This window comes from Equus caballus, chromosome 9, assembly GCF_041296265.1.
Source record: "Equus caballus isolate H_3958 breed thoroughbred chromosome 9, TB-T2T, whole genome shotgun sequence".
Lineage (NCBI taxonomy): Eukaryota > Metazoa > Chordata > Mammalia > Perissodactyla > Equidae > Equus > Equus caballus.
The window spans coordinates 77,941,029-78,068,477 of record NC_091692.1 but is presented as its reverse complement, the minus strand read 5'-3'; the positions used below and the strand labels follow the sequence as shown (position 1 = coordinate 78,068,477).

Genomic DNA, 127,449 nt, shown 5'->3' with positions numbered 1-127,449 from the left:
ATTTAAAGTGCTGAAAGGAAAAAACTTACAACCAAGAATACTTGATTCATCAAGGTTATTGTTCAGAATTGAAGGAGAGATAAAGAGTTTTCTAGACAAGTAAAAATTAAATGAGTTCATCACCACTAAACTGGCCTTACAAGAAATGTTAAAGGGTCTTCTTTAAGTGGAAAAGAAAAGGCCATGACTAGAAATAAGAAAATATATGAAAGAAAAAAATCTCACTGGTAGAGGCAAATATTTAATAGAGGCAATGGATCAGCCACTTAAAAAGCTAATATGAAGCTTAAAAGACAAAAGTAGTAAAATCAATTATAACTACAGTCAATAGTAAAGGGATACACAAAATATGTTTAATGTGATGTCAAAAACATGAAATGTGGGAAGAGGGAGTAAAAATGTAACGCTTTTAGAATGTGTTTGAACTTAAGTGACTATCACCTTAAAATAGACTGCTATATACATACGTCAATATATATGAACCTCATGGTAACCAAAAACCAAAAACCTATAATAGATACACAAAAAGTAAAGAGAAAGGAAACCAAACATAGCACTAAAGAAAACCATCAAACCACAAAGGAAGAGACCAAGAGGAGAAGAAAGAAACAGAGAAGAACTACAAATACTACCAGAAAACAACTGAGAAATGGCAATAAGTACATATCAATCAATAATTACTTTAAATGTAAATAGACTAAATGCTCCAATCAAAATTCATAGGGTGGCTGAATGGACAAAAAATAAGACTCATCTATATGTTGCCTGCAAGAGACTCACTTCAGATCCAAAGACGCATACAGACTGAAAGTGAAGGGATGGAAAAAGATATTCCATGAAAATGGAAATGAAAAGAGAACTGGAGTAGCAATACTCACATCAGACAAAATAGACTTTAAAACAAAGACTGTTGGGGCTGGCCCCATGGCCAAGTGGTTAAGTTTGTGCACTCTGTTTCAGTGGACCAGGTTTTCGCCAGTTCAAATCCAGGGTGTGGACATGGCACTGCTCATCAAGCCATGCTGAGGTGGCATCCCACATGCCACAACTAGAAAGACCCACAACTAAAAATATACAACTTCAAACGGGGGGGCTTTGGGAGAAAAAGGAAAAATAAAATCTTTAAAACAAAGGATAAAGAAGGACATTACATAATGATAAAGGGGTCAATCCAAGAAGAGGATGTAACACTCATAAATATTTATGCACTCAACATAAGAGCACCTAAATATATAAAGCAAATATTAATAGATATAGAGTCAAATTGACAGTAATACAATAATAGTAGGGAACTTTAATGCTCCACTTATGTCAATGGATAGATCGTCCAGACAGAAAATCAATAAGGAAACATTGGCCTTAAGTGACATATTAGATCAGATGGACTTAGTAGATATATACAGAACATTCTATCCCCAAACTGCAGAATACACATTCTTTCCAAGTGTACATGGAACATTTTCCACGTTTGATCACATATTAGGCCAGAAAACAAGTCTCAATAAATTTAAGAAGATTGAAATCATGTCAAGCATCTTTTCTGACTATAAAAATATGAAACTAGAACTCAATTACAAGATGAATACTGGAAAAAACACAAACACGTGTAGACTAAACAACATTCTACTAAACAACTAATGGGTCAATGAAGAAATAAAAGAAGAAATCAAAAAATACTTTGAGGGGCTGGCCCCATGGCCGAGTGGTTAAGTTTGCACACTCTGCTTTGGCAGCCCAGGGTTTCACTGGTTTGGATCCTGGGCACAGACCTAGCACTACTCATCAGGCCATGCTGAGGCAGCATCCCACATAGCACAACCAGAAGGACCTACAACTAGAATATACAACTATGTACTAGGCGGCTTTGGGGAGAAAAAGAAGAAAAAAAAAAAGATTGGCAACAAATGTTAGCTCAGGTGCCAATCCTTAATGAAAATGTAAACACAACTTTCCTAAATCTATGGTACACAGCAAAAGCAGTTCTAAGAGGGAAGTTCATAGCGATATAGGCCTCTCTCAGGAAACAAGAAAAATTTCAAATAAACAATCTAACTGGGGCTGACCCAGTGGCCAAGTGATTAAGTTCCTGTGCTCCACTTTGGCAGCCCAGGGTTTTGCTGGTTCAGATCTTGGGCACAGACATGGCACTGCTCATCAAGCCATGTTGAGGTGGCATCCCACATAGCACAACCAAAATGCCCTACAACTAGAATATACAACTATGTACTGGGGTGCTTTGGGGAGAAGGAGGAAAAGAAGAAGAAGAAGAAGAAGAAAAAGATTGGTAACAGATGTTAGCTCAGGTGCCAATCTTTAAAAACAAACAAACAAACAAGCAAAGAAAATCTAACGTTACAACTAAAGGAACTAGAAAAAGAAGAACAAACAAAGCCCATAGTTAGTAGAAGGAAGGAAATAATAAAGATCAGAGTGGAAAGAAGTGAAATAAAGACCAAAAATAGATAAAGGGAATTAACAGGTAAAAACTTCCAGTTATAAAGTGGATCACTTATGGGGACGTAATGTACAGCATAGGGAATATAGTCGATATTTTAATAACTTTGTATGGTGGCAGATGATAACTAGATTTATAATGGTGATCATTTTGTGACATATAGATATTGAATCACTATGATATACACTTGAACATAATAAGTTATTGTGTGTCAATTATACTTCAATAAACATTTAAAAATAAGTTAAATTAAATAAATTAAAAAGAGGCAGCAAAGTCCATGGCCATCACTATTGCCGAGTGTTAGAAATAATCTCCACTCCACCCCCAGGAGATGCTATATAAATCAACAGTTCTCAAACTTTGTGGTCTTAGGATACATTTACACTCTAAAACATTATTGAGGACAACAAAATGCTTTTGTTTATGTGGGATAGAGAGAAAATCTTCAAATTAGAGAGAGAAAAATGACATATCACATTTAGAGGAACAGCTATTAAAAATAAAGTGGACTTACCAGAAATTACGGAGGCCAGAGACAGAGGAATAAGTTGTTACGGTGCTGAAAGAAAAAGCCGAAAAACAGAATTCTATATTCCATGAAAGTGACCTTCAAGAGTATAAGTGAAATGGAAATATTTTAAAATAAAATAACATCAGTAGAATTTGTTGCTAGGAAATCTGCATTACAAGAAATGCAAAAGGAAATACTTCAATGCTCAAGAGCAATGATGAGAGTATAATTAATGGCATGTATCTGGGAAAATATGGAAGATGATTTTTTCTCTTAGTTTTTAAAAAATACATATGATTGTTTAAAGCAAAATTCTAACATTTTGCTTTTTATAAGTACATCATCTTTTGAGTTCATAATCACCAATCTGCTAAAGCTAGCATGTACTGGCTCATGAAAATTAACTGTTACATTTTCAAGAAATTTGTGAACTAGTTGAAGACACGTTGGTAGCCAGAAATTGGCCATAGCAGGAATATTTACACAACATAAATTTACAAAACGTAAAACACTGTAAACGGGGCTTTATTATTATTTCTTTTAGAGCCAGTTATCAAACATTAACGAGCATACCATTGTTTATAATTTGTGTAGATATAATACATTTGACAACTGTAACATAAAACATGGAAATATGGTCTTAATGAATCTATATGATTGCAAGGTCTCTATGTTATTCATGAACTGATATAGTGTTAACTCTAAGTATACAATAAAAAGTTAAGGTTGTATATTTTAACCCCTGCAATAACTTCTAAAAACATAATGCAAAGAGAAAGAGCTTGTCGGGGATTGGAATTGGCCACCCCAAGGATGTCTCTTTGGCATGAGGATTATTTTGGGCTGGTTACTTTTTTTTTTTTCCTTTTTTTCCAGAAGATCAGCCCAGAGCTAATATCTGCTGCCAATACTCCTCTTTTTGCTGAGGAAGGCTGGCCCCAATCTAACATCCATACCCATCTTTCTCCACTTTTTACGTGGGATGCCTGCCACAGCATGGCTTGACAAGCAGTGCCATGTCCGGACCTGGGATCCGAAACGGCAAACCCCAGGCTGCCAAAGTGGAATGTGTGCACTTTACCACTGTGCCACTGGGCTGGCCCCCAATTTTTTTTTTGAGGAAGATTAGCCCTGAGCTAACATCTGCTGCCAATGCTCTTTTTGCTGAGGAAGACTGGCCCTGAGCTAACATCCGTGCCCATCTTCCTCTGCTTTATATGCGGGACGCCTACCATACCATGGCTTGCCAAGAAGTGCCATTCTGCACCCAGGACCCGAACTGGCGAACCCCAGGCTGCCAAAGTGGAACATGTGAACTTAACCGCTGTGTCACTGGGGGGCCCTAAGGGCTGGTTACTTTTAAAAACTGCAGAAATGAGAGAAACTCTGAAAAGTAGAAGTTACCCTTTGTAAGAGATATTTACATTTGTAACGGAAATCTCCATCTGTAAAGATGTCTCCCTCTCTATACCAGGAAGAGAGGGATGACCTTATCTCTAGAAACTCTTATCAATACGGAAGGCAGGGACTTAAATCTGCACAATAACCTTACTCTTGTTTACTGTACTTTTCTGGTAGTCTCCCATAACTGACTGCCCCCATTCCTAACATCCTCCTTTGTAACTGAAGATGGTATTTAAGATGAGAGCCTCCGCCATTTTGGCAAGTTGCTCAGACTTCCTGAGTCTCTCCCATGTATACATATTATAAAACTTTGTTTAATTTTCTCTTGTCTCCTGTGAATTTTATTTGTAGTCTGATCAGAAGGACTTCGAGTGGGTAGAGGAAATGTCTTCTTCCCGTACAAGCTAAAAGATCAATAGATAAATTATAATAAAATTCTTTTAAAAAATTCAAATAATCCTCAGGAGGGCAGAAAAGGAGGGCAAGAAGAGCAAAAAAGGGAGGGGGAAAAACCCAAATAAAAAAGGGCACCACCCCCAGGAAAGACCACATGCTGGACCACAAAACTTGTCTCAGAAAGTTTACAATGCAGGGCTGGCCCGGTGGCGCAGCAGTTAAGTGTGCACATTCTGCTTCGGCGGGCCGGGGTTCACTGGTTTGGATCCTGGGTGCGGACATGGCACTGCTTGGCAAGCCATGCTGTGGTAGGTGTCCCACATATAAAGTGGAAGAAGATGGGGACGGATGTTAGCTCAGGGCCAGTCTTCCTCAGCAAAAAAAGGAGAATTAGCAGATGTTAGTTCAGGGCTGGTCTTCCTTACACACACAAAAAGTTTACAATCATTGAAATCATAGGGTACATTCTCCATGTATAAGCCACACCATAATGACATTAAATTAAAAATCAATAAATATCTAGGAAATCACAAATATCTGGAAATACAATCATCTCCTAAACAATTCATGGGTCAAAGAAGTAATCACAAAGAGAATTAGAAAATATTTCAAACTCTATGATAATGAAAGATAACTTTTCGAAACTTACCAGCTAAAGTAGAGCTTAGAGGAAAATTTATACTTTGAAGTGTTTGTATTAGAAAAGAAGAACAGGGGCCAGCCTGGTGGTGTAGTGGTGAAGTTCGCATGCTCTGCTTCAGGAGCCTGGGGTTCGCTGGTTCAGATCCTGGGTGTGGATCTACACACTGCTCATCAAGCCATTCTGTGGCGGCATCCCACATACAAAATAGAGCAAGATCGCCACAGATGTCAGCTCAGGGCCGATCTTCCTGACCAAAAAAAAAGAAGAAAAGAAAAGAAGAATAGGCCTAAATCAATGATAAGAAGCTGGAAAAAGAAGAGCAAACCCAAAGTAAGTAGAGGTTCATATTTAAAAAATATTCCTTCTCTTTTTTTTCCCAAGGCACATGGGAAACTCTTGAGGATGATGAGAACTTTCTGCATTTGATTGTGGTGGTTTCACTAGTGTGTACATTTGTCAAATCATTAAATTGTATGCTTTAAATGGATGCAGTTTATTTATTTTTTTCATTTTAAAGTTTTTTTTTTTAATTGACATAACATTGGTATATCACAGTATATAAATTTCAGGTGTACACCATTATAGTTCGATTTCTGTGAAGACTAGATGGTGTTCACCACCCAAAGACTAATTACCATCTGTCACATGTGCCCTTTCACCCCTTTTGCCCTCCCTCTTCCCCCCTTCCCCTCTGGTAACCGCCACTCCAATCTCTGTTTCTAAGTGTTTGTTTGTTGTTGTTGTTTTCATCTTCCACTTATGAGCGAGATCATATGGTGTTTGGCTTTCTCCTTTCCTGTCTGACTTATTTCACTTAGCATCATACCATCAAGGCCCATCTAACCGTTGTTGCAAATGGCATAGTTTAGTTTACTTAATCTATATTTCAGGGCGGTTGGTTCAAAAACAAAGGAGCCCTGAGGCAGAAGCAGGTCCTGAGAATGGAGGGAGTAGAGAAGCACAGAGAAGGGGGGCTGGTGCTGGTGGGTGGTAATGGAGATTGTATGAGGTCTTAGGGGCCTTAAGAATGACAAGATTTTCTTTTTCCTGCTTTCCCCCCCCAAATCCCCGCAATACATAGTTATATATTTTAGTTGTGGGTCTTTCTAGTTGTGGCATGTGGGATCCCGCCTCAACATGGCCTGATGAGTGGTGCCAGGTCCACGCCCAGGATCCAAACCAGGGAAACTCTGGGCCGCTGAAGTGGCATGCAAGAACTTAACCACTCAGTCAGGGGGCTGGCCCCATGTCTTTTTTTATTTTATTTTAAGGAAGATTAGCCCTGAGCTAATATCTGCTGCCCATCCTCCTCTTTTTGCTGAGGAAGACTGGCCCTGAACTAACATCTGTGCCATCTTCCTCTACTTTATATGTGGGATGCCTGCCACAGCATGGCTTGATAAGCCGTGTATAGGTCCGCAACCAGGATCCAAACTGGCTAACCCCGGGCTGCTGAAGCGGAACGTGTGACCCTAACCGGTGTGCCACTGGGACAGCCCCAAAAGATTTTCATGTACTGAGGTGTATGGGGTAAATTTGGGTTCAAAACTGATTCAGCTTGAACTAAAGAAGCCTGATTTATGGCCTATCTAACATGCATTGGACATCTGCTTTAACCATTACAATAAAGAATGCATACTTCCCCTCCTACAGCCTGTTGGTAAAGCCTGTATGAGTCCCTTTCCTGAGATTAGAGTCATGTTGACCTGCTGGTTTGCAGCTAAATACCTCTTTGAAACTTTGAAAATGTATCCTGGGTGTGTCTAACGTATGTTCTTTGTTCTAAAAAGATAGAAGTCTCTACTGAAAAACCATGCTTCTCTGGAACGCTTTCCAAGGCCTTCCAGGGTTATAATCCTCACTCTGGCTCAAGTAAAGCTCACGTTATTTCTCTCATCTATTAAATGCATATTGGTCATTTTGCTTCGACAATAAAGACTTTGGTTTTTATTCTGAAAGCAACCAGAATCCCTCGGCGGACTTCGAACGCCATGAAGTCACTTACATTACTGCGAGAATTGCATGAGATCGTGTATATAGGGTACTCAGTCCAGTGCTTGACTCAGTAAATATTTAATAGGTATTCCTTCTGTTTTCTTTTCTAAGGCAGTGGAGAACAACAGGACAGTGCAGGCCGCCCTGTGAATCATGAAACAATACCACCATCTAGTGGGGAAAATCCTGATTGTTTTATAAGCAAAGCCTTAAAAGTTTATTTAACAAAGGACTTGAAGTTAAAATTTAAACTACTGTATTTCCCATAGAATGAAATAAATCTTGCTGTAAATCAGAACGTTCTTTTTTTTAAAAGAATTTATTTATTTATCTATTTTTTTTTTTTAAAGATTTTATTTCTTTCCTTTTTCTCCCCAGAGCCCCCCGGTACATAGTTGAATAGTCTTCATTGTGGGTCCTTCTAATTGTGGCATGTGGGACGCTGCCTCAGCATGGTTTGATGAGCAGTGCCATGTCCGCGCCCAGGATTCGAACCAACGAAACACTGGGCTGCCTGCAGTGGAGCGTGCGAACTTAACCACTCGGCCACGGGGCCAGCCCCAGAACTTTCTTATGCGAAGGAATTTAAAGCAAAGACAAGGTAATACAGTTTCCAAGACACTACTTTGTTCCATTTCTCCTACTGCAGCGTACAGTTCTTTCCCTGAAGAGGTATTTCTTTCAAGGCTTTCATCTCACATGTGGATGAGGCTTCTTTTTTAGCCCAGTTTTTAGTTGTAAGTCACACTCTCCCTGGGCGACTTCCGTTCATACACACCCTCATAATTATCACCTGTGCACTTCAAGTTATTTGTCTGTACATTGGGTTTTGTAATACTGAGGAAAAATATTTTTAAAAAAATTTTTTTTTAAGATTTTGTTTTTTCCTTTTTACTCCCCAAAGCCCCCCAGTACATAGTTGTATATTCTTCGTTGTGGGTCCTTCTAGTTGTGGCATGTGGGATGCCGCCTCAGCGTGGTTTGATGAGCAGTGCCATGTCCACGCCCAGGATTCGAACCAATGAAACACTGGGCTGCCTGCAGTGGAGCGTGCGAACTTAACCACTTGGCTACCTACCGGGCCAGCCCCTGAGGAAAAATATTTTTAATGTATTTACTTACACATATTTAATGCATGAATATGCTCACAGTGTTAAAATTGATACAGTAGTGGCCAGCCTGGTGTCAGAGTGGTTAAGTTCACATATTCCCCTTTGGTGGCCTGGGGGTTCACTGGTTTGGATCCTGGGTGCAGACCTATGCACCACTTGTCAAGCCATGCTGTGGCAGGCATCCCACATATAAAGTAGAGGAAGATGGGCACGGATGTTAGCTCAGGGCGAGACTTCCTCAGCAAAAAGAAGAGGATTAGTGGCAGATATTAGCTCAGGGCTAATCATCCTCAAAAAAAAAAAAATTTATACAGTAAAGATAAATCAGAAATCCCCTTTGATGTCCCCTTCCACTCCCCTCCTTAGAGGTAAACCTTACAAGTCATTCATTTATTCATTCATTCAACCGTTCAGAAATATATAAGAAGATCCTTTATGTGTTGGGCACTCTGCTTAATAATGACCCAAATAAAAACTTAGTGAAGTTTATACTTTTACACTCAGAGACAAAAAAAAAAGACATTAAGTAATCACACAAATAAATGTACAACTGCAACTTACCTAAAATCTAGGAATGAGGGGCTGGCCCCGTGGCTGAGTGATTAAGTTCATGCGCTCTGCTTGGGAGGCTCAGGGTTTCGCCGGTTCAAATCCTGGGTGCAGACATGGCACTGCTCATCAGGCCACGCTGAGGTGGCGTCCCACATGCCACAGTTAGAAGTACCCACAACTAAAAGTATGCAACTATGTACCGGGGGGCTTTGGGAGAAAAAGGAAAAATAAAATCTTTAAAAAAAACAAATACATAAAATAAAATCTAGGAATGAGAGGTACCTGTTGCCATAAGAGCATACCTTATCCCTGATCAGGGAGGTCAGAGAAAGATTTCTGAGAAGTGACTATGGACCTAGAGTCAAATGGTCCATACAGTCACCATGAGCCACATGTGGCTATTTAAATCTAAATTAACTAAAATTAAGTAAAATTTACAATTCATTTCCTCATTCTCACTATCCATGTTTCAAGCACACAAAAGCCACACGTGGCTGGCAGCTCCCAAATTGGACTGTGTAAATAGAGAACATTTCAACATGTCAGGAAGTTCTATCAGACATTGCTCAGTGAGAGAATGAATATGTGTTCACCAGGCAGAGAAGGAAGGGAAGAACAAGCCAGCAAAAAGAGCCCCGAATGGCAGGAGGCATCACGGTGAGAGTAAAGACCTCACAGAGGGCCAGCGTGCCCTATGTTACAAGGTGCATCGAAGAGAACTGGAGAAAGCAGTAGAAGATGAAGCAGGAGAGGATATATGTCTTCCAAATTGCTAGAGGAAAAAAATCAAACAAAAGAAATCAATTCATGGGGCTGGCCCCGTGGCTGAGTGGTTAAGTTCACGCGCTCTGCTGCAGGTGGCCCAGTGTTTCGTTGGTTTGAATCCTGGGCGCGGACATGGCACCACTCGTCAAGCCACGCTGAGGTGGCATCCCACATGCCACAACTAGAAGGACCCACAACGAAGAATATACAACTATGTACCTGGGGGCTTTGGGGAGAAAAAGGAAAAAAATAAAATCTTAAAAAAAAAAGAAATCAATTCAATGAAAGATAGTGTAATAAAATAAGAAGCAATGAAAACAACAAAAGTGCTGAGTAAATAGAGGGCAAAAAGAGATGGCAGAGATGAGATCAACTATATCAGATCTAAATTTGCACACTGTGTACAGGAGGCTGTGTCAATCTGCTGGAGGAAAGATGCTACATTCAGCACAGCAGCTGCAGGGGCCAGAGAGGTGAATTAAATGGGTTTCTGAGAGGAACCACTACCCTGAAGTCTCTGAGGGTGGCATTAGTTTCTGCCCTTACCCCAGGTGTGTGATACTGATTTTAATTTCCATGTGGAGACAGTTTTAGGGCTTCTACTTTGCCTTTTCTACCACAATAATTCTTACTTATGTGCCGGGGTCCAGCCCCAGCCGAACAGGGTCTCCTGAGGGATGGACGGCTTCTGCGAAGGAGGAGGCAGTGAGACAAGGAGTTTGGTGTCCAAGTCTCACTTTATTTTGTGTATGTAAGATTTATATAGGGCTCAGGGTATGTAAGGATGATTTCATGAAACAGTCCCAGTACATATTTTTGGCTCGCGGAAGCGGGTTTTTGTAAGGTAAACAATAGTCCTAAGAGCAATTGATTGTAAGGTAGACAATAGTCCTAAGAGCAATTGATTGTGTGTAGACCTGGGGGAAGTCAAGCTTCTGCCTAAGAGTAATTGATTGTGTGCAGGCCTGAGGGGAGCCAAGTTTCTGCAATTCTTTACTTCAAGGAGGCCACCCCCTGCGGCCTCCTGACTCAGTGGGCTGTGGCAACCACCGTCCTCCCACAGAGATCTGTGGGGGCTACAGATTTCTTTGTTCCCTCTCCACTCCCATCGCTTTACCCGACCAAAGGACGGGTCAGAATGTTCGTTCCCTAGAAGATGTTTTTCCCCAGAACTTTCCCTAGAATATTGCATTGTTTCATTCTCATTCCCAGGGCCGGGCTGACTTCTCCTGAAATAACCCCAGGTGCAGAACAGAGTAAGCAGAAGCAGGAAAATCAGAAGTACCAGGGAGATTTGTTGCAGGGGCAGCCTGGTAGATTCCCTTGAGGGTCGCCGTGCGTCCCCTCATCTCTCTCCCGGACCGTGTCACAAGGCAGAGGCTTAACTTGTAGGCTGACGGCTCCCGGCACTTATGAGTGAAGGAACTAATGTGAGGAGTTGCCAGCTTCTAAATATATCATTCCAAGTGAGAATGACATTTAAGAACCAGGAAAATAATCTTTGACCTCTGGTTGACTGTTATCTATGGATTCTCTCTCCTCTCTCTGAAGGTATTAATTATATTTATCATAGTCTTGGGATTTTTGCTCTATCACTTTTCCTTTCATGTTAACTTTTCTACTTGATGATTTTTATTTATTTGTTGATTTATTTGCTGAGGAAGATTCACGCTGAGCTAACATCTGTGCCAATCTTCCTCTGTTTTGTATGTGGGTCACCACCACAGCATGGCCCCTGATGAGTGGTATATGACTGAACCCAGGCTGCTGAAGTGGAGCATGCCAAACTTGACCACTAGGCCATGGGGCTGGCCCCTCTACTTGACGATTTTTGATATCTTTCTTTTATGTCATTGGTTATGCACAAATAATGATTCTTGGTGGTCTTTCTTCAGCTTTGTATTTGAGAATCCCTGTTCACCAGATGTTCTGTTTTCCGTGATCTACCCACAGAGATTGTGGTGAAGGAGTAAGACCATACTTGAGTAGAGAGTTCAGCTGGTAGCTTGTCTTCTGGGATTTGTTGCTCCCCACTGCTCCTCAAATTTGTTAGCCACTGGGGCATTTCTCTGCCTTTCCATGACCATTTCTCACATTGCTTTAGCCCATCGACAAAGCTAGTGCTAGCTTATTATGGGTGGACACCAGGGAAATACCAACTTCGCTAATTGATCACCCGGATAAACACGACAGAGCCACTTCCCACTTCTTGTATCTAGGCTTGGTGCTCTCCCAAAGCTTTATAGTTTACCCAGATTCATCAATTGTGAACATTTTGCCCCCTTTTTCTATTAATCTATTTATTCTATTTTCTATTTCATATTTATCTAATATGTCTTCTTTCTTTGAACCTTTTGAGAAAAGATGTGGAAATTATGCCCTAAATATTTCCAAGTGTATTTCCTAAGAATAAGGACATTCTCTTATGTAAATACCACAGTACAATTATCGGAATCAGGAAATTTAACACTGATAAAAAATACTCATCCAATCCATAGTCCATATTCAGATTTCATTAATTGTCTTAATAATATATTTTATAGTAGTAATTATTCCTAGTCCAGGATCCAATTTAGGATCATACACTGCATTTAATGATCATGTCTCTTTACTTTCCTTTGATCAGAAGGAGTTCCTTAGTTTTCTTTTTTTTTGGGGGGGGGGCAGGTTAGCCCTGAGCTAACATCTGCTGCCAATCCTCCTCTTTTTTGCTGAGGAAGACTGGCCCTGAGCTAACATCTGTGCCCGTCTTCCTCTACTTTATATGTGGGATGCCTAACCACAGCATGGCTTGCCAAGTGGTGCCATGTCTGCATCCGGGATCCGAACCAGCAAACCCCGGGCCGCCAAAGCAGAAAATGTGCTTAACCACAGTACCACCAGGCCGGCCCCATTCCTTAGTTTTCTTGTCCTTCATGGTCTTGTTATTTTTTAAGAGTTTATACCAGTTATTTTATAAAATGTCTTTCAATTTGGGCTCCCTGATATTTTCCTTACATTCAGATTCATGTTATACACTTTTGACAGCATTGATTCAGTACGTAACATCAGGAGGCACATGATACTTGTCCCAATATAGGTGATGTTACTCTTGATCACTTGATGTGATATGGTCTGTTGGTTTGCAAATTGGTCCCCATACACCGAGGGCAAGGAGAGACAGAAGAAAGGGGCATACCACTCTAGGTTGGTAGGTGGCAGGTTTAATAGGAAAGGGAACTTACATACAACGCTTGCTTTAGGTGGCTGCAAGACAAGTAGACTTTCATACTCGCCTGCCAGAATCTTGAAAGTTAATATAGAGGCCTTAACTGGGTTCAGTCATGTATTCAGTCCAGATGGTCTCAATAACACTTTACTGTCTCAAGGCTACATCCTTGGAACAGCTCCCACTGTGGGAACGGTGGGCAGAATGTACATTCCAAGGACATGGGAGGGGGTGAGGGGCCTCTGATTGCCTGGGTCCAGCTAGAGGGTCAACCTGTGGTCATGTCCTCTCGATGACCTTCTCCAACATGCTGCAAGTTTATCATTGTGAAGTTACTATTTTTTCCCTTTGTAATTAATAAGTAATTTTTAGGTAGACACTTTGACTCTATGTAAATATCCCATTCCTCATCAAAGTGTCACCCATTAGTCTTAGCAAATAATCTTTTAAAAATCTAAATCTGATTGTATCACTCCCCTGCTTCAAATAATCCAATGATTTCCTAGTATACTTTCACAACTTTTAGGGAACTAAGACCCTCTCAGTTGCCTAGGTCATAATTCTCGTATTCTTTCTCAACTCTTCTTTCTCACTCTCCACGTTGTCAACAAGGTCCATCTGTTCTACTTTCTGAATATTTCTTATTTCTCGCTGCTCCTCTTTGTCCTGGTGCCCTAGAATCAGTTCAAGGCCTTGCCAATTAGTTCTGGCCTTGTCTATTTAAATATCGTTCTATCTGCTCCGACTGGTTTAAGCCTCATTTTTTTTCTGAACTATACTTCGAACTGCAACCTGAAAGATCTTTCTAAAACCGAATATTTGACATTGAAACGTTCATGTTTATTTAACAAAGCCCAGAAATGTTTCAGAAATACAGAACAGAAAACCTGGGGGTGTGAGGAGGGGATATCAAGGAAATCATGTAAGAAAATTTCTCAGAAATGAAGGATATGAGTTTCCAGATTGAGAGAGCCTGGCACAGGTCTGGAGAGAACCGTGAAGCCATTGCTCCAGCTCACCGTTGCTATGTAGAAATATGACTTTCATGTTGCTAGATATCCTGATTTCTTTAAAACGAAGATAAATCAAAAGGTTAGTGGAAACTCTCCTAATTTTTAAATGATGGATGAAATTGAAAAAAGAAATAGATCCACACAAACATGAGAAGTACAGGGGCACCCGTAGGTTCGACTGTAGCGTGTGCGAAGAACACTTGGGAGTGTGGAGTCTGATAAAAGGACCGACACAGCGTGAAAACCCGGCAGGATGATTTTAGAGCTGTAGGCCAGGCTGGAATCAGACTTTTGCCACCTCCTGGCTGTGCGACCATGGGATGGAGCTTGCGTCCTCATTTGCAAAAGGAGATGAACAGGGGCCCACCTTACAGTGCTGTAGTGAAGGGTTCACGTATGCAAAGTGCTTATCACTGAGCCCACCACTGGCAGAAGACGAGACTCTTGACTGCGAGGAAATGGGGGCATTGTCTGGAAACGTGGAGGGGGTAGGTAGGCGGAGCGAGCAGCGGAAGGGGTGGGTGAGGGTTCCGAGTGGCGCCCCACTAGGCCGCAGCTCTGCTCCGGGGAAGAGACGGCCCCGGGGAAGCCAGATTTCTTTCCAGGAGCCGCAGCTCAGCCTAGGGTGACCAGACCACTGCGGGGCTCGAACCCCGCGAAGCTTTTGAACTTTCCCCCGGACGCGCCCGCGGCGCGCTCCGCCCCGGAAACCCGCCTCCTGCCAGCTTGGCGCGCTTTTGAAACAGCCTCTATTCTATTTCGTGTACGTTTCACAGGGTCCCGGCAGCTCCGGGAGCTTGGGTCGCGCGCACTAAACCTACGGCCTTCAACTCCTTGCAGCGATGAAGAGGACCCGAGAGGAGGTGGACGCGACGCTGCAGATCGCCAAGCTGAACGCGGCCGAGCTGCTGCCTGCGGTGCACTGCCTGGGCTTCGGCCCCCGGGCCAGCGGCGCCGGCGGCGGTGACTTCTGCCTGCTGGAGCTGGAGCCCGCGCTGTGCCAGCAGCTGGAGGCAGGACACAGGTGCGCCGGGGCCCAGGTCGGCTGCGCCTCCAGCCTGGTGCCAGCTATCTTCTGATTTGCCCCGCGGAGAAACGCAGTATCAGGAAACTGGGCCAGAGAGGTGCAGTGATTTGACGGGGAGGGGGGTCACAGCTGGCTGGTGGCCTGATCCCAGCACGCTGCCTTTTCCTGAGAATTCCACATCACTGCTAGGCCTTCCGGTTAGCTGGACTGAGGTGATAAATAGCACTGGTCCAGCTGATCTTGGAGGCCTGTGTTAGCGGAAACAAGTCAAGATATATAACCTCAGTGAAGTTTTGAAGATGCCAGGGACTGCACAGGTCACTTTGCCATTCTACCTTACAATCCAATGGTAATATCTAATGTTTACAGAGTTCTTCTTGCCTTCTACATCTATTTATTTTACTCAGAAAATAGGTAGTACTGTAAGGGAATAAGTTTAAAGCCGTTTTACAGACATGGTCATTGTGGGAGACCCTCAAAAATCAGACTTGCTTGGGGTCTCTCAGTGGGGATCTGAAGCTGTTTCTAACTCTAGGTCAGCCTCACATTTGCTGCAAGACCACGAGTTAGAAAACATAGTCAAAGGAGAAGTCTAGAGAATCATTCTCTCTCTGAACCTCGTGCAGTCCCAACGCCTGGCAATTAGGAGTTAGGCGCTTTGGTTTGATTGTCTTCTGTCCTGTTGTTCCTCCAACATCTGTGTTTTATTAGGTAGTTTGTTCTCTTGTAGCTTCCTTTAATTGAACCCTTTAGGCTGTCTTTCAGTCCTCATATTTTACTCATCAACAGTATTACAGTTAACTGGCCAGTTTTCAGATGCTCGCCACAGAGTATCTTTAAGGGAGCTGACACACAGCGGTTTTCATCCTAGCTGAGCTGGCAGAGGTTTGAGAAAGGACTTCAGGTGTGGAGACCTTCTTTTTGTCTAGCGATAGTTAATTTAGCCGGCAAAAACCAGAAGGACCTGGAAACGTGTTTTTTTTTCTTTTTTTTTAAGATTTTATTTTTTTCCTTTTTCTCCCAAAGCCCCCAGGTACATAGTTGTGTTTTTTTTTTTTAGTTGTGGGTCCGTCTAGTTGTGGCATGTGGGATGCCACCTCAGCATGGCCTGATGAGTGGTCCCATGTCCTCGCCCAGGATTTGAATTGGCGAAACCCCGGGCCTCCGAAGCAGAGCGCACGAACTTAACCACTCGGCCACGGGGCGGCCGTGTGTTTTAAACTGTGGAAAAGTGTGTTTTAAGATTTTTTTGCAGGGGGAGGGGTAGTTGTTCTAAACCAAGTATTTCAAAGCAGGGATAGTGCAATTTAGAAATAATTGTTAAAAAGTAGGTACTTGGGACTATTAATTGTTGTTAGCACCAGGAAAGTAAAAAACCTCTTTTATTCTTTTCAGTTAAATGAAGTCTTAGTTTTTAAAAAATGTTTGCACAGCCTTCTATTTCAGGTTTTTTATTATTTATTTAAAAGAAGTGAATTGTGTACAGGAGAATTAAAGGCTTTATAGGCCAGGAAAACCACTAGGACCAACTCCTTTGTTGTCATCTCCATCATCTTTGTCTTTAGTCTTCTTCCTCCTCATCCTCCTCACTTTCATCCTTCTTGATTTTTTTCACCTGTGATAAACTGCCTTTGTCAGAGTCTTCGCTTAGTCTAGGTTGTAAACATGTCTTTTTTCATTCAGCATTGCAGCCTTTTTACAAGGTCCCACTTTCTTTGCAACATAGCTGATGGTTAGGCCAGGATGTGCTCCTTTGATATTGGGGGTACTCAGAATGAACCAAGAAAAACCACTCTTGGGTGGGTACCAGGGCCAGTAGCTTGGTCATCTTCTGGGAGCTTGTTAGAAATGCAGGATTCTAGGTCCCATCCCAGACCTGCTGAATCTTGATCTGCTTTTTCTTTTCCTTCTTCTCCCCAAAGCTCCCCAGTACATAGTTGTATATTCTAGTTGCAGGTCCTTCTGGTTGTGCTATGTGGGACACCGCCTCAGCATGTCCTGATGAGTGGCACTATGATCCCATCCATGCTATGATCGATCTGTGCCCAGGATCCAAACCAGCGAAACCCTGGGCCACTGAAGCGGAGCTTGTGAACTTAACCACTTGGCCTCAGGGCTGGCCCCTCGTTCTGCTTTTTAACAAGATTCCTTAAGGTGCTATGCCTAAATTTGATAAGTACTATTTTAGTATGGTTTAGAAAATTGTGACATCTTGACAGAAGCTTCTGGCTGCTTTGTCTTTTGCTGTTCCCGGCAGTTTGCATGAAGATGCCATGTGGTGACCTTTGGCCTGTTGGCCTCTTTGGATCTTTCTTGCTCATGTTGAGTTATTTTTCCTTAGTGAGGCCACCTGGTGCCCCTCTGGCTCTCAACTGGTCCAGTCCTTGCTCTGTGGAGCCCATCATTGTGCCAGGGCTGTGACAGCAGGGGCCAGACACAGTCTCAAGACTTAATTTTAAACTGTGCAAGCCTAGAGGATTTTGGAACGGTTTATAATGAAGATATACATCGTTGGTGTCTCAGTAAACCATGTATTTTCTTCCCTCATTTTCCTGCAGTCTTGTGATTCGTGGTGATAAAGATGAGCAGGCTGTGCTGTGCAGTCAAGACAAAACATATGACCTGAAAATAGCAGACACTTCCAATATGTTGCTTTTTATCCCTGGTTGTAAAACTCCAGACCAGCTGAAGATGGAAGAAACACACTCTGACATTATTCACACTGAGGTACGGTTTTCTGTCTCCTGATTTATATGAGAATGACAACATGTGCTAATCTTGCCTTTAATTAAAAACTTTAGGTATGAAATGTGTTATCACAGGGAATCTGAGAAGTTCTCGAATGAAATTTGAAATTTCTCAGCATTATTTATTTTTTTTGGTTTGGAGGCTTGTGAAGTTGTCTTTATTTTCCCTATTTTAAGTCCCAGACAACTTGATCATTTTCTGCAACATAGAAATTTGTGATTAGGTGATTCGTTCTAAAAATTTTGTTTATTTTTAGTAAGTTTTGCTGTGGATATGTTTTGCAAGGAGACTCCCTCAAACTGTGGCTAGTGCATTATGTGATGTTTATTGAGGCAGAGAAATGAGGAAATTTGAGTTTTTGAGGGAAATATATTTCTCAGCTTTGCAGTTGGTTTCATTCATTACTATCTATAGCTATGTATAGCAAATTCTTAATTATATTGGAGACTACTGATGACAAATACCAAACAAAACTCTCCATCCTGGCTAGATTGTTACATGTACAACAATCAAAGCACAGCCATTAATTCTGTAGAATGACTTTAGGCCAACTACTTCCTTAATGATAGAACTTAAATAGAAATAAGGGAAAATACTGGGAAATTTCCGTGATTCATATGATGTTGCTAGAACAGAAGAACTTCCAGTAGATATTGTATTTTGGCTTTTGTAGGGTTATGTCTTTCATTGTAATTAATTAGAAATATTGGCAGTTGATCTTTTAGTAAAAGATATTATTTTTTCGTCACCTAGCTGTTTTTATGAGAGTAAAACAACATCTGTGAGTACCTGTGAGCTCTCGTGATGGGAATTCTGTGTACTGAGACTGAATAAAACTTAATAAAGATCTACTAAACAAAGTTTTAATCTGTGATTGCACGTCACATGCCTAAAAGGGCTAGGTAAGGAATGCACATGAGCAAAGCAGGCTGGCATTGAAAAATGGTGGTGGATGCCCAGTCTCAGGAGTAATAGGGAATGGTGGGGTCTATGGCAAATTGGAGAGCACAGGCTCCAAGTAGGTGGGTGGCCACTACTTGGCCTTGTGGGAGAGCAGGCCTCGCATTGCTAGATCTTCTGATTTCTTTTTTCCAAGTAAAGCCTGAAATTTAGATTTTGGTGGCACAATCTTCTAATTTTTCAATGTTGGCACATAGTTTAAACTCTGTACTAAACCCCACTTTCTTCCAACACAAAAGCTTACCCCAATATCTGTGTGTTGGATATAGCCAGCAGGCTGCCAATTTGTGAATTATGGAAGTCACTCTTTCTAGTTTGGTCCTTAAGCTCCTCATTTGAAGATCTTAGATTCAGAAGCATCTCCATCAGGCTCTGGGCCTTGTCTTGTCAATCAGGACTTATGCTAGTTTGAGTTTAGAAGCATCCCCTGCCATTTTAGAGTTGGAAGGCACCTCAGGGATAATCCAGTTCAGCGTTTTTTTCCTTCTTTCATGTGAAACACTTATTGGACAGCTCTAAGAGCTAGACACTGGACAAGTCCTGAAGATACAGAGAGGGATAACAGATATTTAGCCATCATTTAGCCACTATCAACCGGATGTCTTTGAGGGGTAGGCCTCTCCCTGTTTCACATGTCCAATAAGGAATTAGCTGCAGTTCTAAATAGTTGAAAGTTCTTGCACTGAATAGAAGTCTCTCTTCCTTAACTTCTGCTTAGTTTTGACATCATGAGTAACACAGCACAAGGCTACCCCCTCTTTAATATCCCTTCATTATTTGAAGACTGTGATAATGTCTCTTATTTATTTTCTGTTATTTTGGCCTAAAAATACTCATTTTCTCTTGTTTCCACCTGACTTGCAGAAGTGTCACTATCCTGGTCATTCTTTTTTGGGAATACTCTAGTTTCCAGAATGTACTTGAGATATGGAGCTTAGTTATCAGTTCTCACTATATTGACAGTGTCTTCTCGGGGTTTCAAAAGATGTTTCCTGAAGATGCTCATCCATCTGCTTGACATGGCTGGATGGGTGCCTTCTCAACAGAAAGCAGAAGACCTTGGCTCCCTTTTCTTGCTTCTTGTTGAGGGCAGATGGGTTGGTTGAAATTTTGTATGAAATTTTCTTTGAGAATGGCCCCTAAGAGGTTATGATATATTTGTAACTTCTAGATCTTTGGTTTTTCTAATAATTATTGGGAATTAAGAAGATGTAGACCCAAATTAAAGAAGCTAAAGAAACTTTTGATGGAAAATACCTATGAAGGACCTGACACTCAAAAAGAAAAGGACTCAACTCACTCAAAAGTAAGACTATTATTTTCATTGTTTTATTTGGAATTTTAAGAATAGAACTATAATTAGAGGCACTTAATGGTGACATTTTTCCTTTTAAAACTTTATATTGTGAAAATTTCAAACATATACCCAAACAGAAAGATCCCTATATAGTCATCACTCAGTTGAACATTTATTAATATTCTGTTATTCTCATTTTTCTCTATCCCCTTGCTTCCTCCTACCTTTTTTTTTTCTTTTTCTGGAGTATTTTAAAGCAAATCCTAGCTATCCTGGTGATGATTGTACAGCTGAAAGCGTCTCATGTTCCTGACTATGAAATAATAGTTTTTTAGAGGTTAAATTACTGTTTTTTTTTTAATGATTGGCACCTGAGCTAACATCTGTTACCAATCTTCTTCTTCTTTTTTCTTTTCCTTCTTCTTCTCCCCCAAACCCCCCAGGACATAGTTGTATATTCTAGTTGTGAATGCCTCTGGTTGTGCTATGTGGGACACCACCTCAGCATGGCCTGATGAGCGGTGCCATGTCCGTGCCAGGATCGAAACCAACGAAACCCTGGGCCACTTAAGTGGAGTACGTGAACTTAACCACTTGGCCACGGGGCCGGCCCGTTGAATTGCTTTTTATTTAGTTAAAAATTATAATTAAGGGCTCTTGAGAAAAGGTGTTATGGAAATGAAAAGTATTCTTACTCTAATATCAGAATTGACTAATTCCTGAAGTATGGAAAAATATTTATAAACGAAGTAAAAAACTTTTTGAAGTTTTTAATGTAACTCAAAATGATAGCACTCAACTGGTATTCTGAAGACCATATTTGTATTAGAGGTTCTCTTTTTCTTCATTGACTGACTGATTTCCTTGTTTTTTTTTGTAACAGCTTTTTGGAGATATAATTCACATACCAAACAATTCACTCATTTTAAAATGTATAATCCAACGCTTTTTAGTACATTCACAGAGTTGTGTAATCATTACCATGATGAAGTTTAGAACATTTTCATCACCCCCAAAAGAAACTCTGTACCCTTTAACTGTTAGCTTTCCCACCTCACCCCTAGGCAACCAGTAATCCACTTTCTGTGTCTATTGATTTGTCTCTTCTGGACATTTCATGTGAATAGAATTATGTATATGTGGCCTTTTCTGACTGGCTTCTTTCACTTAGCATGATGTTTTCAAGGTTCATTCATGTGGTAGCATATATCAGTTTATTCCTTTTTATTGCTGAATAATACCCCATTTTATGGACATACCACATTTTATTCATCCATTCATCAGTTGATGGACGTGTGGGTAATTTCTGCTTTTTGCTTATTATGACTGACAGTGCTGTGAACATTCATGTACAAGTTTCTAGTACACCTATGTTTTCATTTCTCTTGTGTATGGAATTGATGGGTCATGGGGTGACTCTACATAACCTTCTGAGGGACTGCCAGACTGTTTTCCAAGGTGATGACGCCGTTTTACATTCCCATTGTATAAGGGTTCTAATTTCTATACATCCTTGACAACACTTGTTTATTATCTTTTTTATATCCATCCTAGTTGGTTTGAAGTGGTCGCACTGTGGTTTTGATGTGCATTTCCCTAATGACTAATGATGTTGAGCATCTTTTCTTGTGCTTGTTGACTATTTATCTATCTTTGGAGAATGTCTATTCAAGAACTTTGCCCAATTTTTAATTGGGTTATTTGTCTTTTTATTACTGAGTTGTAAGGGAGTTCATTATACAGTCTGAATACAAGTCCCTTCTCAGATATATAATATGCAAAAATTTTTCTCCCATTCTATGGATTGTCTTTTCACTTGCTTGATTTTTTTTTTTTTTGAGGAAGATTAACCCTGAGCTAATATCCACCTCCAATCCTCCTTTCTTTTTTTTGAGGAAGACTGGCCCTGAGCTAACATCTGTGCCCATCTTCCTCTACTTTATATGTGGGACACCTGCCACCATGTGGCTTGATAAGCCATGTGTAGGTCCGCACCTGGGATCCAAACCAGTGAACTCCAGGCCGCCGAAGTGCAGCGTGTGAACTTAACTGCTGTGCCACCAGGCTGGCCCATCACTTTCTTGATTTTTAAAAATTTTAAAAAAATTGTTATTTTTCCTTCTTCTCCCCAAAGCCCCCCAGTAGTAGTTGTATATTTTTAGTTGTGGGTCCTTCTAGTTGTGGCATGTGGGATACTGCCTCAGCATGGCTTGATGAGCGGTGCTAGGTCTGCCCCCAGGGTCCGAACCAGCGAAACCCTGGGCTGCCGAAGCGGAGCACATGAACTTAACCACTCGGCCCGGGGCTGGCCCCCTTGATTTTCTTTTAATTGTGTAAATGTACATAACATAAAGTTTACCATTTTAACCATTTTTATGTGTATAGTTCTATGGCATTAAGTACATTCACATTGTTCTGCAACCATCACCACCATCCATCTACAGAAGTTTATCATCTTTCCAAGCTGAAACTCTGTACCCATTAGATACTAATTCTTCAATCTCCTTTGCCTTCCAGCCTCTGGCAACCACTATTCTACTTTCTGTCTCTGTGAATTTGACTACTTTAAATATCCCATGTAAGAGGAATCATACAATATTTGTCCTTTTTTGTTGATGATGTTTTGAAGTACAAAAGTTTTTCATTTTGAAAAAGTCCAATTTATCATTTTTTCTTTTGTGTTTTTGGTATCATTTCTAAGAAACCATTGCCAAATCTGACATCACAAAGATTTACCCATATGTTTTATTTTCTTCTAAGATATTCACTGATTTTGTGTAGTAATCATTACACATTAACAAAAGAAACTGAGCTAGTATATAAATATTGCCTTAATCTGTTCTATGTATTTATTCCCCAAAATTCAATAAGTCCAGAGGCTGGCCCCATGGCCAAGTGGTTAAAGTTCTGCACGCTCTGCTTCCAAGGCCTGGGTTCACAGGTTCGGATCCCAGGTCTGGACCTACTCCGCTCATCAGCCGTGCTGTGAAGGCATCCCATATACAAAGTAAAGGGAGATTGGCACAGATGTTAGCTCAGGGCTAATCTTTCTGAAGCAAAAAAAAAAAAGGAGGAGGATTGGCAACGGATGTTAGTTCAGGGTGAATCTTCCTCACAGACACCCAAAAAAATTCAGTAAGTCTAAAAAATATTCTTCAAAGCCCTTAAAATGTTTTCTTTTTCTTGTTTCAGTATACAACCGAAGATTTGCTTAATCAAATTCAGGCAAGTGAGGAAGAAATAATGGCCCGATTACAAGTTCTAAATGCCTGTGAGATTGGAGGTAGCATTATTTACTATTATTATTAATAATGATGGAATTGGGTGTAATATGAGAGAGGGAAGTTTTTGGACATCTTCACCCTTTGCATATTGTATATTTAATCTTCTTTTGGGCTCAAAGATGATAATGTTTGTACTTTGGGGTGTGGGATAGAGATTACATGTGATCATCTTTGCTGAGGAGGTCAGTCTGCACCCAGTGACTTTAACCACTCCTTACAGGTCTTTTTCTTTGGATTAAGTGGTAATAGAAGAACCATGTTAGATCTAGAAAGGTCTTAGATATCAAGTAGCCTAATCTCAATGTTGTTTTTAATAGATGAGGAAGGGAAACTGACTTGTCCAGGGCTATGTGTTGAGTTAGTGGTAGGATAAGGCATAGAACCGAGGTACTTGAACTCCTGATTCAGAATTAATTTAATAACCTCATTGTATTTCCAAATTGCTTGGAAGATGGGACTGTGTTTCTTCTTGTGATAACTCAACATATTCTTGAACATGTGTTAAGTAGTTTATATAATAAATCTGTGTAAAAGATATAGTAGTGTGTGTTGGTCTCAGGGGTTGACGGAGAAGCCCAGTAGTATCTTCTTCAGCGTTTTGACTAACTTCTGGAACTGGAGCTTTTTTTTCAGCATCTAGGCCTGCAGTACTACTTGAGTAGATGTTTTCGTGCATTTTTCAGCCCTCTTAAGCTTGCCCAGAGAAGCAGCTTAATTCTTCAACCGTGTGATAGGAAGAAGGAAATTGGCATGGGTTGGTAGATGTACTGTTCAACTGCTCACAATCTTCCAAGCAAGATTAGCTTTTGTGAGACCTTAACTCTCAAATGTGGCAAATTCTGCAGAGTAAAGCAACTGTACATGACTTTAGAACTAACTAGAAGCACTTAGTTCTTTCTTGTTCCTTGAGACACATTTGGTCCTAAGCATAGGAAATAAAGTTTTTTTTTAAAGATTTTATTTTTCCTATTTCTCTCCAAAGCCCCCTGGTACACAGTTGTGTATTTTTAGTTGTGGGTCCTTGTAGTTGTAGCATGTGGGATGCCGCCTCAGCATGGCTTGATGAGTGGTGCCATGTCCACGCCCAGGATCCGAAACAGTGAAACCCTGGGCTGCCAAAGGGGAGAGCGTGAACTTAACCACTTGGCCATGGGGCCGGCTTGGAAATAAAGTTTTTAATTATGGATGCCTGTTGCTAATAAGTATGGTATATGGGTACTATGAATGTTAAGGTTAAAAAAGAAACCAATGGATTTTATTCATTTATTCTACATTATTCACTTATTGTGTGGGGATGGATAAAATTTTGATGTGTAGGCGGGTGGTGCATAGATTATTCCTAGCTTTCTTTCTTAGCTTTAAATCACATGTTCCATTATTTACTGTTGCCTTTATTATTTCAGAATAAGGATAGCAACATTCTGCCTTGGAAATGGTGGATGTGTACTTGATTTGTTTCTCCAGGGGTGGTGGTAGTGCCTTCCATTATAAGATGGCATTTCAGAATCTTTCATGGGAACAGGGAAAGGTATTTTGATGCCCGGCCTATATTTTGCCACTGGTCCACATAGTACTTCTGAGTCTACTGTCTCTTGAATGATCTAGACTTGTTTATGAGCATGGGAACGCCTTTGCAAGATAGCTTGAGCTGAGAGCTATAATCATGGCAGTTCCTCACAGTGGAGACTACCAGCTACAGATTTCCATGTTTCCACTTAGACTGATAAGATTATTCTGAAATAATTGAATATTCAAATACTAGAAAACAGTCAGAGTGTTAGTCATATGTAAAGTACTGTCTAAAACCCACTTGATCTCCCACAAGACGCAATTTGTAATGATTGGGAGAAAAGCAGAAAAAGCAGCATTGTTTATAAAGAAAACGAAGACTTTTAGTGTCTCTTTTTTGCAGTGGGCAAGAGTATGCTGCTGCTTTATCAGTGTTAGCCAATTAGTTTGCTTAAAATCTTCTTTGGTAAATATAACTTTTGGAATTTGTAGGTTATTGGAGGATTCTTGAATTTGATTATGAGATGAAACTTCTGAATCATATAACTCAGCTTGTGGATTCTGAATCTTGGTCTTTTAGTAGAGTTCCTTTGAATACGTGCCTTCAGGAACTTGGACCATTGGAACCAGAGTAAGTATCTTAATCACTGTCCCTCCAGATTTCCTGAAGGGGAAGAATATTATTTTCCAGGGTGGAACTAAACCCAGGGCATAGACTATTTATATTTTGATATCCTATAGAAATTCAGAAAATACACATCTGATCAGGACTTGGGAATTTTAGTCACTGGGGTGAATAAATGAGCATCATCTTTTTTTTTTCCGCTATAAAAAAATATAAAGAAATAATTATGTTTAAGCTATTTTATAATAATAAATGCATGCTTACATAATTCATGTAAAAATGTTTAGCATGGGGCCTGGCTCAGATTAGCTTCCCAGTATATTTTAGTTGGTTCCTAATGTAAAGTTTTACTTGGCAACCAAAATCACGTAGTATTTCTTTTTTTTTTTAAATAGCTAATATTTATTTATTTATTTAATTTACTTTTATTTATTTATTTTTTTGAGGAAGGTTAGCCCTGAGCTAACTGCTGCCAATCCTCCTCTTTTTGCTGAGGAAGACTGGCCCTGAGCTAACATCTGTGCCCATCTTCCTCTACTTTCTATGTGGGATGCCTACCACAGCATGGCTTGCCAAGTGGTGCTATGTCCACACCCAGGATCTGAACTGGTGAACCCCAGGCCACTGAAGTGGAATGTGCAAACTTAACCGCTGCGCCACCAGGCCCGCCCCACTTAGTATCTCAAATTTCAAATTTATATCTTAGTTTTTAGTTAGAAAAGATGTTTAAAATATGTATAAAAATGGTAACTTTTCAAATGAGGGTTTTATATTTTTCAGGGAAATGATTGAACACTGTCTTGAATGTTATGGAAAGAAATATATAGAGGAAGGTAAGGTTTTGAAAGTATTCTAATGGGTATTTTAACTCTTGTATGTTAAAAATTGGTATGCCTTTCAGAAGTATGTTCATGTTAAAAATAACTCCATGGGTTGTCGGAGGTAAGTTGTATATAATTCCTTCTGAGAAATTGCATTGAGGAAAAGGAAACATTAGCATTGTATTTAATTGTAAGAAGACAATATGAAACTATCTGATGATACCTTTTCCGTAGGTGAAGTTTATTTTGAATTGAGTGCTGATAAAATATGCAGAGCAACAGCACAAATGCTGCTTCAGAATGCAGTGAAATTCAATCTCACCGAGTTTCAAGAAGTGTGGCAACAGAGTGTTCCTGAGGGAATGATAACCAGTCTTGATCAGCTTAAGGTAATAGCAGTAGTGACTACTACCATAACTCAACAGATTATCATTAATTACTAGGTGAAGTAAAATTTGTATTAGACTTGAATTTGGAATCAATTTATTTTCCTAGACACCCATTAGGAGTGCACTGTACATTCACTCCATCACAATGTCTTTTTAAAAAGACCCCAACACTTTATTGAAGTATAATTTACATATCATAAAATTTACCCTTTTAAAAAGAAGCTTTACTAAATTTACTGAATCATGCAGCCATCACCACAATCCAGTTTTAGAACATTTCCATCACCTCAGTAGAGCCCTCAGGCTCATTGACAGTTAATCCTGGTTCCTACTCAGGATATCTCATTTCATTCCATTTCTGTCCATTTCCTCCACCACCACCCTCGTCTGAACTGTCGTGATCTCCTGGCTCTGAACAGCAATGGCATCTCTAAGCAGACCTTCTGAACTTTTAATTTTGCCTGCCTCCAATCCATTCTCTGTGGTGTTCCTGGAATGATCTTTTAAAAATGCCAGTCAGATTAGAAGAATGTCTCGCTTAAATCACTTTAATGGTTGCCCATTGCATTTAAGATATAAAATCCAGAATTCGTATCTTGGCCTCCAAAGATCTTCATGATCTTCCCTGTGGCTTCATTTCTTGCTGTTTCCTCTCCTGCTCACTGCATACCAGCCTTCTTTCAGATTTTCAAGATCATCAAGTGCTCTCCTACCTTAGAACCTTCACAAAAGCCTTTTTGTTCTAGAATGATCTTTAATTTCACCTGGATACCTCCTCATCTTTGAGTCACTTCATCAAGGAGGCCTTCACTCTAAAAAAAGCCCTCCTGTTTTTCTCTTCCATAGTACCCTGTATTTTTCCTTCCTGGCACTTATCACTTAGCTTTGGAAAAACGTTTAATTGTGTGGTTCCCCACTCTCTGCTTTGATAGAGTTTTGTTTACTGTTGTTTGCCAATATATAGCATGCTGCCTGGCATTTAGTATATGCTAAATAAGTATTAAATGAAAGGATTTGCTGAATATTTGCTGAATATTTACGGAGTTCCTTTTATGTCTGGGCACTATGCTAGATGCTGAGGAGAAAACATCACACAAGGTGCCATCAATGTCCTCAGCCTGGGGGCTGGCAATGGGGGCTACACATTACTGTATAAATTTGTTCTGACAATATAGAGTGATCTGTGCCATGGGAAGGGCATGCAGAGATATTATGGGAACAAAGGAAAGGGACTTATCCATCTGACGGGTGAATCAGGGGTGATTTTCTGAAGGAATGGATGTTTTAGCTGCCAAGTTTGAAAAGATGAAGTATTTACTCTCTAGATGGAAGGGCAGAGACAAGAATCCAGGAAAGCATGTTCCAGGTTGTGGAGGTATAAAAGTTGGGGCATTGTTAGTAGGGGTGCATGACTGGAGTGAAAGGTGATGATGAGTTAGTGAGGGACACTATGGACTGTGCGAAGGAATTTCAGCTCTTTCTAGAAAGCTCTTTGGAGCCATTTAGTGACATCAGCTCGAAGAGCTACCTGATGAGTTTTGCCTTTGGAAAGAACACTATGACAGTAATGAGGAGGGATAGATGGAAGGTTGATTGGACTATGAAAAAGAAGAACTGTCCAGGCTCTCAGCACTTGAATACGCCTAACTAAAAGAGTACTGACCAAAGAAATCCGTATTGGGAAATTGATAGAGAAATCTTTTTTTTTCCTAAGCGATTGCTCATTTATTATTATTATTTTTTTTTGGTGAGGAAGATGAGCCCTGAGCTAACATCTGTTACCAATCTTCCTCTTTTTTTTTTTTCTCCCAAAAGCCCCAGTACATAGTTGTGTATCCTAGTTGTAGGTGATTCTAGTTCTTCTATGTGGGACACGGCCACTGCAAGACTTAATGAGTGGTGTGTAGGTCTGTGCCCAGGATCTGAACCAGTGAACGCTGGGCTGCTGAAGTGAGCACGTGAACTTAACCACTATGCCACCGGGTTGGCCCCTGATAGAGAAATCTTGAGGCCTTAGAGTCTATAGAATTTAGTGACCACGTAGGTGTGGGGTTTGAGTAAGGGAATCTAGAATGATGCCTAGGTTTCCTGGTTTCCTAGGATAGTGGGACTGGAACAGGTTTGGGTGACAAACACAATGTGAGTTCATATATAGGTTTGGACGTAGAGGTCTGGAGCTTGGAAGCAGGTTTGAGTTGTGGATACAACTATTACAATCATCAGCAAGTAAGAGGTAGTTGAAGTCACAAGTTTAGATGGGGTTATCTGGACAGTGAGGGTGAAACAAGTAGAAGGATTAGGTTAGAGGCCCAGGGAACTGCAACATCAGTTAGGAAAATGATGAGATAGTGATTTGAGAGAGAGAGATTCAAAGAGGAAGGCGTAATCAACATTAACAAAGAAAATAGGGCTAGCAAGATGAATCTAAGAAAAGGGCCCACTGGATTTGGCAATGACAGCTCATCGGTGACCTTTATAACTAGAGCGGTCTTGATAAACTGATGGTGGTAAAAGCCACATTATAGAAGGGAAAAGAAGTCACTGCTTAAAGGAGGTCTTTTTATGAAAAAAGCTTTTGTAAGTCTCTGGGTGGTTTGTGTAAGTTTCATGTAGCTGACATTTTAAATGCCTTGGGCTTAGCTAAACCTAAAAGTAAAAGAATGAGTCAGGGGCCGGCTCCATGGCTGAGTAATGGTTAAGTTCGTGTCCTCTGCTTCGGTGGCACAGGGTTCGCTGGTTTGGATCCTGGGTGCTGACCTACATACTGCTCATCAAGCCATGCTGTGGCAGCAACTAGGGTATACAACTATGTACTAGGGCTTTGGAGAGAAAAAAAAGAGGAAGAAAAGAACTAGTCATATTTAAACATTAGACCATGACTTTAACTGCCCTTTCTCTTCTCATCTCTTATAGGGTTTAGCCTTGGTGGACAGACACTCAAGACCAGAAATCATATTTTTGCTAAAAGTAGATGATTTACCTGAGGACAATCAGGAGCGTTTTAATAGTCTATTCTCTCTAAGAGAGAAGTGGACAGAAGAAGATATTGCTCCATATATTCAGTGAGTAATTTATTCCAAAGGGATTTTGAGGGTTATTCTTTTTATGAAGTGTCTTTTTTAATTTACTTGTTATATATTATATATATTATTTATTTATTTACTTTTTATTTATTAATTCTTACAAAACCATTTTTTTGGAGTATTCCCTGAGGATACTGCTTCCTTTGAAACTTTTTCAAGTGGTGGTTGTCTTCTCTATCATTCTCCATGGCTACTGATCCTGGAGGTGGGGTGTGCATTATCTTTCTTCCTTACTATTGCTTCTAAAACCACTTCTCTGCTCCCCTCCCTGCAACCTGCAGCTCTGAGAAGGACAGTCTGACTATATACCCCACTATGACTCCGAGGCAAGCACCCCTCTCTGATTGCCACTTTCTGTCTTTCCTGCTGCCTTATTTTAACATTTTGGTAAATGCCAAGTGGCAGAAGAACAAATTAGCTCTGAAGTTACTATTTACGGGACCTCAAATCCACAGACACTGCCGCCTCTTCACTGGGTCTCGCCTCTCAAGTCCTCTCTTCTCTTAGCCAGACTGGATTCCCTGGTCAGTCTCTATAACTTCTGCTGTGTGTGCTTTCCTCCCTTGGCCCTCTCTCCCTCTTGTCATACCCTCTGGCAAAAATCTACAAAGATTAAATTCAACTTTATGCTTACTCTATGCCAACACCTGGGCAGCTGAAATTTTCTGGAGAAAAATACACATTGGGGCTTGCCAGTCTCACTTAAGAATGTAAGTCATCTTAAGTTTAAGAACTTAAGAACTTAACTTAGCAGGGTCCCTTGCAAGGCATTGTTTCCTCATCAATCTCTTCTACCCTTGGATCTCACTTTACGTCTTCTTTTTCCCTTTTATACCATCAATACCTCCTGTTTCCTCTTCACCCTCAGCTTGTGACCTTGTTTTTTGAGAAAATAGAAGCAGACAAGAAAAGACAAGAATAACTTCTTTCCCAGTGCCTTATCTGCCAGCCTCCTTGTGTCTGCACACACTTCCTTTGCAGTCCCTCCTGTATAATGCATAAACTGTCCCTGCTTCTAAGGCCAATCCTCCTTCTGTGCTACGTCCATCCCCTCTAATCTTATTAAAGAGTTGTCTTCTCCAGTTATCCCTTTCCCCCTATTATCAACATCTACCTGTCTACTGGATTATTCCCATGAACACATGCTATTCTGTAGTATTGCTCATCTTAAAAAACAACAACTTACTGGACCCCATGTCTTCTGCTCTCCTTCACAAGAAAATTCCTTCTAAAAGTTTATGTACTCACTTTCTGCTTCTTTGTCTCCCATTCTTTCCTAACCCAATGACATTTCCTTAATCTAAGGATATCCATCTTCCTACAATCAGTGGTCAGTAGTCTGTCCTTGCTTACTTGGCCTCTTAGCACTGTTTGACGCAGTGGACCACTTCCTACTTGAAACACACCGGTTTCCTCCCCTCTCCCTGAGGCAGCTCCTTTTCTGTCTTTCTTGCTGATGTCTCCTTCTTCTTCCCAGTCTTTAAATGTCTGAGTGCTCTAAGACTCTATTCTTCTTTTTTTTTTTAAAGATTGGCACCTGAGCTAACATCTGTTGCCAATCTTTTTTTTTTCTTTCTTTCTTCTTCTCCCCAAAGCACCCCAGTACATAGTTGTATATTCTAGTTGTAGGTCCTTCTGGCTGTGCTATGTGGGACAGCGTCTCAGCATGGCTTCACGAGTGGTGCCATGTCTGTACCCAGGATCCAAACTGGCGAAACCCTGGGCCACCAAAGCAGAGAGCATGAACTTAACCACTTGGCCATGGGGCTGGCCCCTAGGACCCTATTCTTGACCATCTTCTCTTCTGTTTATATTTTTTTCCTTGGTCCCCTCATTAGGCCTGGATTTAAATTTAGTGACTGCCTAATTTTATCTTCATATTGACCTTTTCCCTGAGCTTCAGATTCTTAAATATCTAGCTGCGTAATTAACATTTCCACTTGGATATCTAATAGGAATTTCAAACCTGACATGCTCATAACGGAACTGTTGATTCTTCCTGTCCGAATCCCATTTTCCTCATCTCAGTTAATAGCACTACCATTAATCCAGTTACTCAAGCAAAAAGTCGAGGAATCATCCTTGTCTTTTCCTTCTCTTACCCCCTGGTTCAAACTATGAGCAAATCCTGATGGATGCTCTTGTACCTGCCTCTGAATTAGTCTCTCTACTTCTATTTTTGCCCCCTTCCCCTCACCCCCATTTTTAAGCTTTTTATTTTGGAAAATTTTAAACATTCAAAAGTGACAACATAATATAATGAACCCTCCATGTACTCACCACCCAGCTTCCATAATCATCAACTCATTGCCTCCGTTATTTAAAACTTAGATCACATTATGCTTTTCCAAGATTGAAACCCCCCTCGTGGCTTCCCATTATACTTAGAATTAAATCACAACTCCTTTCCATGTTCTTCAAGCACCTACATGATCTTGCCCTTGCCTCTTCACCAGCTTATGTCCTTCTATTCTTCCCTCCTCTCATTATGTTCCACTCACAGTCTTCTCCTCTGGCTTATAGAAGAGGAAGCTAACATTCAGGGGTAGGTAACCTAGACAAGCTCACACAGGTAGTCTAGTATGCAGGTTCTAGTGGAGTCTAGACCCCTCTGTATCACATTGCTTGTATTTCTAATTTGGAGGCTGTGTGATATAATGGGAAAAACATGGAATTTGAAGTCACACAGATATGGCTGCAAAATTTGGCTCTATCCTTTACTACGTGAGCCTCAGTTTTTTCATATCTAATATAGGATTAAGTAATACATCACTCCTACTATTATTGTGAAGGTTAAATGAGTTAGTACATATAATGTGCCTACTTCAATTAAGGCTTAGTAACCGCTCCCTATTTTCTCTCTCTCCCATATACATACACCCTTAAGCTTGGAAGGATGGATTTAGGGGAAAGAGATAAAAATTAGTACTGTGACTGTTATGTGCCCTAAAATATTCATGCTATTTAATTTTGTATTGTTCCCACAGAGACTTGTGTGGCGAGAAGCAAACCATAGGTGCATTACTCACTAAATATTCTCGATCTTCGATGCAAAACGGTGTTAAAGTTTATAACTCAAGAAGACCCATTTCTTAAAAGAACAACAGTCTGTTCCTTGGGACTAAAGTTGCTAGTTATAAGAGAAAGATTCTTTTATGTATTTGTATTTCAGACTTATAAACATCTACTGCTTTGAGGCATTTTTCTCCTCCTCCTAAGCATTTAGAAACTACTGCTCTTTTTTTCCTTTAATAGGATATTTCTCTATCTTTCAAGTTATGTTTGTATTATGCATACAGTGTAAACAAGGACAAAAGAAAATGTTTTTACCTGTATTTTGTATCTCTCTGTGTCTATACAATTTTATTTATAGAAAAAGAGTTCTGCCTTTTTTATATTTAAAATTACATTTCTTTATTTAGGGTTTGATCTTCTAATCATTAATAAATTTAAAAGTTTTTCTGAGAACTAAATAGTAATAGTTTCCCAAAAGAGAATTATTTATTCACTTAATTTGTCATTTCTTAAATGAGTTTCCCTCCACTTTCAACCTTCCATCAAAAAAGAAAGTCACTACATGCTATCAGTTATTTAAATTAGTTGTTTGCATTGATGAAATTGGCTTGATAATTGCTTCTGTTGCTGGGCTGGTACAGACATGCACTTTGGGATGAAATGGATTTGATCCTCAAGCCTACGTGCAGAATACTAACAGAGCAGTTTATGACCCTATAATGGAGAATACTGACACAGGTAATACTCACTAGAAAACTACAAGTAATTTCTAGTTGGTTTTGGGATGCTTGATAAAGTTCTTTCATAATTTTATTTTACTAATTGTTTTTGTTTAGGCCAATATTAATTTTAACTTAGCTAATGAATTTGTCACCAGGACAGTTTGAAAGGGTAGGCCAAAGTTAAATCCAGACCAAGGTTAAAAATGACCTTAATAGAGCCAGCCTTGATGGCCTCACGGTTAAAGTTCACCCAGCTCTGCTTTGGCAGCCCAGGTTTTGTTCCGGCAGGGAACCACACCACTCATCTGTCAGTAGCCAGGCTGGGGCTGCAGCTCACATGGAAGAACCCAAAGAACTTACAACTATACACAACTAGTATTGGGGCTTTAGGAGAGTTAAAAGGAAGAAAAAAGGAAGATTGGCAATAGATGTTAGCTTAGGGCAACTGTTCCCCTGCCAAACAGAAAAAAGATTTGATGGATAATCCACAATTAATTAACAAAGATTTAACTGTTACTTACAATTGTTTTATTCTCATGCACATGAAATGCACATACCATGGCTTCAAAATTTGTCCTGTCTCTCAATAAATTTCTCTGCATCTATGTGGATTATTACTATTTTTTAAATAAATACTGAGGCAGCAGTGCCTAGTTTGAGTTGGACTACCTGGGGTCTAATCACATATTTTACTGCTTAAATTACTGGGGTCCAGTGAGTTTACGGTGTCTGTTCACAGCAGACCAGAGGCACACCCCTCCCCCTGCTTCCAGGAGACTGCCCAGTTAGGATTCCCCAGTCCTGGACTTCCCAACCCTTGTCCCGATACTCCTCAACGTGCTTGTGCCAGACCTTTACTCTTCCAAAATGTAAATGTTTCCTCCTTTCCTTCCTGCTCTTCTCAACTCACCCAGTAAATATTCGCGTCGGCTTCTCTAAATTTGCACAGCCCTCATCCACTGCACACATACGGAGAGGCACAAAACGCCAATGTTACCGCGTAAGCCCCGCCCCCGACACAAAACTTCCGGCTCCGCCCCCTTTCGCCGACCCACTTCCGCTGACGCCGGAGGTCAGAGGTGACAGGCAAGATGGCTGACGGGCCCTGTGAACTGTTTTCGAGAGGAGCATCTCCGTGACAGGACCTCGGCGAGGGCGGCTGAGGGAAGCCGAGTCGGGGCGCGAGTTTGAGGCGCCGGCCGCGGATCGAGCGGGGCCGGGCGTGGGAGCAGCGGGAGCCCCGGCGGCGGGGCGTGACTGTTGAGAGGCTGGGGGAGCGGCCAGGGTGAGGAGCCGGCCGCCGGGGATGCCCCGCCGCCCCCCGGGCCGCCGGGAAGCCGAGGGCCGCGGGGTCGCTTCATGCCGCCGACTGGTCTCGAGCCCGCCAGAATGAACAGGAAGAAAGGAGACAAGGGCTTTGAAAGCCCCAGGCCATATAAATTATAAGTATCTTTTCATCTCCTTTTCCTCTTCCAGGGTTTGTTTTCCTGAATTATATGTTGTGATTGTTTCTAACTGACTCGGTGGGCCTGGGAAACCTTGTGGGAAACTAGACCCTTCTCACTGTGTTGGAAGTGGTGTTTGTAGGGCGGAAATGCTTTGATTGACAGTGTTCGTCGACAGATTTAGTGCCCCTTGCGGGGTATGAAACCTTTTTCTTAAAATACTAAACTAATATTTTTGTCCAAAGAATTCTATTTTCATGGCTTCTTGCTCAATTTAAAACAAGTTACCCCAGTTTGTAGGATTTTAAAATGAAAGGTAAAATGTGATTTTGAGCTGCTTAGAGCACAGTCCTTGCTTAGACTTGCATAGAATTATGCTTCATTTAATAATAGAAATATTTTGTTTATTTTGTTTTTGTATTTTTTTTATATACAACCCATCAGGTCGTCTGCATCAACAACATAAACTTCCAGAGAAAATCTGTTGTGGTAAGTATATTCTCAACAGTTGTGAGCAGTGACAAGTCCACCTTTACAATACTTTGAAATTTCCCTTTCCGGATAACTGTATTTCAAGAATAGGTAAGAATCTGAATTCAGATCTGTATGACTCCAAGGTCCATGACCTTGTTACTATAATACTGGCTGCCTCCTTAATTCTCCCTTACCTTTTTTTTTGTTTTCTATTTCCGGATTAGAATCTGATTCCTTATACTCTGTTGTGGAATATGAAAGTTGTTATTACCAAGCTTTTTAGAATTGTGCATAAAATAAGAATAAGCCCATAGGAAGATTTCTTCCGTGAAAAAGTTAATTAAGGTTAGTGCACACACTGACTGAACTTGGCCGCTAAGAGGTTAGTTTTGTTTTCTGATCTTGGCTGACTTGGTTTAGGTGACGTCTCTTTGTAGAGAAGTTTTAGATAAGGTGTTTGAAATCTCATAACCCTTCCCCCCGCCTTTTAGATGAATGGATTTCCTGTATAATCCATTCTAGGGGAGTCCTTGATAAGCCAAGTATTTAATTTACTCTCTGAGCGAAAACTGTATTAAATAGACTAAAATCTTAGTGAGAGGTGGTTTTCTTTGAGTGATGTCATCAACTTCCCTTTCAAATTGTTTGCCTAAGATGAGTTGTACAGATAAAAAAGGTAACCTTTTCATAACAATCATAGAATTTTAGATTTATAAGACTCCTTAAAGGTTCATTAAGTGCATTCTCTTCATTTAAGGAGTTTCTGTTTCAATATTCCTTACATATGATTATTTACTTTGTACCTCATGAAGGATAGTTTAGGTGGTGTTGTGTTGATGAATTGGGTAAGGAAGATATGGGAGAATTAGGGAGTCTAGTTAAGGGGTTCCTATTAATAATCTAGGGGAGAAATGATGAAACCCCGAATGAGGATATCATTAGTGAAATGACATAGAAATAGAGTTGACATGATTGACTGAATTACAGTGAACATTTATTAAGTACATACTACATGTAAGACCATCTTCTAAGGTTTTGTGTTAATCTTAAGTAACTTAATCTTCACAATAACCTCATGTAGTAGATATTATTTTAATCCTTGTTTTTATAAATAAAGCAGCTGAAAGAATGGAGGCAGAGGTGCCAGCCTGGTGGTTCAGTGGTTAAGAATGGAGGCTAAGTAACTTACTTAAGGCCGTGAAGTTAGCAAGTGATTGAGCCATTTTTAATCAAGGGTGACCTAAGAGTCATCTGCATCTTCTTTCTGTCTGTTGTTCCCGCTTTCCACCTCCTCTACTCCTGGCAAAATGATAGAAAGGAATTGCAGATGACTCTTACTGGGAATGCTAGAAAGGAGCATCCACGTGGATGATTTTTAGGTTTCCTACTGGAAAAGTTTAAGTGATATATGAGTTAGGATCCTAGAAAGAAACAAATGGCACATTCCTGCACATTAATTAAGGGGAAGTAATGAAAGAACTACTTAGAACAAACAGGGTTAAGAGAGATGAAGAGATGGAGGAGCCCCCTAGGTTAGCAACAAGGAACAGTTACCACTGCTAAACTGAAAGAACAAAGGAAGGGAGAGTTTACCAGAGCCTACTGTAGCTGTAAGAAAGAGTCACCTTACAGGAGCTATGGCCTTTAGTAGAAAGATGAGCTACCGCCTGCCTCAGCCTGGCGGAGAGGAACTTGGGGGAATAAATATAATGAACTTGATTTCCTTCTGCTCTTCAGTTTCCTCTTTGTGTCTCTGGTTTGACCAACCCAACCAGAAAGCCAGAGGGCTGGTGCTCAGTTAATGCAACCCCTGGGATACAGAGTAGGGTTGAGAGTGGATTAGGAGGGGCAAAAGGAGAATATCTAGAAGAGTCTACCCCTTTTGCCCCAAATCTTCCTCTCTTGTCTTCTGTTGAGATGAAAAACTGGTGTTTCCAATGTAAGGGACCTAACGAAGTCCTATCAGCTGTTGTAGGGATTGGCAATAGCCAACTACACTTTTTTGTAAGTTAAGTTTTATTTGAACACAGCCACACCCATTTATTTATATATTGTCTGTGGTTGCTTCTGAGCTACAGTGGCAGAGTTGAGTAGCTGTGGCAGAAACTGTAACACAGCCTAACTGTGTATTCATAAAGCCTATTTACTCTCTGGCCCTTTAAGAAAAACTTTGCTGATCCCTGAACTGATGTATTAGTGTGAGGAAATGGCTGTTCAGCACTGTTCCTGCCTAAAATATCAGCTACCACTAGTATCTTTCATACAAGATACTGGAAAGAAAAGTGGGTAAAAAAGAATGTGAAACTTAATTGCTACAGCCCCTGCTTTCTTTAGCTGGTGTCAGGGTCTTAGTTGATATATACAGCTTCCTTATTCCTCCACACATTCCATTTTTCCCTTTTCTTTTGCCAGCATTTCTTTTGGTCTGATCTAGACCTTCACTCCTGTAGGATATGCATCCTTGCTTGTTCTGTCTTTATTGAGTTGTTGCAGTTTTCCATTGACTAGGACTATTAGTCTAGTGAGACCTAAGAGGCATTCCAGTGAATCCCTTGGATTCCAGATGTAGTTTTTGTCCTTACTATATAGCAGAACCTCAATTCCTGTTTGATAATTGGGATTAGTCATTTCAGCTACTACAGTGACCCCTTTTTCTGCCTATTGGGTCAATGGGATGAGGAGCCCAAAGTGGTGGTCCAGGGACAGTCTCATCTTCCAATTTATTGGAAGCGTGACTGTGTGCGCTGATGGATGCATTCCTTCCATGGCTGCTAGAACCTCCCAATATACTGAACCCGGGTCACAAAGACAGGAGGCAGGAATTCTTTGAGGGCTTTTTTGGTGGCATAGTGAAAATAGTCACTCCAGCTTGGTTCCCAGATCTATTTTGGCAATGGAGAGGTAACCCTATATATTGTCCACTAGTTTAAGATAGCCTGTTAGAGGTCTCTCAGTTGGTGTTGTAACAGCCTTCAGCAATTTTTTTGCCAGCTGCTTTGGGATGATAGCGCACAAGATAAAACCAGTAAATTTTGTGTTTAGGAGCCCACTGCCACAGTTCCCCATACACTTGGTTGGGAGCATGTATGGACTCCTGCAATGAAATGTAAGGCTTTTTGTAAGTATATTGTAGTTAGGGAAGGAAAATCTAGAACATGTGTCTGTTCTCGTAAGGACAAATCACTGCCCCTGCGGTGATGTGAACTGTCCAATGTAGTCCTTTCTCTACCAACTGCCTAACTGATCCTTCCTGGAAAGGTCCCATATTAGAAGCTTACTGTGATCCTCTGCTATTGGGAGGTGGGCACTCAGCAGTAGTGGCAGCCAGATCAGCCTTGGTGAGAGGAAGATGATGTTTTTGGGCTCATGCATTGCCTCCGTTCTTGCCACCATGATCACTTTGTATATTGAGCAGGGTGGCTATGGAAAGAGTCTATGACATCTACTGGATAATCTTGCCAGTTGACTTTTGAGGGCCCCCTCTGCAGTGGATGCCCTCTGATGGTCATTTATGTGATAATAACATGAATATTTTCATATTATACCTATTCTGAGGAATCCTTTTATATACTTACATCTCCCACCATCTTCTTATTTTTGTTGTTTAATCTCGTTCTTTCCAAACCTCTAACCAGTTGGCCAACCCATTAGCAACTGCCCATGGATCAGTGTAGATGTGTACTTTAGGCGATCTCTATTTCTACAAAGAGTGTAAAACCAGATGTATTTCCCAGTGTTCAGCCTACTGTAGGATTTTCTTCCACTGTCTTTCGGGACCACACTTGAGTGGGATTCTGATGGCAGCTACCATCCACTTGCAACTGGTGCCAGCATCCTGTGCAGATTTATTCGTAATTCAGGCTTGTGTTTTGTCTATTCTGTTAACTGAGCATGGGTAACTTTCCATGAGGCCATTGGATTCTGAGTCACCTGCTCATGCTGTTTTCTTGTGCCGTATGAACCTGCTTGGCCTTGGTCCTGATGTGTTGTTGCCATTTAAAAGGGGAAAGCTGCGCACATGCCCAGCTTTATTTTTCAGAGCTTCATATTCTACTCAGTTCATGATGGCCATTTCAGGTAACATAGTTTTTGGAATTCCTCTGGTCATGTGTTCAGTTTGAACTGCAGAGTCTAGTAGCAAACCAGTAGTTGCTTTGCAAATGGAGAATAGTTATTGGCAGAAGAGGTCATGTCCTTACCCCCAAACCCTTGGAATGTGCACTGTCATTCTGTTGGAGAAAGCCAGAATCTATAAAGCATCTCTGTCTGCTGTGGATGTTTTCTATACCATTGGATGTGCTGAGTCATAAGGCCCAAGTGGCAGGGCAGCTTGTACCGCAGCTTGGACCTGCTGCAGAACCCTTCTTGCTCTGGACCTCTCTCAAAACTCATAACCTTAGAGGTTGCCTCAGCAGTATGCCTGAATGTATATATTGCTTCCAGAATCCAAAGAAGCCCACCAAGTTTTGTGCCTCTCTTTTTCCCACCTTGGTGGGTAGTGCAAAATGAAGCAACTTATCTTTCATTTTAGAAGGTCTGTTTTTATATTCCTCAGACCACTGGAACCTGAGAAGCTTTATTGATGTGACAGACCCCTGAACATTCATAGGATTTAATTCCCATCTTCTGCCATCCATATGTTTATTAAGGTGTTTAGAAAACTTGCTTTTCCCTTCTCACCAGGTCCAGTTAGCATAATATTGTCAATGTAATATTCCAGTATAGTTCTCTATGGGCTATCCTGTAATCAAGGGACTTTGGGAGTATGACTGAGCAGAAGAATTGATATAGTTATTAGTTATTAGATGATAGTGAAGGGGTTCTGCTGTCTTGAAGGTAACCTGCTTCTGATTGTATTTTCCTGATAAGGATTGGGGGGAAAAGCATTTGCTTGATAATTAGTGGAATGCACGTTACCAAGAGCTGTGTTGATTTGCTGCAGTAAAAATACTGCATCTGCAAACATGGTTGTGATTGGCAAATTTGTGATAATTGACCATTATTCCCCGAAACCTACTTGACTTTTGCATTGGCCAAAATAATTGAACTAAATGAAGATGTAGTAGGCATCTTACAAATCTCTGGTGGCACTAATCTTTGTAATTCCCCAAGGGATGTCTAGTTGCTGTGATTTACTATCTTGATTTACTAAGTGATCCAGTGGTGTCCGCTTCGTTCTTCCATAATAGTCCTCACTCCAATGGTAAGAGAATGAATATGAGGATTTGCCAATTACTAAAATATATACTGTATGTTCTAGGACTGGGGAACTAAGCACAAGTCCTGCTCTGAGATAGACTTGGACTGTGAACCCCTCTATTACCTGACCTCTAAAGACTTCCAGTCTGACTAGTAAACTATGGTGATGTTTTGGGACTCCAGGGATTAATGTCAGTTCAGAACCAAGATATAGTAACTCCAGGAGGAGGGCAAAAATTAATTTGAGAGTGACATAGGTCTCAAGATTTTAAAAGAAAGATATGTGAGACTTGAACATGTTTGTAAGCAAAGGAAAAAATCCTATAGAGAGGAAGATTGTAATTATAGGAAAGGGTAATTAATAGAGCAGGATTTCTGAGGATACTGGCTTCTAGCTCTTATGGAAGTCTGCTTAATTCTTAAACAGGAGGAAAAGGTAGGTACGTGTAGCAGAAGGGGAAGGGAATTGATAGTTGGCAGAAGAGTGGTTGAAGTTAAGGATCTTGGGTGGATGGAGAAGAAAGTAGCCCCTAAAGTGCCAGGAAGGATTCTAGTGAGAAACTGGAGGAAGTCAAGGAACAGAATTTCATGTGGTTAAACAGGACTGGGAGAGAAATAATGAGGGACAAAGGGATAAACATTGTGGACATTCAACTTTAAAATGTCAGCATCAGAGCAGTTCTGAGCAGCGATGAGGTGTCTTTCAGAAAGAGTGTGATCTTGATTGCTGTCCCGGAGTGAAAGTGAAGATCATAGGACTAGAAGTCAAGGAGCTTTGAAGCATTGTTACTGCACGGATCAGATCTATCTACATTCAGGTCACTTAGAGTGGTGGCAGAGATAGGTTGGAAAGGAAGAGTATGAGCCTTCATTGAATGTTGGGGAATTTGGGAGATAATAGTGAAGAGGAATAGAGGATGGTATACCTGTATGGCATGAACACAAAGGAAAAGAGTAATAAAAACATTTACTAGATGCCAGCTATGATTTTAAGTGCTTTCCAAGTATTAAATTGCTCAGTAGTTGTAACACCACCAAAAGGTTAGGTAGTGTCATTATTCTTGTTTTGAGGCAAGTGAAGAAACTGAGGTACAGAGAGCTAGAGTAACTTAGCCCAAGATCATATTTGGTGGTGGGGCTGGGATTTGAATGCAACCAGACTACCTCCAGAAGACATTTATTTAACAATAACTATACTGCCCTTGTTCTTTTAGTGTATGCTATATAAAATCCTGTAAATGGTCTAGAAGTAGCAGTGGAAACTAGGAGGTTTCCTGTTTCCCTCTTGTCTAATTTCTAGTGAGTGAAAGAATAAGTAGCTTCTTGTCAAGGAGGATTTAAGGGACATTTCATCTAAGGCTAGGAGGTAGAGAAGGAGTTTTTGAAAAGGTTAAGTGGCACAGGGGAGGTTACTTAAAATGAGACAAGGGTTCTAGGAGGATGGTCAGTTGTGAAGTGGCGGGGAGAGAGCAAGAAGATGAAAGTGAGAGGTTAGATGACCTGAGGGGCTTGCAGTTGTGCCAGTGGCTAAGGATGACAGACTGGAGGGCAGTCATTGGGTCTCAATGCTGCGGGCAGATTTAGGTTAGGGCTCTAGGTGGTGTCAGAGACCTGATGATACAAGGAGACTGGGCTTTTCCCATCTTCATGAAAGACACTCCATTCACTGTATTATTATTAACCTTGGTTTAGAAAGCCAAATCCTGTTCTTGTGTTCAACCTGTGTAGCTAACTCTTGACAGCACTTTCCATAATCTTTTGTTCGCTTTTGACATTCTTTGGTTCTGCTTGCTGTCTTTCAGCTGATCCAAGTTCATTTGTGTAGATTGGTCAGTGGATAGCTGATAGGTTAATCAAGGGAATTTGGGTCCTCCTCCCTACACGTTGCTCACAGTTTGTAGCTTTTAACGCAGAGATTTCATCAACGGTTTTTTGGCTTTGCTCTTTGTTCTCCTTTGCTTCCATATAGAGCTGTCCAGTGGTCTAGTTTAAGGATGTATGGCTCTCCTCTTATTTGGAAATTGAGGGGAAAGAGGCTGCAGAATCTCTAGGCCTTTGAGTAGTTGGGCTGAATATTATCTAAAAAAGATTCTTGGATATTTATTATTTAAAAGCCTTTTACTGAGAGAAATTATGGTATAGTGGGAATCAATTGGGATCATTTAGATGTGAGTTTGAATCTCAAATCTCCACTTATTAATGATATAATTTTCTCAACTGTGTTAACTTATCTGTAAAAAGTATAAAGGAGTACTTATCTCTTAAAGTTGTCACTGGGATTAGAGAGAATTTATGAAAATATTGAGTGTGATATCTGGCATATAGTAGTGCTCATTAAATAGTAGCCATTATAAATTGTTATCATCTAGTCCTCTAAGGTTATTGCCTGAGTTTCATCTTAGATATTCCTGTTAGAGCCTCTGAAATTTTTCTGTTCACTTTGCAGCCCCTGAAATATTACTATTTCATGCCCTCCCAATATTTTGTGTCCAAGTACCCCAGTTTTCAACCTAAGGTATTAAACTCACTGGGCTTATCTTCCATGTTTCATTGGTTCATCTTTCCTATTTGATTCAACACAAGAGGGTGGTGGGCAGTCAGTGTATTTAGCTGTCTCTCATGTCTTTGGTTCATGCTTCGTAGACATTGCTCACCACACTGCTAACATGGTAGAACAATATATGGCCTCTGGGACTATTTTGTAGGAAATCATCTAGCACTTTGAAGTATCTCGTGCTCTTGAAGGCAGCAATAGATTTTCCCTACTTGCCTGCGTGTCTCTTGTGGCTCTGACTTCTTCCCATGTCCTGATTTACCTCTGTGAGCAGACACACATAGTTGTTAGCTTTCGTATTGTAGTTTTTTACCCTGTTTAGGGAGCATGTCCTTTCACTCACTCACCTGGTTTTGATTCTCTTTCTGTTGTCATTTTCTTTTCCTTCATCCCTGTTTTGGTTCCACTGTGTCTACAAATTCTTATATTTGAGAGTAGTGGGTCCTTTTACTTTTTTTCTAGCAAATGGCCTAATTTTCACTGATAGTGAATGTGAACCACCAGCATGATAAAGTTTGCATAATTCACACCCGTTCAGTCATTAGGACGACTGTGTTTGAAATGAAGATACTTGGAGAGCATTTGTATGTATGTAGCTATTTGGGATTCTGTCTCTGGAGTGGTATGTGTATAAGTAGTAGAAATCAAAGAAATGTGTTCTAAAACATACCAGTCTTAGTTGTAATGAAGTTATTATTCTTTATCTTTACAGGGATTTGTGGAACTGACTATATTTCCCACAGTTGCAAACTTGAATAGAATCAAGTTGAACAGCAAACAGTGTAGAATATACCGAGTAAGGATCAATGATTTAGAAGCTGCTTTTATTTATAATGATCCAACCTTGGAAGTTTGTCACAATGAATCAAAACAGTAAGTTATATACTTTAAAAGCCAATATTTCTAACAGTTATGTTTTTTTCATGTGATTAGATTAATTTTCCAGCAGATTTTTTTTAGATTATTATTAGACTCTGGTTCCTAATTCTTTTTTTCTAATTATAATTTCTGTTGCTTTTGCCACTCTGCACATTTGGTTTAAGAATTTTAGTAGCTCTACCCAACATAGTTAGTTATTAAGTTTCCCTTCTTCAGACTACACTTTTAAGGCAGTACTTATCGGAGAACTTTAAATAAATTTTCTTAGCCATTTTTCTACTTTTAATGTTTTCTTAAAAGTATTTAGTTTATAAATATTAAGTGTAATCTTCGATGAGTTAGATAGTCACCATAATCTGTAGACCAGAGACTACTTTAAAAATTCTATAAAATATTTTGACTACTTTAGAATATCATAGAAAAATATTATGCCTGAAATATCTCATTCCTTCGCTTTAAATAAATATTGCGTCTATTGAGGCTACTTCTGATTTTTATCAGTAAATATATATTGTTGTGATGTTTTATGTTCTATTTTTTTCATTTAAATACTTTCCACTTTTCCGTGTATTATGAGAGGCTTCATTTTTTATTATTTTGTGGTCAGGAAATAGTCCATTTACTCTGTATACTGTAGTTTGCATGATTATTTTTCAGTTTGGCATTTATATAATTTCCAGCTTTGTGGGCATAGGTAATGTTGAGTGAATATTCTGGCTCAGCTAAGTTTTTTTTTCCTTTGAATTGTTTCTTAGGAATATAGGATTATTTATCATTCTTATGGCTCTTCTTACCATTTTACTTGATTGTGCCCAGTAAGATTTGTACTGATTTAAATATTGTATTTTAAGGCATTTGTTTTTTCAAAGCTTTGATAGCATTGATTGTATCATTTCTGTGATTCTCAGTGTTTGAGGTTAAAATGTTCCAAACTATAAACTTTCTTTTTTGTAAACTATAAACTCTTTAGTCAAGATGGTATTTTAACTGGTCCAGATGTGTAATATTGCCTTAAGGCAGCAGTTCTCAAAGTCTGATTCCCAGACCTGCAGCATCAACATCACCTGGGAACTTGTTAGAAATGCAAATTCCAAAGTATTACCCCAGACCTAGTGACTTAGAAACTGGGCACAGGGTCCTACAATTTGTGTTTTAACTGTCCTGCCACATGATTCTGATACAAGCTAAAGCTTGAGAACCACTGCCTTAAGGGATTGCAAGTGTGGAGAAAGGAGACTTATCTTTAGACATATTTATGCTCCCAATAATCTGGTTTAGAATCTTTCAAACTCAGAGAAAAGAAAATGTTGTTGATGGGGCTGGCCCCATGGCTGAGTGGTTAAGTTTGCACGCTCTGCTTCGGCAGCCCAGGGTTTCACCAGTTCGGATCCTGGGTGGGGACATGGCGCCACTCATCAAACCATGCTGAGGTGGCATCCTACATGCCACAACTAGAAGGACCCACAACTATAAATATACAACTATGTACTGGGGTGCTTTTGGGAGAAAAAGGAAAAATAAAATCTTGAAAAAAAAAAAAGAAAATGTTGTTGGAAAAATTCAGGGAATCTCTGAATTGCTCCTATGACTTCCCATTTCATAAAGGTGAGTTACATTGATTTTACAGCCACACTTGTAGAACTGACATAAAAAGACTTATTACAAAACCATCTACATCCTCTTTTCCTAAGGAAAAAAAAAAGTCATCTGCCTTTGGAGGAGTAAGTAAATACCACTAATAAATGGGAAAGGCACCTGTAAAAGAGCAGGTTGGGGAGCCAGTGCCTTGCCAGAAGGGCAATTTGGCTGCCGTATCGAGCCTAGAGCTCTGCGTTTGGTGACAGGGTAAGAAGCCTTTCCATCTGCCAGTCACAAGACACAGTGTTGGCACATCTGCTTTAGCAGTTTTTGTTGCTCAGGTCTCAAAGAAGATAATCTACGACAATGCAGTGACAGGATCAGTGGACTCCAAATCTGTCGAGGAAGCAAGCTTTTCTATGCTATGCTTATTTTGAGTGATGATATCCCTTAAAATTTTTCTTTAGTAATAGGGAAGATGCCTCATCACTTTTAGTGTTATAAATAAAGGAAGTCATAAAGGAGAGTTTTTTCAAAGGTTAGGTTAGGAAATTGGGAGAGGTAAAATATATTTTAAATTTTCTTTCCAGCTAAAAGGAGAGCTCTGTTAGCCATGATCACTTAGTAAATATTTGCTGACACCCCTGCTTTTCTGCCTAACTCTAGAATCTTGATTACTTTTAAGAGGGATGACGTTAGTTATTTACTGTTGTGTTTATTCTCTGACTTGTTCAAAAGAGAATTTGAGAAAAATTTTAGAATTTTATTAGACAATAAATTTAGTAGTGAAATTGGTACAAAGGGTGAAAAAGTATAGAATAGTGGGTGCACGCTGTTAAGTTACTCCACAATTGTTAGAGGAAAACTGTAGGTTTGGTTTTGATATTTCTGGTTGCCATACCAAAAAGGGAAACTATCATTTATAAGATTTATAAGACACAAGACAGAAACATACCAATTATTCAGAAGAAATACTGCTTTTCTTAGCGGTTAGATGTGAAAAATATCTCTGTGGATGACAGTATTTTCGAAGGGAACTTTGGGAAAGGCAGATTGTTAAGGTGTTTAGCTTGTCCTTAGATACGTCTGTTACCTTTCTTGTTTCTCAAGTAACTTACTTTCTTTAATGAACCAATAAAATTTCCACTAAAGCTGAAACAGAAATTAAGTATAGCAGTTTTGAAATTGAACGTTAAACTTAAAATTCAGCGGAAAAATTTGATCTTTAATATATACAAGAATGTCCTAACATTCAAAGAAGTAATATACTACTTCATCATGTTTTCTTCCTTTGTTTTTTAAAGTTAAGGTGCCATGCCAGGCTCTCCTATTTATAATGGAAAGAGTGTGCTTACCTTGGTTGAGATTCAGCACTTTTAAATTGTAGGGGGAGTGCAAGAAAGAGAAACATTTGGATAAGAGACTAAAAGGCATGTCTACCTGTATATCTAACTAAATGTTAGCTGAGTTGTTAAATTATCTGTACTAGCAATTAAAAATCCTATTGGTTATGTGAACAAGGCTTCTCTCTCTCTTTGACTTATTATCTGCCAGTAGAATTATTGCAGCACTTGTTTCTCCAAATATGTTTTGTGTTTGGATCTTACATACTGTGGATGGATTATAGTTTTCCTTCATAGGAGCTATGGCTCTTTGGTGTTTTGTTTTTTTTCTTTTTTTGCTGCATTTGTCTCATCTTAGAATAATATAAATGTAGACTTTGCCAGATAAACTGTTTCTGTGGATGGAGAGCCTACAGCGGCTGACATCTTTCTTTCGTCTTTGTTTCTTTCCCTTTCCTAGATAGGCTTTGCCACTTCAAGAAGACCTTTTTTATTTTGCCTGAAAAGTCTCAACTTTCCAAAGTTCTAAGAGTCAGTTTAATTCCTGTCTACTGTCTTCATTTTTACTAAGGAATGGCAGTAGAAATAAAGATGTCTTAAGATATAAATGAAATAGATAGCGAGTGATTAGAGTGATCTTTTTAGAGTGATTAGAATTGATTTTTTTTAATTGGTGAGGTTTTTTTTTGACGATTTTCTAGGTTTTATATTTTAATACGAACTTCAACAAAGGGATTTTAAAGGTTATTTTACTGATAACATAATAAAAGTGGTTGGTTCCATTATTGATTATGGTTAAGTAATATGTATAGTTTTATCTTTTAACTCAGCCACAATGTCTCACGGGCAGTTGTTTTAGTATTGCTTGGAATTAAGTTGTCATACTTGGAGGAATTAGGGTTCATTTAGTAAATCTTCAACAGGAATTTTTCCTGTACTATTCTTTCCACCTTCTACTTGAATGCTTCCAGCTCTGGAGGGCTCACTGGATTTTAAAGCACCTCTTTCATTATTTCTAAATGCTAGAAAGTTCTTTGTTACGTCAAGCTGTTGTTTATAATAGATTTTTGGAGAAATTCTTTTGAGTGCCTTGATTTACCAGTTTTTCCGTATCCCCTACAGCATTACTCATGTTTAAGCCTTGTTTCCTGAGGAGGACTGGGGGTTGGCGATGGTGGTGGTCATAGGTCAAGAGCGCATTAATATTTTGCTTTCATTATTATTCTGAAAACTGAAAACACTTATTATAATCTTGCCTTGTAATTTTTGGCTTTTGTGAGGTTATTATGAAAGGAAACATATTTGATTCGTATTATGAAAGGAAACACTGAAATCCAAACCATGAGAAGATTGTTTCTCATAACTGACTTCCCAATAGATTCCATTTATAATGACTCACCATTTTATTTGGACCACATTACCTTTTCTCAGGAAATGAGGAGATTAAGTGACAATAATTTCCCATAAAAAACCTGAGCAGTCTAATATGTAATGTTTAAATTTGTTTTTTTGTGTAACGATTATTTTTTACTTTTGAATTTCACAGATAACTGGGAGAAAATTACAGATTCTTCAGCTATCTTTCAGATTTTATGTTTTGAGAGTCTATAGAAAAGAAATTGCAATGTATAGGTGTACAAAGTCTTTAAAATTAGGTGGTATGTTAACTAATTGCTGGTAAGGATGCAGAGCAACTGGCATTTTTATATATTACTGATGGGAATGCAGAATGGTACAGCCATTCTGGAAAACAGTTTGGCAGATACTTCTTTTTTAAAGATTGGCACCTGAGCTAACAACTGTTGCCAGTCTTCTTTTTTCTTTTTTTCTACTTTTTCTCCCCAAATCCCCCCAGTACATAGTTGCGTATTTTAGTTGTGGGTCCTTCTAGTTGTGGCATGTGGGACACCACCTCAACATGGCCTGATGAACGGTGCCATGTCTGTGCCCAGGATCTGAACCAGTGAAACCCTGGGCTGCCGAAGCGGAGTGTGTAAACTTAACCACTCGGCCACAGGGCTGGCCCCTGGCAGATTCTTATAAAGCTAAACTTATATTTTCCATGCACCTCAGCAGACCCACTCTTGGGTATTTGTACTACAGAAATGAAAATTCAGTTCACATAAAAACTAATACAGAATTGTTTGTAGCAGCTTTATTTGTGATAGTCAAAAACTGGAAACAACCTAGATGTCCTTCAGTGGGTGAATGAATAAACAATAAATAATCTGTGGTACAGTCTCTACAATAGAATACAGTGTATAAAGGAACAAACTATTGATACATGTGACACCTTAGATGAATTTCAAAGACATGCTGAGTAAGACAAGCCTCAGAAGGTTGCATTCTGTATAATTGCATTTATTTGACACAAGGCATAGTGCAAAGGACTTTTTGAGATGATGGAACTGTTCTATATCCTGATTGTGGTGGTGGTTACATATGTGTTAAAAGAATATAGAATTATATACCAAAGGAAAAAAAGTTACTTTTACTTATGATAATTTAAAAAAAATGCATGGTATGTGAAAACACAGGGTTATCTGTTTTTATTATGGTCCTGGAGTTTTTACACCTTTTATTTTACATATTTATTTTACAGAAAGAAATTGTTAAAATTACTGAGAAGTCTGTTTAAATACTTTCAGAACGTTATGTTGATTTCCAGAACAAAATGAGATGAGAACAATGTTTTCATATTTCCATAAGACTTGTGTGTGTTGTTTTCATCCAATAGGAAATAAGTCCAAGTAACTATTGAACAAATATTAAGTACCCCCTGGCATATAGAGGATATAACAGTGAACCAGCTGAAAGGTCTCCTCCTTCATTAAGCTTAAATTGCCATGCACTGGGGAGTAAAGGAGAACAGTATTACATTTTGAGGAATTGAGTCCCATCCTGAGTTGTTTTAAACAGCTTAGTTTCTGTCAGATTATAAAGCTTATTGAATCCATTCAAATTTTTGCCAGATTGACAAGGAATAATTATTTCTTCAATTCTACATGTCTTCTTTATTTTTGTATCAGGAAAGTGTAGTGGCTTTGGCGTTCCAAAGTTAATGAAGAATGTGATAATATTTACGTAGTATCGGCAAGTGGACCATATATGCCGTTGTACTTAACAGTTTAATAGTTTTTGTCATGATGAGTAGAGCGACAGTTACGTGGCTAAAAAGCGTTCTTATGAATTATGTAAGATGATATAATGTCTACAAACAAGTGGTGCTAAATATTTGAGAAAATATGTGGTAAAATATGTGGCTTCTTTTTTCCCCCAGGAGAAATCTCAATTATTTTTCCAATGCTTATGCAGCTGCAGTTAGTGCTGTGGATCCTGATGCAGGAAATGGAGAACTTTGCATTAAGGTTCCGTCAGAATTATGGAAACACGTGGATGGTAAAGTACTAAGAATATATTGAGTGGACAATAAAATCATGTTAGATCTAGTGACTAGAAACTTTTACATGAAAATTAATGATATCGAAATTGTAAATTAATCAGTTGAAATATATAGGAGTTAGAACCTCTTTTTTTCCTTACGGATCACTGGGTAACAGGAAAATAGCAATCAAGGGCTGCGACAAAGAGCAATTTATTTCACTGTTGTTTTTAAAATGAAAGTTGTAGAAAAAAAAAGTTAGATGGATGGAACAATTTGTCAAGATTTGAGAATGCACACAATATCAAATTAGTTTAGAATTATAGCATTTTATTGTAGGAAGCATCCTAAAAAATCATCTGGTTCAGTTCTTTGCTTTACAGAAAAATAATCTGAAGTCCAAAGAGAATAAGTGACCTGCTGGAGGTCACTAATTAGTAGTAGAGTCAAGGCTAGAACATAAGGTTCCTAACACCCACTCTGTATACTTTTGAGCATACTCTGATTGTTTCTGAATCTTCATTTTCTGTTGTATAAAGTAGCAGCTATTATAATTGTTATATGTAACCTTCTGCCTACCTTTATTTAGCCTTATAAAAATTAACTAAGATAAGAAAGTAAAAGACTTTTTGTTATGTTTTTCCTTTTTTTTTTGGTAGTTATTAGTGTGTAGGGGGGGATTTCTTGGGGGAAGGGGCTTTGCCCAATTTAGGGGACAGGCATGGAAGATCATCATTGCGTGTTAAGGGACTGGAGATAGTCCGTGTGGTTGTAACATTTTGGGAGAAATTAAACATCTTTTAATCTTATTATGAAATCAACACATATTATGTAAAAATCAAACATAACAGTAAGTAATACATAATGTAAATTCTTGCATAGTCCTTCCCACCCACCCCACCCCCTACTCCTTCTCCTACTCCCTGAAGTCAACTAGATTAACAATCTGTGGGAGAATGTAATGAGAGAACAAACTTGGAAGTAAGTTTTGAATTGGATCTGGAAGTCCTTAAGTGTTCTATGTGGTAGTTTTGAGCTTTTTTCTTTAGGCAGTGTATAGCACTGTCAGAAACTGTTGAGAGGACGATATGGCATGACCAGAACTATATTTTGGGAGAACACAGCTAGCAATGACTAGAATTGAGTGGCGGTGAGGACACCAGTGGAGGCAGACTATTGAGTTAATGTAGGTAGAGAGATGATGAAAGCCTAAGATAGGGTAAGTAGTGTGGTTTTTCATGTAAAACTCAGCCTTTGATACCCATTTTATGTTCATTGTCTTTGCCCTTGTTATAGACCACTGTTAATTATATATTTGTGTATCAATATATTTGTATATTTATTTGTTGCAGAGTTAAAGGTCCTAAAGATACACATCAATTTTTCTTTGGATCAGCCAAAAGGAGGTCTTCATTTTGTGGTACCCAGTGTAGAGGGAAGTATGGCAGAGAGAGGTGCTCATGTTTTCTCTTGTGGGTATCAAAATTCCACAAGGTAGATTATTAATTCTTATATATTGCAGTTAATTTCATTTTTAAATTGCACTTTTTCCTCTATGTATGCAATACGTGTATTTAGTATAAAATAAGAAATATGAGCTTGATCCCCAAGCTTCTTTTACCTCTTCTGAATCTTGTTGCATTAGTTATTCCTCCTCAATCCTATGTCTTCCTTCTGTTCTCTCCTAAAATCATCTCAGTTTTCTCTTATTTTTTTAACTTTATGTTGAAGTAAAACAACATCAGGAAATTACATAAATTGTAAATAGAAACTTCAATAAATTTTCACAAGTGAACAAACTCATGTAGTTCACAGTCACATAAAGAAAAACATTACCAGCATCACAGAATTCTTTCTTCCACCCACTTCCATTTGCTACTTACCCACCTAATATCCTCCTGCCCAAGGGTAACCACTATCCTGATTTATGAAATACTATGGATTAAGTACACCTGTTTTTAAACTTTATAAATGGAAGCGTATGCATTATGCTTTTTATATCTGGCTTTTGTGTTCAACACTGTGGTAGTGGGATTTACTTTCATTGTTGTTTGTAATTATAGTTCATTCTCGTAGCTCTATAGTTCACTACATGTTATTGAAATATTATTTTATAATATGCATACTCTCTTCAAATTATTATTAATACTACTCAGATTATTAACTCCTCCAAGCCAGGGATGCTGTCTTGTACTTATTTATGTTTTGGTACCAAGTACAGACCCTGGCGCATCATAAAACCTGAGCTGAGTTGATAGAAGGTTGAATAGAAATTTTATGACTGGCTTTATTTACCAGCACTGTTTGATTTTGTATAATGTATCACATATTCCAGAAAAGCACTTTACTGACTTATTGAATAGGTCCTGAATATTGTGTTTTTTAAAGCTTTATTATAAGCTTTTTTAGTTTCTGGAAATGAGTGCTATGTAAAAAGTGACTAATGTGAATAGACAAGTGAAAATTATTTTTAATTTAAATATTGGAAACTAAGAATGTCTTACTTTTTGGGATTTGAACTGGAGGCACCACATGATATATTTTCTTAATATTGCCAAATAATATTTGGAGACAGGTTTCTATCTTTATTCAAATTCTTTCAAGTTGCACAGTAAAAAAGCTTCAGCAGGCAAATAACTAAAGTTTCTTTTTGTACATATTCTATAAATGTTAAAATACCTTATCTGTGAGGAGAGCAGTGTAGGTTATACTTTCAACGTATTTTCTGTACTGTTGGTCTTTTTTCTAGATTTTGGTTCCCATGTGTTGATTCATACTCAGAATTATGTACATGGAAATTAGAATTTACAGTAGATGCTGCAATGGTGGCTGTTTCCAATGGAGATTTGGTGGAGACAGTGTACACACATGATATGAGGAAGAAGACCTTCCATTACATGCTTACCATTCCAACAGCTGCATCAAATATCTCCTTGGCCATTGGACCTTTTGAAATACTTGTAGATCCATATATGCATGAGGTAAATTGTAGCTTCTTGCTCCTTCTCTCTTCCCACCCTTTCACGCTTTGATAAAAAGAAGGATATTAATGGAATACTAGGTTTTTCTTAACTCTTCTTTCAACTATCAAAAATATCACTGGAGAGAAAAGATTTCCTTATCTGATATATTGAATGATCTGAATTCTTGAATGAATTCCTTTCAAAATATTTTCTTATTAAAATTTCAGATTTTTTTCAACAAAGGGCTTAGCAGTCCAAAAGATCTTCCAGTATACTTTGATTAGAGTATAGGTTGATTGCTCTAACTAATTCTGTTCATTATTAATGTCATCATTTTGTTCAGCATATGTTTATGAATGTTATAGTCTCAGAGATTCCATCTCTGGAATCTGAAATATTGTAATCTCAGAATTAAAGAGCAAGATTTGTTCTCACTTCAGCATATACAGAGGACAAGAGAAAAGGCTGAGACAAGGTTGGAATTGTGGTCAACACACTCGTGAAGGCTTTTTTTGGTTTCCTCCCGTCCCTTATCTTGCCACAAATCATATATCAATTCATAGTCCAAATAGTGCTTTTAGGCCTCCCCAGGCATGAGACTTCTGGTGGTTAGAAAGGAATTCGTTGGTTATTGATCCTCTTGGCTCCTGTACATCTTTAACATTTGAATGAACCTCTTCTCATTTACTCTTAGTCCTTTATGTTTTCAATTTTACTAGGTTTAGTTTTTAGTTTTTCTTTTTTTAATGTAAAGCTTATATTGTGACCAGGTATATCTCAACAGTGTTTCTTTCAAAAATTTGTGTTTGTTTCAAAAAAACAAGCAAAAATTGATGGCAGCTGTGTTTAGACTGTCAGTGAGCGCTCCAGTCTGTTATTCTAATTTCTTTCCTGAAATTTACAGGATTTATAAAATCACTCATGCAAAATATTCAAGATATTTTATGAATGGTGGTATTTTTGCTGTCTTGACAATGACTCTTAAAAGTGTATTCACTGATAAGATTGGCTGTGAATTTTATTATTTTTGGTAAATGATCAACTTTAAATTCAACATTTGGTTAGTATCTACTTTGTATTTGGAAGAATTTTTTTTCCTACTTTGTGCCATTGGATGGGAGAAAGGTAAATGATAGTCAAGAAGCATTTTTCTTGAATACTTAGAACCCATGACTTAGTCTTTCTCTATCTCAAATAAGTAGTTTTTACTGCATTATCAGTAGATTTGCCATCATGTAGGTTTGTCTAAAAGCAGATCTTTTCTTTGATGAATATTAATTTATTTTTTGTTTGTGTACCAAGAGGAGTGCTAATTGTAATACAGTTTGGGCCCTGACCATTAATAATACATAGATGTTCATTGTTCACTTATGGTAGTCTCTAATCTTTTCTTTCCTAAGGCTGTTAGAAGAATAATTTTTATGATGCATTAATAACTTTCCTTGCCTCCACAATCCTGTAGTGATCAGAACTCTTTAGCATGGTTTTCAAGATCTTCTGGAATTTGACCCGAATTAATTAGTATTTCTAGCTTTTTTCCCCATTACTTTACTATTTATGTTTGTTATATTCAATATAGTTTACTTGGATTTTGCTGAGCATACTCTATTTCTTCCTAGCTTTGACTCTATTTGGGATATCTTTTTCCTGTCCCTGCGTATCAAATTTTTGTCCAATTCACAAAGATTAGCTCAAATTCAGTCTCCTGCATGAAACCTTACTGGGTCATTCTAGTAAGAGTGATTTGTCATTATTGCTGCCATTCATTTGGCAGAGAATCATAATATGGGACAATGAAACAGTATGTGGTATTTGAGTGTCTGTGTCCAAGGTGGGATGTAATGTTGTAAGGAAATCAGAATGACCATTTCTATTGCCGGCATTACCAGTAAGCTTCCCTGCAGCTTTCACTATGTCGTTGAGATATTAAAGGAGGACTGCGGTAATTGTTCTTTCTATGTAGTGAAGATAGTATGATTTACATTGATGTTAGGATAGTACTCTGACTTGCAGTGTTCACTAGGTTAGATATTTATGATGCCAAGGTAGATTTACAGTAAGTCTTGGAAATTTAGATCTTTTTTGTTTGGTGTACCTATGGAGAAAAAATTTTTGTTTGCTTTGGAACCAAAGTTGTATTTTCATTGGATCTAACTATTTCACAGACTTGCAATCCTTAAGAATTTAATTTTTAAGGACAATGAATCTTTTGTAGTAAGTAAAAGTAGTCACTAATTCCACGCTAGCATTTTCTTTCAGTGCCATGAATTTGTAAAAAGAAAAAAAAAAGGATTTATATGAAGCTTTATAATTGAGATATTTAGGAAATTCAAAATATTCAAGTTAACTCCTTCATTTAATGATCTTCCCTGCTTTTTATTTCTAGGTTACTCATTTTTGTTTACCTCAACTTCTTCCCTTGCTTAAACATACCACGTCATATCTTCATGAAGTTTTTGAATTTTATGAAGAAATTCTTACGTGTCGATATCCATACTCCTGTTTTAAGACTGTCTTCATTGATGAGGCTTATGTTGAAGTGGCTGCTTATGCTTCCATGAGCATTTTTAGGTCGGTATCTCTTCAAATTTGAAATGCTTATATTAGGGTTTGATGTGAAGACAGGTTATTTATGTTATGATCAATTTTAAGATATGTTCTGAACTTTTTCCCTTTAGATATGGTTGGCTTTGTAGAAAACCTAGTATTTTTAAAATTTAAAAATGTAGGAAAACATAATGAAGAAAAGTTCAAAATAACCCATAAGACTCATTATTTTCATCTGAAATTAACTGATACTAATATTTTACATATTTCTTTTAGTCTCTTTTCTGCATATGCATTTTTAAAAAAGCATGCAAGTTATGTGGATATCTAGTGGGGTTTTTTCCCTAGCACAATTTAAAAATTTATTGCTGTTGTCAGAAATTTGTTTGTAAAAAAAAAAAAAAGGAAAGCTTTATTTTCTTTCTTTTTTTGCCCTCTTTATTTCCCTCCCTTCTTTCTTTCATTCCTTGAAAAGTTCCAAATTTAGAAGCTTTATGTCTTGAGATCAATTATTTATCTTTTCTGGGCCTAAATTTTCTCATCTGTAAGATATGCTACTGCATTCTCCAGAATGTTGTTACCAGGATCCAGTTGGTCAGTATATTTGAAAGGAAATAATAGAGCACAAAAAATTAATAGTTATTATTAGGAAAAGAATTTTGAAATTAGAAGAGCCCTTCATAGGAGGATCAGTTTCTGATTAATATATCAGTTTCTGATTAGTGATGTTTTCCCCTAACCCCAAAAAGAGATATTTATATTTTCCATAGAAATCAATAGGAAACATTGCATTGCTTGCTTTAAGCAATTAAGATTGTGGATTTCACCTAAAATTGGAAAAGTTGTGAAAGCTCTTTGAGAGAATATTTTGGTTTTTCTCTTTTGTGTCTAACTTGAATTCCATTATTTTGAAAGTGTGGTTATTATGGAGTATCCTCAGAAAATTAAGAATAGATCTACCATATGATCCAGCTATTGCACTGCTGGGTATTTATCCAAAGAACTTGAAAACACAAATGCATAAAGATACATGCACCTCTATGTTCATCACAGCATTATTCACAATAGCCAAGACTTGGAAGCAACCTAGGTGCCCATCAAGGGATGAATGGTTAAAGAAGATGTGGTATATGTACACAATGGAATACTTCTCAGCCATAAGAAATGATGAAATCCAGCCATTTGTGACAACATGGATAGACCTTGAGGGTGTTATGCTAAGTGAAATAAGTCAGAGGGAGAAAGTCAAATATCATATGATCTCACTCATAAGTAGAAGATAAAAACAACAACAAACAAACACATAGCAACAGAGATTGGATTGGTGGTTACCAGAGGGGAAGAGGTGAGGGGAGAGAGCAAAAGCGCAAATTAGGCTCACGTGTGGTGAGAGACTATAATTAATTTTGGGGTGGTGAACATGATGTAAGCTACACAGAATTCGAAATATATTACAATGTATATCTGAAAGCTATATAATGTTATAATCCAATGTTACTACAATAAAAAAAAAGTGTGGTTATTTTATTTTGGCTGAATAATTGTTTATTTCTCAGTTATAATTAGCTGGCTCTTCTTTTCAATTGCAGCACAAATCTGTTACACAGCGCCATGATTATAGATGAGACACCTTTGACCAGAAGGTGTTTAGCCCAGTCCTTGGCCCAGCAGTTTTTTGGATGTTTCATATCCAGAATGTCTTGGTGAGTAATTTCAGGGTTTACAACAACTGAGAAAAAGAATACAGAAGGGTTATTTTTCTTTTTTTCCGACAGTGTAAGCTGACCTTTGTCCTAACTGCATGTAGTTAATTTAAAAGACACTAGTTTATATATATTTAAAGAAAAATAATGAGTATAAATTTCATCCAAGATTTTTGGCCATGAGTTCAGTATACACAGTTCCACAATTTGCAATAAGAATAAGATAAGAATTTTGATAGCAACAATTTCTTAAAAAAACTGAATAAATACTCCGGGTATAAGGATTTGAATATACAGAAAATTATAGTTTGATTCTAACATCAATGTTCAGTGTAATTGGTTATGTTCAAGATAATGTTTAAGGCAAAATAATGGTCCTCTATAATAGTGATGTAGGAATTTTCTTGCTAGTGCTTAGCCTTGTACTAATTTTCTTCAAAGATGAGAGAGAGAACACTTTTTATTTTCTTTCCTCTTTGGTTAACTTGAGGTGAATTTGAAGAAATAGATGAAACTTCTTGAGATTATGATTTGTAATTTATAATTGTTACCATTCTGTGCTATATGTGATAGATGAATCTTGGTTTATTTTTCTTTCTTGTTAGAGGGGAGACGGCAGAGGGTAAGGCCTCTTGCTTTGTAATTTTCCTAGAATTACGCAGTTTTCTTAAAGAATAGTGCCTGGAACGTTAGGCAAAATGTTTGAATGACTGAATTGATAAATATACTAATGAATAAATGAATGAGTGGTGTTGATTGCCTTTCTTCTTGAGAAACCAAAAAATAAGTAATTAAACTTTAGGTCTTGCAGTTCCACTGATAATTATGCACGGAATTGGCAGTAATAGAATATGGACTTCAAAAATTGAGCAGTACAGTCCTGGCTATGGGCAAGTATTTCCTTAAAAGCAGACAGTAATGAACAGAGTTGGGCAGGAAGGATGCAGCACTGCCAGAACAGAACACAAACGTAGGTACATTATGCTTGAAATAAGATTGTAAAGCAGTCTAATAATTAAAAGTGAAGCCAGATGTGAAGCAGATATAATGAAAGAACAAGTAGAACTTAGTTGGAGGAAGTGAGAAAACCAAGTAATTTAAGAAGGCAGAGAAGAACATACTATGCTTCTTCTGTTAGCCTCTTTGGGCTTATCTGAGGAATTTTTATGATTCAAAGTTTATGTTTTGACTTTTCGCTTAGGTCTGATGAATGGGTACTGAAGGGAATTTCAGGCTATATTTATGGACTTTGGATGAAAAAAACTTTCGGTGTTAACGAATACCGCCATTGGATTAAAGAGGTAAAAATAGCTAGATCCATTATCCACTTACAAGTCAATAAGATATGTTAGTATTCTCCTGACTTCCAAGTTGCGTGTCCTTTATTTTTAATAATTGTAAAATACTTATTGTCATTTGAAAGTTTCTAATTTTTCCCAGCAAAGTGAGAATCGCTTTACAGAGAAAGTCTAATAGTCTGTTTTATCTAGTTTCCATTGTCTTTGTTGGCCTCCAAAGACATTTTTGCTGAGGAGGAGAATGTTTAAGCTCCTTAAATATCAAGTTAGTTGTTAGATATGTCCCAGCTCCTCATAGTAGTCATGTGTGTGTGTGTGTGTGTATGTGTGTGAGGAAGATTGGCCCTGAACTAACATCTGTTGCCAGTCGTCCTCTTTTTGCTTGAGGAAGATTGCCACTGAGCTAACATCTGTGCCAACCCTCCTCTGTTTTATGTGGGCTGCCACCACAGCGTGGCTTGATGACTGGTGCTAGGTCCGTGCCCGGGATCTGCACCTGAGAAACCTACGCTGCCAAAGCGGAGTATGTGAACTTCACCACTATGCCACCGGCCCCCATAGTAGTCATTTTTAATGTAATTTTCTGCTTCCTAAATCTGTTTAGACTTAGAACCCAGATTCTGGAGTCAGATTGCTTTTCCATCTGCCTCATACATTTACAAGGTTTGTGATTTTGGTTATTTTTTCCAAGCCTTATCTGTGTAAGAGTGGTAGTATCTACACCATGGACAGGAATTGTGAGACATCACACATGTGATGTGCATGGTGCCTTGTACGTAGTTAGTGCTTATTATGTGCTGGCTAGTCTTCAGTGTATTTATGTTCTCTGTCATTGTCACATCTTTTTCCTGTTTTTTAAAGATTTGACCAAAAAGAGAAAGTCAACCTGTATTTTGCCTAGCCCTTTGTGTTCAGATACATATACATTTTAATCATATCATGCTTAGCTGCTTCCTTCTCAGGTGGAAAAATTTCAGCCTTTAATATCCTCATTAAGTAGACCCCTCCATCTTCCCCTTTTCTCATTTTGTGTATCTTCATCATCCAAACCTAAACTCTAAAGTAAGCAAAAAGGTAATTGGAAAAGATTTCAAACATCTAGAACTGTGAAAGAATTCATACATCTAGAACTGGAAGAGTCCATTCTTCATTTCCAAAACTATTAATTAATGGGGAAAGATAACATATAGCACTTATAATGTTTTGGGCAATGTTATAAACATTTTATAAATATTAACCCTCTTAACCCTCTTCACTACCCTGTTATTATCCCCATTTTACAGGTGAGAAAATTGAGGCACAGAGAGGTTAAGTTATTAGGCCAAAGTTATATTGTTAATAAGTAGTAGAGCTAGGATTCAAACCTGGCTTTTAACCACTTCACTGTGATTTTTACCACTTCTATGTACTGCTGGTATGTTATTTAAACTAGTCATGAGTTTCCAACACAGTTGTGTTGTCTTTTTTTCACTTAAACTTTTTTTTACTTTGATCTATGTCATGTTAGGGAAGACTGGAGAGGTTTTAAAATGGTAGATTCCTGACATAATTTTATCTCTCTATCTTTTTACTTGCCTAAATCCTCCACCAGAAGCAAAATATAGAGAAAGAAGAAATAAACTTGAAACATAGGTCAGAGAGGATGGGAAGAGCCATTAGGAAAAGTTGCCAGGCTACTGGCCAGCCCTGAAGTCACAAAGTAGAGAAGGCTTTTTGGCTCTTGTCATTCAGGCATCTGTATAGTCTGCTTTACATCTATAAGAATGCAAACTACTCTCCTGATACATTTCGTTTATTTTTTAGGAAATTTACATTCTGATTTTAGGAAATGAGAAATCACAGTTCACTTCTAAAATTTGATATGTAAAAATATTTTCACTGACTCCTATTTTTCCGCCTTTTTTTAGGAACTGGACAAAATAGTGGCGTATGAACTAAAAACTGGTGGAGTTTTACTACATCCCATATTTGGTGGAGGAAAAGAGAAAGATAAGTATGTTTATTGTTCAGAGATGATAGTGTAAACCTTGTTTTGTGAGATCACTCTTTTCGGATCATTTGTATGTGTATTGAGGCCCACACAGGCCAAGAAAGTAGTAATAACAGTATGTAGTAATATTGAGGCCACAAACCCTGGCAATATTCTCATTACTCCTTTTGTTACTTTACTGTGTTTATTAAATGCGATGACTATAAATGGATTTAAATGTTAAAAAAAGACTCAAATATATAAGGCTTTTCTCTTTTCCATGTTAAATATCCTAATGCTACTATATTGTACTATTCTCATAAAAGCTTAAAAATAGTGGAAACAAGTATTTTGTTTATGTACTACTGATTATTTTTTTAAGTCTCAGTAGATAGTTTCAGCATCAAGACATCTTACCTATACCTGTTTATCTGAATGGTCACCTACCTAGATACTTATTTAATTACTCTTTCCTTCTTTCCTTTTCTTTCTTTCTCACCTTCCTTCCCTTCTCTCTTTCGCTTAGTCTCTTTTTGTTTTTAGCAAGTTGCTGTAAATGAGACAGCCACTTATAACACAACAATGGTACTAGCAGGGATTCTTACTTGTTCTGGGGTCTGCAGATCCCCTAAGGGAATAGGGATTGAATGGATGGGAAAATTTTTCTGTATTTTCACTAACCATTAACTGAAATTTTACATTTCCTTTAAATATGAATGTAGGCAAAAGTTAGTGCTGTGACTTTGTCAACAGTAGAAACCATGGATATTTTCCTGTCACATTATAATTGTTAGCAGATATCTTGAAATAGTCTTTGCAGTCATCACTACCTCAAAATTACGGCGGTAGACCAGTACTAGATCTTATTGTTTAATGCATTAATAAACTAGCACATATATTATTTTTTTATATTTTGGTAACTGTATTTCATTATAATTGGTTTCCTTTGTAACCCAGTATATTTTATTTTGTGCATTTAGAGCACTTTCTCAGGTGGAGCCCATTTAACCAGACTGCCCAAGTGTCTAAAAGCACAACAAAGGTTTAGAACCTTGAAGCCTTTCTTTGTTGTATCATGGCCCCTGAGACAAGATTAAGTCAGTGGGAAATCGTAGGAATTTAGTGTTAGATAAACTTGGGGGTATTTTTTGATGGATTTGTTTTTTCTTTTTTTTTTTTAATTTAGGTTATAAAAGTTAACATCCTTGTGAAATTACAGTTGTACATCATTATTAGTCATGTTGTAGGTACACCACTTCACCCCTAGTGCCCTCCCCCCACCCCCCTTTCCCCTGGCAACCACCTATCAGTTCTCTTTGTCTATATGTTAACTACCACCTATGAGTGGAGTCGTACAGAGTTCGTCTTTCTCTGTCTGGCTTATTTCACTCAACATAATACCCTCAAGGTCAATCCATGTTGTTGTGAATGAGACGACTTTGTCCTTTTTTATGGCTGAGTAGTATTCCATTGTATGTGTATATATATACACACACACACCACATCTTCTTTATCCAATCATCAGTTGCTGGGCACTTAGGTTGGTTCCATGACTTGGCTATTGTGAATAATGCTGCGATGAACATAGGGGTGCATGGAACTTTTGGAGTTGCTGATTTCAGGTTCTTAGGATAGATACCCAGTAGTGGGGTGGCTGCATCATAAGGTATTTCTATTCTTAACTTTTTGAGGAATCTCCATACTGTTTTCCATAGTGGCTGCACCAGTTTGCATTCCCACCAATAGTGTATGAGGGTTCCCTTTTCTCCACAGCCTCTCCAACATTTGTCACTCTTGGTTTTGGATATTTTTGCCATTCTAACAGGTGTAAGGTGATATCTTAGTGTAGTTTTGATTTGCATTTCCCTGATGATTAGTGATGATGAGCATCTTTTCATGTGTCTATTGGCCGCCCGTATATCTTCTTTGGAGAAATGTCTGTTCGTGTCCCCTGCCCATTTTGTAATTGGGTTGTTTGATTTTTTATTGTTGAGTTGTGTGAGTTCTTTGTATATTATGGAGATTAACCTTTTGTCGGATAAATAACTTGTGAATATTTTTTCCCAATTAGTGGGGTGTTGTTTTGTAGATAAACTTGGATTTTTATTGTTATTAATTTTGGTGATCTAAGAAAATTGCATAACCTTTCTGAGTGTGTGTGTGTGTGTTTTAATGTGTAAAATGACAGTGATGATTCATCTTAACCAGGTTGATTGTGAGGATTACTTGAGACAAAGCTTCATACATAGTACACAATAAATGTTGGTTCCTTTGCCTTCTTCTCCTGACTTCCTGCTGTATGGCAGTTTCCCAGCATATAATTAGAGCATTCTCATTGTATGTAAATATTATTTGCACTAAATGCTTTTACCTTGGTTCTGCCCATTTGCTTAGTTCTTGTTATATGTTTAATTTTAAAACTTATATATGAAAGCAGCACATGGATACATGCTTTTTTTTTTTTTTGGAGGAAGATTAGCAGATTAGCCCTGAGCTAACTACTGCCAATCCTCCTCCTTTTGCTGAGCAAGACTGGCCCTGAGCTAACATCCGTGCCCATCTTCCTCTACTTTATATGTGGGACGCCTACCACAGCATGGCTTGCCAAGCAGTGCCATGTCCACACCCAGGATCCGAACCCGTGAACCCCGGGCTGCTGAACCGGAACGTGCATACTAAACCGCTGTGCCACCAGGCCAGCCCTGTGAATACATGCTTTTTGAAGAAGTTCCAAACGACAATGTAGAAGCATGTGGAGTAAAAAAGTAAAAGATCCTTTTTAGCCCTCTTTTACAGCTCCTCACCCCAACCAGTTCCTCTCCTTGGAGATAGCCATGATTATTAATTTGGTAAATTGTCATCCAGACCTTTTGTCTTTTCTTTGCCTTTATTTATGTGTGTATGGCATTTACAAAATGTAGTTCACTAATGTGCATATTACCATGTACTTTTCTTTTTTAAAAAATTAGCCATATCTATATATTTTGGCAAGCATTCTTTGTGACGCTACATAAATTTACTTTGTTCCATTTAAGAGCTATACAGTATTCCATTATAGCCTGAAACTTATTTAACCTTTTCCATATTACTCTCCATTGCTAAAGCGCTTAAGTTCATAAAGCTCAGAAGTAATAAGGGAAATATAAAGATAATTTTTCAAACATTGAATTAACAAATATTTTAAATTTCAATATGCCATGTTTTTAGGGAGATGTAATGATTACTCTTATACATTGATTGTGAGAATATAATTTGGTACAGTGATTTTGAAGAGTAATTTGCTAGTACCAATCAAAATTTAAAATGGATAAATTTTAGATTCAACAATTGTTCATTTAGGTATGTTATCATATAGAAATTCTACTTCTAGGTGTTTGTCATAGAGAAATACTTGCACATGTATAAAAAGATATTTATTATAGCATTATTTGAAATAGTGAAAAATTGTAAACATTTTAAATGTTCGTATATGTTGTAAATATTTTCTACTAGACTGTACCTTTCTTTTAATGTACTGATCTCTTTTATCATGTCGAAATTTTTAATTTTTACCTAGCCAATCTGGTCTTTATGTCCTCTGGATTTTATATTTTTCTTTAGGAAGATTTTTCCCATCCCAAAACTATGAAAAGAAATTTTTTCCTTTATTTTCTTCTAGTACTTTTTGTTTTAGATATGTGTCCATCTTGAATGTTTTTTGTGCAAGCTTTTGCTGTGGGATATTGATTGGAATTGCATTGATTGTATTGATGAATTTTGGAGAGAATTGAATTGTTTACATTATTGTGTCATCCTGACTAGGAGCTTGACATGTATTTCCATTTATTCAGATTATGCTTTCTGTCATTTCTTAAAACTTCAAAATTTCCTTCCAGTTAAGCATAGTTTTAGATATTTTCTAGTCTTTATTACGCTTAGAATTGCTGAGGTATTCCTGTGAAGTTTTTGATTTATTAGCTTGATGTGGTTATGACATTGATTGCTTACTTAATATCTAAATTTGTTATGGTAATTAAATTTGTATTTTTTTTAGCCCAGCATCCCATCTACACTTTTCAATAAAGCATCCACATACACTCTCCTGGGAATACTACACTATGTTTCAGTGTAAAGCTCACCTTGTGATGAGATTGATTGAAAATAGAATCAGTATGGAATTTATGCTACAAGTAAGTATTGAAGTTAAGAACTTAACAATAACTGTAAAAAATGATCTGTTCTATATGTGTATAATCTGAATCCTGTTCTGTAGAATAGGAGTTAGAGCATCTGGGTTTATAGCTGGAGTTCTGTTACTAATTAGCATTTTCCCATTGAGTACCTGTACTTTTTGTTTGTGTTTCCTCAGATGTAGAATGGATGTCAGTACTCGACCTACTTAGTCCAGGCTTATTAAGATAAAATTTATGCAAATGATTTTGTGTTTGGTATTATTTAGAATATTAAGGATGAAATGCTGTTTAGAAATGTTTTCAATAGGAAAAAGCAAACCTATCTAAAAGATGTTTATTTTTGCTGTTGGTAAATTCTGCCATATATTTTAAGCAAGTCCTGGTGTAAGTAGTTGACATAGTAGTTGAGGTAGTAGAAACCAGATGTATTATAAATGTTCGCCTATTTTTTTCCCCATCAACAACATTCTTAGAGGTGAGTGAAAAATAGCTTTTTAATAATCTTCTTTAAAAAGCATTTTAAGTTTGTCCTAAAATTAAGTTTCTTTAATCCTTCTGTGTTTCGTCTTACCTTTTGAGTAAAGAAGAGAAATATTAAATGAGAGATGGTTCCTAAAAAGCGAGTCAACTTTTTAGGATGCTATAAATCCTCATAAGTATTCTCAATTTTATAAATCATGTTTAGTTTCTATGTAAAGCTCATAGCACAATAAATTTTAAGTATTATATATTATTATTATTATAATTCTTAATAAATACAGTATTCATTATTTTGCTAGTACATCATTAAAGTTCAATTATGTTTATAGGATGAATGGTTTTATGTTCTGTTTAAGTCTTTGCATATTTCTACTTCTCATAGTCTTTAAATAGAACAGTCTGTGTAGTAAGATAGGAAATTGTCTCTATAATTGAGTATAATAAAATTATAATGCAATATGGGTTTAGTACAGAATTGAAGGCAATATATAATACATTATATGAACTTGCTGAATGACACTTTTATCGTTACAGGTTTTCAATAAACTGCTGAGTTTGGCTAGTACTGCTTCATCTCAGAAGTTCCAGTCACATATGTGGAGTCAGATGTTGGTTTCTACATCTGGGTTTTTAAAATCCATCTCAAATGTCTCTGGCAAAGACATCCAGCCTTTAATAAAGCAGTGGGTGTATCCTTTTCAATAGCAGTTCAACAAAGAGGGGGAAGGGAGTAAGGTAGTTGAGTAAGGGGAAGGAGGAAGAAGAGGGATTTGGGGGATGAAAGGAGGTAAAACCTATTTAAATTGCTAAATAATAGGAGAAATAACCGAGAACTATAAGTCATTTCCCCTAAGGTGCCTACTAATTACTGAGATACACACACATACCTCTATATTTGTAAAATTTGGCATATTTTGAAGTACTCTTTTGTGTGTGTGAATAAGGCAATAGGCTTGATGGTGGGGAAGGTAAATAATCCACTAGATAGGCCTGTAGGATTACTTGTAGGATGTACTGGTCTAGTGACTTTTAGATGTGGTTAGAGGTTGGCACAACTTGAGTGGTATCTTGGAACTTTTCAACTTTTACATTTTTTTCATTTCAGAACACTGTTGTATTAATAACCCACTAGAGTGGTTTTACTTCTTTCAAAACACAAATTTAATGTTTCAGAATTTTGTTCTAAATCTGGAGAAACATTTTCACAAGAATTTTGAGTGCTTTGCCACCTGGTGTACAATGAAGTATGCTCTCAACCTTTGATTGATGGGGATGCATTTAAAAATTACTACTTACCATAATGAATAATTTATTTCATTTAGTGTATACTCATTTCCATATACAGAAATTCCTTTACGATTCTTCAGAGATCAGAGTGGAGTGGTGAAGTTTTATGGAAGTTTTGCATTTAATAGAAAACGAAATGTTTTAGAATTGGAAATAAAACAAGATTATACATCTCCCGGAACTCAGAAATATGTGGTAAGTTTTTTTCCAAAATGACATTGGCACTCCTTTTTCCCCAATTTCAGTATACAAAGGGCTTCAGACTGGGGAACTACTTAGAAATTTTGTTAATGAGATTTTGTTTGCAAAGAATGAAACTGAGAAAACGCCAAGTGTCAATGAAGGGAAAAGGGGTTACAAATGGAGATTTCAGGGGACACACATTCTCCCAATTCTCCTCTCCTTTGGCACCAGCTGCCTTTCTGTGTGTGTCTCCAGATACACAATTTGTATAGTATTATTTTATATCTTGATATATATACCTGTGCACATAATAATATATATTGGTATTTTTCCAGCCTATCTTTGAATAGTTTGTTTCTTTTTATAGGGACCACTTAAAGTGACAGTGCAGGAGTTAGATGGATCCTTTAATCATACATTGCAGATTGAAGAAAACAGCCTTAAACATGATATACCCTGCCATTCCAAAAGCAGAAGGTAGGCATTGATTTATAACGATAAACTGAAGTTTGTAGTTAAACTGTAAGTCTCATAGATTAAAATGCCAAGATAAAAATCCTATTGTATACCTCATTTTTTATGTAGAGAATATATTATCTAGTATCTTTTTTTTCTATTTTACTTTGTTAGTATTACCAAACATTCTTTGCTTTCTGTTCTTGATGACATTTTTATCTTTAGAATCAAATAATTTTAAAATTTAGGTTTGAGAAGCCTTATTTTGTAGGAGCAGTGGGATAGAAGTTTTAACTTTTGGGAGCCAGGAACAGTTCAAGGCAAATAGCTTAGATTCTGTCTTGTTGGATTAATACCTACAGGAATATTGAGAAAATGATCATTGAATATAAAAGAAGGAGCTGAGTACACATGTCATGAAACGCCCTGCATCTTCTTTGCTAAGTATCTTTCTCCCTTTTCTATATATCACCATGCCCCTACAGAACATTCTTGACGTCTTTCAAAGGCAAATTGCCAGTTTACTTTAAAATCGTCCAGCAATTCACTTTTATTAATATATTTTTCCTTTACCACTCTTTTTTAACTCAGCTGTTAGTGTGTACTCTAAATATTGAAAAATTAGAACGTTTCTGTGCTATGCTGGAGGAATGTGGACTAATATCACAATTTCAGGAACGGAAGTCGTATACTCATGACTACGTTTAGGTGTTCTCGTACACATGAGAAAGTCAGTTGATTTTGATGGCCTTCAGAGAACTTGATTCTGAACTCTCCCTGGAATCATTCTTCTGAGAAAATTCTTTCTTAGTTGAGAATGAAATCTCCCCTTTTTTTGTATCCTCTCCATCTTTGAAATTGGGAACATCTGATTGCTACTCTTTTCCTAACATTTCCTCAGTTTTTTTCCTCTGTAATAACAGTATATTGTTTGGGTATTCTTTGATATGAGGAACACAGGTAGACACTTCTCTGTTCTTATTTTTATTTGTCCTTGCCTAGGTTTTTAGTGTGTTATCCAGTAGATTTTATGATTCAAGAGTAATTTGCATGGAAGCAATTGCTTTTGTTTTGGCTTAAGTCTTGTGCATAGTAATTAATTGTACGTATTAATACTGTTAAGATGTTTTATTAATCGTTTGCTTTATTTCATGTAGGATAGCACCTTGCACATACAGCACACAGTTCAGAGTTATGCATGTCTCATTTCAGGCCTGGCTATTTTTTCATTTTTTTGTAAAGGATTTCTTTATTGATAGATCTCTTATCTTTTCTATATAAAACTGCAGCTACCTGTTGTTGGGACTGTTTCTAAGTTGACATTTAATTATATATTTCTGCTTTTTTGTTAAACTTTGATCAGAAAAACATTTTAATATCATTTACTTCATTCCCTTCTGCTTCAAAATACAGATTGTGTTGTATTTAAATTCCGTTATATTTACCATCCCTTTTTCCTTAAGATATCTTTCAGTCTTGCATAAAGTCCTTAATTTGATACTGCTCTTTATGTCCTTTCAGAATTGGAAATCTCACAGTTTTGAAACTTATTTTTCCTTAAATATAGGAATAAAAAGAAAAAAATTCCACTGATGAATGGAGAAGAAGTTGACATGGATCTTTCTGCAATGGAGTAAGTTAGTTACTTAAGTTTAAGGATATAATACTTTTCTGCCTTCTCATTTGTCTTGTCATGCATATCTAAAACTATGTAAATGTCCTGAAATTTGTGCTTTTAAAAAAACTTTTGAGGGGGCTGGCCCAGTGGCGTAGTGGTTAAGTTCAGCACGCTCCACTTCAGTGGCCCCAGGTTCAATTCCCGGGTATGGATCTACACCACTTGTCAACCATGCTGTGGCTGCAACCCACATACAAAATAGAGGAAGACTGGCCACAGATGTTAGCCCAGGGTGAATCTTCTCAGCCAAAAACCCCCCCAAAAAACAAATCTTACATAAAATCATAATCAAAGAGAGAAAAGTAAATCTAGCCTGGCCCAGGTGAAAATAGGAGGAAATACAGGATGGTTGGACTGGGCACAGCCTTGGCTTAAGTAGCTTTCTTGCTCCCCTGGTGGCCTGTGGAGCAGTGCTTCTCAAACTGTAACATGCATGTCAGTCACTTGGGCATCTTCTTACAATACAATCTTTGATCCAGCACTTTACTGGTGGGTCCTGAGAGTTTGCATTTCTAATGAGCTCCCAGGTGATGTTGACTCTGTTTGTCTTTTGACAAGGCTCTAGGGCACTTTGAGCTCCCTGTGTTTGCAAAACACAGTTTAAATATCACTTTCTAAGTTTTATGTGGTAATATTTATTGATTGACAGTGTTTCATTTTTAAATATAATATAGTTCAAACTGTGTTTTGTCTATCCTATGTCTGTATGTTCTTTAGAAAACATCTGAAATTATTTAGTAACTTGGTTGCCAAATTGTCACTACTATTTATATGTCATTTATATAATTTTTCCATATCAAATAACTTGCCTATAGTAAGTACCCAGTAGTATTTGTTGAATTGAATTAATATTTCAGGTGATGGTCTTTTGATGAAAGTGTTGACATAGACTAGGTTTTTAAAACTGTGCTTGTTGCTTTGAGAAGTATGTGAGGATAAATTCGTGATGTGCTTCCAAACTACTACAGAACTTGCCGTTTGTAGGGGTTATCATAAGTCTAGCATTTAAAAAAAAGTATTAATTAAACAAACTGATTTAGTAAAATAAATGAATTCCTTTTTTAGTCAAAGATTGATTTTCAATAAAGAGTGGCATTTATAGCCACAATCAATTATTAGGCTGTAGGAAGTGAAATAAAGACATTTGGTCTCATTCTCCTTTTTCACATCACTAATCACAAATCAGAAACACAAATTAATACTTTCAGATGCAATTTCTTTGTGACAATTATCTTCTTATCCTTGGAGATCTTTCCAGCAAGATTGATACAGATTAGACATTGTGAGAAAATTGAAGTATATTAAACATAATGAGAAAGTTGCCAGTGTGATTAAAAAAAAATGAGTGCAGTAAAACTCCATGCAGTGTTGAATACTACATGTAGAAGAGAATCTGGTTAATAAATGCTTTGTTTTTATTTTATAAATCTCTAAACTTGGAAAAATAAATAACAAAGAAAATCGTATTTTCTTTCAGCGCTGATTCTCCTTTGCTGTGGATAAGGATAGACCCAGATATGGCAGTATTGAGGAAAGTAGAATTTGAGCAAGCTGATTTTATGTGGCAGTATCAGCTCCGCTATGAGAGGGATGTTGTTGCACAGCAGGAGTCCATTTTGGCCTTGGAAAAGTTCCCTACTCCGGCATCTCGGCTTGCCCTCACTGACATATTAGAACAAGAGCAGTGTTTCTACCGAGTAAGAATGGCAGCTTGCTTCTGCCTTGCAAAGGTGAGATTTTGTATGGTAGAAGGAAAACAAAATGACTACTGAAGATGAGTTAAAAAAAAAAAATCTCTGAAGATAAGTTAAGATTCTCCATAATCTTTAATTTTACTTAGTAGCTGGTCCTTTGAAAGCTTTTACCAAATGCTTTTAATAAGACTGATTGGAAAGAAACATGTTTTGGTCTGAACATAGATATGCACTAAATTTTTCTGATTGTCAAACTGAAAAGTGAAATTTTTCAAACCAAAGAGAATTTCTCGCCATTTTATTGAATTGCCAGTCACGTTTTTAAAGCAAAGAATGTATTTGGTAAGAAATTCCTTGGTTTGAGAGATGTTTACATTATAGTACGTGAAAGCATTTTGTCTTAATTGTCTCGCTGTGGTGATTATTTCATGTTAGTTTGGGCTGAGTAATCAATATTAGTGATGTGTAATTTAAGATGATAGGTTCTATAATTTAACATGCTAGAGAAGTTAATTTATTAAGAAAACTAAATATTTTTCTTTAGATGCAAAAAAACTGAAGGTAGAACAAATGAAAAGCAGAAAAACGCAGACAAAAATTTGGCCAGAAATACTGGTATCCAGGTATTTAAAGAGCATCTTGATAATAGGTTCATTCCCATTTAGTGACTCTCTTGTGTTCCTCACTGCTAAATCCATTTGTCCAACATTTCCTCAGATTATAGTGGTTTAGATTTGTTTTATCTTTGATGGTAATTAGTGAGTAATTAGATTCCAGATACTTGAGGGAAAACATGAATGTTTGATAATCATCTGCTAAGGATATACTTTCATTGCTTCTATAAAGATCTTTGTGATTCTTGCATGCTAAATCCCTAGCAGATCCATAAAATTAGACTATGTTATTTAAAGTTAATTATAATTTCCTTCTTTTGAGACATGATTTTTGTATACACAAAAAATATCAGTAGCAAGATAAGGTTTTTTTGTAAAACATTGTTACAGACTTCAGTGGTAGCATTGTGCTTGGCTTGTTTTTCAGTTGGGGTAGATTGAAAAACCTTATTTAAAATCCATGGTGATGCTTCTATTTGATAAATTTTAAATAGAATTATGTCTGCCTAAATTGACAAAGACAAGCTTGTTCAGAATAGAAGCCTTTTGCAAAGATGTTGTCTTAACACATAAAAGAGTATTCCCGTTCAGAAATTAACTTATAGAAAATAATAAGTGCACATAAGAATTTTTTTGGGGGGTGTGAGTTTGTATATTTCCTTGGAAATGATAATGAAAGGCCAAAATGTATTAAATTTCTGAAAATTGAAATCGTTGAAGACTAATCCAGTTGTATTGATAACTTTTAGAAATCTGTTTTATTTATTTTAAAATATGTTTGCAGTGGTGATGGAAATTACTTTGTTTTCTAATTGTTTGCAGATTGCAAATTCAATGGTGAGCACGTGGACAGGACCACCAGCCATGAAGTCACTCTTTACTAGAATGTTTTGTTGTAAAACTTGCCCAAACATTGTGAAAACAAACAACTTTATGAGCTTTCAAAGTTATTTTCTTCAGAAGGTACAGTTTACTTTCTAAATGTCTCTGTTTATGCCACTATCTATTTATCTCAGTTTAACTTGGGGACTATTCAAATAATAGGTATGTTTATATTTTTATAAAAAGGTTTGCCTTTGTTCTTTTTTTGCTTCTAACATTTTTTTCAAAACTTAAGTGATTGTTCATTAATTTTATGAGCTGTTTGTAAAGGCGATTTAATACTGAAGTAAATAGAAATGGATAATTTGACTTTTGGGTTGGTTACACAGCGGATGGAGGTATGGGTAAGTCCTTCTGATGGCAGTCCTAGAATGTGATCAACATATCTGAATCAGAGACAGGACAACATACAGCTCTAGTTTCAGTCTCAGCTCTGCTACTCACTAGCAGTTTTCATGAAGACAAGTTTCTTAACCTTGAAGCCTCAGTTTACTCAATTGTAAAATTTATCTTTTTTGGAATTAAGATCAAGCATGTGAAGTGTTTTAACACTATATTTATCACATAGTAAGTCTTTTATAAACAGTAATTTAGAAAGTGATGGTATGATGGAGTCATTGTTTTAGGAAGGGATGTGGGAATGACAGGATGGTCAGCATTTGGGCAATTCGGAAAGCGTTTGTAAATTTTTTGAGTAATTTAATAATAATGAAGGCTGGAATTAGATTAACTAGATTGAACTAGAAGGAGGTGTGATGTTGAAGAAGAGAAAACTAGTGAAGCCTAGTCTATCATGATTTTGGTATTAAAGAGTATGAGAAAGGAGACATGTTGAGGATAAAGCAGGCTTGAGAAAAAGACATCTTGGGTTTGTTTTGTTTTGTATCGAGGGAGAAAAAACATGAGGCATGTTTGACACAGAGAAAGGAACCAGTAGAGAGGAAGAGATGAAATATTCAACTGGGAGCAAGTCAATATAAGAAAAGGGGACTGGCCCCGTGGCCTGGTGGTTAAGTTCGCGCACTCTGCTTTGGCAGCCCAGGGTTTGGCAGGTTCAGATCCTGGGCGCGGACATGGCACCGCTCATCAGGTCATGTTGAGGCAGCATCCCATATAGCACAACCAAAGGCACTCAACAACTAGAATACACAACTATATACCGGGGGGCTTTAGGGAGAAGAAGAGAAAGAAAGAAAAAAAAAGATTGGCAACAGATGTTAGTGCAGGTGCCAATCTTAAAATATATATATATATATATAAAATAAGTATATATATATAAAATATATATATATAAAAGAAGATGGAGCAAATTCTGAAGGTATTAGTAATGAGTGGAACACAATTGGGAAGTTAATTTTAGGAAAGATAAGAACACTCCTTTTTCTGAGGCAAATGGAAAGCACATTGAAAGCAAGTGAAAAGGTAGATGTTGAGGGGGATGTTAGGCAAGGTGAGATTTATATATCATAAAGGGAAGAGTAAAAAGATTACCCAGCAACATTGAGATGCCTGCTGAGAGTGGAAGTCATGATATATTTATAGTGAATTTCATCAGCATAACAAAGTCAGGATGATCCAGGTTTGGGGAAAGGCAATATTGGTGTAATTGAAGAAGTTGTTGGCATCCTATTTTATTTTTAAGAGCTAAACATATACGTGTTGCTCAGCTTTTGCCATTTCACTAATTTATGGTATGGAAGCAAGTTAATTTCTGTGTCTACCTAGTATGTCCCCCAATATTTTATTATGCCATTGTGCTTCCACATACCTTAGGTCAATGTTTTTCAAGTTGGGATTTGTGACCCATTAGTGAGGGGCTCATGAAATCAATTTGAAAGTTTTTAGTTTGTTTGCTTTTTAAGTGAAAGAAAACAATAGACAGTATCAGAATGCATCATGTGTAGTGAGGACAGGTGTAAGGTTTTTGGTTTTAGTTTTAGTTTGTACCCATTGTATTTAAGTTGTGTGTGTGTGTGTATGTGTTAGGCTAGGATGTAAATATGTTTCCTACTTTGGGTTGCAGTCAAAAAAGTTGGAAAATCAATGCTTTTAGACCAGTTCACCTTTCACATAATACTTCTAGTGGCAGAAGAAAGAGAGAGAAGGTTAGTGCCTGAATCAAACTTGAGTCCCAAAAGGACAGAACAGCCTAGGACAGATATTTCTGTGGAAAAGAGCCTTTCCCTTAGTTGTCTTACAGCATTAACACTGATTGTCCTCTTGTTTCTAGTCCTTCAAGCAAGCAAAGAAGCCATCCTCTTTTTTGTCCCCCAATTTACAGGGTCTGGTTATTTGGAGTCCAGAAGAGGGGATAGTCCAAATCTCCTTATGTACTGGGGACTAACACGTCTATTCGTTTGTAGTTCTGCCTCCAGTTTAAATGGCTTTGTTTTACTGGTAGAGGTTACCACTGCGTGAGTCAGGTTTCTACCCCTTTGAGAAAAGTTGCTTATGAAGGTTTGGAAAGGGGAAGGTAAGGCTAGATTTCAGCTAATTTACCGTTTTTCCTTAGGCTGAGGATGAGGTGGTACTGGAGAATCAGTGTCTTCTCAGACTGATGATTTAATTCTATTATCTGACACATGCCTCCAGCCACTATATAGTCATACACCGCATAACGACCTTTCGGTCATTGATGGACTGCCTGTATGCCGGTGGTCCTGTAAGATTAGTACTATATAGCCTAGGAGTGTAGTAGGCTATACCATCTAGGTTTGTGAAGGACACTCAGTGTTCGCACATTGAGTGCAAACATGTTACACGAAATTGCCCTAACAACGCGTTTCTCAGAATGAATCCCTGTTGTTAAGTGACATATGACTGTATCATCTAATCCTAGAAATGGCTGTGAGGAAACTACGCTTCTGCTCAGTAAGAAGCTGGCTAAAATAATCCAGCTTAGTTAGTTAGTAGAGTAGGAGTTGAGTAATAGTCTATCTAATGTTAAAATCCATACCTTTTCGGGGGCTGGCCCCGTGGCCGAGTGGTTAAGTTCGCGCGCTCCGCTGCAGGCGGTCCAGTGTTTCATTAGTTCGAATCCTGGGCGCGGACATGGCACTGCTCATCAGACCACGCTGAGGCAGCGTCCCACATGCCACAACTAGAAGAACCCACAACGAAGAATACACAACTATGTACTGGGGGGCTTTGGAGAGAAAAAGGAAAAAATAAAATCTTTAAAAAAAAAAAAAATCCATACCTTTTCCACTGTAAAAAACAGAACTGAATTTTTATAATTTCTGTTACATACACTTTGCTCTAACAAATGAAGGCAAAGGTACATGGGCTACAGCATGCACTCAGTTATGCAGCTCTCCCGCTGGTTTTCTACTCAGCTCTTCTCTTTTGTTAGAATGTTTGAGACATGTTCCCAGTGGGAGAAGGTAGGAGTTAGAGGGGCTAGGCTCCGTCCAGATACCTATGTCAGCCCCAGAGTAACCCTTTTTCTGTATATACTTCAATGAATTGCAGTAATGAAAGAGTATGCTTAAAAATGCTTAAATGCTTAAAAATGCTTTAAAAAAATTTTTTTTTGTAGACTATGCCAGTTGCAATGGCTTTATTGAGAGATGTTCACAACCTTTGTCCCAAAGAAGTCTTAACATTTATTTTAGACCTAATCAAGTACAATGACAACAGAAAAAATAAGGTAAGATACTTTAATGAATAATGAATATTATAAAACTACCCAGTGATATTTTGTTTTTAAAGAAATATTTAGACTGTAAAACCGTTGTTGAGCTCATGGTACTTGAAATTTCTAGGGATAGAAACATGTCAATGTAATTTATTATATTAACCAATGGATGAAGACTAGTTGGTTTTTAAATGTTCTTCATATGCATTGTAATATGGAGATAATAGTGCATCAGATTTGGGGAAGTCAGCTAAAACATGTTTTGGTGAAGCCTCACAGCCCGATTTTATTTTTGTTCCTTTTTTTGTTTTACCAAGTGAAACCCAGAAAACAGTTCCCTCTTGGGATAATTCGTTCATTGATGAGTTTGATTTTTTTTTTAACCATTATATGTGTTTATTCATTTATTTAGCAAATAGATATGGAATGCCATGCTTTGAAAGTTATTTCACCTTACTTGTTATCCTACCAAACAGCAAATATTTTTAAGAATATACGCTAAGCTAGGCAGTGTACCATGGTAAATAGAAAGAAGAGGTGGTAGATGCCATGCAGACTTTCATGTTTTCGTTAGACATCTGTTGAACAGCTGCTATATATCACAGTCCGATTCTGGGCCCTCAAGAATTCACCCTAATGGGGAAATCAGATGAGTAAACAGTTAACAGTCATTCATAACTACTATGGTGGAGATAAGTGTACACAGTTTTCTAGGGGAGTTCAGAGAACGTAGTGCCTTCTTCCAAGGGTGTACAGAGAAAGACTCAGCAAAATTTTGTATGTAAGAGGTGACCCTCAAACTGAGTCATAAAGATAATAGGATTTTCCTACTCTATGAATAGGGCCAATCTAGGAAGATTATTCCAGGCAGAAGGAACAGCACATATAAAGACAGATGTAACTGGTAGGATAAGTCGAATTCATGAAAAGTTTAATAAAATGTTACCAAAGTAACGAAAATCAATAAGACAGACTTTTCCTCCTCACTTTAAGTGAGTAGAATAAATTCAAATGATTTAAGCTAAAAAGAGTCCTTAAAAAATTAGTGCTTTAAGGGCCTGGTCCAGTGGCATAGTGGTTAAGTTTGCCTGCTCTGCTTTGGTGGCCTGGGGCTCTCAGGTTTGGATCCTGGGTGTGGACCTGCACACCACTCATCAAGCCATGCTGTGGCGGCATCCCACTTAGAAGATAGTGCAAGATTACCACAGATGTTAGCTCAGCTACAATCTTCCTCAAGCAAAAAGAGGAGGATTGGCAACAGATGTTAGCTCAGGGCCAGTCTTCCTCACCAAAAAATAAATGAATAAATAGATTATTGCTTTAAAAGAATACGTTATTGCTGATACACTTTTTCTTTCCAACTGTGAATACCATTAACAAATTTTTTATGAAATTCTTTCTAGTCTGCTGGTTTGTTTGACTTTCATTTAAAGTATTTCTTCCTCTACACATGGATTTCTTATATTTGAAGATATAAGATTAGGATGTGGGATGGTGTGAAATCAGATTATATTCAAATGGAATAGGAAAATAGTTTGACAAATGATTTATGTCCATCTTCTTGTTTTGGGTAGGGTTTATATAATTTAACTCATAGTGGCCCCTACTTGCTACTTTGCAAAGTGATTTCACTTACCGTAATTCCTTTAAACCTTACCTATTACATAGTTGGAGGTTTCTGTTACCTCTTGTTTGACAAATGAAAGCAAAACACAGAGGTTGAGAATCTAAAATTACACAGGAAATGTAATCTGGGAATTATGCTGTGAGCTCCTGCCACCCATCCGTGTGGTGATCTTTTTAGTACACCATGCTATCATACATGTCATCATTTATGATTTTGTGAGGTGCACACTGATGAATTATTAAATTTTACACTTCATTGTTTTTGTGGAACGATATGACTCATTTTAATTTTGAGAACTCTAATCAATTGTTACAGTTAGTTGCTGTAAATTAAGGCTATACTGTATCTTAATCTCTGAAGATATTAAGGATAGAATAATGCAAATAATAATAGCAACAGTAATAATAATGGCTAATTTTTTACATATTCGATGGCCTGTACCAAAACATGGATAATCTAATATGATGCTCATTAGACCTCTGAGGTAGATACTATTATTATCTCAATTTCCATGTGAGGAGACAGAAGCTAATAAAGGTTAACAGATTTACCTAAGGTCACATACGTGGCAAGGCCAGGAGACAAACCCAGATCTATCTGATGTCAAACCTTACTCTCTTAACAATTATGGATGGGAGAAAAAGATTTTGTCGTCATTTAAAGATTTATAGATTAATGAATTAAAACTTGCAGAAAAGATGTGATTGGGTGGATGCCTAAGAGTATTTCATTTGCTGGCTTATCTGTTTCTTTGTTTTTAGAGTACTTCACTTCCAACCATGAATGATTTGTCTCTGAAGGCTTTGGTTAAGCACATTTAAAAAAAGGTTCACAGCATAGATACAGAGTTTTTAAAGTATATGAGAACAAATGACAGATATTCTACAAATAAAATTAAATTAGGAACGTAAAACATTAAATGCCAAAAAGAAGTTTTGGGACTTGGGGCAAAATATTTTTAAAAATTTTAACATCTCATTAATTGGGCAGGAGCATTAAAATGCAGTATTCTAGATGATTTGGTTTTCAAGAAGACTAAAATTTAATTCCTTTTAAGTTTAGTTATTAGCCATTTTATATGAAAATCTTTTATACATACTCATGTATTAACGTATTTATAATAAATCATATATAGGTTTATGAAATTCTTCTGTCTTCTTAAATAAGGTATACAGAACATGGGTTGAACTATTCCTGGCACCAAGTTATCGTTGTTAAAAACGTCAGTCTTTGCTGCAATACATTGATATTGATGCCGTCAGTTTTTTTATTTTTTGTAAGAATTTTTGCTGTACTAAATGCTGCTCTTCCCCCCAATTGCATTCCACAAATTATTTTTTCTTTACTTTATCTCTTTTAACTTTGGGGTGATCAGATAATATAGCTTGTTCCGTTGGGATTATAGTATTTATGAGAATTGGATGTGGTCTGAGGGGTAAATGTTAAATCTTTTGGTTTTCCTACTTTACCCATGCCTCCTACTCATTTTTAATTTCTGAGTTCACTCTGTGATCTGAATACTTAGGTCAGAAATAACGGTTAAACAAATGGCTCTTGCTTTGTTGGTAAAGTAGTTAGCAGAGGTAACAATGAAACTGTAAAAATACTTGAAGAAAACCCGTGAACATAATTTGAATGATCCCTGAATGAAAATGGCCTTTCTAAAACTTAGAAACCAAAAAAGAAAAGATTGATAAATGCAACAACATTAAAATAAAATTAATATAGTGAAAAGAAGAACCCCATAAACATTCTCTCTGGCGTCAGAGGGAAGAATTAGGACTAGGGAACTGAAGTTATAGAGATCAATTTTTCAATCATTAGAATGATCTGAAAACAAAACTTTGTCCATAATGATCACTTGTGGAGTACTTTTTCTTTTGGTTTCTTTTGTTTGTTGTATACCTTATTTTATTTCCTGCCCAGTGTCGGAATGTTTAGGGACTCTGTCATTGTGTGTCGCTGTGAGGTTCTGCTTCCACAAGGGAAGTCAAAAGAGAGCAGGTATCCCTGCTCCGTCCCGTGGCACTTTGAGTGGCACAACATCTGCCAAGCACTGCTGAGAGAATTCACTTGCTTGCTCCATGTTCAGATTTCCAGGCTGGAGCATCTGATTTGCTGAGTTTAAGTAAACCGCGCTCAGATTGCCTTTCAGTAAATTGCTTCTTTGGGAATTGACTGGGATATGGATTTAGGAATTAAATTTTTTTTTTTTTTTGGTGATTTCCTTCTCCATTTTCTTTGCTTCTTTTGCTAGAACTCCTATTATTTGTATGTTATGTCTTTTGTACCAGCCCTCTAATTTCCTTATGCGTTTCTTCCTATTTTATATCTCTTCTTTTTGCTCAGAATTTCAGGAGTTATTTTTCAATTTTATATTCCAATTTAATTTTGATCTTGAGTCTCTGCATATTTCTTTTGTAAAATATGTTAAGCTATTGGAAGGCATATCATTGGTTATTTCTCAGACAGATAATCATAGTTTTTAGATTTCTTCCCCCCTGCTGATTTTTTTCCTTGCATCCTCTATATCCTCTTAGTTGCTTTTTCTCCTTTGCTTGTTCTGGTTTCTCTTTTTTATGTTGATGCTTTCCTCAAATATGTGGTGACCCTTGGTGGTATGTTTATATATGAGAATAGAGTACTAAATAGCCAATTTGCAAGCTCTGTATTACCAGCAGGATTTGTGGACTGTGTCTTCCTTTTAGAGGAATCTGGCTAGGTCACCAGAAGAGTGCCTTACAGGTAGTAAATATTTGTTGAGTAAGCTAATGTATTACTAATTTGTGAATCTTTTTTACTCTTTTTTCTAACGTGTCACACTCTACGCAAAGGAGAGAGTTGAATACTTAGATAACCTGCTTATATTTTCAGATAAATTATATCTTTAAGTTATAAATATTTTATTGACTTTTGAATAGAAGTATGAACTTTTTTTTATCTTCTCATAATTATTTTTTGACTTAGTTTTCAGATAACTATTACCGTGCAGAAATGATTGATGCCCTTGCCAACTCCGTTACACCTGCAGTCAGTGTGAATAATGAAGTTCGAACTTTGGATAATTTAAATCCGGATGTGCGACTCATTCTTGAAGAAATCACCAGGTTTTTGAATATGGAAAAACTTCTTCCAAGTTATAGACACACTATCACTGTCAGGTATGCTAATTCTTTACATTTTCTTTAAAGTTATTTGTTTTTATAATTATAAGAGAAATTTATTTTCATTGTTGAAAATTGGGAAATATAGTAAAGTAAAAGGAGAAAATTAAAATCCTCTATGATTCTACCATCACAGATAAAATTATTGCTATTCTGGAGAATGGCCTTTTAAGATTTTTCCCTTGTGACTATAAATTTTTAATTCCTTGACATATATTGTATATGTAGTTTTTGTATTCTGCTTATATCATAAACACTTCCTCATGGTCATCTGAAATTCTTCATAAACATAATTTTTGATGTCTGCATAATGTTTTATCCCATTGGATATATTTTAAACATCCCTCTAACGTTAGGCTTTTTTTAAGGTGACTTTTTGCTCCTATCAACTTCTTTGTATATGGCTATCAAAAAGTTCTGTCTGGAGCCAGCCCAGTGGTATAGTAGTTAAGTTCACACCAGGTTTTTGAATATGGAAAAACTGGCCCAGGGTTTGCAGGTTTGGATCCCGGCGCAGACCTAGCACTACTCGTCAGGCCATGCTGTGTTGGTGTAAAATAGAGGAAGATTGCCACAGATGTTAGCTCAGTGACAATGTTCCTCAAGCAACAGGAGGAAGATTGGCAACTGATGTTAGCTCAGCTCAGGGCCAATCTTCCTCACCAAAAAAAAAAGGAAAGAAAAGAAAAGAAAAAGTCCTGTCTGCTTCTTTTGGAGTTTGCTAAAAGTAGTTGATTCACTTATTCAAACATTATGAACAGTTTTAATCTTCCATGTATATTATTCACTAAAATATATATTGCTAAAACTTTGAAGAAAATATTTAAATTGTATTTTGGGGCCGGCCTGGTGGTGCAGCAGTTCAGTTCCCACATTCTGCTTCAGTGGCCTGGGGTTTGCAGGTTCAGATCCCGGGTGCAGACATGGCACTGCTTGGCAAGCCATGCTGTGGTAGGCGTCCCACATATAAAGTAGAGGAAGATGGGCACAGATGTTAGCTCAGGGCCAGTCTTCCTCAGCAAAAAGAGGAGGATTGGTGGCAGCAGTTAGCTCAGGGCTAATCTTCATCAAAAACAAAAAAGAAATATATTTTATGCTAATTACCTTTTTCTGAAGTGTGTTCCTGTTATAAGTATACTGATACCTGAAATTGGATTTCCAAACAAGTTTTGAGAATTTGTTTTCTTTTAATAGGATTTAGATTTTTTTTAATAATCATTGTGAAAATTTAATGTTATAAAATTAAAAGGTAGATTCAAATCACATCAACTTTTCAGTTTACTGTTACAGATTAGTTTCTAATGCCTAAGGAACAAGTTTGATTCACAGTACTTTAACAAAAGCATTTAACTGTAAACAATATTTTCCTAGTTGTTTGAGAGCCATACGAGTGCTTCAGAAGAATGGACATGTGCCAAGTGATCCAGCTCTTTTTAAATCTTATGCAGAATATGGACACTTCGTGGACATTAGGATAGCAGCTTTGGAAGCAGTTGTTGATTATACTAAAGGTATCGCTTTAGAAATATATGCTCATACTGTTTTAGAAAGAAATGTTTATTATTTAAAGCCACTCTTATTGGAGTTTTCATATTATGTACAATACAGATGTTGTAAATTCTTGACTCTCTGATTTAGAAAGAAGTTTTTGTAAATGTAGAATTTGTATAAGAATTAGTAAATAAGGGAAAAGAATAAAATTGTAGATAGATATCTTTGGTCTTTCCACGAAGTCAGTGTATCATTCTATAGCTTTAATTACATGTTACTTTAAGAAATAGAAGATGATTTTCGGGGAATTTCTAACTCTATCAGAAGGATGCAGAACATCTTGCATCTGTCCGAAATTTGTGTCTGTGAAAGTAGAGCAAGAGACAAAAACAGGAGCTTCAGTAGGGGGATTAGGCAAGGCTTCATGAAGTTTAAAAAAAGGTAAGGCCAAAAAATGAATGAGAGAATACTACATATCCAAAACATTTTCAAAAATACAGAAGAGAAAGATTAAAGAGATGCAAATGTAAAAAAAAAAAAATTGTCATGAAGAGAACAAGTGGAAGAAAAGCAATAATCCAAGAAATAATAGAATACTTTGAAAAGTGTAAATGAAACTGACCTAAGCTAGAGTCTGATGAAATTTAAAATTTTAAGGTTAAGGAAGAATATGTAGGTTCCCAGGAATATCAGAACTCAGTTATTGTACAAGGTATAAAAGAATAATGTGGCCTGTGACTTCTTCAGAATATGAAGAGTTCAAAAGACTGAACAAATGGCTAACATAATGTTTGGGGAAAATTATGATCCGCCAAGTTGTCACTCATGTGGCCTAGAAGACTTAGAAGTACATCTCCTGTGTGACATTCTTAAAAACAAACTTCCCAAAGATAATTTTCAGCTGACCTGAAAGTGAATCAAAATAACTCAAGATTGATGAGGTGTGAAATGAAAGACCTAGTGATGGGCAACTATGCCTGTAAAGTATTTAAAATATTTAAGTATTTGTTAACATGGTTGTAAAATTTAATGCAGCTTTCAAAAATTCTTTAATATGCAAATATAGGAAATACGTAAATCTGCATCTAAAATTCCAGATTATAGCACTAAACAATGGGAAGAGTAAAGAAGTTAAAGTATGCTAAACTTCTCATCTGGCTTTGGAAAGAAAGGAGGGGATGAGAGAAGTTCTATAGTAGCTATAGGTTAATATTTGCATGTTAAGTAGAGGAAAATATACTCAAATCTTTATAATTTTTTGTAAATTCTAATAGAAATACTTTATAGTCAGAAATTATAAAAGGGTAAGAACAATATAATGAGTATGTTGACCTAAGTTTGGAAAGAACTGTCATTTGTTCTTTTTTATTGAGGATTAAAATATTTTTCTTTTAAGAAATTGTGGTGTAAAAATAGTGATTTTTCTTTTTTAATGAATTTCTTGGCAAGGAAAAAAAAATGTAAGCCTGTATCAGTCTCCAGTTTTGTTTTGACATTTTACCAATTTGTGAAATCTAGAAGTGTTGATATCCACCAAATGTGCCAGTGTTCCCAACCTTCTTTCTCAAGGTACATGAATGTTCACATAAATATGAAGATTTCATGGATCGGTACTAGCTGAAATGAAATACAATGCTAATATTATGATTTACAAAAGAATGCTAAATTATTAAGTATAATTAAATTGAAAGGTTTTTAAATGTGGTCCATGAATCCAGATCATCAGAAAATGAAAAAATCAAAAATATTAGAAATAGAATTCTAAAAACAAAGCTTTTCAAATCATAAAAGTGAAACTTGTTGAAAAGGTGGGTGGGAGTAGTTAAGTCATTTTGTTGAAGTCAGTTATGTTTATAGCACTATTTTGTAATTGCCTTTTATGTTGTGTTGAAAAGTTAAGGCTGCTCTCTAGCCTTAAATGAAAGAAATTGCTTGGGCAAAAAAGTGTTTACCATTCTGTGTAATATAGGTGAGATACTGTTGAGTATCAAACCTCTATAATTTGATTTAAGCATCTAGAAACACAATTTTAAGATTTTATTTTTTCCTTTTTCTCCCCAAACCCCCCTGGTACATAGTTGCATATTTTTAGTTGTGGGTCCTTCTAGTTGTGGCATGTGGGATGCCGCCTCAGCGTGGCTTGATGAGTGGTGCCATGTCTGTGCCCAAGATCCGAACCAGTGAAACCCTGGGCCACCAAAGCAGAGTGCACGAACTTAACCACTCTGCCATGGGGCCGGGCCCCCACAATTTTATTTTAAACACATTTTGTCCATTTAGAGTTAATCATCTCTAATTTAGGGTTCTTAAATTATAATTTGCTTTATGTTGTATTTGCTATTGATTTAGTGAAAAATACACACTTGGTCCTGTTTTGTGTTTTGGCTTCATATAGCACAATACTTATACAATTTACAAAACGGCATATTGCATAGAAAAAGTGAGAAGTTGCCTACAGTCTTCAGCTGTGATTGGAAATAGAGCAAAGGCAGAGTCCTAAATATTAAGTGTAAACTCCCTGCTTGTCACTTGTTATTTAGTTCATTGCAATTAACTACAAGTATATTTCCTTAATTTTATTTTCAGTGGACAGAAGTTATGAAGAACTGCAGTGGCTGCTTAATATGATTCAGAACGATCCTGTACCCTATGTAAGGTTAGTTTTTGTGCTATAATATTTTGTTTTTGTAAGTCCTAATGTAGATTGAATAATTTCAGAAGATTATACATGAAACAAGTCTTTATTATTTTTGAAAATATAGGAATATGTTATGTGTTTATTCATGCCCTTTTTTATTTGATTTCCCTTTGGAAAGACATGTTTAAAACTTTATTGTTAAGAAACAAAGTTTAGGGGCTGGCCCGGTGGTGCAGTGGTTAAGTGCGCATGTTCTGCTTCTCAGCGGCCTGGGGTTCTCTGGTTCAGATCCCGGGTGTGGACATAGCACCATTTGGCACACCATGCTGTGGTAGGCCTCCCACGTATAAAGTAGAGGAAGATGGAGGCTGGCCCCATGGCCGAGTGGTTAAGTTCGCGCGCTCCGCTGCAGGTGGCCCTCTGTTTCGTTGGTTCAAATCCTGGGCGCGGACATGGCACTGCTCATCAAACCACGCTGAGGCGGCATCCCACATGCCACAACTAGAAGGACCCACAACGAAGAATATACAGCTATGTACTGGAGGGCTTTGGGGAGAAAAAGGAAAAAAAAATTTTTAAAAATCTTTAAGGTAGGGGAAGATGGGCGTGGATGTTAGCTCAGGGCCAGTCTTCCTCAGCAAAAAGAGGAGGATTTGGCAGTAGTTAGCTCAGGGCTAATCTTCCTCAAAAACAAAACAAAACAAAACAAAAAAGCAAAGTTTATTCCCTGCAATTTTATGTGTAATTTCTATTGTAACTTAAAGAAAAGCTTATGTAACAGTTTGTAGTGCACATGGAGGATCCCTTATATACCCACAATTATAAAAGCTCTGTATTGATTGGTTTAGTTTATTTTAAAAGTATTTAGGAACAATGTTTTGGTGTATCCCATTTGTTTCTTTCTCATATAAAATCTCAATTTTTATTGAATAGATGGGGTTAAAAAATGTAATATGACATTATTAAAATTTTAGAAAATAAGGGAAAACAAAAGAAAATCGAAGTCCTGACATAGTAACTGTTTTCATTTTTGTATCCCCTTGTAGTCTTCATTTCCTTCATTTCTGCTGCTTTCTTTTGCAAGGTTAGATGTTTACAGTGTATTCCAGTAGGTTTAAATTTTTGACCATGTCTGTCTTCCTTTCTTTGCACACAGTAGCCTCTCAAGTTTTTGTTCATTTGCTTTAATATTATGATTTCATAAAATTAAATTTGAAAGCTGGAAAGCAACTTAGATTATAGCCATTCCAACTAGAAACAAGAACATAGACCTAGAGACATTAATTGTCCTGCTTAACTTTGTACATCAGTTGGCAGATAGGTAATTTCTTCTAAAAAGACATACAAGTAAACTCTGCCTTCCAACCTCCCTGAAATGCACCTGGACCTGACAAATCTGCATGAGGGATTTCAGTGCCCTAACGAACATTATCTTTGGCCAACAGTAGTTTTTCAGGTTGGTTGTAGCAGTGAATTCTTGCTTAAATCACCTTGTATTTCAGTGTTTTAAATGATGCTTATTATATAAATATTCTTTGTAGAAAGTTTTGCTGTTAACATTTCATAGTTCTTGATTTGTGATCTAAATTGTATTTTAAATATTATGTCCTTGTGATTGATGTATACTAAGGGTAAGGTTGATATGGACAAAAATCTCCTATCTACCTATTCTTTTTTTAAAGATTCGCACCTGAACTAACAACTGTTGCCAATCCTCTTCTTTTTTTTTTTTTCCCTACTTTTTTCCCCCAAATCCCCCCAGTACATAGTTGCACATTTTAGTTGTGGGTCCTTCTAGTTGTAACATGTGGGACGTTGCCTCAACATGGCCTGATGAGTGGTGCCAAAGCAGAGTGCGTGCTAACTTACCACTCAGCCACGGGGCTGGCCCCTAATCACCTATTCTAAAGCACATATTCTTATGAAAGACGATAGGTGGGAAACCAGCCTCATCTCATATCTGACAGAGCTCATGCATTTGAAAGTTTACAAGAAGATCCTACTGATAGCAAGTGGGAACAGAAAGTATAAATATAGTATAAATAAAGCTTACCATGTATTCATTTACATTTTCAATTCACAACCATAGAACTAACGTTAAGATGCATATTTATGAGATCTTGGAATTGTGTTTTGAAGACCATTTTTGGCAGATTGTAATAGTAGGAAATACTTGAAATTATTATATTTCTAAATTACGTGCTATACCATCTAAATGATTGCTTTTGAGATGTTGTGGAACTGTTAATATTCAAATGTCAAGAGCACTGTTATTTACAATCTGAACTGACACTATTTAAAAGTATATTTCATGATATATTTCATGATTTTTTTTTGACATGTTTTCATCTTAACTGATCTGGTTCATTTATATCACCAATAGGGAACCTCTTAGGCTTTACTTAATATCATCTAGCCCATAGTTATAGTTAAAAAAATTCACTATGTCTTAAAAAATCGTTAATGGTAATGAATGGTCGTAGGATAGGAGTGTTATCACACAGCAGTTATGTTATGTGTGTATTTTTGTTATCTTGGACATCTGTCTCTGTTTTTGTGTTTCTCTGTTTTTTATTCTTTGAATAGGAGCTCTGTCCTTTTCTCTTTTTCCCCCTCGTTGCTTTTTCTTTTTTTTTCTTTTCCTTCTTTCTTTCATCCATCTATTTATTTAATTGAGGTATAATTGACATATAGCATTATTCGTTTCAGGTGTACAACATGATATTTGTATATGTTGCAAAGAGATCACCGCAGTAAGTCTGGTTAACATCTGTCACCATACACTGTAGTTAAAATTTTTTGTGTATGTGTGATGAGAACTTGTAAGATATACTCTCTTAGCAACTTTCAAATACGCAACACAATATTATTAACTATAATCACCATGCTGTATATTACATCCTCATGACTTGTTTTATAACTGGAGGTTTGTACCCTTTGACCTCCTTCACCCATTTCACCCATCCTCCACCCCTCACCTCTGGCAACCACCAATCTGTTCTATTACTTTTTCTTAAGCTTGTTAAGTAACCATCATATAGAACTGCTATATTCTGCTCTAATTGGATAGAAGTCTTAATCTTAAAGATAGGTAAATATTTATATCTCTCTTAAAATCAGTGTCATTATTCTCTCCCGCCCCAAACACAGCATTTAATTTTTATGGCCCTTGGTTGGTGGGGTGTTTTTTTTTTTTCTTTTTTTTAGTGAGGAAGATTGGCCCTGAGCTAACATCTGTTGCCTGTCCTCCTCTTTTTGTTTGAGGAAGATTCTTGCTGAGCTAACATCTCTGCCAGTCTTCCACTGTTTTGTATGTGGGATGCCACCACAACGTGGCTTGACAAGCTGTGTAGGTCTGCACTCAGAATCCGAACCTGTGAATCTCAGGCTGCCGAAGTGGAATGTGCGAACCTAACCACTAAGCTACTGGGCTAGCCTTCCTGGTTGATTTTTAAACTCCTAATGTTAAAATGGCCTTCATTAAGAATTGAATTAAAAAAACTTGATTTTCCATTTCTGTGTTTATTATTATATATATCAGAATTACTGATTTTGCTAGAGTTAGATAAAGCTCTGAAGAATTTTGGGGTGAAATTTGAAGTCTGGAGGAAGAAAACCGAATTACCTGTGATGATTCTGTTACACTTAAGAGCCACACTTGAACATCACTTCTACAAGGATGCTCCCTTGACTCCCTGTGCTAGCTGGTTCACGTTCCTCAAGTCATAATCACCCGTAAAATCCTACGGTTCTCCCTATATTCAACTACGTAATTACTTCCTATATATAAATAGTAATTTTGTGGTTTGATTATTTGATGATCTCTGCTTCCCTCACGGGAATATAAGTTCCCAAAAGACAGGAACTGTGTCTCCTTTTGCCACTGTATGTCTTGCACATAGCATGATGCCTTGCATATAGTTGGTTAAATGTGTGTTAAGTCGTTGCATACAGTTTTTTCCTTTTTCTTCTAATCGCATAAATGTTTAGCTTAATTCATATGTTAAAGAGAAGTGATTTTGTCTCTATTGACAACTGTATATAGAAAAAACTTTAAGATGTTTAATTATTTTAAAATGTTTGGGAAAGTTCTCGGTCTTTTATGTTGCTTTGACGTTTTAAATGTAGTAATAGGATTGTCTACTTTCATAGAAGATTTTCAGATTGTAAGTCAGTTCTTTGTTAAGATATCTTGAGAATTTAAATGGAATAAATGTACTTTGGTTAACCTGTATGTTCGCCTGTCACATTACTAGCATTGTTCATTTTACACATCTGGTGGGATAAAGAAATAACCTAGGTGTATAATTTTAAATAAATATTTAAGTCTAGGTGCATTGTTTTTAAACTAAAATGAAATTTACATTTTTGAAAATTATAAAGTTTTCTTACAGTGGGAAAGACTTTTTAAAATATTCATACAAATTTGGAAAAATACAAAATCATATTAGGAAGAAAACTTAAAAATAGTGTAGAATTACTTCAACCAGAAGCAACATTCTTAACTTTTGGATTATTGCTTCCTACTCATTTCTGTGCACGTGTATACTTTTTACATTGATAGGAAGAATTACTAGTTATATTTGCTTTAAGATTGGGTAGGATTATTGTAAAGATGACATGAAATTGTCTTCTCATTTTAGAATCAAGTATGCATATGATTACAATGTATCGGTTCCTCAAGGGACACACATATCCAATGCATTTTCTCCTGACAGATTTTGAACATCTTTTTGGTTTTGATTTGACTCCGTTTCTTATAGATAGTGATTGGCTATGGGATTGGACTGGCCTACCAAGAAAATTCTCAGTTATTCAGGGAAATAATATGATATTTTTGCTGCTGTGAACGTGACGTAAACTCATGACTTTCTCAGGATTTGCTTCAGGTCTGTTCCAGATGCCTGAAGTGTATGCTTGTTGTGAGTTTTGATGTTTAATCTCAGAAAGATTAAGCATAAGATTTTCATTGTCTTCTCTTAAACTTTATCTCCTCTGAATATTGCTTTAAGTGTTTAGTGATTTATAAACGTTTCCTCGTAAAAGGCTTTCTTCTATCATCTAATCTTTAAACCACATTTGAAGAAATGTTTAATTTGCTAAAAGTAATATATGTGCTAATCATTATTGCTCTTTTAGTGATAATTTCAAAGATATCTCCAAAGCACCATTTATAATTCATTGGTGTGACTGTGAAGTGTTTGTAATGATCTGAGTAAATACCATAAAGTTTTATTAGTTGGCCCCTGCCACTTTGGTATTTGAAGTAATTGGGAAAGCAGCTGAAGAGAAACTTAACTTTTCTTCTTCATGCGCATTAAAAGTATAACAACATTAACAAGCTCTAAAGAACAGGTGAAGATGTTATTTACCTGTAATACTGATCTGTCCTTACAAATAGATTTTGAGATCTTTAACGACAGGAATTATGTTTATCCATAAAGATAGGAAAATATGGATATGAGATATCTGTATGTATCCTCTTTCATTTTACCTATCTGTAAATTGCATCTACAACCACATTTCACTTTTTGTTCTCATAACCTTTCAGTAATCTTTCATATAATCTTAAAATTTCAAAGCCCAAAAGGATGTTAATGGTGAGAATCTACGTCTTTCAGTTTTACAGACATAGAAATTGAAGCCAAAAGGGGTTAAATGACTTAAACTACAACCTAGCAGTTCCACTTTCTTCCCATCTCTTTCTCAAGTACAAATCCAATTTGATGTCTTACCACCACCAATTAAATGTAAAAGTTTCCCGGGTTCACCTTCTGTAAGGTTTTGCTAACCTCAATAAAAATTACAATATAAGTTTCCTTCTTCCTCAGTTAGATCCAAGCATTCTATTACTCTGAGGTCTTGAATTTCTCAGACTTTCAAGTCCTGGGCCTGGCTTTTATCCCTTCACTAAATGCTAGACTACTGCTGTAGCTTCCTCACTTCTCCTTTTATTTCTCTGTCCTCTTTTTATCATGTCTCCTACTCATAGCACTGGACATTTTCTTTTTCATATTTTTTTTTATCACATTGCCCTATTTTTCAGAAGACTCCATAATGTGTTCGGGTAGCCTCTCACATGAGATAAAAACTCTTGATAGTGGAGTTTAACTGTTACCCTCTATGAGGATATTTTTATTAGTTGACTCTTCTAAACCTCAGCTTATTTTGAGGAAACTTTTTTGCAATCTCCGTATTTAAAATACTTCTCCACATTTCCATGTTTTACAAAGATACTATAAAAATGAAGTTTATATTCATTTTATTATTGCAAATGTGAACTTCTTCCTGGCCTATATGTGATTTTTTTTTTTTTTGCCCTATTTTAAGATTTTTATATGTACCAACCAGTCTTTCTTGTAAACTTTTGTAAGGAGAGTAAAATGTTTATTTTAGAAGTGAGAGGGGAAAGGTTGGTTAGGAATACATAGAGTCAGGTTTTAGAAGACCTCATTGTATACTAAGGTGATTTTAGAAAGAACAAACCCACCAGAATTTTTTTAGTGAAAAAAACAGTAGCAGGATGCAACATAATGTCTTTTGAAATGAAACTAAAACACAAAGCGAAATCTAAGAAGAAAGATGGTAAAATAGGAAGAAGGAACTATAGATAATTTTCAAAAGGTTTTATTTAGTGGTCAGCATAAACTTAATTGTTTTTTCTTTCAGACATAAGATTCTAAACATGTTGACGAAGAACCCGCCATTTACTAAGAACATGGAGTCTCCCTTATGCAATGAAGCCTTGGTAGATCAACTTTGGAAACTTATGAATTCTGGTGAGACAGATGGCATTGGCTTTTAAAAAATTTTTTATTATGGGAGAATTTTCATTTTACAAAGGTTTTCAGTACTTAAAGAACTGTGGTTAATCTTCTGTCTTTTTTTTCAGTAGGATACGTATAATACTTACCTTCACAGTGGTAGGTGTGATAACAGTTGCTAAGGGTATATTCACTCACTTTGCCGCACAGGGTGATTGAGGAAACAGAAATGTTAATTTATGTGAAAGTGTCTCAAATGTTTAAAGAGCTGTAAACATGAACCTGCAAGATATTATTATTGTTATTTTTATTTCAGAAGATTACAAAGGGTTGAAAACTAAGTCTTCTCACCTCTTTTCCCTAGCCACCTAGTGGCTTTTCCCAGAAGTAGCCAATTTCTTGTGTATTCTTTCAGGAGCAGTATATATCATTATTGTTTTGCACCTTAAAGATCATGGTATCTCATCACAGTTTTAATTTACATTATTTGAGTGAAGTCTAGAGGCAGGATAACAGTGCTCCTGAGTACTAGCTCTGGCACTAGTTTGCTGATGGTCAAGTCTCAGCTGAATGATTTACTCTATGTAACTTGTCTAAGTCTGTGATTTTTCTTTTATAAAATGGAGGTGGTGATGATACCTATTTCTGCAAACTAAAGATTAAATGAGTTAATATTTATGAAGCACAGTATCTAGTTTGTAAGTGCTCAAAAATGTTGTTATACTAACATAGTAATGATATTATGCTTCTCATATACTTGAGCTATTTGTAGTTCATTTTTTGTAAGTCATTCTTATTCTTTGCCATTTTTATTTAATTGAATTATTGGTCTTTTCCTATTGACTTGTAAGTGTTGTACATATTTAAAGAAAATTTGCCTTATGTCTCTGATATGTTGAAATTGTAATACTGATTTTGGTTTAAAATTCAATCGAAAGCTGGGCTGAAATGTGTTTTGCTTAAAGATAAATTGTTACAGATAGATGGTGAGAGGGCAGTGGATTTTCCTTCTAGTAAGTATGTCACTTTATCTTCTTTCTAGAATACTGGAAAGTACCTTGTCCTACCTATCTCATTAATGGCTATTTAACTGAATCACAACTAAATACCAAGTTCTGATTCTTTTTAAAAAATTATTTAATTTACTGACGTTGAGATGTCAACTGGTTGTATAACTTCTGTCCTTCTGTTTCATAATCACAGTGCAGTACCCCCAAGTAAAGGCACCGTGGTTGGTGTTTCATTGAAATATAATAAAATTGAAAATAGTGTGACCCTTGTCCTCAAAGTACTCAGAAAACAACACATAAACCAGTTTATAACGATATTGCCAAATTAGTTTTCTGTTTTCCCTAATCCCTAGAAGAATGATTGCTGCTGTTTTTGTATAAAGTTGTATATTTTGCTACTTGTGGTTACCTCAAAGGATGTTATGATTACTGTCAGTTAGATCCAGAGAATGAGCACACAAGTTCAGGAACTTGTAAAGGATCATTCAACAGTTAATGTATGGCACGAAATGTATTGTGTTGAATATACTCTTAACAAGAATTCATGATTCCGTGACTGTGACGGATTACAACTTTGAGGAAAGCATAATGAAATAAGGGATTCTCCTGTCACTTTCTAGGGAAGATTTCTTGGACAAAATAAATGTGTGTTTAAGATTAATGGGACAATTTCTATAAAACATTTGAAGCCCATTGGAAGGTCGTAGTTACACAAATACAAGCTCTAACTGATGTTTTAGTATTTAACTTTGGTAGTGTTCAGTATAAAGTACAGTTGCTGCTTTGGTTGGAATTCTCTGTGCCAATAATCTAAACAAAATAGATCAGTGGGGCCAAGTCATAAACAATTTATTGGTCAGCTCTTCAGATCTATAAATAAATAGGAGCAATGTGAACAGTGGGAGAGGAATGAATAATTGGAAGGATTGTTTTGTTTTGTTTTTTTCGTGTTTTTGGAGAACATTAAATGTTAGACAGGGAAGATTGATTAGAGGATCGCTCATGTCCCTTGCAAGCCTGGACCTCTGGGATACATGAATGAATCTCATCTAAGATATCTTTTTTTTGTTTAACTTTTGCAGTTTCTTATTCTTTATGATGAAAGTAATATAATCATGTTACAGCATTTATCTGAACAAAATAAAAAGGAAAATATTACGTAATTCCATTGCATTCCCACTCTTAAGATTGGAGTATATTTAGCCTTTAGGGGAAAAAGCTTGAGTGCGTGTATATGTGTACACAGTTTTAGTAGTAATGAAGGTTTTAAAATAGCATTTTATCATGAGAATTTTTCACAGTGCTGTATTATTTTCTTAATAGTTATTGTTTTAAGAAATGATAATGAGAATTCACTTGTAACAAAAGGAGCTAGAACGTCATCTAAATCCCTAAATCCTGGCAAACTCTGCCTGCCCCTCACTCCTTATTGAGGCTCCTGGGTTATCTGGTCACTTAAGATAAGCATCATCTTGATTTACTTGTGGAGAACAAATAAACTGTAGACAATAGGGATTTAATTATATTCACTTATTTATTTCAGTCTTATTCCAAAGTAGATTTGAGATGTATTGACTTTGCATAGTGATACAATTTCTTGAACTCACTTAAAATATATGGGAGACAGTATCATGGCAATTAAGAAAGGATCATCTTATGAGATGGTCAGCAGATGCCTTTGGAGAATCAAAGTTTGTTTGCTTAGCTGGTTTCAGAAGCTTCCCACTAAGAGAATAATTGTGGTGGGATACATAGAAAGATTTAGAAAATTGAAATTAGTTTGAGAATAAGACAGATAAACTAAGAAATTTTTTTCATTTAAAAAAATTCATTTATCATTCAATGATTATTAATAATATTCTTTTTTAGAAAGAGCTAGAAAGGGGGGTTTGGAGCTGAGAGGTACAGAACCTGGGAGCTCTTGGTAACTGAGTCATTTTAATGGCCATGTACCAGAAGGAAGGTTCCCAGACTTCTGCTTTTGAGATCCCAGGACTACCTGGTCTCTGCACTCTGCCTGGTGTGTGGTAGTTCCACTTAGCCTTAAGTTCTGGGCACTACCGTAGTATCTTCCCAACAGTTTTTGCTTTGAAAACACACACACGTAACATCCACACCCATACAGGGCTATATTTGTATTTACCCATGCACACACATATCAGATATCTTACCCCATTCTTTAGTTTAATTTTCCCATATAACTTTTTCTCCTCAACATTTTGTTTTTAAATTTTTCAAAGCTTGGAAAAATTTAAAGAATAGTACAATGAATAACCATGTACTTTCAGCTGGGTTCACTAGTTAACATTTTACCATATTTATGTGATCTCTTTATCACTCTCTTTCTTTGTGGATATGTACATACCCTTTTTTTTTCTGATTCATTTGAAAATAAGTTTCATCCAGATACTCTTCCCAAAATACATTAGTATATAATCCTAAGAATAAAGACATTCTCCTACGTATTCACAATGCTATTATCACACCCCACCCCAATATATATCCCATCTTCAGATTTCCTTAGTTGTCCCCAGAAATGTTCTTATACTTCCCATGTAGCTTTTAAAGTAATAATCCATCACAGAAAGGATAAACATTTTTAAAGAGAAACATCTTTCACATTATATGGTCTTCGTCCATAGTTGCTTAAGAACCTTAAATAAATCGGTTTATTTTTAGTTAAAAATGTCACATTGTTCAGCGGCAATCCTTTGTAAAGGTTTCAAGCATTAATTTACTCGCCAGTAATTTCTTGAGCACCTCCTATTTGCTGCCATACGTTTTGTGTGTACAAAGATGCCTTTTGTATTAACTTAGTATAATGGAAAGAGAGACATACGATCAGATAAATTATAATACAAATAGGTAGTTGCTCAAATAAAGAGAGGAACAAAGTACCCTGGGAACTTGAAGAACAAAATCATGAGCTCCACCTGGAATGCCTGAATGTTCATGCAGTGGTGACATTTGAGCTAGCTCTGGAGGAATGGAAAAGAGTTTGCCATAAGAGAAAGACATTTTAGCTAAGAGAATTATACATAAAAGCCTCAGGTTCTGAAAGGGTGTCTGGAAAAGGATGTTATCTGGAAAGATAGATTGGGACCCAAAAGTGAAGGGCCTCAGGAGTTTGTGTTATCCTGTAGGCAATGAGGAATAGGTGGAGTTAGGACCTGGCTGACTTCTATTAGCTGTATGTGTTTTTACCGCACTGAAAGGAAATGATTTTCCTTTTCCACATAAAAATGTTTCAAAATTCAGAACATATGAGATCCTACCTTTTACAGCTTTAGGTAAGATTTTATAGCTTTATAGACCAACATGACAATAATTTAAAAAATGCATTTAAATAATAAAAACCTAAGAATGGGAGATTTTTATTGCTGCTTTATATTTTATTTAAAATGTAAGTACTTCCTCCAGTCTTGCCTGCTTATCAATGTTTTTTCACTTCTTAAGACATGGGCCTTCACTGAAGAGATTGTATATCATTATGAAGGAAATTTTAGCCATTACTCCCAAGCTGCTCTTCAGTGTTTGGCACATTACTATAAGAATGACATAAAAATATTTGTGTAATTGTTCAGGACATTGAAGGCTGTTTATTTACTTCATAATTTTTAGTGTTTGAAAGTTTACAGCTACACTCTAAGGGGTAGAATGCCGGACAATTCCTAATTCAGTTTGGTAGGATTTGCCAGGTTTCAAAGTAAGAAAATAAACTATTTTGATATTAATATCAGAAGACTTCAAAGTTTTGTCCCTCCATTTCTCTCTCCCCCAAAGCCTCCTTCTTAGGAATATGAATGGTGGAAGAAAATGAAAACATATTAATTTATTCTTTGTAGGAAATTTATGTATCCATACGCATAAATATAAATGAAATTTGCTGTTTTTACTTAGTGTAGGATGGACAGAAAGATCAAGACAGAACTACCCTTTGGCAGTTGTATTTGTCCAGCCCAACTCTGTGCAAATTTCCAAGCTTCTGTCGTCAATAAGGAGCGCTGGGTTTATTGAAAAATGTCCTGAAAACAGTGGCTTTCAAAGTGAGCTTTCTTCTTAGCAGCATTTTGGCTTGATCAGCTTTAATAGCAATTACCTCAGAAAATAAAGAGATGATCTTTTTTAGGATCAGATTTACTGTATTTTGAGTTTGTCTTTAGATTCTTTCTGATTTGAATAGAGAACATCAATACTGGGTTTCCTACTTTTTCTTGAGTGTTTTTCCTCTGATTCAGGTAGGCAGGGTTGATCCCAAAGTATAACTGCTAATGAGGACAAGAATGGACAGCATTTTTACCTGAGAGGAGAGAATAACGATTGTTGTATTTTCATATATATGAGCATTCCTTGCCCTGTAAGTGGTGGGGTGGGAGGAGTAGCTAGAAGATTAAAGAAAGGTCTTCAAAATGCTGTCTTGAGGGCAGAAATCAGTAGCTGTTCAGGGCCTCTCTGTAATGCAATGATTGTTTTGGAGTCATAGAAGTTTAGACCTGAGGGCATCTTAAAGATTTTCTAAGTTAATTGTTCTCATTTTAAGGGCACAGGCAGCTGACTTGCCCAAGATCACAGAGCTAACTGGTAATTAAGCAGAAGTGTTTTTTCCCACTATACTGTTCAATTTAATTCCACTATAATGTATGACAACTATTTTAAAATTTTATTCCATGATTTTGAAATACAATGGAGTTCAGATTTTCCTTTGTTGTAATTTTAACAGAAGCACTGCTGTTCATTATTTAGCTCTCTCTTATCAGCCCTAAATTTTAATATTTATAAGTCAATTTTGTGAGGAAAAAAATACTATCAAGTACTTTCCTCAGGAGGTAAATAATGTTCATTCCTCCATCCCAATTAAGTCCTACCAAAACCTTCAAAAAACCAAAACCAAAAAGCCCACCTAGAAATAAAAAGTAACAAAAACCATATTCTGGGGGTTCAGTGCGTTTATTAGTAGCCTTCCCTGTGCTGCCTAGTCATCCTTTAGCTGACTTTCAAAACACAGAACAGAACCCCTAGCTCATCAAAGTAGATGTTTTTCATTTCCTTTTTTAAAATTAAGATAGTTCTTTTTAAACTTTGAGGAATTCACACTCGATTGACTGGTTTTCATGTCATCTACAGCATGTAGAGGTTCCGGATGGTTCTTTGCAGTAGACGTAATTCGGCAATATTGATCTTCAAGGTTTAGTTTTCTTCCAGTGTAAATGTACCCTAAACCATTCTAGTTTTCCTTACTGATAAAATGCCTAAGATTCACTCCTATTCTTGCTACACCCATGAATAGATAGATACAGGGCTAGCTGCTCTGACAGGATTCCTTCCCTCCCCTCAGAGGGTTGAGCCCCTCCAGCCTTTGTAATAAAAGGCCCAAGAATCTGACACCTGTCCTTTATGGAACTGTTACATGTGTAAAATACTTTTAGGAGGAGTATAATGAATGCCTGCAAACAATTAAGCAATGTCAGGCCATTAAAGTGTCCAGATATGCATATTCCAGAGAAGAAAATGGATTTCCAGTATAAAATCCTTACTTTCACTCTGCACAGTTTTTCCCATTTCTGGTTTCTCTGTAGTTTTTATGACATAAAAATCTCATTCTCCTCTGGAGCTCCTGCCTCTTTCTCTGACTTCCAACAGTGTTACATATCTGTTACCTTATCCAACAGTAGCAAAATGGAAGATGTCTCAAATAGGATTGATGATAGCTGTTTCGTGGCAATGTAGCATGCAAAGTGCCTAGCACAGTGTAGTATATGGTATGAATTCTCTAAAATTATAATTTCTCCCATATGGATTTCCTGTGCATAGAATTTATGTAATAGTAGCTTATCTATTAGAGCAAGTCTCATTAGAATCACTACTTGATTTCAGTTTATTTACTTATTCTGATATTTGTTTTTGAAAACCACAAAACTTAATATTTATGCTGTCCAGAATTTACTGTAGCAACTTTTTTGCTTTTTGTTTCTCCTTTTTATCTTATTTTATTGTTTATTTATTTGTGGGTTTTTTTGCTGAGAAAGATTTGTTCTGAGCTAACACCTATGCCAGTCTTCCTCTATTTTGTATGTGGGTTGCCGCCACAGCATGTCTGCTGACGAGTGGTGTAAGTCCGTGCCTGGCAACTGAACCTGGGCCCCCAAAGCAGAGCATGCCGAACTTAACCACTAGGCCATGGGACCGGCCCCTGTTTCTCTTTTTTAAACTTCATGGTACTCTTTTGAAACCATAGTTCTTGGTCAAAATTAAATATTTATAGGGTTTATTTTTCTTATCCAGAAGAATTTACGTATTTCTTCTTCTCATTTATTTTTAATTCTCTAGAATATTTTACATTCTGCCTAAAAAGATAGAAATTATCTAACCCTAGATGTCAGGCAATGTCTACCTGAAGTGCTGTACTGGAAAAGAAGGAAAATGAGAAAGAACTCTGGTATCAATGTGCTCTGATCTGTCACTGCTATTGGGTGAGGTATAACCTGAGACCAAAACCCTTATTCTGGAGATGAAAAAACTGAGACTCATCAGGAAACTGAAAAACTTGCCTCTAGTCTCTCAACTACTTTAAACTGAATTTCTACACAGGCAATCTTCTGGTCAGTGTGTATTTTACTACCTGTTGCCATCTCTGGGGTTTCCTTTTTTTTTTTTTTGAACAAATACCTAGTAGGAACAACACAAATATAAAGGTGTTTGGCAAAATATTTTCCTCCTCTAGAATAAGTCCGAATTTAGAATTGTGTTATTTTAAGTAGTTGTAGAATTTCTTAGTATATTTAAAACCTGAAAATAAATCTGAGAGTTAGGAGAATTTGTTTCAAGTCATAGGCTCATGGAGTGCTGTCTTCCCAACAGGCTATTAAAGAAGAAACTCAGAAAGATGAATAGAGAACTAATGAATGTGGAGTAGTGACCAAGGAGGAGGAATTAAAGGGAAGATTAAAAGCCAGAAAAAATACTATTTTTAGAATGTTAGATTTTTAGTGGATGTCTGGTATTCATTTTGTAAGAATAGCTTGATAAAATTTTTTCCAGTTATAAGATTCATTTCTTCATTCACTAACATTTATTGTTTGTGTAATAGTTTCTAAGTATTTGCTTAAGATAAGATACTTCTTTAGGGTAAAAGGTTTGCCAGTGGGGCCTAGGTCAGTAGATGCTCCTTTTAGGCATCATAATTTGGCCATCTCTGTACAGGTTCTGGAGCAGTTAAAAGTGTGTGGATAGATATGCGTATTGCCTTTTGTTTCTCTGTTGCTTACTTCTTAGGTACTTCACATGACTGGAGGTTGCGGTGTGGCGCTGTGGACTTGTACTTCACACTTTTTGGCCTCAGTAGACCTTCCTGCTTACCCTTGCCAGAGCTTGGCCTGGTTCTTAATCTAAAAGAGAAAAAAGCTGTCTTGAATCCGACCATAATTCCAGAGGCCATAGCAGGCAACCAAGAAGCTGTGATTAATCCAAGTAGTCACGCTCAGCTGGTTGGATTTCAGAACCCTGTAAGAATCACATGTATTACAGAAAAGGTATTTTTATTAGATAGAGCTATCTAGAGGAGAGAATTGCTTCTTTTGAACTGATGAATTTTAAAGCCACTAACAGTTTCTTGTACCATTTAAAAAAACTTCTGACTGACATTAGCACTTTACAAATTGTAAAGTACTACATCCTTTACTATATAGTTGCACATAACAAATGATGTGCTGCTAGTCCATTTACTCCTTTTGTGATAACATAATGATTTTTTGTACCTGAGCATAGAATTTCTTTTTCGAGTAGTAGAAAATTACATATTTGCCTATCTTGTCCGTACATGGTGTTGGCAAGCTGTTTGAACACAGGAGCCCTAACTTTTTTTTTCTACTCTATATAATACCTAGCACAATTCTAGAGGTATGATAAGTGCCTGGCAAATGCTTGTTGAAATAAATAAATAGCAATGAATGGTTAGGTAAATGAGTAATCTGCTAATTTTGGAGGAGATTATATATTACATTTATTTATATAAATTTGTATGTGTTTGCCTTTAGAAAAGCTTCTGTTTCTAGCTATGCATTATAAAATTACTAGGCTTTTTGTAGAAAGACCTTTAGGACACATATCAGTCATTTTACTGTAATTTAAAGAAAGTTTTCCCGAACTGGTTTTCTTATTGATGGCAAAATGTCCCCAATATTTCAAGCTTCATTTTTCACCAATATTTAGACCAGATTACTTGCCTGACAGTTCCCTAATTGTGTTTTGACACTTTAAAAGTAAAATTCTCTCTCTGTTAGTTAGTAATAATCATTTTAAATTACTTATTCACCTAGATTTTCTGAAATAAAATTGTACTTACTTGTTATAAATTTAAAATGTATCCTAGAGTTTCAGTTATGAAGAAGACAGATCTTTCCATAGAAAATAAAAGAGTCCCATTAAAGAGCTCTTTCACATTTGAATATTTATAAACCTGTGGAAATGAATATGTTTATAATTCTTGCTCATGTGTCTTTATTTGTCCACATTCATACTTGGAGTTTTCAAGATAAGAGAAAATGATACCAAAATATATGTTCTTTTGGGAAAGCTCTAAAAGTTCACTTAAATACCTCCCTTCTCTTAAAAAAAGACCTGCAGACAGGAAAAGGTGAAATTTGTTTTGAGCCCATTGCTGATAACTCTTAGGCATTGGGCATGCTCTCATCTGCATGGTTGCTATAGCTAGTAGTTTTCAGCTATAATATGAGCTACTTGTCTTCAGAAATCTAATTTTGATCTTGAATATTGCTGCAGGAAGATGATCACCTTGCCAAGGAAGCATCATGTAATATATCAGCTCATCAGCAGGGAGTGAAGAGGAAGGCTGATACACCACTGGGGTCCCCACTAGAACCTGGTCAAATACTGGAGAAGAATGAGGATAGCAGTAAAGTCAAACTGAAAATCAGAGTAAGAAATACAGGTTAAACCTGTATTAACAGTGTAGGGTATTCACCTTCTTGTAGATCTTTTTGCAGTGGTTTTTCCTTAGGAATAGATGGGACAGACTGAATCATGAACAAGCCCAAATGTCCATCTAAGACATTCCAACTGATTGTTTAACTTCTGTTATCACATACTTCTTCTCTGTTTGGGGGAGGAACTATGTGTGCACGATCTACCACAGTTCACTACTTCTTCCCACAACATAGGAATAGATTTTAGTTGCTATTACATTTCCGGTAATTTCCAGACAGTTTCTTTTGGATGCTGGACCGCATAATCTTTTCTTTCTCTTAATACTTTTTGAGAAAAAGAGACTACTTTTCCTTTTAAGATTATTTGGGGGTGTCCTGTGGCCTCTCTGCTACCTTTCCTAAGAGCTAAGATCCAAACTTAAAGTAATGTAATGGCTCTTTTTCTCCTTTGTTTTGTGTGTGTGTGTGTATTGTAGTTTTCAAATTCTCAAGATGAGGAAGAGATTGATATGGATACTGTTCATGATAGCCAGGCATTCATTTCCCATCATTTGAACATGCTTGAAAGGCCATCAACTCCAGGTAAGATTAGTGTACGGCAATCACTGGGGTGATGGAGAAAGTTCACAGGATATCAGTATTCTAAGGTGTGTTGCTTTATTTTCAGGTGAACAACTATAAAGTTTAAAAGTAGCCAGTATAAAATATTAGATTGTATCAGATTATAACACACATCAACAAAGGAATAAATAAAAAAATAAAAGTGTTTCTTTCAACTTTCTATTTTATTTTGGTCCTTTTAAAATATTTGGCTTACTTCTGGATTTGTTTTTTAAAAATTCCATTCGTCACATTTCTTCCAGTTGCTTTACTGTTTTTCTTTCTTTTCTTTTCTTCCCTTCCTTTCATTTGTAGTAGGCTTAACCTCAGAATAAAATACTAGATCTGGTTTCTTTTTAGTAGTATAACCATAATTATTTTAAAAACTTTTTAGCTATAAAGTTAATGCTGCCCATAACACAACTACTTTCTCTTTTTGCCTACCTCTTCCATGTAGTATTATGTCACAGGTTTTTTGCTTGCATCTCTCAAACATTATAATCTTTTCTTTTGGAAATATTACCTGAGACAGTGTTGAGTTCATACACTATAATTTACCCTATTTCCCTGTGGATAGTCATTTAGATTGTTTCTGATTTTTATTTGTTACAAGAAATTCTGCACTGAGTGTGTTCATACAAAAGCTTTTGTTTCTTTTTTGTCAAATTATATTCTTAAGATAAATTCTCAAAAATATATTCTTGGCAAAAAAGTTGATTTTAGCTATATTATGAGATACTTATCTTCAGATGATTTTCATAGCTGTTGATACATACTCTTCTCTAATGCTTTTTGAAGAGATTACACCTAGCTTATGTTTTCAGCATTTTTAAATTTTCAGGAAAAAAGCTTTGATGTAACTTGCATTCTAAGTTGTGAAATATAATAATAAAACAAATATATGTAAACCTGAAACCCACCTTAACATGTATATTACACTGCAGGCCACAGCCATTCCCTCTGTGCTTCTCTCCTGATTCTGTTCACCTGCCTTTGCACTACGAGTGAATACTGTCTTGAATTTTCTTTTCCGTAATCATTCTGTTGCTCTTCTTTATAGTGTATCACATAGATAGATGATCTATATGTTTAGTTGCACTTGGTTTTTGAATTTTGTGAAAATATGTTCACTATGACTTTCTCTTTTCACTCAACAATCTGCTTCTAAAATATCATCCATATTGGTACATAAGGTGTGATTCATTCCTTTTCATTTATCATTTATCATCATTTTTGTATGTCATAGTACTGTTTTATGGTCATCAATGTCATAAAAGATACTTATTAATTAACTATAAAATGATAATTGACATTTACTTTATAATGCATTTCTTTTATTATGAATATAACTATTTTTCTTTTTTTTTCTGGATACTGTTTCTGTTTTTTTTATTATTTGAAAGTTCTTTTCATACCCCGTGCTGGTTGTCTATGTCTGTGATCTTTACATTGGAATGAGGTTTTTCTTTTGTTTAACGTGTTACATTTGTGCCAAGTCCCTCTTACCCCACCTCAGTCTCCTTTCTGTTAGTTTGGCTTTTTGTTTATGTTGGTTATGAGACTTAAATTATTTTTCACTGTTTCATAATCTAGGATGAGTTAGTAGAATTTGAGAACCAGCTTCAGGTACGGTATGAACCTAAGATATACTTGAAGACTGATAAGTCATAAATTCTTTGGCTTTTATAATTATAGGAGATCTTAACAATTATTTATTCTGTCCATTCTGCAGATAAGTGAATTTAAGCAGAAGTTATTTTTTTTATTAAATGACTCTCTCTAGATGACACACCCAAGTAAGAGCCAATTCAGGGCAAGACCCAAATCTTAGGAGTTTTTCATATGACAGATGAAGGAATTGAGACATAAAGAGATAAATGTCTTGCCCAGATTATGTATCTCATTTGTTGATAATTTGGAATCAGAACTTGGATCTCCTGATACCTACTACAATACTGTTCGCATTAGACCATTAAAACATTTCCTGTTTTAAATATATGAATTATTTTGATCTATTTTTTTAGTAAGTATTATAGTAGAACTTATTAGCAAATTTTGGAGGGAGCCAGTAGACTTTACTGTATGCAAAGTTCCACATAAATAATTAAAAACATGAAATGGTTTCTGCCTCAGAATGTGGAATCTAATTATATGTTCAGCAAGCCAGTCACACTTACTATCTTACTTGAGTGTGTATTATTCTCAGGCTTAAGCATATAGGAACCATGATGAAGAATTAAATCAAATGAAATCCTCAGTAGTTTTAAAAATAGTGCTTTTTTCATTATTACAATTTTACTGTTGAACTGCTTCTAGTTTTAAAGTTGACTTATAAAAACCTGTTAGGCTTTTTTCTTTTATAAGGGAGCAAAGAACTAAATCCCTCTTTTTCCTCTTTGGCATTTTAGGGCTCTCTAAATATCGGCCCACCAGCTCCCGATCTGCTTTAATACCTCAGCACTCATCAGGCTGTGATGGCACACCCACCACAAAACCCCAGTGGAGTATGGAACTTGCACGGAAAGGAACAGGTGAAAATTACTATTATTTTATTCAGGAACAAATCTATAAAGTTCTTTATCAGTTTAAAAAGAATACATTAAAAACACAGTTCTAGGGGCCCACCTGGTGGTGTAATGGTTAAGTTCACATACTCCGCTTTGGCAGCCTGGGGTTCACAGGTTCAGATCCCAGGCGTGGACCTATGCACTGCTTATCAAGCCATGCTGTGGCTGGTGTCCCACATATAAAAAATGGAGGAAGCTGGGCACAGATGTTAGCTCAGGGCCAATCTTCCTCAGCAAAAAGGAGGATTGGCAGTGGCTGTTAGCCGAGGGCTGATCTTCCTCAAAAAAAAAAAATAAAGTAATAGTTCTGAGAACTTGCTTTTCTTGCAACACATTGTCTTTATATAACTTAACATAAAGACTCCTTTTAACTAGACTTTTTACTATTTCAAAAGTAATTTAATCCTAATATATAAAACTTGGAAATAACAGAAAAGTGGAAAGGAGGGAAGACAAAAAAGTCACCTCTCATTGTGCCATTTAAAGATACCCATTATATTAATATTTTGCTCTTTCCTTGCAGTGCTTTTTCTAAGAATATTATAATATGAAAAATGCCAACTTCAGTAGAAACCATCAAATCTGTGCCTTTATACTCTGGCCCGCCCCTTGGTGTAGTAGCTAAGTTTGGTGCACTCCACTTTGGTGGCCCAAGTTCATGGGTTCGGATCCTTGGCGCAGACCTACACCATTCATCAGCCACACCATGGCGGCAACTCACATGCAAAGTATAGGAAAATTGGCACAGATGTTAGCTCAGGGCCAATCTTCCTCAAAATAAATAAATAAATAAATAAATAAGTCTATGCCTTTATACTTTTATAAAATGCAAAAATCAACCATTTATTTCTCCTCTCCTCCTCTCCCTGAAAGTTGTACAATTGGTCCTTCCTGGTCAATCATGAAGCTTTGATGCTATACCTGGAAAACTAACATGTTCTGTATTTTAAGTTATTTTGTGCTAATTGGGCTTAAGTTTATGAAAGTTAATTCAGTTCAGATGTGTTTGTTACCTCTTCTATTTTGCATTTTCTTCTGCTTACTTTGTTCTGTTGCTTACAAGAGAAGATTATAATCCAAATAAAAAGTAAACATTCAATGCTGATGAATGAAGATTCAGTCTTTGAGTTTTGGAGGAACAGGGAGTGAAAAACAAGGTACATGAGCAAAATCATTTTAAAGAATAGTTTTTCCAAAAGTCATTAGTCAGGCTTTAAAATTCAAACTGATGGATTTTGCTTATATAAACCATGTTTTTATGATATAAACAGAAGAGTAACTGTTTATTGATTTGAAGAGCTTAGAGATCAGCTGTGATTAATAGGAGACTTCAAACAAAAGCAATACCTCAAAGTATTTTGGTATTGAGACCCCAGACTGTTGGTTGCTTATATCTCTTTGTGTAGTGTGTATGCATTTGTTATAATAGTTTCACGTAAAACATATGTCAGAGGGAAATCAGCTGGAAAGTTTAGCACTTAACTTTGATAAGTGAATTTTGACATTTCTTGGCCCTTGCCAGTTTTGTGTTCTCTTGGTTTTGGTTTTGGTGTAATTTTGCTTTATTATTATTACACTTATTAAAATTTTACTAGACATGAAAACTTCTCTGTATTTTTTGACATTACAAAGCTTAGAGTGTTTCACACCTCTTGATATAGTTTGAGAGTGATGCTTCTGCTCACCTTCCATGCCTTTAAAAACAATACATTTTATCTGAATTCCAGCAGTCAAATAAATACCTGTTCTAGAAAAGAATCTGAATATATTTGTTTGGTTTTTCTTAGTGATATGGCACAGTAACCTGTGTAGAAGCAAATCTTAATGCCTTTTTGTGCCCAACAATATACCTTTGAATCATTGTTTCATATTGCTTTAAAAAATATGTTTTTACTTTTTTTGGAATCTCTCTACAGTCTTATAGTTCTCACGGCATCGTATGGGAAGACTGGGGAGAGGATGTAGGGCTCTGATGGGAATAGAAAAGCCTTACAATTTTAGCTTTGATTGTTATCAGTGTAGGACCCTTTTATGTCATGATGTAAAATCAGCTGGTAATATACTAGCATATTATATGGACTGATCTGTAAAACTTAATTTTGAATATATTCTTTAATGTGCCCTTGTAATTTCTTTTCAATATGTTTATGCTATTCAGGACCCTGTGCCTACTGAGCAAGTCTTAAAATTCAACAGTGATTTTAAAATTTAGAAAACCTTCATTTTTCAAATGGTAGTGTTCTGAAAGTTTATTTATACATGTATTTATTTTGGAATTCGAAATGCAGTTTTCCCGTTTCTGAGAGAAGAGGCACTTAGAGCTCCATCTTTTGGAATGTCAGAAGCACAACTTTAACCTAACTCAAGTAAAGCTGGCAGTAAAACGGGAACTTCTTCTCTTCCTGCCTCCCAGCAGAAGCTGGGGGTCTTCTACTGTGGTGGCTCTCTTGGCCTGGGGTTCAGAGTTGGCAGTTCAGGAGCAAAGTCGTAAATAGTGGTAAGGGAAGCTGTGACCTCTCTTAAGTCTCCAGGGATTCTAGGTTAAAATTTACAGATGGGTTTTTGGGGCCTTATTCAGCTCATCCAACTGAGGGATCTTTTATTTGGTCTCTAAAAGGTTTACAAAAATTTTTGAAGTAGTTGACTAAAAATGAAGAGATTACACATAAAAATCTGAATTTCCAACTCCTACTGAAATGGAGTTAACTGAGAGGCCCTCTTAGACAGGGATGTGCTTTCCATTTCTTTGGTTTCTCTGGTGTTGCACCTGGTAGTCTGCTTACTTGTTTATGCTGTCTTCTTAGGTCCAAGGCTTGTGAGTTTGGGACTCCTACTTCCTTTATTCATGAGCTGAGATGAAGTCTGAGATGTCTCCCTTAGAGCCAGCAAGCCAGATGATACTTGAGAACTGGAATGTGTTGCAGACTCATCTGGGAGGGATGGAAAAGTAATGGGGGTTTAGGTAAGATAAAGAAGGGAATGGAAACTGTTAAGTAGAGGACAGGTCATGGTTTACTTTTTAACTTTTTTGCCCCCAATTTTCTTTTTCCTTGCATATGATAGAAGAATGTTTTAGGGTGGGGATGATATTTATATGGTATGTTAAGCCATTTGGGGTAAGAAAGAATAAGTGGCAGGGGTATTTTCCTTCACTACGTTACTGTTTCTGTCCCCTTTCCTGAGATAAGGAAGGGAATAGGGAGAAAGGGCAGTATGGTTCCCATGGTGATGGATTGAGCACACTGTGTCTTCTCCTCTGCCACCACTGCAGCTCCCTCTCCTCCACTCTGAAGGCCAAGGTAGCTGGTCTGTCTCCCAAGTTGCTGCAGAGGTTGCAGTGGTAAGAGAAAGGAGGAGTGACAGGAACAGGAGCAGAGGGAAATCCCTAGTGGTTTTTGTGGGGAAGAAAAGAAGGAAAGTTCCTGCAGTTGCCTACTAGGGCTGTGTTATGTAATGCCTCCTTGCATAAGTCAGAAAAGCCCTTTTCTGGTGCATGAAATCCTTTAAAAAATAAAACTTGAGAGCCCTAGAGTTCTTTCTTTTGAAACTCTAATATGAAAAACAGACTTAGATTTTTTTTCTTAAATTATAATAATTCAACATTTTATTTTTAACAGTCATCTAAAGAATCCAAAGAACAGACTTGACACTTTTCCTAATAGAAACTCCAGATTTTGTGTTAAATTTAAACATACACCTAATGCAAATGAATTTAGTAGAACTAGCAGGTTGTTCACTGTTATCAGCACTTTTATCCGAGGGCTGAAAAGCTTCCACATTAGGCTTATATTAAGTACCTCTTTCTGTTTATGTTATATTTGTTAAATTGACTGCAACTAATCATTAACCATGATACATTGTACTAGGTCTCTAGGAAAGATTTTATGTTAGGTAGAATGACAAAACTGAACCTTGTTTTATTCTTTCTATATAACATGAAATAGGGAAATCATAATATTGTGAATTATATGTATCTTTTTTTTCTGATATATCTGCTATCTACAATAGAGACATATATTTTATGTTACTAAAGGGGCTTTAGCTTAAAAAACTGAGTGGTGCCTAACCTTGGGTGAACCTCAAGTTCCCAGTTATCTTGTAAACCCCTGAAATAGTATGTGAAATTGTGTGTGTAAATGTTTGTTTCAGGGCGATGGTAATATGTACATTTTTCTCATTAGAGATTCTATAGATGACTTTATTATGCCAGTGTGAAAGTAAACTCGTGTGTCCCACATCTGACTATTAATACTATTCCACATGGAAAGGAAATTGTACTTTCTTATCACCTTGCATTAGACCTAGTAAAAATTATTCAGGAAAGGTAGAAGACTAAGCAAGCAAAAAATGCATATTGTGTAAGAAAACTTAAGAGCTGAAGGTTGGTGGTGATAGAGTAAAATTATGTTTTATCAGATGTGCTGTTGTTACAAATAATATTCTAATGAATATTTTTGTACATATGTCTTTGCACATATGCATGAGCACATTTATGGGGTAAATTTCTAGAAATGAACTTTCTAAATCAAAGAATATGGGCATTTAACATTTTCACGGATAGTGCCAAATTGCCTTAACTTCTCCTTTTTAAAAAACACTGTTGTAAAACTGGGAAGCAGGTAGACTAGTGTAATGAACCTCCATGTATCCATTACTCAGCTTCAACAATGATCAGCTTATGGTCAGTCTTGTTTAATCTGTACCTTTACCCATTATTATTTCAACTCTTCTGAATTATTTTGAAACAGTTTTTTAAAATATAAGAATATTACTGTGGCTATGACTTTTTAAAGCCTGTACCTTTTGGAGATACATACTAAATTATTTATGAATAAAATGATACGAGGGATTTAAGTTTTTTCCTATCATAAATATCCAGTCACTGTTTAAATTCCAGTTGACTCACATATGCCATTATTTTTATTTTTATTTATTTGAATCAGTCTCTACATAAGGTCTACAGATTGCAGTTGGCTGATATATCCTTTACATCTTTTTAAATTTAAAATTTACAGTCCATCTTTTTTTTCTCTTTTTTTCCCTTTTACGATGTATTTGTTAAACTAGGGTTTTGATCTGTAGTTTTCAAGTCTGTATTTTGCTAATTGTATACCTGTGGTGTAATTAACATGTTAAGAGTCCTCTGCATTTCCTGGAAATTTGTAATTGTATCTAGAAGCTTAATTGGATTCAGATTTATAGATGGTGATGTGTTCTTCCATCTGGAAGCATACAATGTCTGGTTGACTCTTTTTTATGAGGTTAGCCTCTAAGATGTTCAAGGCCTAGATCCATTAATTCATTAAGGATTGCAAGATGGTGATATTCTAATTCATCTTTCCATTTTTATTTATAAGTTGGATTATTTCTATAAAGCTAATTCCCCCTCATCTACTGTTATCCAGTGGTATAGATCATATAGGAAAGGAAAGATAAAGGCTTGATTCTCTATGTTTAATAATTTTTAAAATAATGAGCTGGCTAACTAGCACCCTCCAATGGTGATCAGTTCCAGTCTATTACAGTTATCTTTATCAATATTCAAATTGTTCCATCTTTGGACAGTGAGAACCTCTTAAGTTGACTCTTGAGTCTGTTGAGAAAACTTTATCTTCCTTGCTATTGTACCAGATTTTTCATGCTCATCTTGTAAATATTCTACCCAGAACTGGAATCAGCCATTTGTCCTAGGACCCTGGTTCTTAACACCTTTATCCTTGGATCTAGCTAATCCATTGTCTTCTTAACAGAATTCATACAAATCAAGAGAAATGTAAGATTTATAATCAGTATTCTTTAATGCAAAATATAAGGCCACTAGGAAAGGGATTGAATTTACTTTTTTAGTGGTTATAAGTATTCTTTGGAAAAGAGTACACCCAAGTACTCTCAGTTGTCCATTTGGCAGTTGCCTCTGCTGGGAGGTACAGTTTCCAATATAATTATTGGCTTTTCTGCAATCCAAGTAGCTTGGCAGATGTTCAGGATTAGATGGTGAAACTTCTGTCAGTGCAGAAGAGGACCTCAGACTCCCAGTAGTGCAGACAGCCTATTGGAAAGCCTCAGTCTATTGATGTAGACTGACTAAATAATGAGATAGGAGTTCAAGGAATTTGTTTGTGAAGCTTTAAAGTCTTTTATTACTTCTCCCCATCACTTGGCTATGGATTCTGTTAGGTATGGACCTGTTTTCCCATATTTATAAAATAAAGAACATATTCATGTAATTCATTTAAAATCTAAATTAAAATCATATAGTGGCATATTTGACTGATACTATAAATCAGTTATCTCTCAAAATTTTTCTTTTTCTGAAAAATATCTGTGTACCAGTTATTGTAAAAGATACAGACCCCCAAACTTCTATGTATAATCTATTTAGCTTTTGCATTATTAGTGTTAGCTTTACCAAAAAATCATGAATATAAGAAGTATAATTTTGTAGCAGTAAAATGTGAATAATCTGTGAGAACAGGGACTTTGTCCGACTTGTTCACTTGTTCTAAATATTGGAACAGTGCCTGACAGAAAGGAAGTACAGTAGTCAATCAATACTAGTTGAATGAATGATCTATAATATTTCTGTGCTTTATCCATCTCCCTTTAAAATCGGTGATCTTCAGATTGCATTTACTTGAACTGAGTTCACCTGACATCCTATTTAAAAAGAAACACAGCAGTTAATATAATTCTGTTATATTAATCAATTCATTTATTTAGCAAGCTTTGGCAGGGGTGGGGAGTGGGAGTGTAGGGGATGCTACGACTGTGTGATACACTGGGATACAAAGGTGAAAAGGACAAACTCTCTGTCCTTAAAAAGCTATGAGTCTAATGAAAAAGACCCAAGGATCTAGAGAAGTGCTGCAGTGTGCACCATGCTACCTGCAGATGGGCAGGGTGGTTAAGAGCACAGACTTTGGAGTCAGGCCTTTTGGTTTTATAGCTCCGATCTGCCAGTACCACCTTGGGCCAGACACTTAATTTCTCTGTGCCTTAATTTCCTCATCTGTATTACGTTGTGGGAACATGAAAGAACAATTCTTTGGGGCAGTTTGGGGAAAACTTCCCAAAGAAATGACATTCGAGCTGAGTTTTAAATTATTGAAGACCCTAAAATGTTTTTTCTTCCCCTTTCCCCTCCTTTAGCTTCCAATTTAAACAGTACTTCCTCGGAAAAGGTTGCCTCTGATCCCCCCCTCAACTAATTTAAGTCTCCTGTTGTGCTCTGGTTTCACACTCTGTTTTGTCTTTTTATTACTCGGATGTGCTTATTCAATTTCTTTCTTCTTTACTAGTTTGTAAGCTCCAGGAGGACTGAGATCTGTCCAGTTCATCACTGTTTTTCCCAATTCCCGTGTAGTTCCTGCTACTTGTTAAAAAAATGTGTGAGTCAGACAAGAAATAAGGGAAGGGCATTCCAAGCATGGGGAAAGCATTTATAAATACAGTTACAAAATGGCTAGCCTAGAGTGTATAGAAAGGAATACGGGAAGATTATCGCTGGAAAGGTAAGTTCAGGACACATTGTAAGCTGTCATTAAAATTAGTGCTAACAGTGATTTTTAGAAAACTTCCTTGGTGATCCCCGTTTTGGTAAAACCCATGGTTTGGATCAAAATTAGTGCTGAGAATTTACTTTTTAAAAAAGAAAAGAAACCACTGCATTGAAGTTCATTTTAGTGAAAAGCCTGATCTTTTAGCTAGTTTGGATTGAAAATACATATATTTTCACAAACTACTGAAGTCTAAGGAGTTTGGCTTTTATTTTGTTGGTAGAACTAACTGAGTTTTTAAGCAGATAATTATGATCAGTTTTGTTTTTGGAAGATCATTGTGCAGCAGGGTCTCCCACCTTGAACACTATTGAGATTTTGAGCGTGAGAATTCCTTGCTGTTAGGGGGGCTGTCCTGTTTGTTATATGATGTTTGACAGCATCCCTAGTCTCTACCCACAGGATACCATTCACACTTCTTCCCCCTAGCCCACCCCAGTTGTGACAACAAAAATGTCTCTAGACATTGCAAATAACCCCTGGGGGCAAAAATCATCCCTGGTTGAGAAGCACTGCTATGCAGCCATGTAAAGTGTGGATTCGAGGATAGGACGCTTCAGGCAAAGAAACCCGTTAACAGGAGACTAGTACTGTAATCCAGATGAGGTGAGGTGGTCTGAAGTAACACAGTCACAGACAGGATAGGGAGGTGGATTTATGAGATACTTGTAAGTGAGAATTAATAAGATTTGATAACCAACTAGATGTAGAAGAGAGGGGATCTGAGATGATTCTTACGCTTTTTTCTTGTTGGCTGCATGTAAAGCAGTACCGTTAACCTACAGCAATCCTGAGAGAATTGTTTCTCAGGGTATGGCTCGAAGATTATAGGGTCTGGAGGAAGCAAGAAATTCTTGTACACTAGAGTCTGAGAACTACTCTTATAAATTCCTAGACTGATAGAATGTTAGAAATGGAAAGAACCTTCAAAGACATTCATCCCTGTTTTAGATGAGATAAAGAGAGAAAATAATGCTGAAGGTTAACAGCAGAACCTCTGCTAGAGCACAGGTCTCCTAATTTTCAGCTGCTTTTTTCTTAATGATACTGCTTTGTCTTTAAGTAAAGACATTCCCTTTATAGACTCCCCACCTTTTCTGGATTTCTTAAGCTCTGTATACTGAATCTATTTCAAGAGTTCACCTTTGCCTATCTGTTCCCAGAAATTGTCTTAAAGAATTACAGAAGTTTGGGTTTTTGCTGAGATACATTATCAGTAACTAGTGTAGCATGTTTGTGTACAAATGGTTCTCCAGATGGCACAAATAAAGTACTGCCATTTCCCCCCCTAATACTTCAGAGCAAAGGTGTAGTTGAAGGAGCTGTTTTATTGGCCAGTGTGGGTCTTAACCAATAATGTACACATATGTAATTGTTACTGTCTCTCCTAATACTTTAAAATAATTGGTTTTTAGAAGATGGCTTGGTAACACACTGGTATATGTCACAATTTTATAGACTATAAGGAATTGAAATATTCAATTTCCTGGCCACAGTGTTGGAAACTTATCTGTGTATAACTAATTGGATGTCTTATTTAGATACTTCTCCCATTCCTAATTATTCCCATGGAAGAGATAAACACTTAGAAATCTTTCTTTCCTATACTGTCGTCAGCTCTCTCTTACTTTCATTTCACTTTCCTTGTTATCAACAGGAATTCATTTGGGTGTTTTTAATCTTGAAGGTAAAGAACAATCACCTTTGGAGATGAGTATGCATCCAGTTTCAACAGCTCCGCTCTCAGTGTTTACTAAGGAATCTACGTCCTCCAAACACAGTGACCACCATCACCACCATCACCACGAGCACAAGAAAAAGAAGAAGAAGCACAAACATAAGCATAAGCACAAGCATAAGCATGATAGTAAAGAAAAGGACAAGGAGCCTTTCACTTTCTCCAGCCCAGCCAGTGGCAGGTCTATTCGTTCTCCTTCTCTTTCAGACTGAGAAGGAGACAAAGGAGACCTTCCCCTCAGTGTCCAGAAGAATATATATGACTAAAGCTTTGTCCTCTGTAAAGAATGATAAAAGGAAAAAAAAAAAAAAGAGTTGCCTCTCATAAAAATTGAGAATCCATTTAAGTTCTAAACATTTGGTTTATATTGTTTATACAATTGAGATCTAATTAGGAAAATGTGTTTTATAGTTCTGAATAAACCATTTCATCACACACACGCACACACACACACACGCACACCCCCAAACCTCTTTTCGTAAATGTCCTCATATCCACTGACAGTCCCCATTCACATCTTGGTCTCCATGTGTTCTGCCAAAGTCAATTGTGTTCTAAAGCCTTTGATGGATGTTATGGGGCAAAGTTGTGTTTTAAATAGAAGCTACTGCCAAATATGTGGTGAAACCACTATTTCCAATGAAATATTGTATAACACCATTTGGAACTACTGAAAAATCAGACAGGCTTTTCCATAGAATGCTCTCTCTTGCGTGGTTTTTTTGTGTTAATCATAGAAACTAAGCATCAGAATTAATGAACAAAGAATACACGATATTTTCTTTGGCCCTAAAATACTGGCATTTTCAGAAGCAACTCTTTAAAAACAAAATTGAATAACTTTTTTGATGGCACAATTGGCAATTATAATGTAATTTAATAGGATTATCAAATCCACAATTTTCAAATCAAGATATTTAAATTATAAATTCTTTTTTCATTAAGTATGAGTGAATATGATCGTATGTAGAATATGTTTGCTAAATGTGGACAGTTTGTACACCCAACACATATTCTAAAATATTTCTATATATCTCAAAGTATGGTACCTTAAAAAGGTGTTTATATACTGTTTATTAACTTGGACATAGACAGTTCAGCCCTCATGTGAGTATTCCAGAAGCATTTAAAAACATATGAAACATTTTGTTTCATACTTCAATAGTTTGTATGTTTGTGTGTTTTTATTTTTATTTCTAAATTTACTGTGTGCTTTATTGTTTGTTTAAAAATGTTTTTCATCCCTGTTCTATTTTTATCATTTCCCTTATCATTAGAAAGTTAGACAAAATACTTCTTCCCAGAATAGGTATTTCAAAGGGATCCCATAATGTTGGACTTTTAAATATACTTTTAGTTGCATTTAAATTGTTTAATAAATAACTTTTTAAATTGATCATTCTGCCTTTGTATCTTTTTAAATCTTTCGTTACCTTTCTCTCTGTGTGGGTATGTAATATACCTATCTACAAAGTTTGCAGAGAGCTTTGTGGATTCGTGGGATTTGAGCTGCCCTGTTAGGAAGAATGATTTCAGTAGGCAGAGGTGGGGTAAAGTTGTCTCAGCAGAGGAAACAGTATTTTCAAAAGCATGGAGGAAAGCAAGAGCATGTTCAGGAATTACAAAGCAGTGCAGTTGGCCTGCAGTGTAAGTGCAAAGGGACTGTGATTAGATGTTGAAGGGCCTAAACGGCAATTATTTAAAGATTCCAATTAATTGAGTGTTGGCCTACTGAAATTATTTTTGGAAAATGGCATATTTTATATTGGAGTATACAGTGATACCATATATAGAATTCCCAACTTTGAAAATCGTAAGGATGTATTTCAAAATAACTATTAGTGTTGTAGGGAGACAGTGACAAATAATAGCTACCTAAGTCTCCTCAGTTTCCTTCTGCAGAGACAGTCACTGTTGCCACTATTGCATGTGTCTTTCCAGAGCTGCTCTAAACATATATCAATACAATATATACTTTTTTTTAGCAAATGATACCTGCAGAAGTTATTCTTTATTTTTGTATAGTTTATCTTTTATGACTACCACATTTTGTGTCATAACAACAAAGGTCTTCCTTATTCCGTGATTATAGAAGAACGCTCCCATTTTTCCTATTGGTTTTAAAGTTTTATGTTTCAGGTTTATATCCTTTATCCAACTAGTATCCATCTCGAACTTACTTTGATAGAAGGCAGGAGGTAGGGATCAACTTTTTTGTTCCCCCTCCGCAATGCTACCCAACACCATGTATTTAAAACTCCATCTTTCTTTCTAGATTTCAAGTGTTATATACTAAATTCCCTTATATGTTTGCATCCATTTCTGGTCTTAATAGCTGGTTTCGTGGATCTGTGTACTCATCTGCCAGCACCACACTGTTTAGATGATTGTAGCACTATGGTGTGTTTTGCTATGGTAGAGCCAATCTCCCCTCATTACTTTTATTTTTCAGAATTTTTTGGCTATTCTTGTGGGTTATTTTCTTTTTGTGGTTGGCTTATTAGTTTATACACAGTAAAATTCACTCTTTGTGGTGTACATTTCCATGGGTTTTGACAGATGCTTGGACTTGTGTATCCAACTACCACAGTTCCATCACTCCAAAATTCCCTCAGGCTACCCCTTTGTAGTAGACTCCCTCCACCCAACCTCTGGCTGCCACTGATCGATTCTCCATCCCTATAATTTTGCCTTTTTGTGGGTTTATTTTTCAGTATAAATATTAGAATCAGTCTCTCTAGCCTCCTCCTGAAGTTATTTTTGCTGTTGGTTATGTGTTAAATCAAGAGTTAACTTAGAATTGATATCTTGATGTTGATGATTCCTATTAGAGATGTCAATGTTAGTATCTGTTAATATAGTACTTCTTTTTAACATGATTACAAGGTAGTTTATTTTATTGTTTGGTATTCCATAAGCAGTGTCTTTTCATTATAAGGTTGCTATTCCTTTATGCTAATTTTGTGCTTAGCTACTGCATTAATCAGGGTTCTCCAGAGAAACTGAACTTGTATCTATATAGGTTTGTTATAAAGTATTGACTCACATGATTATGGAGGCTGAGAAGTTCTACAGTCTGCTGTCTGTAAGTCAGAGACCCAGGAAAGCCGGTGCATAGTCCAAAGGTCTGTGAGCAAGAGTGCCAATTGCATAGATTCTGGTCTGCGTTTGAAGGCCCGAGGACCAAGATTGTGAGGGTGGGAGAAGATTGCTAAAATAGTGCAAATAGTGTAAATACCAGCATAACAGTGAAAGTTATGCATATGCAATAGAATTTTCCAAAATTACAAGAACTCTTCCTTAGGTTTTCACAGATGTAACAGGAAAAGCTTCCATGGTGAAGTAAGTTTGGGAAAAGATTGTATTAAACAGGTTTCTTTACTGCAGGAACTTGTGATACTGATGGTCACAGTGAAACTCAAAGAGGGAATATGCAGTTTCTCAATTGTATCCAGTTATAAAATCCTCATTTTCTTATATCATCTAATTGGAGATTTACCCCCCAAAACTTTTTTAAGGCCACTTCCTCAGTGTTTTCTTTAGAAGAAATTCTTTTCTGTTTCTCCTCATAAGTTTTACAATTTTCAACCTTTGGTCTTTGTCCTTGCGCCCTTTGACCTCTCTCCAAATATTCCTCCATTAAGTGCATACGTTTTCTTCTAAAATCACAAGGTGAGGAAAATAAATTTTTATATCTTTCCAAGAAGTATATATCTACAAGTGTATCTCTACAAGAAATAATGTATGTTTTAGAAATGAACAAAATGTACTCATAGCTTAGAAGGATTACAATTCTATTAGTAAATTTTCCTTAACAAGTATTTCCATATATTCTTCACCCAGTTTTCCCTATTGTTAACATCTTATGTTACCATAATACAGTCATGTGCTGTGTAATGACTTTTTGGTCAAGAATAGACCGCATATATGACGGTGGTCCTGTAGGATTAGTACAATGAAAACCCTCTGAATAGCAGCAGAGCTTTGTCTCATATAGCGCCACAAGATGAAAAGATGCTGTAAAAAGACCTACAGATAGGGTTCCCCTCTGCTATACCCAGGGTCGCTAGGAATTGGAGTCAACAACAAAAATTTAATTCCAACAACAACCATATGAGGTAGGCATTATGATTATGGTGAAGAAAAAGGCATAGAAAAATTAAACCAAAGGTCATGCAGCTTGTAAGTGATAGCATTTGACTTCAAACCTAAGAGCTTGGCTCTATTTGTTGTCTCTTAGATTTGCACTATCCAATGTAGTAGCCACTAGTCACAGTGGCTATTTAAATTTAAAGTATATTTAAAAAATAACAATTTAGTTTCTTAGCTGCACTAGCTGCATTTCAAGTTTTCAGTAGCCATATGTGGCTAGTGGCTACCATGTTGGAGAGCACCAATCTAGAATATTTCCATCATCACAGTCTTTTGGACAGCACTGACTTAGACATTCGATCATGATTTATCTTGTAATGTGGTTTTGGAAGAGCTCGTGCTATGAAACAAGCGTTGGTTTACCTCTTTTTCAGTTGTTTGCTTGTGCTTGCACGATTGGTATTATCTTCAATCCAGTGATTGAAGATTGTAGTAATCTTTGAAAGATAGTTGTCTACTTTGGTGTTTGGTTTAGTTAAAACCAGATTCTATACCCTATAAACCCATTCTGGATGCGGATAAACTGAAATATGTCAAAATAGAGGAAAGAGTGAGGATACCACTGTCTCCATCCCGTTGAAACTGTGAAATACCTCACATATTGCCTGACACAGGATTCAAGTGAGAATCTCGATGTCAATTTATGTGTGGTTAGGAGGTTCTAATCTAGTCTCCTTCTGTCTCTTGCATGCTCCTTGGAGTACAGAAGCCCACTGCTTGGAAGGTTCTTCTAGATCTTTGTCCTTACGCTTTTGACTGTTTATCCTTCATCTTCAATGCCTTGCTTTTTAAATCATTGTTCCTCTGTCTTCCTCTTAGCAAAGGAATAAGCAAACCTCAGGGCTCAAGACCAGCAGGACTGTTGCTCAGCGGGGGAGCTGAAGTCTTAACAGGACACAGATGTTTACTATGTGGGATACGGGGCCAGAAGGAGACAATAAATGAAAGGATGAAAATAGGAGTTCTTCACAATTGCTTTCTTTGATTCTCTTAAGAAAAGTCCTGGTTGATTCTTTGACAAGATACAAATGCTTTCTTCTTAACGTTTCTTGCAGACACATTTTCTGCTTTTAGTGCCACATTTTCTGTTTGATTTACTATTTCACTAGAACTTTTCCTCCCATGCAATCATAAAATATTATGACATTTTAATTGAATTTATTTTATAATGTGATAGGGCCTGATATTTCTTTGTTATTGACATGCACGTGAGTTAACAAAATCAGGATAAATGTAACATCATTTGCAAATATTTTCCAAAGAGTTATATATATATATTGTTTTAAAGTGAATGATGTCAGGAAACTAGTTGACTTCATTGTCTCTTTAGGCTACGCTGTGCTTCTCAATGGGAGCACGATTGGGCAGTTGAGGTATTTTGTGTAGGACTGCCCCATACGTTACTGGACTATTATTTCTAATAGTAGCTCCCACTCATGAAGCGTCTACCATGAGCCTGGCACTGTGCCATGTACTTTATGCAGATTTTCTTGTTTCCTACTCATTGTACCATGTGAAACGAATGTCAGTATCCTCATTTTACAGATGAAGAAACCATTAAGTGCATAACATGTGATTAAAATTTATCATCCAATATTTACTAAGTATACATTCTATGTGCTAGGCACTGAGATAAGTTGATAAACAAGATAGACATGATATTTGCCCTCACTGAGCTTACGTTTAGTTTATACAGTTAAGTAAGTGGAGGCATCAAGATTTTAACCCAGATCTGTTATTTCTAGAACTGCCTCCTATTTCTACCACTGTGTCAACCCAAATTATCTTCCTGAAGAAAAATTTAGTCAGCTAAGTTAGTCATAATTGGTGAATTGTAAATATATTTAGAAGACATCCAGCACTCTGCAGAAACCTTTCCAGTCTTTCTCCTCTTCAGGGTTGCTGGAGTCCATGTGAGCAGCCCTTTCTAGAGTAGTGCCATGCACAGCCCGCGTGGCCATAAAGGAGCAAGAGTGCAGTCTCTGTCTGGGGTCCTTTCCCCTTTCCTAGAGAATGCTTTCCTGCCTAAAGGAGTTGGACCTTGCCTTGAGACTCTGCTAAAATACCTCCTTTGACACATGGGTTTTTCAGGCTCTAATCAACCAGCCTCCCTTGCTTCCTCCCTCTCTCCCTTCCTTTCACTCATGCATATGATATTTTTGAATGCTCACTATTTTTCCATGTTCTAGGACTATGATAATATCAAAAAGACAGTCCCTGTCCTCAAAGATCACACCACTCAGAACCAATCCTTTTATTCACTCCTTTTTCATTGTACATGCAACTCATATAGTGCTTGCATAGTTTATTAGGTGCTGTCATGTCCTTCAGTGCTTTTACTATGATGGCATTTGTTTGGAACATTGATTAGAGTAACACTGATATGCATTCACTTAAGTGACATTCTTATTTTGATTGGTGTGATAAGTTACAAGTTTGCATGCCAGCGTATAGGCTGATGTGCAGGGTTTTTGTACAAAGGAGAATTGCCTAAAGTATGTTATTTCATTTTCCTACCCTCAATCATCGAGAAGTAGGCTCTAAAGGGCTTTGTTTTTTCAACAAGGATGTCTAGTTGTCTATATCAGATATTCTATGTAACGTGCACATGGTAGATATTATAAATACAGCAGAGAAAGAAGAAAGGACACAGCAAATTGGGTGAGTCAAAAGACTGAACAATTTTATGTCTCAAGATAACCTTTTACCCCAAAAACATGTTATTTGTGTGTATGAAGCCCTTCCTGTTTGATTATGAGTCACCAAGGGCGGAGGTCATGTCATTATCCTGTTTATGATGTTTATTCTCCCTTAACCATCTAGTGCCACTGCAAGTTACTGTTGGCGCTTAATATGGACTCTGTTTTCATTGAATTTAATATGAAAGCAGAAGGTGATTTTGTCAGCCAGAGAGTAAATAATATTGTGGTGAGATCATGGTTCTGGAAAACAGGAAACCTTGGTTCTATGTCCCAACTTTGAGAGGGTCTAGTGTTGTGACCTCGAATAAATCACTCAGCCTCACTGAGGCCAGTTTCCTTGAAAAATAAGACTGGATAAGATTGTCTCAAAGTTTCTTGCCCACTGCCAAACTCTTGTGATTATTTTGTTACCACTACACAGTACATATGTAGAGAAGGTTACACGTTGTGTAAGAAAATCTAGGTTATATAGGCCTTATTTCAGTTTTTAAGTAGAGACGGCCTTGATTGGTTTTATTTGAATTTTCGTAAAAGAACTTGTATTTCAGCCTCAGACTATCTGCATATGCTCAGAGCATATGCATAACACATTATGTAGTTAGATAGGTGAACATGGAAGTTTTCAATTAACTGTACACTGTTTTCTCTTTTCTTATTTCTTCGGACAGACCCATCTTTTCCTCAAGACCAGCTTACGATGTTGTTCATCAGCTGCTATGATTGACTTTCAGAACTTTTACAGACTCCACAATCATCAAGCTCACATCAAGTCAGTAGGATCATTGGATGCCTGCTGAGTGCGAGATTCCACGGAGAATTTAAGGCCCCTGCCTTCAAGCTGTCTAGGTTCTAGTAGTAGGGTTAAAATGAATGCACAAGTAATAATAAGAACTTGAACCTGGTGTGTAAACTTAAACTATTGAGATACTTTCAGGAAGGCCATGAAGGGAGTGGAGGAAGCCTTGCCAAATTCTCTGCCCCTATTACAGACGTGCTCTAAAAATTTCTAGTGAAGATTTTAAATTGTATGCATCCTGAAGCTCTTGGGCCCTGCCTCTAATCCCTTACCAGAGAGCCCTCTTGGCTTTGAAATCCAGTGTCAGAAAGCCTATCTGGGACTGAGAGAACAATGCCAGGACCGACCCTGTGACTCCTAAATGTTAATCTCTGCATGTCAAATGAGAAAAATTCGGATGAGGGAGTGAGATTTTAATAAAACCCATCCCATTTAAAGTACTGTCTTTTACTTTGAGAATATGTATGTCCACACTAGTTGCTTGGTGTTCAAAGGTCTTCTTGTGAAATGATGATGACAGTGGTGGGTGGTTTGTTGGTTGGCTGGTTGGTGGTTATTATGACTGCCATTTTACCGTTCCTACTTGGCAATGCCAAAAATGATAATCCTTGAATTCCCCAAATCTAGCTACCACTGCCGTCTGTGCTTTGTAGACATAGCTTGTGTCTTCACGGAACTTCTGCTCTTTCACCCTATGGGAGGAAGTCAGTCAGTACTCTGCTTGTTTTATGCTTGAGCAAACAGACTGGGAACCATGTGTTTTACATTTTCTATTAGTGTCATACAGGTTTGTCCTGGCATTGCTTAAAAATCTGCTCTCCAGACACCTCTGTACACAGTAATTATATGCATAGAGTTATTCTGTATGAGGTCACCAGACCTCATATGTTCCTTACACCTTGCAAATATGGATCCAAGTCCTTTCATGCTGTAGGGGAGGCATCATTCTTTAAATATTGTGGTTTTAATTAGTAATGGTAAGTTTTTTTACTGAAAAATAGAGATGTCTGTTTTCCTGGCAGAGGCTTCTAACATCTTTTGAATATGTTGCTTTGAGGGGACACTTTACACATCAGGTTTTGATTCTCGTGCAGTTGTTTTCTATTCTGAGAGGAGCCAACCATTATCCTAAAAGGTCAGTATTTGGTTTCCATGCTTAATCAAACCGTTGAGCTTCGTGGCCATTTTTCTATTAAATACAGAGTTTTGTTGGTTGAATACAGATGTCCTTCTGCTTCCTCTTCGGTGGTTGCCTGGTGATTCAGAAGACTTAACACAAGAGCTGGCTCCCTCTTCACTTCTTTTTCCACTGATTCCTGCAGGGGCTCCAGCTGAGGCATACCTTAGAATGTCTATGAAGGAAAAAATGTGTGAATCTTAAATAGCTGCAAAACAGTGCTTCAGGAGCAAAGGAACCGTTGAAAACCTGCACCTAGCTGTCCTAATGACTCTACCTTGTTAATGCTCAGGTTTGAGAGTCCACAGGGCTGCCTTTTAATCTTGTTTCTCTTGTATAGAAACTGTGTGATTTTGGGTAAGCGGTTTAACCTCTTCTTTTGCAAAATAAAACAGCTCGCATCTCTCGATCCTGGAAGCGGGCCCCAGACTGTGTTAAGTCTGAATGCATGAATTCTCTCAATTCTCCCAACCCTGTGAAGCAGTGTGGCAGACACTGTTTAGGTGCTCACCCAATAATATTCACCCTCCCCTCCCTTGCTAATAGAACTCCAATTTTGTGTGAGCGAAACTGTGTCTACTACATATTTACTTTTTAAGCCTCACTTGCAGGTCGATTGGCCATATATGGCAGAGTTCTGGCCATTGAGACATAAGCAGAAATCTGCTGAGGTTCTGCCTTACCTTTCCTGATCAAAAGAGGACCCCTGTGGGGGGCTGGCCCTGTGGCTGAGTGGTTAAGTTCGCGCGCTCCGCTGCAGGCGGCCCAGTGTTTCGTTGGTTCGGATCCTGGGTGCAGACACGGCACTGCTCATCAAACCACGCTGAGGCAGCGTCCCACGTGCCACAGCTAGAAGGACCCACAACGAAGAATACACAACTATGTACCGGGGGAGAGGGCGGCTTTGGGGAGAAAAAGGAAAAAAATAAAATCTTTGGAACAAAAAAAGAGGACCCCTGTGGCTGGTACTCTCTTCTGCTTTCTTTCTGTCCTGAACACTGACGTGATGTCTGGAACTGCAGCAGCTATCTTGTGCTCCTGAAAGAAAGGCTGAAAGAATCAGATACCAGCCTGACACTGTTGAAATGCTAACCCAGCATCTGCAGTTACCATTTTGCAGACCTTCAATTAATGAGAAGAATGAAACCTTGTTTGTTTAAGCCACTAGGGCCAATGCGGTCAGATGTTCCTTTACTCGCCATTGAACACATTCCTAACTGCTACAGGAAATACCATTATTATCTCTGATCTCCAGATGAGGAAACTGAGGCCCAGATACATTAAATAATCTGTCTGATTTCCACAGCTAGTCATTGGTGGGACTGGAATTCAGACCCCGCAAGGCTGGCTTAGAGCCTTAGCTCTTCCCCACTTACCTTGTGGCTTTGGAGGAATAAAATGAAACTGATTCTATAAAGCATTTTAGCTTAGCGTGGTACCTGGCGTGTAGTACATGCTCATTGAAATGTTAAGCCCTTTCCCACAATCACAGCTTCATGTTAGTGCTTAGCAACGAGACTCTCAGGTTTTGATTCTCATGTAGTTATTTTCCTGTCTGAGAAAAGTCAACTTTTATCCTCGAAGGTGGGCTTTAGTTTCCGTGTTGGCAATCCAGCTTCATGGCTGTAGGAGGTGCTCAGTGAGTTTGTTGAATGAGTGAATGAATAATTCTCTTAAAGACCATCTCCTAAGCGCCACTCTTAGGAGGTTACTGTAGGCATTTTTGGTAATGAAGCCAAAATGTTTTTAAGTATCAAGATAGTACAAATGTTCAGTGAAAGTTCCAAAAACTAGTCTGGGTTCAAATCCAGCCTCCACCGCTGAGTGATGAGCTGTGTGACATTAGGCAAGTAACTTCACCTCTCTGTGCTCAAGTGGCTTCATCTATAAGATGGGGACCGTATTAATTGCCTCACAGTAATGTTAAAATTAATTGAAAAAATACATTTAAAACAGTTTTAAAAGGGCCTGGCATATACATTCACCAAATGTTAGCTTTTACAACAATAGGTATTAATTACTTTTGTTAATTCATATGTATCCTACCAAAACTGGCTTCAATTAATGAAGCCATGTTGGAAACAAGATCCTCATGTAGTAGATGCTGAAATTTAGATGTGGATTCATGGTGACTTACCCACATTCGAATACAGTAGGGTCAGAATAAAAACTTGTTGGGTCTCAGCTTGGGAATCAGTACCTCCATACTTGCTTCTTTTGTGAAATATAAATGCACTTTAAGTCTTGGTGTTTGCCTTTTAAAACTAAAAAGAAAAAAGTTTTGTGTACTCTTGACAAATTATAAAATGTTGCTCCCACTAGTTTCCCTCTCCCCCATTTCTGTTTTTGGATTTGCATATATGTTTGTTTATTTGAGAGGAGTCAACTTGATTAGAAAAAAAATAACATCACTCTTACTAGCAATTATTGTTGCAACTTAAAAATGAAACGAACAGTCAAGAACAATGGCAACAAAACTAGCAATTATAATATTAACTTATGGGATTCTATCTTTTAAAAGGGGCTAAAACTTCTGGAAAGGTGTGAAGAGATCTGCAGATCCATTCTCCAGTAAAACAACCATAACTGGTGAAAATGATAAAAACAAAAAAAAACCCCACAACCATTTAAAGTCTCTGGAAATTATCGTAAGAGCATGAAGCAAACGAAGAAATATTTATTCAGCAAAATCTACTAAATATATAAGACCAGTAAGAGTCAGTGGCACTTGAAGTATGACCTTCTCCCACTCTCTCTGTCCCCCATAGCTGAGCTTGATGGAAGCTCCACTCCAGGCAGGTGTGGCCAAAAAGGCAGAGCTCCCATTCGCCTTAGTTCCCAATCAAGGGATACAGTATTTCACCAGGAGGAACAAGTCAATATTTCTGATCCCCTCCAACTTTTAGTTCTAGAGGCTATGTTCCTGGTGAATGCAGCCACGAGTCTGGGTACTCCCCTCCTTTATCCAGCTCTCACTCATAGGATGGAGGCTCTACCCCAAGTGTGGCAGTCTGAGAATAATGGGGCCCTGATCATCCTTGCCCCAGCTAACTCATAGGGTGAAGATGCCATGCCAGGAGAGGCACCCAGAGAAGGCCAGAGGCTACTACCCCTCCCCAGGTCTCTGTTCATAAAGCCAAGGTATTGCTCCAAGAGAAGCATGCCACTGTTACTGTTCAGCACCTGGATCAGTGGCTCAGAGATTTTGCCCAGTGGGGGAGATGCAGCCAATAAGAACAGAGAGCTCTGAAGCTCTCCCACAAAGGAACTGACTTTATTTAAAACAGAGTAAGGGGAAGTTCAAGCCTAAGGGCACTCTCTAAAACAGTGGAGGTTTGGTGTTAAGAAATTAAGACAAGCTGGTAGCTCTGAGAGCGTCAAGCTAAACTTTGGGCCAACTAGTTTCTTAGCGAGAATCAGGAAAAGAGACAGCTGCTAAGAACTGCCCTGTGAGGAAAATGCCTCAGAGATTGGCCTCAAAAACTACCCCTGCCTGAGTTTAATTAGATCAATCTGAGGAGCAATTTATGTCCCATGGTATTGTCAAAAAGAATAGAACAATCACAGACAATTAGTGGAGCCTACCAGCTGAGTGTGGTACAAAAGAAACAGGCAACAGAGAGATCAAGGAAGGAGGTCAAAGAGAGTCCTACAAAAACCACTAACATTCAGAATAATTGTGTATATGCCAAAGCTTCATACTATGAGGGATAGGATAGGGGAATTAGATTTCTTTAAAATCATATAGCCAAGTCACTAAAGAGGTAAATAAGCACGTATGCACATACTCAAAGGCCCAGGAAGAGAGGAGAGAAATCAGTGTCCAGAGTTGCTGCTACATATTACCTAAAATGTCCTATTTAAAAAAAAGACAAGACATTCAGAGAAATAGGAAAGTGTAACTCACACACAGAAGAAAAGCAGGCATTAGAAACCGTGAGGGAGGCTAGATGTCAAATTTAACAGACGAAGACTTTAAAGCAGCCTTTATAAATATGTTCAAAGAACTAAAGAGACCATACTTAAGGAAGTAAAGAAAGCTATGATGAAGATATCTCATCAAACAAAGAATTACAATAAGGAGAGAGAAATTATAAAAATAACCACGTGGAAACTCTGAAGTTGAAAAGTATATCTGAAATGAAAAATTTACTAGAGGGGCCAAGAAGTTTGGAAGAATCAGTGAATTGGAAGTTAGACTGATAGAGACTTTGCAATCCAAAGGACAGAAAACAAAACGAATGAAGGGAAATGAAAAGAGCCTCAGAGAAATGCGAAACACCATTATGCATACCAACATACATGTAGTTGGAGTACCAGAAGGAGAGAGAGAGAGAAAGGAGCAGAAAATAATACCAAAAGAAATAATGGCTGAAAACATCCCAAATTTGATGAAAATCAATTTACACATCTCAGAAATTTGATGAATTGTAAGCAGGATAAACACAAACAGATCCACAAGGAGACCCATCACAGTAAAAGTATTGAAATACAAAGGCAAAGAGAAAATTTTGAAAGCAGCAGGAGAAAAAGGATTCATCACATGTAAAGGAATCCCACTAAGACTAATA

General features: G+C 37.0%; 2 protein-coding genes across 26 annotated transcripts; both read left to right on the top strand.

Annotated features, from left to right (window-relative positions):
* Positions 1-14,342: 14,342 nt before the first annotated feature.
* DSCC1 (DNA replication and sister chromatid cohesion 1) lies at positions 14,343-34,142 on the top strand. Its single transcript, XM_001496887.6, has 10 exons — positions 14,343-14,545; positions 14,834-15,081; positions 17,643-17,811; positions 19,964-20,098; positions 23,282-23,372; positions 25,375-25,513; positions 26,288-26,340; positions 26,563-26,717; positions 29,631-29,779; positions 32,788-34,142. The coding sequence occupies exons 2-10, from the start codon at positions 14,900-14,902 to the stop codon at positions 32,894-32,896; spliced, it is 1,182 nt and encodes a 393-aa protein (XP_001496937.1). The 5' UTR covers positions 14,343-14,545; positions 14,834-14,899; the 3' UTR covers positions 32,897-34,142.
* Positions 34,143-34,607: 465 nt separating this feature from the next.
* TAF2 (TATA-box binding protein associated factor 2) lies at positions 34,608-122,138 on the top strand. 25 transcript variants are annotated; one of them, XR_011421169.1, is made up of 28 exons: positions 34,608-34,980; positions 35,418-35,471; positions 43,922-44,082; positions 50,290-50,408; positions 51,744-51,885; positions 53,141-53,372; positions 55,741-55,925; positions 57,491-57,604; positions 58,806-58,905; positions 60,810-60,895; positions 64,905-65,040; positions 66,058-66,212; positions 66,891-67,005; positions 67,361-67,470; positions 69,017-69,082; positions 70,605-70,857; positions 72,258-72,398; positions 75,856-75,966; positions 80,549-80,742; positions 82,117-82,256; positions 84,823-84,892; positions 91,544-91,653; positions 98,976-99,247; positions 99,921-100,177; positions 101,427-101,582; positions 102,067-102,172; positions 104,599-104,721; positions 121,574-122,138. XR_011421169.1 is itself a non-coding variant. In XM_070221282.1 (27 exons), exons 1-27 carry the CDS (start codon positions 34,897-34,899, stop codon positions 121,627-121,629), a joined length of 3,576 nt encoding a protein of 1,191 aa, XP_070077383.1. In that variant the 5' UTR covers positions 34,608-34,896; the 3' UTR covers positions 121,630-121,738. The 25 variants fall into 25 exon arrangements, 16 of the variants coding, with proteins under 16 accessions (XP_070077383.1, XP_070077377.1, XP_070077375.1 ...); XR_011421165.1 differs by lacking the exon at positions 121,574-122,138 and adding an exon at positions 114,001-115,447; XR_011421166.1 differs by lacking the exon at positions 121,574-122,138 and adding an exon at positions 114,001-114,450 and having other exon boundaries at positions 99,921-100,150.
* The last annotated feature ends 5,311 nt before the right edge of the window (positions 122,139-127,449 follow it).

Bases quoted from the DNA above. Each gene is read 5' to 3' on its own strand.
- DSCC1 (XM_001496887.6), top strand. From the start codon at position 14,900: ATGAAGAGGACCCGAGAGGAGGTGGACGCGACGCTGCAGATCGCCAAG. The intron at 15,082-17,642 runs GTGCGCCGGGGC...ATTTTCCTGCAG, and splicing joins CAGCTGGAGGCAGGACACAG to TCTTGTGATTCGTGGTGATA. The intron at 29,780-32,787 runs GTGAGTAATTTA...TTGTTCCCACAG, and splicing joins GATATTGCTCCATATATTCA to AGACTTGTGTGGCGAGAAGC.
- TAF2 (XM_070221273.1), top strand. From the start codon at position 34,897: ATGCCGCCGACTGGTCTCGAGCCCGCCAGAATGAACAGGAAGAAAGGA. The intron at 57,605-58,805 runs GTGAGTAATTTC...CTTTTCGCTTAG, and splicing joins TTCATATCCAGAATGTCTTG to GTCTGATGAATGGGTACTGA. The intron at 67,471-69,016 runs GTAGGCATTGAT...CCTTAAATATAG, and splicing joins TGCCATTCCAAAAGCAGAAG to GAATAAAAAGAAAAAAATTC.